Source organism: Hemitrygon akajei, unplaced genomic scaffold (assembly GCF_048418815.1).
Source record: "Hemitrygon akajei unplaced genomic scaffold, sHemAka1.3 Scf000061, whole genome shotgun sequence".
NCBI classification, from domain to species: Eukaryota; Metazoa; Chordata; class Chondrichthyes; order Myliobatiformes; family Dasyatidae; genus Hemitrygon; species Hemitrygon akajei.
The window spans coordinates 759521-891686 of NW_027331947.1; the positions used below are offsets into that span (position 1 = coordinate 759521).

The 132166-nt window shown below is 47.0% G+C and overlaps 1 protein-coding gene across 1 annotated transcript; it reads left to right on the plus strand.

The window, feature by feature from the left end:
* Positions 1-41593: 41593 nt before the first annotated feature.
* LOC140721776 (NACHT, LRR and PYD domains-containing protein 3-like) lies at positions 41594-121505 on the plus strand. The gene is made up of 13 exons (XM_073036572.1): positions 41594-41859; positions 42987-43046; positions 81974-82143; positions 84665-84761; positions 87449-87736; positions 88312-88478; positions 95610-95781; positions 95889-95954; positions 101972-103709; positions 119888-119974; positions 120130-120300; positions 120456-120623; positions 120788-121505. The coding sequence occupies exons 4-13, from the start codon at positions 84752-84754 to the stop codon at positions 120873-120875; spliced, it is 2955 nt and encodes a 984-aa protein (XP_072892673.1). The 5' UTR covers positions 41594-41859; positions 42987-43046; positions 81974-82143; positions 84665-84751; the 3' UTR covers positions 120876-121505.
* The last annotated feature ends 10661 nt before the right edge of the window (positions 121506-132166 follow it).

The window sequence follows — 132166 nt, forward strand, 5'->3', positions numbered from 1 at the left end:
ACTCATCATCTTTTCTGCATCTTTGATGTTTGAAACTTCTCCCCATCTAGATGATAGTCTGCACTATTGTCCCTTTTACCAGAATGTGTTATCATACATTTCCCAACACTGTATTCCCTTTGACACTTTTTATCCATTCTTCCAATTTGTCTGAGTCATTGCTTCATCCGCACTACCTATTGCTCCACCTATCTTCGTATCATCCACAAACTTTGCCACAAAGCCATCAATTCCATTATCTAAATCACTGACAAATAATGTGAAGAGCTATGGTCCCAATACTGACCCCTGAGGATCACCACTAGTCACCGGCAGCCAACGAGAAAAGGCCCCTTTCATTCCCACTGACAGCCTTCTGCCTGTCAACCATTCCACTATTCCAGTAATGCCATAGGATTTTAGATGTTAAGCAGCCTCATGTGTGACACCTAATCAAACATCTTCTGAAAATGTAAGCAAATTATATCCACTGTCTCCCCTTTGTCCATCCTGCTTGTTACTTCCTCAAAGAACTCTAGTAGATTTATCGGGCAAGATTTCCCTTCACAGAAACCATGATGACTTTGACTTATTTTATCATTTGTCTCCAGGTACCCCGAAACCTCATTCTTAATAATAGACCCCAACACCTTCCCAACCACTAACATTAGGGTAACTGGCCTATAATTTCCTTTCTTTTACGGTCCTCGCTTCTTAAAGAGCGGAGTGACATTTACAATCTTTCAGTCCGACAGATTTGCAGGTGAAGTGTTGCCTCTCTTGGAAGAATTGGCTGGTGTAGCATTCTGGCCACTCACAGAGATAAGTGCCAGGAGGCAGATTAGTGGGGAAGGATCACTGCGGAACGGTAGGTGAGTTAGCATTAGTGTTAGGATCCTTTTTGAGATGACTGAAGTTGTGGAGAATGTTGTGTTGATGCAGAACCTGACTGGGTGGTAGTTTATGACAAGAGGAACACTATCACTGTTAAGGCAGAAGGAAATGGAGGAGATTCGGGTGAGAGCAGCATCAGTGGTGGAGGATGGGAAACGACATTCTTTGAAGAAGAACATCTCTGATGTCCTGAAGTGAAAATCCTCACCCTGGGAACAAATCTCAACACCACCCTTTCTCAACACCCCCCTCTCAGCACAAATCCCCTCTCAACACACTGCCTCCCTCAACACCCCACCCCTCCCTCCACCTTTTCTCAACACCCCCCTCTCAACACAAATCCCCTCTCAACACACTGCCTCCCTCAACACCCCACCGCTCCCTCCACCTTCTCTCAACACCCCCTTCTCAGCACCCCCTCCCCACGCACACCCCCTCTCTCAACACCACCCCCACTTAGTTACCCTCCTGTCGGCACCCCCCTCTCAGCTCCTCCTCTCTCAACAACCACCCACTCAGCCACCCCCATCTCAGCACTCCCTTTCCCCGCACACCCATCTCTCAGCACCCCCCTCTCAGCACTCCCCTCTCAGCAACCCCCATCTCAGCAACCCCCTCTCAACAACCCCCACTCAGCTACCCCCTCTTGGCACCCCCTGCCACTCATTTTCTCCTCTCAGCACCCCCTCTCTCAACACACCCCATACAGTTACCCCCCCTCTCAGCTGCCGCTCAACATCCCCCTCAGCACCCACCTCCTGACAATGCCCCTCTCCCCGCGCACCCCCCACAGCTACCCACATGTCAGCAATCCACACTTAGCTCCCCACTCTTAGCACCACCTCTCTCAACACACCCCTCTCAGCAGCCCCCACAGCTACCCCCTCTCAGCACTCACCTCTCAACAACAACCCTCTCAGCACCGCCCTCTCTCAGCACCCCCTCTCCCCACGTACACCCTTTCTCTGCGCACCCCACCTCTCCCCGCGCACACCTCCTCTCTCCACATCTCCCTCTCAATACCTCCCTTCCGTCAACACCCCACCCCTCTCTCAATACCACCCACCCTCTCTACCTCCATCTCCGTCTGCTACGTACCATCTCCCTGCAAAAGGTGCTCTACTATTTCCCCCCCCCCCCTTCCCCTGCCTTGTCCCGCTCCCTACTCTTCCCCTCTCTCTCAACCCCCTCACCCGACGGGGAGGATAGAAAGTGGGGAAAGAGAAGGATTGTGAAAAGGTTGAGAGAGATGGGTGAAGGGAAGAGGGGTGCAAAGGGGATAGACAGGCGGTGGCGGGGCAGGAAAGAGAAGAAGAGGGGTGAAGGCACCAGAGAGAGGGGAAGGGTGTGGGGAAAGAAGGAAGGGGAGAGAGTAGGGAAAGAGTCTAGCGGGGAGGAGAGTGCATGGGATGAGGAGGGAGCGGGAGGAGGAGGAGAGAGCTGGGGTAGGTGGGGGAGGAGAGCGGGGTGAGGAGAGGGCGGGAGGAAAAGTAGACGGGGGGGTTGGGAGGAGAGCACAACGGGGAGGGGCTGGTGGGAGGAGAGCGATTGTTTTTGTAATGGGCGACAGACACTATATAACCAAATGATCTCGGGTGTAGCGGCTCAGACTGGAATCTCCGTGCACGGTGAGCACACCGTTCACCCGGGACCGCACTGAACTCTGTCCGGTTTCAACATTACAGTAAGAGTTTTCTCCGATTCTCCAGAATCAGTGAGCGTTTACAACGGGATTCGGCTTCTGTCGAGGTGGGAGGGAATACAGTGGGAGAAGGGAACTTTGTAATCTTCAAATTAACGAATTAATTATTGACCAAATGGATTAAAAGAAACGATTACCTTCAATTGCAAACATTCTCCAGTTGTTTTCGACTCCGTCGCTGCAGAAAAGCCTTTCACACCGACAATGATATGCGAAATGTCCCGACGGGGCAGGGAAATAGTTTCTCTCCCTCTTCTCCCTCTCACCCCTCTCACTCCCTGTCACTCACTCACTCACATACACACGAACATTTATTCGCAGTACAGAGCTACTGTAAGATTTTGCCTTTCGGAACGTCGCAGTGGACAATGCCACAGATATATTTATTTAATTAAATCATGTATATATAACAGATACATATATATATATATATATATATATCTAAGCTCTCGAAGTCTGATAGCAATTCTAACAAGCCGACATTCAGATTGCAGACACTGGTGAACTTCCTTTTCTATATCATCGGTGGGTTTTTTTTTGGCCTGGAACAGAAATATTTAAATACAGTTAAATTAGCTTTATTTCCAACCGACACGCTACCTGTGTTTGGGATCAGTGATCAAGAAGTTACTTGCAAACAACAGAAAATTTGCAGATGCTGGAGCAACACACATGAAATGTTGGAGAAACTCAGCAGGCCAGACAGCATCTAGGGAAAGAGTGAACAGAACTCCACTCCCACCTGGCACTTATCCAGGCAAGCGCAAATGCTGCACCCGTCCCTACACCTCCCCCCTTACCACAATTCCGGGCCCCAGATAGTCCTTCCAGGTGAGGCAACACTTCACCTGCGAGTCTCCTGGGGTTGTCTATTGTATCCGGTGCTCCCGCTGCGGCCTCCTCTACATCGGCGAGACCCGATGCAGATTGGGGGACCGCTTCGTCGAGCACCTCCACTCTGTCCGTCACAATAGACAGGACCTCCCGGTTGCCACCCACTTCAACTCTACTGCCATGATGAGGCCAAACTCAGGTTGAAGGAGCAACAGCTCATCTACCGTCTGGGTAGCCTCCAGCCTGGTGGTATGAACATTGAATTCTCCAATTTCTGGTAATTCCCTCCCCCTCCCCCTTCCCTTATCCCAGGTCCCTCTCTGCCTCTCTCCCCTTTCAACTTTCAGCTTCTTTGTCTCTACAGTTCTGATGAATTGTCTCGGCCCAAAACGTTGGCTACTCTTTTCTCACGGATGCTGCCTGACCTGCTGAGTCCTTCCAGCGTTGTGTACGTATTATTTGATCCACAGCATCTGCAGTTGTATTTTTGTGTGAAGAGTGAACAGACAACGTTTTGGGCCGAAACCCTTCGATAGGACTCCTTTGCTAGATGTTGCCGGGCCTGCTGAGTTCCTCCGGCATTTCGTGTGTGTTGCAAGAAGTTATTCACTCTATTTTAAGCCTCTTCTGTCGGTCGTGGTATTTGTGTTCTTGCATTATCCTGGTTGCACAGTTGAGATTCTCCACAATTTATGTCAAGGTTAAAAACAGTTCCCGAATCAGGGGTTACAATTCCAAAGAAAGCATGAGAAAAGCTGTTTAGCCAACACGGCTTCTAATAGTAGAAAACAGAACTGTATTACAATAAGTACCTGTTACTGAAAGTTAAATTAAATAAGTATTGCAAAAATGAATTCAGTGAAGTAGGTTCATGGGTTCCATGTCAATTCAGAAATTGGATGGCAGAGGGAAGGAAGCGGTTCCTGACTAGTTGAGTGTGTGCCCTCAGTCTCTTGTACCACCTTCCTGGTGATACCAATGAGAAGAGGGCATCTCCTTGGTGAAGCAGATCCCTAATGACTGATGCCGCCATTTTGAGGCATCGCTCCATGACGATGTCCTGGATGCTACGAAGGCTACTGCCCATGATGGAGCTGACTGAATTGACAACTTTCCTCAGAGTATTTCGATCCTGTGCAGTAGCTTCACCACTTCCCCCACCCCATCATATCAAGTGATGTGCAGCCAGTTAGAACAATTTTTACGGTACAACTTTAGAAATCTGTGAGTCTTTGGTCACATCCACAATCTTGTCAAACTCTGAATGAAATGTAATGGCTGCCGTGCATTCTTGGTAACTGCATCGATATGCTGGGCCTTGGATAGATCCTCAGAGATGCTGACACACAGGGACATGAAGTTGCTCACTCTTTCCACTGCTGCCCGATCAATGAGGATTGGTGTGTGTGTGACCTCATCTTACACAATCAGAAGTCCACAATTAGAACATTGGTCTTACCGATGTTGAGTGCAAGTTTGTTGCTGCAACACCACTCATCCAGGTGATATATCTCGCTTCTGTTTGCCTTCTCCTCGCCACCTGAAAATCTGCCAACAATAGCAAACTTGTCACTGGCATTTGAGCTGTGCCAAGCTGCACACCCATGGGTGCAGAGAGAGTAGGGCAGTGGGCAAAGTACATATCCTTGAGGTGCACCAGTATCGATGGCGATGTGCAGGCGTTATATCCAAACTGCACAGATTGTGGTTTTCTGTTGAGGACATTGAGGATCCGGTTGCAGAGGGAGGTAGAAAGGCCCAGAGGTTCGAGCCTTTTGATCAGAACTGTAGGAATAATTGCTTTACACGCTGAGCTCTGGTTGAGAAACTGCATTCTGATGTAAGTATTCGTATTGTCAAGGTAATCCAAAGCCGCGTGAGGAGCCGATGAGATTGCATTGTGACCTATTGTGGATACAGATAAATTACAGTGGGCCCAGGTCCTTGCTGAGTGAAGAGCTAATTCTAGCCATCGCAAACCTCTCACTTCATTTCATCACAGTAACTGTTATTGCTATGGATGATAGTCATTAATGCAACTCACACTGCTCTTCTTGGGCACTGGTATAATTGTTAGCCTTTTAAGGGATGTGGAAACATCCAACTTTGATATCCGGACTGGCTTATGCAGAGAGGTTAGAGAGACTGGGCTTGTACACACTGGAATTAAGGAGATTGAGAGGGGATCTGATTGCAACATATAAGATTATTAAGGAATTGGACAAGATAGAGGCAGGAAATATGTTCCAGATGCTGGGATAGTCCAGTACCAGAGGGCATGGTTTGAGAATAAGGGGTAGGTCATTTAGGACAGAGTTAAGGAAAAACTTCTTCTCCCAGAGAGTTGTGGGCTTCTGGAATGCACTGCCTCAGAAGGCAGTGGAGGCCAATTCTCTGGATGCTTTCAAGAAGGAGCTAGATAGGTATCTTATGGATAGGGGAATCAAGGGACATGGGGACAAGGCAGGAACCGGGTATTGATGTAGATGATCAGCCATGATCTCAGAATGGCGGTGCAGGCTGGAAGGGCCGAATGGTCTACTTCTGCACCTATTGTCTGTTGTCTATAACTGCAGCAAAAATTACCCCATCTCTGAAGTATTCACAGAATACAACTCCTATGTTTTTGGGGTGGCTGAAATCCCTTGTACATCTGTGTGACGACAGCACCCACCACTTCCTCACTCTCCTGAAATCGATAGAAACACAAAAAAAATGCCCACGATGTATTGCATTGAAGGAAAGGCAGATGAGCTTAGGTCATGGATCAACACATGACATTATGATATTGCCACCATTATTGAGACTGGCTTGCAGAGAACTGGCAGCTCAATATTCTGGGGTTCTGTTGTTTTGGACAGGACAGAGCGTGAGGGATTAAAGGGGTAGGGGTGGTTTCACTACTCAGGGAAACGGTCACGGCAGTGTGCAGTAAGGGCAGATGGGAGAACTCATCTAGTGTGGTTACCCAGACGGAATATCAGGTGTTGTTCCTCCAACCTGAGTGTGGCTTCATCTTGAAGTAGAAGAGGCCATGGACAGACATATCCGTATGGGAATGGGACATGGAATTAAACTGTGTGGCCAGTGGGAGGTCCTGCTTTCTCTGACAGACAGAGCGTGGGTGTTCAGGAACACGTGGATGAATATCTACTGCGCCGGCAGAGGATGGTTTCGATCCATCGACCCCTGGATTATGGGCCCGCCACGCTTCCGCTGCGCCACTCTGCTACTAACCGGAATAACTCAGCAGGTCCGGGCAGTGTGTATGGAACTGAAAACAAAGGGAACGTTTCGGGCCGAGACCCTTCAGAGGAACTGGAAGGGAAGAGGGAAGAGGCAATATCATTGATTGAGCTGGAATGTGTGTGTTGCTTTTCTGTGAGACTCGGAGCTCAGGGTCTGTGTTTAAACAGCACATTCCTCAGAACCGGGAGCGGCATTTCTGCTGAAATCAAATCCAACCGGTTTGAAATCTCCCTCTTAGTCACGCAAACAAAGTCTCTTTAGCATTCTATTTAACTATTTTTGCATATGCAAATATGCTAAACGGTTAATAGTTTAACTATTAAATAGTTAACTATTAACTATTTCTTCTGCAGGGAAGAACAATATACCAATGAACATGTAACATATCTTAAAGGATGGGCTTGAACCAGCTACGTAACCAATTACAGTTGCTGCCCTATTTGCTGTGAGATTGCAGAATTTGACTATTTTTACTTCAAACTCACATTATCTGCGGTTGTTTTAAAAGTACTTTTTTCCACGATGCTTTTAAGAAAAATCACTCCATGCCATTCACAACTGTGACATTCTTTAATACAAAGACATTACACAGTGTATGAAACGCGCAGGTTTCCCTGTTAAAGTTGCTAAAAACCCTTTAAATATTGTTGACGTCAGGGTAAAGGTGAGGTGCAAAATGAAGTGGAGTGTGAAAGGTTGAGTAGGGAGAGGGGAAAAGGTCAGGGTGCGGTGGAGAGGGAGCAGCTATGATGAGGGTGTAACAGTGGAGAAGGTAGATGGGGTGTGGATAATGGAACAGAATGGGGAGACAGTGGGAGGGAATATGATTGGAGGGAAAGGGACAGGGAGGACTGGGGAGGAGAGAGTGAGTGAGAGTGAGGGGCGCAAAAGGGGTAGAAAGGGGAGAGAGATCTGGAGAGGGGGTAGGTGAGAGGTGGGAATGGAAAGAAGAGTGAGAAAGGTTAAGAGGGAGTGGGAGATGCAGGATGAGAGAGGGAGAGACTGTGAGAAAGGGAGCGAGGGAGATGGTGAGGGTGTGTAGCGGTGAGATAGTAGAGAAAGGTGGACAGGTTGATGGACAGAGTGAGAGTAAACAAAGGGAGTAATAGGCAGAGAGAGGATGAGGTAGAGTGTGAGGGAATAGTGAGGGAGTGATAGTGACAATGAGGTTTCGGAGAGGGGATAGTTGTGATTGGAGATGAGGGCAGGAGGATGAGGAAGGAGAGGCATGGACGAGGAGCCGAGGAAGGAGGGGTGAACGAGAGCAGCTACGAGCAAGCAGGGGTCAGTAACAGGGGATTTGCGGGAGAGGGATGAGCAGGAGAGGCGGCGAGGTGGGAGCGGTGCTGGACGTTCAGTGAGGAGGGAGGTGTGAACGGGAGCAGCTATGAGCAAGCAGGGGTCAGTAACGGGATTTGCAGGAGAGGGATGAGCAGGACAGACGGCGAGGAGGGAGAGAAGCTGGATGTTCAGTGAGGAGGGAGGGTGGAACGAGAGTAGCTACGAGCAAGCAGGGGTCAGTAACGGGATTTGCGGGAGAGGGATGAGCAGGTAAAGGCGGCGAGGAGGGAGCGGAGCTGGACGTTCAGTGAGGAGGGAGGGGTTAACAGGAGCAGCTACGAGCAAGCAGGGGTCTGTAACAGGGGATTTGTGGGAGAGGGATGAGCAGGAGAGGTGGCGAGGAGGGAGTGGAGCTGGACGTTCCGTGAGTAGGTAGGGGTGACCAAGTCGTGTGGCACAGAAAGACGAGTGAGTGAGAATGTAATCAATGAGGGGGTGTGAGGAAACCGGGTTTCAGGCAGAAGTGGTTTCGAGTGTAGGGTGAGCATGAGGGTTGGTGGGAAAGGATGAGTGAGGGTGATGTGTGGGGAACAGAATGAGGCAAGTGCAGGGGTTGGAGGAGAGAGATGTAGAAGAAAGCATCGGCTCACTACAAGAAGGATGTGGAAACCATAGAAAGGGTGACAGGAGATTTACAAGCACGTTGTCTGGATTCGGGACCGGGCCTTATGAGAATAGGCTGAGTGAACTCGGCCTTTTCTCCTTGGAGCGACGGAGGATGAGAGGTGACATGATAGAGGTGTACAAGATGATGAGAGGCATTGATCGTGTGGATAGTCAGAGGCTTTTTCCCCAGGTCTGAAATGGCTAACATGAGAGGGCACAGTTTTAAAGTGCTTGGAAGTAGCTACAGAGGAGATGTCAGGAGTAGGTACAGAGAATAGTGAGTGCGTGGAATGGGCTGCTGGTGAGTGGTGGAGGTGGATATGACAGGGTCATTTAAGAGGCTCCTAGATAGGTACATGGAGCTTAGAAAAATAGAGGGCTATGGGTAACCCTAGGTGATTTCTAAAGTAAGGACATGTTCGACACAGCTTTGTGGGCCGAATTGTGCTGTAGACTTTCTTTGTTTCTATGAGAGAGAACAGCAGTGAGGAGGTATGGATGAGTGAGAGAGGTGCTGTGACTGGTCGGAAAAATTAGACTAACTGTTTATTCATCCACAGTGGCAAGGTTGTTAGAAGTGGCTAATCACAAATCACTGAGCAAATCCAGGGTGAGATTACAGTTTTTGGTCTCTGTATTCCACACCAGGAGTTTCACCAGGGTCTGGTGTAAGCGGCTGTCTGGCCTTGCACATTCCACATTCCAGTGAATGGTCACTCTGCGAAAATGAAATCCAACCGGTTCAACATTTCACTCTCATTCCGATGTGAAAGCATTCACATTAGTATTCTGTTTAACGATTTCTGCTGCAGGGAAAGTCAGTGAATCTGAAAACTGATATAAAGAACAATACCAATGGTCTCAAAACGGCAACGTTACCAATTACCTGCTTGCTGTGAGTTTCTGGAATTTTACTACTTTTTCCTTCAGACTCACACTATCTACATTATCTACAGCTGTTCTAAAAAATTATTTCATGATTCCTTAAAAAAAAAAATCAGGTTCTGACATTCACCAGACCATATCAGAATTCAGCCTATCGATTCAGCTCCGCCATTCCATCATGGCTGACCCCTGATCCCACTCAACCCCGTACATCTGCCTTCTCACCATATCCTTTAATGCCCTGACCAATCGGGAGACTGTCAACCTCTGCCTTAAATATACCCACGGACTTGGCCTCCACTACAGTCTGTGGCAGACCATTCCAGAGATTCACTACTCTCTGGCTAAAAAAAAATCCTTCTTTCACCTTTTCTAAACAATTACCCCTCAATTTTGAGGCTGCGCCCTCCAGGTTTGGATACACCCACCATCTTCTCCACATCTACCCGAGCCGGTCCTTTCAACATTCGGTAGGTTTCAATGAGATCCCCCAGCATTCTTCTAATTCCAGTCAGTACAGACCCAAAGCTGCCACATGCTCCTCATATGTGAACCCCTTCATTGCTGGAATCATCCTCATGAACCTCCTGCGGTCACTCAACGATGACAACACATGGTTTCTGAGATATTGGGCCCAAAACTGTTGACAATACTGAAAGTATGGCCCGATTAGTGTCTCATAAAGACTCAGAATTTTCTCCTTGCTTATATATTCTATTCCCTTTGAAATAAAGGACAGCATTGCATTTGCCTTCTTCACCACAGACTCAACCTGTAAATTAACCTTCAGGGAGTCTCCGAGTACTCATCATCTTTTCTGCATCTTTGATGTTTGAAACTTCTCCCCATCTAGATGATAGTCTGCACTATTGTCCCTTTTACCAGAATGTGTTATCATACATTTCCCAACACTGTATTCCCTTTGACACTTTTTATCCATTCTTCCAATTTGTCTGAGTCATTGCTTCATCCGCACTACCTATTGCTCCACCTATCTTCGTATCATCCACAAACTTTGCCACAAAGCCATCAATTCCATTATCTAAATCACTGACAAATAATGTGAAGAGCTATGGTCCCAATACTGACCCCTGAGGATCACCACTAGTCACCGGCAGCCAACGAGAAAAGGCCCCTTTCATTCCCACTGACAGCCTTCTGCCTGTCAACCATTCCACTATTCCAGTAATGCCATAGGATTTTAGATGTTAAGCAGCCTCATGTGTGACACCTAATCAAACATCTTCTGAAAATGTAAGCAAATTATATCCACTGTCTCCCCTTTGTCCATCCTGCTTGTTACTTCCTCAAAGAACTCTAGTAGATTTATCGGGCAAGATTTCCCTTCACAGAAACCATGATGACTTTGACTTATTTTATCATTTGTCTCCAGGTACCCCGAAACCTCATTCTTAATAATAGACCCCAACACCTTCCCAACCACTAACATTAGGGTAACTGGCCTATAATTTTCTTTCTTTTACGGTCCTCGCTTCTTAAAGAGCGGAGTGACATTTACAATCTTTCAGTCCGACAGATTTGCAGGTGAAGTGTTGCCTCTCTTGGAAGAATTGGCTGGTGTAGCATTCTGGCCACTCACAGAGATAAGTGCCAGGAGGCAGATTAGTGGGGAAGGATCACTGCGGAACGGTAGGTGAGTTAGCATTAGTGTTAGGATCCTTTTTGAGATGACTGAAGTTGTGGAGAATGTTGTGTTGATGCAGAACCTGACTGGGTGGTAGTTTATGACAAGAGGAACACTATCACTGTTAAGGCAGAAGGAAATGGAGGAGATTCGGGTGAGAGCAGCATCAGTGGTAGAGGATGGGAAACGACATTCTTTGAAGAAGAACATCTCTGATGTCCTGAAGTGAAAATCCTCACCCTGGGAACAAATCTCAACACCACCCTTTCTCAACACCCCCTCTCTCAACACCACCCCCACTTAGTTACCCTCCTGTCGGCACCCCCCTCTCAGCTCCTCCTCTCTCAACAACCACCCACTCAGCCACCCCCATCTCAGCACTCCCTCTCCCCGCACACCCTTCTCTCAGCACCCCCTCTCCCCGCTCACCCCTCTTTCAGCACCCCCCTCTCAGCACTCCCCTCTCAGCTACCCCCATCTCAGCAACCCCCTCTCAACAACCCCCACTCAGCTTCCCCCTCTTGGCACCCCCTGCCACTCATTTTCTCCTCTCAGCACCCCCTCTCTCAACACACCCCATACAGTTACCCCCCTCTCAGCTGCCGCTCAACATCCCCCTCAGCACCCACCTCTCGACAATGCCCCTCTCCCCGCGCAGCCCCCACAGCTACCCACATGTCAGCAATCCACACTTAGCTCCCCACTCTTAGCACCACCTCTCTCAACACACCCCTCTCAGCAGCCCCCACAGCTACCCCCTCTCAGCACTCACCTCTCAACAACAACCCTCTCAGCACCGCCCTCTCTCAGCACCCCCTCTCCCCACGTACACCCTTTCTCTGCGCACCCCACCTCTCCCCGCGCACACCTCCTCTCTCCACATCTCCCTCTCAACACCTCCCTTCCGTCAACACCCCACCCCTCTCTCAATACCACCCACCCTCTCTACCTCCATCTCCGTCTGCTACGTACCATCTCCCTGCAAAAGGTGCTCTACTATTTCCCCCTCCCCCCCTTCCCCTGCCTTGTCCCACTCCCTACTCTTCCCCTCCCTCTCACCTCCCCTCACCCGACGGGGAGGATAGAAAGTGGGGAAAGAGAAGGATTGTGAAAAGGTTGAGAGAGATGGGTGAAGGGAAGAGGGGTGCAAAGGGGATAGACAGGCGGTGGCGGGGCAGGAAAGAGAAGAAGAGGGGTGAAGGCACCAGAGAGCGGGGAAGCGTGTGGGGAAAGAAGGAAGGGGAGAGAGTAGGGAAAGAGTCTAGCGGGGAGGAGAGTGCATGGGATGAGGAGGGAGCGGGAGGAGGAGGAGAGAGCTGGGGTAGGTGGGGGAGGAGAGCGGGGTGAGGAGAGGGCGGGAGGAAAAGTAGACGGGGGGGGTTGGGAGGAGACCACAACGGGGAGGGGCTGGTGGGAGGAGAGCGATTGTTTTTGTAATGGGCGACAGACACTATATAACCAAATGATCTCGGGTGTAGCGGCTCAGACTGGAATCTCCGTGCACGGTGAGCACACCGTTCACCCGGGACCGCACTGAACTCTGTCCGGTTTCAACATTACAGTAAGAGTTTTCTCCGATTCTCCAGAATCAGTGAGCGTTTACAACGGGATTCGGCTTCTGTCGAGGTGGGAGGGAATACAGTGGGAGAAGGGAACTTTGTAATCTTCAAATTAACGAATTAATTATTGACCAAATGGATTAAAAGAAACGATTACCTTCAATTGCAAACATTCTCCAGTTGTTTTCAACTCCGTCGCCGCAGAAAAGCCTTTCACACCGACAATGATATGCGAAATGTCCCGACGGGGCAGGGAAATAGTTTCTCTCCCTCTTCTCCCTCTCACCCCTCTCACTCCCTGTCACTCACTCACTCACATACACACGAACATTTATTCGCAATACAGAGCTACTGTAAGATTTTGCCTTTCGGAACGTCGCAGTGGACAATGCCACAGATATATTTATTTAATTAAATCGTGTGTATATATAACAGATACATATATATCTAAGCTCTCGAAGTCTGATAGCAATTCTAACAAGCCGACATTCAGATTGCAGACACTGGTGAACTTCCTTTTCTATATCATCGGTGGGTTTTTTTTTGGCCTGGAACAGAAATATTTAAATACAGTTAAATTAGCTTTATTTCCAACCGACACGCTACCTGTGTTTGGGATCAGTGATCAAGAAGTTACTTGCAAACAACAGAAAATTTGCAGATGCTGGAGCAACACACACGAAATGTTGGAGAAACTCAGCAGGCCAGACAGCATCTAGGGAAAGAGTGAACAGAACTCCACTCCCACCTGGCACTTATCCAGGCAAGCGCAAATGCTGCACCCGTCCCTACACCTCCCCCCTTACCACAATTCCGGGCCCCAGACAGTCCTTCCAGGTGAGGCAACACTTCACCTGCGAGTCTGCTGGGGTTGTCTATTGTATCCGGTGCTCCCGCTGCGGCCTCCTCTACATCGGCGAGACCCGATGCAGATTGGGGGACCGCTTCGTCGAGCACCTCCACTCTGTCCGTCACAATAGACAGGACCTCCCGGTTGCCACCCACTTCAACTCTACTGCCATGATGAGGCCAAACTCAGGTTGAAGGAGCAACAGCTCATCTACCGTCTGGGTAGCCTCCAGCCTGGTGGTATGAACATTGAATTCTCCAATTTCTGGTAATTCCCTCCCCCTCCCCCTTCCCTTATCCCAGGTCCCTCTCTGCCTCTCTCCCCTTTCAACTTTCAGCTTCTTTGTCTCTACAGTTCTGATGAATTGTCTCGGCCCGAAACGTTGGCTACTCTTTTCTCACGGATGCTGCCTGACCTGCTGAGTCCTTCCAGCGTTGTGTACGTATTATTTGATCCACAGCATCTGCAGTTGTATTTTTGTGTGAAGAGTGAACAGACAACGTTTTGGGCCGAAACCCTTCGATAGGACTCCTTTGCTAGATGTTGCCGGGCCTGCTGAGTTCCTCCGGCATTTCGTGTGTGTTGCAAGAAGTTATTCACTCTATTTTAAGCCTCTTCTGCCGGTCGTGGTATTTGTGTTCTTGCATTATCCTGGTTGCACAGTTGAGATTCTCCACAATTTATGTCAAGGTTAAAAACAGTTCCCGAATCAGGGGTTACAATTCCAAAGAAAGCATGAGAAAAGCTGTTTAGCCAACACGGCTTCTAATAGTAGAAAACAGAACTGTATTACAATAAGTACCTGTTACTGAAAGTTAAATTAAATAAGTATTGCAAAAATGAATTCAGTGAAGTAGGTTCATGGGTTCCATGTCAATTCAGAAATTGGATGGCAGAGGGAAGGAAGCGGTTCCTGACTAGTTGAGTGTGTGCCCTCTGTCTCTTGTACCACCTTCCTGGTGATACCAATGAGAAGAGGGCATCTCCTTGGTGAAGCAGATCCCTAATGACTGATGCCGCCATTTTGAGGCATCGCTCCATGACGATGTCCTGGATGCTACGGAGGCTACTGCCCATGATGGAGCTGACTGAATTGACAACTTTCCTCAGAGTATTTCGATCCTGTGCAGTAGCCTCACTAGTTCCCCCACCCCACCATGTCAAGCGATGTGCAGCCAGTTAGAACAATTTTTACTGTACAACTTTAGAAATCTGTGAGTCTTTGGTCACATCCACAATCTTGTCAAACTCCGAATGAAATGCAATAGCTGCCGTGCATTCTTGGTAACTGCATCGATATGCTGGGCCCTGGATAGATCCTCAGAGATGCTGACACACAGGAACATGAAGTTGCTCACTCTTTCCACTGCTAACCGATCAATGAGGATTGGTGTGTGTGTGACCTCATCTTACACAATCAGAAGTCCACAATTAGAACATTGGTCTTACCGATGTTGAGTGCAAGTTTGTTGCTGCAACACCACTCATCCAGGTGATATATCTCGCTCCTGTTTGCCTTCTCCTCACCATCTGAAAATCTGCCAACAATAGCAAACTTGTCACTGGCAATTGAGCTGTGCCAAGCTGCACACCCATGGGTGCAGAGAGAGTAGGGCAGTGGGCAAAGTACATATCCTTGAGGTGCACCAGTATCGATGGGGATCTGCAGGCGTTATATCCAAACTGCACAGATTGTGGTTTTCTGTTGAGGACATTGAGGATCGGGTTGCAGAGGGAGGTAGAAAGGCCCAGAGGTTCGAGCCTTTTGATCGGAACTGTAGGAATAATTGCTTTACACGCTGAGCTCTGGTTGAGAAACTGCATTCTGATGTAAGTATTCGTATTGTCAAGGTAATCCAAAGCCGCGTGAGGAGCCGATGAGATTGCATTGTGACCTATTGTGGATACAGATAAATTACAGTGGGCCCAGGTCCTTGCTGAGTGAAGAGCTAATTCTAGCCATCGCAAACCTCTCACTTCATTTCATCACAGTAACTGTTATTGCTATGGATGATAGTCATTAATGCAACTCACACTGCTCTTCTTGGGCACTGGTATAATTGTTAGCCTTTAAAGGGATGTGGAAACATCCAACTTTGATATCCGGACTGGCTTACGCAGAGAGGTTAGAGAGACTGGGCTTGTACACACTGGAATTAAGGAGATTGAGGGGGATCTGATTGCAACATATAAGATTATTAAGGAATTGGACAAGATAGAGGCAGGAAATATGTTCCAGATGCTGGGAGAGTCCAGTACCAGAGGGCATGGTTTGAGAATAAGGGGTAGGTCATTTAGGACAGAGTTAAGGAAAAACTTCTTCTCCCAGAGAGTTGTGGGCTTCTGGAATGCACTGCCTCAGAAGGCAGTGGAGGCCAATTCTCTGGATGCTTTCAAGAAGGAGCTAGATAGGTATCTTATGGATAGGGGAATCAAGGGATATGGGGACAAGGCAGGAACCGGGTATTGATGTAGATGATCAGCCATGATCTCAGAATGGCGGTGCAGGCTGGAAGGGCCGAATGGTCTACTTCTGCACCTATTGTCTATTGTCTGTTGTCTATAACTGCAGCAAAAATTACCCCATCTCTGAAGTATTCACAGAATACAACTCCTATTTTTTTGGGGTGGCTGAAATCCCTTGTACATCTATGTGACGACAGCACCCACTACTTCCTCACTCTCCTGAAATCGATAGAAACACAAAAGAAATGCCCACGATGTATTGTATTGAAGGAAAGGCAGATGAGCTTAGGTCATGGATCAACACATGACATTATGATATTGTCACCATTATTGAGACTGGCTTGCAGAGAACTGGCAGCTCAATATTCTGGGGTTCTGTTGTTTTGGACAGGATAGAGCGTGAGGGATTAAAGGGGTAGGGGTGGTTTCACTACTCAGGGAAACGGTCACGGCAGTGTGCAGTAAGGGCAGATGGGAGAACTCATCTAGTGTGGTTACCCAGACGGAATATCAGGTGTTGTCCCTCCAACCTGTGTGTGGCTTCATCTTGAAGTAGGAGAGGCCATGGACAGACATATCCGTATGGGAATGGGACATGGAATTAAAATGTGTGGCCAGTGGGAGGTCCTGCTTTCTCTGACGGACAGAGCGTGGGTGTTCAGGAACACGTGGATGAATATCTACTGCGCCAGCAGATGATGGTTTCGATCCATCGACCCCTGGATTATGGGCCCGCCACGCTTCCGCTGCGCCACTCTGCTACTAACCGGAATAACTCAGCAGGTCCGGGCAGTATGTATGGAACTGAAAACAAAGGGAATGTTTCGGGCCGAGACCCTTCAGAGGAACTGGAAGGGAAGAGGGAAGAGGCAATATCATTGATTGAGCTGGAATGTGTGGGTTGCTTTTCTGTGAGACTCGGAGCTCAGGGTCTGTGTTTAAACAGCACATTCCTCAGAACCGGGAGCGCCCTTTCTGCTGAAACCAAATCCAACCGGTTTGAAATCTCCCTCTTAGTCACGCAAACAATGTCTCTTTAGCATTCTATTTAACTATTTCTGCATATGCAAATATGCTAAACAGTTAATAGTTTAACTATTAAATAGTTAACTATTAACTATTTCTTCTGCAGGGAAGAACAATATACCAATGAACATGTAACATATCTTAAAGGATGGGCTTGAACCAGCTACGTAACCAATTACAGTTGCTGCCCTATTTGCTGTGAGATTGCAGAATTTGACTATTTTTACTTCAAACTCACATTATCTGCAGTTGTTTTAAAAGTACTTTTTTCCACGATGCTTTTAAGAAAAATCACTCCATGCCATTCACAACTGTGACATTCTTTAATACAAATACATTACACAGTGTATGAAACGTGCATGTTTCCCTGTTAAATTTGCTAAAAACCCTTTAAATATTGTTGATGTAAGGGTAAAGGTGAGGGGCAAAATGAAGTGGAGAGTGAAAGGCTGAGTAGGAAGAGGGGAATAGGTCAGGGTGAGGTGGAGAGGGAGCAGCTATGATGAGGGTGTGACAGTGGAGAAGTAGATGGGGTGTGGATAATGGAACAGAATGGGGAGACAGTGGGAGGGAATATGATTGGAGAGAAAGGGACAGGGAGGGACTGGGGAGGAGAGAGTGAGTGAGAGTGAGGGGCTCAAAAGGGGTAGAAAGGGGAGAGAGATCAGGAGAGGGGGTAGGTGAGAGGTGGGAATGGAAAGAAGAGTGAGAAAGGTTAAGAGGGAGTGGGAGATGCAGGATGAGAGAGGGATAGACTGTGAGAAAGGGAGTGAGGGAGATGGTGAGGGGGTATAGCGTTGGTGAGATAGGAGAGAAAGGTGGACAGATTGATGGACAGAGTGGGAGTAAACAGGGAGTAATGGGCAGAGAGAGAGGATGAGGGAGAGTGTGAGGGAGTAGAGTGGGAGTGATAGTGACAGTGAGGTATCGGAGAGGGGATAGTTGTGATTGGAGATGAGGGCAGGAGGATGAGGAAGGAGAGGCATGGACGAGGGGCCGAGGAGGGAGGGGTGACCGAGAGCAGCTATAAACAAGCAGGGGACAGTAACAGGGGATTTGCGGGAGAGGGATGAGCAGGAGAGGCGGCGAGGTGGGAGCGGTGCTGGACGTTCAGTGAGGAGGGAGGGGTGAACGGGAGCAGCTACGAGCAAGCAGGGTTCAGTAACAGGGGATTTGCAGGAGAGGGATGAGCAGGACAGCCGGCGAGGAGGGAGCGGAACTGGACGTTCAGTGAGGAGGGAGGGTTGAACGGGAGCAGCTACGAGCAAGCAGGGGTTAGTAACAGGGGATTTGCGGGAGAGGGATGAGCAGGACAGGCGGCGAGGAGGGAGCGGAGCTGGACGTTCAGTGAGAAGGGAGGGGTGAACGGGAGCAGCTACGAGCAAGCAGGGGTCAGTAACAGGGGATCTGCGGCGGAGGGATGAGCAGGACAGGCGGCGAGGAGGGAGCAGAGCTGGTCGTTCAGTGAGGAGGGAGGGGTGAACGGGAGCAGCTATGAGCAAGCAGGGGTCAGTAACAGGGGATTTGCAGGAGAGGGATGAGCAGGACAGCAGGTGAGGAGGGAGCGGAGCTGGTCGTTCAGTGAGGAGGGAGGGGTGAACGGGAGCAGCTACGAGCAAGCAGGGGTCAGTAACAGGGGATTTGCGGGAGAGGGATGAGCAGGACAGGCGGCGAGGAGGGAGCGGAGCTGGACGTTCAGTGAGAAGGGAGGGGTGAACGGGAGCAGCTACGAGCAAGCTGGGGTCAGTAACAGGGGATCTGCGGCGGAGGGATGAGCAGGACAGGCGGCGAGGAGGGAGCAGAGCTGGTCGTTCAGTGAGGAGGGAGGGGTGAACGGGAGCAGCTATGAGCAAGCAGGGGTCAGTAGCAGGGGATTTGCAGGAGAGGGATGAGCAGGACAGCAGGTGAGGAGGGAGCGGAGCTGGTCGTTCAGTGAGGAGGGAGGGGTGAACGGGAGCAGCTACGAGCAAGCAGGGGTCAGTAACAGGGGATTTGCGGGAGAGGGATGAGCAGGACAGGCGGCGAGAAGGGAGCAGAGCTGGACATTCATTGAGGAGGGAGGGGTGAACGGGAGCAGCTATGAGCAAGCAGGGGTCAGTAACAGGGGATTTGCGGGAGAGGGATGAGAAGGACAGGTGGAGAGGAGGGAGCGGAGCTGGACGTTCAGTGAGGAGGGAGGGTGGAACGAGAGTAGCTACGAGCAAGCAGGGGTCAGTAACGGGATTTGCGGGAGAGGGATGAGCAGGACAGGCGGCGAGGAGGGAGCGGAGCTGGACGTTCAGTGCGGAAGGAGGGGTGAACGGGAGCAGCTACGAGCAAGCAGGGGTCAGTAACAGGGGATTTGCAGGAGAGGGATGAGCAGGAGAGGCGGCGAGGAGGGAGCGGAGCTGGTCATTCAGTGAGGAGGGAGGGGTGACCGAGTTGTGTGGCACAGAAAGACGAGTGAGTGAGAATGTAATCAATGAGGGAGGGGTGAGGGAACCGGGTTTCAGGCAGAAGTGGTTTCGAGTGTGGGGTGAACACGAGGGTTGGTGGGAAAGGATGAGTGAGGGTGATGTGTGGGGAACAGAATGAGGCAAGTGCAGGGGTTGGAGGAGAGAGATGTATAAGAAAGCATCGGCTCACTACAGGAATGATGTGGAAACCATAGAAAGGGTGACAGCAGATTTACAAGGATGTTGTCTGGTTTCGGGACCGTGCCTTATGAGAATAGGCTGAGTGAACTCGGCCTTTTCTCCTTGGAGCGTCGGAGGATGAGAGGTGGCCTGATAGAGGTGTACAAGATGATGAGAAGCATTGATTGCGTGGATAGTCTGAGGCTTTTTCCCCAGGGCAGAAATGGCTAATATGAGAGGGCACAGTTATAAGTGCTTGGAAGTAGCTACAGAGTTGATGTCAGGAGTAGGTACAGAGAGTGGTGAGTGCGTGGAATGGGCTGCTGGTGACAGTGTGCTGTTGACTTTCTTTGTTTCGATGAGAGAGAACGGCAGTGAGGAGGTATGAATGAGTGAGAGAGGTGCTGTGACTGGTCGGAAAAATTAGAGTAACTGTATATTCATCCACAGTGCAAAGGTTGTTAGACGTGGCTAATCACAAATCACTGAGCAAATCCAGGGTGAGATTACAGTTTTTGGTCTCTGTATTCCACACCAGGAGTTTCACCAGGGTCTGGTGTAAGCGGCTGTCTGGCCTTGCACATTCCACATTCCAGTGAGTGGTCACTCTGTGAAAATGAAATCCAACCGGTTCAACATTTCACTGTCATTCCGATGTGAAAGCATTCACTTTAGTATTCTGCTTAACTATTTCTGCTGCAGGGAAGGTCAGAGAATCTGAAAACTGATATAAAGAACAGTACCAATGGTCTTGAAACTGCAACATTACCAATTACCGTAGATTCCGGATTTTAAGCCGTTACTTTTTTCCCACATTTTGAACAGCTTTGAACTTTGCGGCCTTTAATCCGAAGCGGCTAATACATGATTTTTTTCATGCCGCCTCGTAAACATTTTGCCTCATAACAGTAGATCAATAAAATTGATGAGTAGTTCACAGAGGTCCAATGAAAGTGTACGATAAATGAAGCGCACTTTCACAATTAAATTATTGTAAAGCAGTCATTTGTACTCACCCTCATCAACATGGAAAACACTCGAAGAAAAGCATTGTGCTGCCTTTATGGCAGTTATTTAGTTTATAATATTTTCGCTTAGTAATTCATTTTCTAGTTAAAGTTAGAAGAGTTTTAACTATATTTGTTTTCTGTACTACATCGCGGGATGCTATGACGTCACACCCGGTTTCGCCGCGTCTTGTGGGAAAAATGCAAGTTTGCGATAAAACGGGACGGAGGGAGGGAGCGCATTACGCGAGCGGCTTTGGATCTGAGCGAACGCTGCTTTTAAGTTAAAGGCGATCAATAACTTTTCCTGGTAGGCTGCAGTATATATATTTTTTACCAGTCGTTAGGAGATATTGGAATGTTGTTCAGTAAAGAAGTATACGCAACGTATATTTAAAAGTAGCCGCGTTACGGGCACGGTTCGAAAAAAAGCATTTGCAATATGTATTTGTTTTTGTTACCATATGGATTTAATTAAAAGTTAAAAAATCCTCACGTGTAATATCTTTCTGTGTAAATATCTCATATTACAACGTGGGACACCTGCGGCCGAAAATCCGGTGCGGCCTAAAATCCGATGCGGCCTGTACAATTAAAAAATTGATTTTATTTCTAAAATTAGAGCCAGCGGCTTTTAATCAGGTGCGCTCTGTAGTCCGGAATCTACGGTACCTGCTTGCTGTGAGTTTCCGGAATTTTACTACTTTTTCCTTCAGACTCACATTACCTACATTATCTACAGTTGTCTCTAAAAAATTATTTCATGATTCCTTAAAAAAATCAGGTTCTGACATTCAGCAGACCATATGTCTTGGAGCAGAATTCAGCCTATTGCTTCAGCTCCGCCACTCCATCATGGCTGACCCCTGATCCCACTCAACCCCATACATCTGCCTTCTCACCATATCCTTTGATGCCCTGACCGATCAGGAGACTGTCAACCTCTGCCTTAAATATACCCAGGGACTTCACCTCCACTACAGTCTGTGGCAGAGCATTCCACAGATTCACTACTCTCTGTCTAAAGAAAAAAATCCTTTTTTCATTTTTTCTAAACAGTTACCCCTCAATTTTGAGGCTGCACCCTCTAGGTTTGGATACACCCACCATCCTCTCCACATCTACCCTCGCCGGTCCTTTCAACATTCGGTAGGTTTCAATGAGATTCCCCAGCATTCTTCTAATTCCAGTCAGTACAGGCCCAAAGCTGCCACATGCTCCTCATATGTGAACCCCTTCTTTGCTGGAATTATCCTCATGAACCTCCTGCGGTCACTCAACGATGACAACACATGCTTTCTGAGATATTGGGCCCAAAACTGTTGACAATACTGAAAGTATGGCCCGATTAGTGTCTCATAAAGACACAGAATTTTCTCTTTGCTGTTATATTCTATTCCCTTTGAAATAAAGGACAGCATTGCATTTGCCTTCTTCACTACAGACTCAACCTGTAAATTAACCTGCAGGGAGTCTTACCCGAGTACTCATGATCTTTTCTACACCTGTGATGTTTGAATCTTCTCCCCAACTAGATGATAGTCTGCACTATTGTTTGTTTTACCAAAATGTGTTATCATACATTTCCCAACACTGTATTCCCTTTGACGCTTTTGCCCATTCTTCCAATTTGTCTGAGTCATTGCTTCATCCGCACTACCTATTGCTCCACCTGTCTTCGTATCATCCACAAACTTTGCCACAAAGCCATCCATTTCATTATCTAAATCACTGACAAATAATGTGAAGAACTGTGTCCCAATACTGACCACTGAGGAACACCACTAGTCACCGACAGCCAACGAGAAAAGGCCCCTTTTATTCCCACTGACAGCCTTCTGCCTGTCAGCCATTCCACTATTCCAGTAATGCCATAGGATTTTAGCTTGTTAAGCAGCCTCATGTGTGGCACCTTACCAAACGTCTTCTGAGAATGTAAGCAAATTACATCCACTGTTTCCCCTTTGTCCACCCTGCTTGTTACTTCCTCAAAGAACTCTAGTAGATTTATCGGGCAAGATTTCTCTTCACAAAAACCATGATGACTTTGACTTATTTTATCATTAGTCTCCAAGTTCCCCAAAACCTCATTCTTAATAATAGACCCCAACTCCTTCCCAACCACCAACATTAGGATAACTGGCCTATAATTTCCTTTCTTTTATGGTCCTCGCTTCTTAAAGAGCGGAGTGACATTTGCAATCTTTTAGTCCAACAGATCTGCAGGTGAAGTGTTGCCTCTCTCTTGGAAGGACTGGCAGGTGTAGCATTCTGGCCACCTACAGAGATAAGAGCCAGGAGGCAGATTAGTGGAGAAGGGTCCCTGCAGAAAGCAGAGTGTGTGTGTGGGGGCGGGGAGTGATGGAGGAGTTAAAGATGCGTTTGGTGTTAGGATCCCTTTGGAGATGACCGAAGTTGTGTTGATACAGAACCTGACTGGGTGGTAGTTTATGACAAGAGGAACACTATCACTGTTAAGGCAGAAGGAAATGGAGGAGATTCGGGTGAGAGCAGCATCAGTGGTAGAGGACGGGAAACGACATTCTTTGAAGAAGAACATCTCTGATGTCCTGGAGTGAAAATCCTCACCCTGGGAACAAATCTCAACACCCCCCTTTCAGCACCCCCCTCTCAGCATACCCCTCCCCATGCACACCCCCTCTCTCAACACCCCACCCCTCCCTCCACCCTCTCTCAACACTCCACTCTCAGCACCTCCCTCCCCACGCACACCCCCTCTCTCAGCACACACCCCCTCTCAGCACCCCTCTCTCAGTACACACCCCCTCTCAGCACCCCTCTCCACACGCACACCCCCTCTCTCAGCACACACCCCCTCTCTCAGCACACACCCCCTCTCTCAACACCCCACCCCTCCCTCCACCCTCTCTCAACACTCCACTCACAGCACACACCCCCTCTCAGCACCTCCCTCCCCACGCACACCCCCTCTCTCCTAGCACCCCTCTCTCTCCGAGCACCCCCCTCTCTCAGCACATACCCCCTCCCACCACCCTCTCTCAACACCCTCCTCTCAGCACCCCTCTCCCCGCGCAGACGCCCCTCCCTGCGCATCCCCCCTCTCCGCACACACTCCCTCTCTCAACACATCCCCCTCTCTCAACACCACCCTCTCTACCTCCATCTCCCTCTGCTACGCACCATCTCCCTGCAAAAGTTGCTCTACTATTTCCCCCTGCTGTCCCACTCCCTACTCTTCCCCTCCCTCTCACACCCACCTCACCCAGAGGGGCGGATAGAAAGTGGGGAAAGGGAAGAGGAGTGCGAATGGATAGACAGGCGGTACCTGGACAGGAAATAGAAAACGAGGGGTGAAGGCGCGAGAGAGCGGGGAAGGTTGTGGGGAAAGAAGGAAGGGGAGAGTCGGGAAAGGGGAAGGAGAGTCTAGCAGGGAGGAGAGAGTATGGGGTGAGGAGAGAGCGGGAGGGGAGGAGAGAACGGGGGTACGTGGGGAAGAGAGAGCGGGGAGAGGAGAGGGCGGGAGGAAAAGTAGAGGGGGTGTTTGGGTGGCGAGCACAACGGGGAGGGGCGGGTGGGAGGAGAGCACAACAGGGAGGGGCGGGTAGGAGCAGAGCACAACGGGGAGGGGCGGGTGGGAGGAGAGCGAGTGTTTTTGTAATGAGAGACAGACACTATATAACCAAATGATCTCGGGTGTAGCGGCTCAGACTGGAATCTCCGTGCACGGTGAGCACACCGTTCACCCGGGACCGCACTGAACTCCGTCCGGTTTCACCATCACAGTTTGTGTTGTCTCCGATTCTCCAGAATCAGGGAACGTTTACAACGGGGTTCGGCTTCTGTCGGGATCGGGAGGGAATTCAGTAGGAGAAGGGAACTCTGAAATTTTCAAGTTAACGAGTTAATTATTGACCAAATGGATTAAAAGGAACGATTGACTTCAATTGCAAACATTCTCCAGTTGTTTTCGACTCCGTCGCTGCAGAAAAGCCTTTCGCACCGACAATGATATGCGTAATGTCGCCACGGGGCAGGGAAATAGTCTCTCTCCCTCTTCTCCCTCTCACCCCTCTCACTCCCTGTCACTCACTCACTCACATACACACGAAAAACTGTTCGGAATACAGAGCTACTGTAAGATTTTGCCGTTCGGAAAGTCCCAGTGGACAATGCCACAGATATATTTATTTAATTAAATCGTGTATCTATAACAGGTATATATATATACAACAGATATATGTATAAGCTGTCAAAATCTGATCGCAATTCTAACAAGTCGACATTCAGATTGCAGACACTGGTGAACTTCGTTTTCTTTATGATCGGTGTTTTATTTGTTCCTGTAACATGAATATTTAAATACAGTGTTAAATTAGCTTTGTTCACAGTTGAGGGTGAGCGCAGAAAGTCGAACTGGTTTGTTTGGTTTCAGCAGAGAAGCCGCTCCCTGCTCTGAGGGATGTCTGTGTGTTGGAATTCGCCCTGTGGACACAGAGAATCGCGCTGTGAGTTTTCACAGATTAGCAACCCCCCCTCCCCCCTTCCCCTCCTCCCCCGTAGCTACTAAATGACCCTCGCCTGACTGTCTGCTGTAAAGTTAGACTCTACCCACACGGAGACTGAACATTTTTGGCGAATTAAGGTGAGAATAATTCAGCTTCTGTGGATCAGTGATCAAGAAGTTACTTGCAAACAAGAGAAAATTTGCAGATGCCGGAGCAACACACACGAAATGTTGGAGAAACTCAGCAGGCCAGACAGCATCTAGGGAAAGAGTGAACAGTCGACGTTTGGGGCCGAAACTCTTCGATACGACTCCTTTCCTAGATGTTGCCTGGCCTGCTGAGTTCCTCCGGCATTTTGTGTGTATTGCAAGAAGTTATTCGCTCTGTTTCAAGTCTCTTCTGTCGGTCGTGGTATTTGTGTTCTTGCATTATCCTGTCTGCACGGTTGTGATTCTCCACAGTTAATGTCAAGGTTAAAAACTGTTCCCGAATCAGGGCTTACGATTCCAAAGCAAGCGTGAGAAAAGCTGTTTAGCCAACACGGCTTCTAATAATAGAAAAAAAAAGAACTGTAATAAGTATCTGTTACTGAAAGTTAAATTAAATAAGTATTGCAAAAATGAATTCAGTGAAGTAGGTTCGTGGGTTCCATGTCAATTCAGAAATTGGATGGCAGAGGGAAGGAAGCGGTTCCTGACTAGTTGAGTGTGTGCCCTCAGTCTCTTGTACCACCTTCCTGGTGATACCAATGAGAAGAGGGCATCTGCTTGGTGAAGCAGATCCCTAATGACTGATGCCGCCATTTTGAGGCATCGCTCCATGACGATGTCCTGGATGCTATGGAGGCTACTGCCCATGATGGAGCTGACTGAATTGATAACTTCCCTCAGAGTATTTCGATCCTGTGCAGTAGCTTCACTACTTCCCCCACCCCATCATATCAAGCGATGTGCAGCCAGTTAGATCAATTTTTACGGTACAACTTTAGAAATCTGTGAGTCTATGGTCACATCCATAATCTCGTCAAACTCCGAATGACATGTAATTGCTGCCGTGCATTCTTGGTAACTGCATCGATATGCTGGGCTCTGGATAGATCCTCAGAGATGCTGACACACAGGAACATGAAGTTGCTCACTCTTTCCACTGCTGCCCGATCAATGAGGATTGGTGTGTGTGTGACCTCATCTTACACAATCAGAAGTCCACAATTAGAACATTGGTCCTACCGATGTTGAGTGCAAGATTGTTGCTGCAACACCACTCATCCAGGTGATATATCTCGCTCCTGTTTGCCTTCTCCTCGCCATCTGAAAATCTGCCAACAACAGCAAATTTGTCACTGGCATTTGAGCTGTGCCAAGCTGCACACCCATGGGTGCAGAGAGAGTAGGGCAGTGGGCAAAGTACATATCCTTGAGGTGCACCAGTATCGATGGCGATGTGCAGGCGTTATATCCAAACTGCACAGATTGTGGTTTTCTGTTGAGGACATTGAGGATCCGGTTGCAGAGGGAGGTAGAAAGGCCCAGAGGTTCGAGTCTTTTGATCAGAACTGTAGGAATAATTGCTTTACATGCAGAGCTCTGGTTGAGAAACAGCATTCTGATGTAAGTATTCGTATTGTCAAGGTAATCCAAAGCCGAGTGAGGAGCCGATGAGATTGCATTGTGACCTATTGTGGATACAGATAAATTACAGTGGGCCCAGGTCCTTGCTGAGTGAAGAGCTAATTCTAGCCATCGCAAACCTCTCACTTCACTTCTTCACAGTAACTGTTATTGCTATGGATGATAGACATTAATGCAACTCACACTGCTCTTCTTGGGCACTGGTATAATTGTTAGCCTTTTAAGGGATGTGGAAACATCCAACTTTGATATCCGGACTGGCTTACGCAGAGAGGTCAGAGAGACTGGGCTTGTACACACTGGAATTAAGGAGATTGAGAGGGGATCTGATTGCAACATATAAGATTATTAAGGAATTGGACAAGATAGAGGCAGGAAATATGTTCCAGATGCTGGGAGAGTCCAGTACCAGAGGGCATGGTTTGAGAATAAGGGGTAGGTCATTTAGGACAGAGTTAAGGAAAAACTTCTTCTCCCAGAGAGTTGTGGGGTTCTGGAATGCACTGCCTCAGAAGGCAGTGGAGGCCAATTCTCTGGATGCTTTCAAGAAGGAGCTAGATAGGTATCTTATGGATAGGGGAATCAAGGGATATGGGGACAAGGCAGGAACCGGGTATTGATAGTAGATGATCAGCCATGATCTCAGAATGGCGGTGCAGGCTGGAAGGGCCGAATGGTCTACTTCTGCACCTATTGTCTATTGTCTGTTGTCTATAACTGCAGCAAAAATTACCCCATCACTGAGGTATTCACAGAATACAACTCCTATTTTTTTGGGGTAGCTGAAATCCCTTGTACATCTGTGTGACGACAGCACCCACCACTTCCTCACTCTCCTGAAATCGATAGAAACACAAAAAAAAAATGCCCACGATGTATTGTATTGAAGGAAAGGCAGATGAGCTTAGGTCATGGATCAACACATGACATTATGATATTGCCACCATTATTGAGACTGGCTTGCAGAGAACTGGCAGCTCAATATTCTGGGGTTCTGTTGTTTTGGACAGGATAGAGCGTGAGGGATTAAAGGGGTAGGGGTGGTTTCACTACTCAGGGAAACGGTCACGGCAGTGTGCAGTAAGGGCAGATGGGAGAACTCATCTAGTGTGTTTACCCAGACGGAATATCAGGTGTTGTTCCTCCAACCTGAGTGTGGCTTCATCTTGAAGTAGAAGAGGCCATGGACAGACATATCCGTATGGGAATGGGACATGGAATTAAAATGTGTGGCCAGTGGGAGGTCCTGCTTTCTCTGACGGACAGAGCGTGGGTGTTCAGGGACACGTGGATGAATATCTACTGCGCCAGCAGAGGATGGTTTCGATCCATCGACCCCTGGATTATGGGCCCGCCACGCTTCCGCTGCGCCACTCTGCTACTAACCGGAGTAACTCAGCAGGTCCGGGCAGTATATATGGAACTGAAAACAAAGGGAACGTTTCGGGCCGAGACCCTTCAGAGGAACTGGAAGGGAAGAGGGAAGAGGCAACATCATTGATTGAGCTGGAATGTGTGGGTTGCTTTTCTGTGAGACTCGGAGCTCAGGGTCTGTGTTTAAACAGCACATTCCTCAGAACCGGGAGCGGCATTTCTGCTGAAACCAAATCCAACCGGTTTGAAATCTCCCTCTTAGTCACGCAAACAAAGTCTCTTTAGCATTCTATTTAACTTTTTGCATATGCAAATATGCTAAACAGTTAATAGTTTAACTATTAAATAGTTAACTATTAACTATTTCTTCTGCAGGGAAGAGCAATAAACCAATGAACATGTAACATATCTTAAAGGATGGGCTTGAACCAGCTACGTAACCAATTACAGTTGCTGCCCTATTTGCTGTGAGATTGCAGAATTTGACTATTTTTACTTCAAACTCACATTATCTGCAGTTGTTTTAAAAGTACTTTTTTCCACGATGCTTTTAAGAAAAATCACTCCATGCCATTCACAACTGTGACATTCTTTAATACAAAGACATTACACAGTGTATGAAACGTGCATGTTTCCCTGTTAAAGTTGCTAAAACCCTTTAAATATTGTTGATGTAAGGGTAAAGGTGAGGGGCAAAATGAAGTGGAGAGTGAAAGGCTGAGTAGGAAGAGGGGAATAGGTCAGGGTGAGGTGGAGAGGGAGCAGCTATGATGAGGGTGTGACAGTGGAGAAGGTAGATGCGGTGTGGATAATGGAACAGAATGGGGAGACAGTGGGAGGGAATATGATTGGAGAGAAAGGGACAGGGAGGGACTGGGAAGGAGAGAGTGAGTGAGAGTGAGGGGCTCAAAAGGGGTAGAAATGGGAGAGAGATCTGGAGAGGGGGTAGGTGAGAGGTGGGAATGGAAAGAAGAGTGAGAAAGGTTAAGAGGGAGTGGGAGATGCAGGATGAGAGAGGGATAGACTGTGAGAAAGGGAGAGAGGGAGATGGTGAGGGGGTATAGCGTTGGTGAGATAGGAGAGAAAGGTGGACAGATTGATGGACAGAGTGGGAGTAAACAGGGAGTAATGGGCAGAGAGAGGATGAGGGAGAGTGTGAGGGAGTAGAGCGGGAGTGATAGTGACAGTGAGGTTTCGGAGAGGGGATAGTTGTGATTGGAGATGAGGGCAGGAGGATGAGGAAGGAGAGGCATGGACGAGGGGCCAAGGAGGGAGGGGTGACCGAGAGCAGCTATGAGCAAGCAGGGGTCAGTAACGGGATTTGCGGGAGAGGGATGAGCAAGACAGCCGGCGAGGAGGGAGCGGAACTGGACGTTCAGTGAGGAGGGAGGGGTGAACGGGAGCAGCTACGAGCAAGCAGGGGTTAGTAACAGGGGATTTGTGGGAGAGGGATGAGCAGGACAGGCCGCGAGGAGGGAGCAGAGCTGGACGTTCAGTGAGAAGGGAGGGGTGAACGAGAGCAGCTACGAGCAAGCAGGGGTCAGTAACTGGGGATTTGCGGGAGAGGGATGAGCAGGACAGGCGGCGAGAAGGGAGCAGAGCTGGACATTCAGTGAGGAGGGAGGGGTGAACGGGAGCAGCTACGAGCAAGCAGGGGTCAGTAACAGGGGATTTGCAGGAGAGGGATGAGCAGGACAGCCGGCGAGGAGGGAGCGGAGCTGGTCGTTCAGTGAGGAGGGAGGGGTGAACGGGAGCAGCTACGAGCAAGCAGGGGTCAGTAACTGGGGATTTGCGGGAGAGGGATGAGCAGGACAGGCGGCGAGAAGGGAGCAGAGCTGGACATTCAGTGAGGAGGGAGGGGTGAACGGGAGCAGCTACGAGCAAGCAGGGGTCAGTAACAGGGGATTTGCAGGAGAGGGATGAGCAGGACAGCCGGCGAGGAGGGAGCGGAGCTGGTCGTTCAGTGAGGAGGGAGGGGTGAACGGGAGCAGCTACGAGCAAGCAGGGGTCTGTAACAGGGGATTTGCGGGAGAGGGATGAGCAGGACAGGCGGCGAGGAGGGAGCGGAGCTGGACGTTCAGTGAGAAGGGAGGGGTGAACGGGAGCAGCTACGAGTAAGCAGGGGTCAGTAACAGGGGATTTGCGGGAGAGGGATGAGCAGGACAGGCGGCGAGGAGGGAGCAGAGCTGGACATTCAGTGAGGAGGGAGGGGTGAACGGGAGCAGCTATGAGCAAGCAGGGGTCAGTAACAGGGGCTTTGCAGGAGAGGGATGAGCAGGACAGGCGGCGAGGAGGGAGCGGAGCTGGTCGTTCAGTGAGGAGGGAGGGGTGACCGAGTTGTGTGGCACAGAAAGACGAGTGAGTGAGAATGTAATCAATGAGGGAGGGGTGAGGGAACCGGGTTTCAGGCAGAAGTGGTTTCGAGTGTGGGGTGAACACGAGGGTTGGTGGGAAAGGATGAGTGAGGGTGATGTGTGGGGAACAGAATGAGGCAAGTGCAGGGGTTGGAGGAGAGAGATGTATAAGAAAGCATCGGCTCACTACAGGAATGATGTGGAAACCATAGAAAGGGTGACAGGAGATTTACAAGGATGTTGTCTGGATTCGGGACCGTGCCTTATGAGAATAGGCTGAGTGAACTCGGCCTTTTCTCCTTGGAGCGTCGGAGGATGAGAGGTGACATGATAGAGGTGTACAAGATGATGAGAAGCATTGATTGCGTGGATAGTCAGAGTCTTTTTCCCCAGGGCAGAAATGGCTAATATGAGAGGGCACAGTTATAAGTGCTTGGAAGTAGCTACAGAGTTGATGTCAGGAGTAGGTACAGAGAGTGGTGAGTGCGTGGAATGGGCTGCTGGTGACAGTGTGCTGTTGACTTTCTTTGTTTCGATGAGAGAGAACGGCAGTGAGGAGGTATGGATGAGTGAGAGAGGTGCTGTGACTGGTCGGAAAAATTAGACTAACTGTTTATTCATCCACAGTGCAAAGGTTGTTAGACGTGGCTAATCACAAATCACTGAGCAAATCCAGGGTGAGATTACAGTTTTTGGTCTCTGTATTCCACACCAGGAGTTTCACCAGGGTCTGGTGTAAGCGGCTGTCTGGCTTTGCACATTCCACATTCCAGTGAGTGGTCACTCTGTGAAAATGAAATCCAACCGGTTCAACATTTCACTCTCATTCCGATGTGAAAGCATTCACTTTAGTATTCTGCTTAACTATTTCTGCTGCAGGGAAGGTCAGAGAATCTGAAAACTGATATAAAGAACACTACCAATGGTCTTGAAACTGCAACATTACCAATTACCTGCTTGCTGTGAGTTTCCGGAATTTTACTACTTTTTCCTTCAGACTCACATTACCTACATTATCTACAGTTGTCTCTAAAAAATTATTTCATGATTCCTTAAAAAAATCAGGTTCTGACATTCAGCAGACCATATGACTTGGAGCAGAATTCAGCCAATCGATTCAGCTCCGCCATTCCATCATGGCTGATCCCTGATCCCACTCAACCCCATACATCTGCCTTCCCACCATATCCTTTGATGCCCTGACCAATCAGGAGACTGTCAACCTCTGCCTTAAATATACCCACGGACTTGGCCTCCACTACAGTCTGTGGCAGAGCATTCCAGAGATTCACTACTCTCTGGCTAAAAAAAATCCTTCTTTCATCTTTTCTAAACAATTACCCCTCAATTTTGAGGCTGCACCCTCTAGGTTTGGATACACCCACCATCCTCTCCACATCTACCCTCGCCGGTCCTTTCAACATTCGGTAGATCCCCCAGCATTCTTCTAATTCCAGTCAGTACAGGCCCAAAGCTCCTCATATGTGAACCCCTTCATTGCTGGAATCATCCTCATGAACCTCCTGCGGTCACTCAACTATGACAACACATGGTTTCTGAGATATTGGGCCCAAAACTGTTGACAATACTGAAAGTATGGCCCGATTAGTGTCTCATAAAGACTCAGAATTTTCTCTTTGTTGTTATATTCTATTCCCTTTGAAATAAAGGACAGCATTGCATTTGCCTTCTTCACCACAGACTCAACCTGTAAATTAACCTGCAGTTGTCTTACCCGAGTACTCATGATCTTTTCTACACCTGTGATGTTTGAATCTTCTCCCCATCTAGATGACAGTCCGCACTATTGTTCGTTTTACCAAAATGTGTTATCATACATTTCCCAACACTGTATTCCCTTTGACGCTTTTGCCCATTCTTCCAATTTGTCTGAGTCATTGCTTCATCCGCACTACCTATTGCTCCACCTGTCTTCGTATCATCCACAAACTTTGCCACAGAGCCATCCATTCCATTATCTAAATCACTGACAGATAATGTAAAGAACTGTGGTCCCAATACAGACCACTGAGGAACACCCCTAGTCACCGGCAGCCAACGAGAAAAGGCCCCTTTTATTCCCACTGACAGCCTTCTGCCTGTCAGCCATTCCACTATTCCAGTAATGCCATAGGATTTTAGCTTGTTAAGCAGCCTCATGTGTGGCACCTTACCATACGTCTTCTGAGAATGTAAGCAAATTACATCCACTGTCTCCCCTTTGTCCACCCTGCTTGTTACTTCCTCAAAGAACTCTAATATATTTATCTGGCAAGATTTCTCTTCACAAAAACCATGCTGACTTTGACTTATTTTATTATTAGTCTCCAAGTACCCCAAAACCTCATTCTTAATAATAGACCCCAACACCTTCCCAACCACCAACATTAGGATAACTGGCCTATAATTTCCTTCATTTTATGGTCCTCGCTTCTGAAAGAGCGGAGTGACATTTGCAATCTTTCAGTCCAACAGATCTGCAGGTGAAGTGTTGCCTCTCTTGGAAGGACTGGCAGGTGTAGCATTCTGGCCACCTACAGAGATAAGTGCCAGGAGGCAGATTAGTGGAGAAGGGTCCCTGCAGAAAGCAGAGTGTGTGTGTGGGGGCGGGGAGTGATGGAGGAGTTGAAGATGTGTTTGGTGGTAGGATCCCTTTGGAGATTACCGAAGTTGTGGAGAATGTTGTGTTGATGCGGAACCTGACTGGGTGGTAGTTTATGACAAGAGGAACACTATCACTGTTAAGGTAGAAGAAAATGGAGGAGATTCGGGTGAAAGCAGCATCAGTGGTAGAGGACGGGAACGACATTCTTTGAAGAAAAACATCCCTGATGTCCTGAAGTGAAAATCCTCACCCTGGGAACAAATCTCAACACCCCCCTCTCAGCACCCCCTCGCCAAGCACATCCCCTCTCCCCACGCACACCCCCTCTCTCAGCACACACGCCCTCTCTCAACACACCACTCCTCTCTCAACACTCCACTCTCAGCACCCCACCCCTCCCTCCACCCTCTCTCAACACTCCCCTCTCAGCAACCCGCTCTCAGCACCTCCCTCCCCACGCACACCCCCTCTCTCAGCACACACCCCCTCTCAGCATCCCTCTCCCCACGCACACCCCCTCTCTCAGCACACACCACCTCTCAGCACCCTTCTCCCCACACACACCCCCTCTCTCAACGCCCCACCCCTCCCTCCACCCTCTCTCAACACGCCTCTCAGCAACCCGCTCTCTGCACCTCCCTCCCCACGCACACCCCCTCTCAGCACACACCCCCCCTCAGCACCCCTCTCAGCACCCCTCTCCCAACACAGCCCCTATCTCAGCACACACCCCCTCTCTCAACGCCGCACCCCTCCCTCCACCCTCTCTCAACACTCCTCTCTCAGCACCCCTCTCCCCACGCACACCCACTCTCTCAGCACACACCCCCTCTCTCAACACCCCACCCCTCCCTCCACCCTCTCTCAACACTCCTCTCTCAGCACCCCTCTCCCCACGCACTCCCCCTCTCTCAGCACGCTCCCCCTCTCAGCACCCCTCTCCCCACACACACCCACTCTGTCAGCACGCTCCCCCTCTCAGCACCCCTCTCCCCACGCACACCCCCTCTCTCAGCACGCTTCCCCTCTCAGCACCCCTCTCCCCACGCACACACACTCTCTCAGCACGCTCCCCCTCTCAGCACCCCACCCCTCCACCCTCTCTCAACACTCCCCTCTCAGCAACCCGCTCGCAGCAACTCCCTCCCCACGCACACCCCCTCTCTCAACACCCCACCCCTCTCTCAACACTCCCCACGCACACCCCCTCTCTCAGCACACACCCCCTCTCTCAACGCCCCAACCCTCCCTCCACCCTCTCTCAACACTCCCCTCTCAGCAACCCGCTCTCTGCACCTCCCTCCCCACGCACACCCCCTCTCTCAGCACACACCGCCTCTCAGCATCCCTCTCCCCACGCACACCCCCTCTCTCAGCACATACCCCCTCTATCAACGCCGCACCCCTCCCTCCACCCTCTCTCAACACTCCCCTCTCAGCACCCCTCTCCCCACGCACACCCACTCTCTCAGCACACACCCCCTCTCTCAACCCCCCACCCCTCCCTCCAACCTCTCTCAGCAACCCGCTCGCAGCACCTCCCTCCCCACGCACACCCCCTCTCTCAGCACACACCCCCTCTCAGCACCCCTCTCCCCACGCACACCCCCTCTCTCAGCACACACCCCCTCTCTCAACACCCCACCCCTCCCTCCACCCTCTCTCAGCACCCCCCTCAGCACCCCTCTCCCCACGCACACCCACTCTCTCAGCACACACCCCCTCTCTCAACACTCCCCTCTCAGCACCCCCCTCCCATCGCACACCCCCTCTCTCAACACCCCACCCCTCCCTCCACCATCTCTGAACACTCCTCTCTCAGCACCCCCCTCCCCACGCACACCCCCTCTCAGCACCCCTCTCCCCACGCACACCCACTCTCTCAGCACACCCCCTCTCTCAACACCCCACCCCTCCCTCCACCCTCTCTCAACACTCCCCTCTCAGCAACCCGCTCTCAGCACCTCCCTCCCCACGCACACCCCCTCTCTCAGCACCCCTCTCCCCACGCACACCCCCTCTCAGCACCCCTCTCCCCACGCACACCCACTCTCTCAACACACACCCCCTCTCTCAACACCACTCCCCTCCCTCCACCCTCTCTCAACACTCCCCTCTCAGCAACCCGCTCTCAGCACCTCCCTCCCCACGCACACCCCCTCTCTCAGCACCCCTCTCCCCACGCACACCCCCTCTCAGCACCCCTCTCCCCACGCACACCCACTCTCTCAACACACACCCCCTCTCTCAACACCACACCCCTCCCTCCACCCTCTCTCAACACTCCCCTCTCAGCAACCCGCTCTCAGCAGCTCACTCCCCACACACACACACACTCTCTCCGAGCACCCCTCTCTCTCCGAGCACCACCCTCTCTCAGCACACACCCCCTCCCTCCACCCTCTCTCAACACCCCCCTCTCAGCACCCCCTCCCCGTGCAGACGCCCCTCCCTGCGCATCCCCTCTCTCCGCACTCCCCTCTCTCCGCACTCCCCTCTCTCAGCACACACTCCCTCTCTCAACACATCCCCCTCTCTCAACACCACCCTCTCTACCTCCATCTCCCTCTGCTACGCACCATCTCCCTGCAAAAGTTGCTCTGCTATTTCCCCCTGCTGTCCCACTCCCTACTCTTCCCCTCCCTCTCACACCCACCTCACCCGGAGGGGCGGATAGAAAGTGGGGAAAGAGAAGAGGGGTGCGAAGGGGATAGACAGGCGGTACCTGGACAGGAAAGAGAAAACGAGGGGTAAAGGCGCGAGAGAGCGGGGAAGGGTGTGGGGAAAGAAGGAAGGGGAGAGTAGGGAAAGGGGAAGGAGAGTCTAGCGGGGAGGAGAAAGCATGGGATGAGGAGAGAGCGGGAGGGGGAGGAGAGAACGGGGGGTACGTGGGGAAGAGAGAGCGGGGAGAGGAGAGGGCGGGAGGAAAAGTAGAGGGGGTGGTTGGGTGGAGAGCACAACGGGGAGGGGCGGGTGGGAGGAGAGCGAGTGTTTTTGTAATGAGAGACAGACACTATATAACCAAATGATCTCGGGTGTAGCGCCTCAGACTGTAATCTCCGTGCACGGTGAGCACACCATTCACCCGGGACCGCACTGAACTCCGTCCGGTTTCACCATCACAGTAAGTGTTGTCTCCGATTCTCCAGAATCAGGGAACGTTTACAACGGGGTTCGGCTTCTGTCGAGATCGGGAGGGAATTCAGTGGGAGAAGGGAACTCTGAAATTTTCAAGTTAACGAATTAATTATTGACCAAATGGATTAAAAGAAATGATTGAATTCAATTGCAAAAATTCTCCAGTTGTTTTCGACTCCGTCGCTGCAGAAAAGCCTTTCGCACCGACAATGATATGCGTAATGTCGCCACGGGGCAGGGAAATCATCTCTCTCCCTCTTTTCCCTCTCACCCCTCTCACTCCCTGTCACTCCCTGTCACTCACATACACACGAAAAACTATTCGGAATACAGAGCTACTGTTAGATTTTGCCGTTCGGAACGTCGCAGTGGACAATGCCACAGATGTATTTATTTAATTAAATCGTGTATCTTTAACAGGTATATATATATATATATATATATATATATATATATATATATTTATATTTATATATATATATAACAGATGTATGTATAAGCTCTCAAAGTCTGATCGCAATTCTAACAAGTCGACATTCAGATTGCAGACACTGGTGAACTTCGTTTTCTTTATGATCGGTGTTTTTTTTTGTTTTTCCCCTGTAACATGAATATTTAAACACAGTGTTAAATTAGCTTTGTTCACAGTTGAGGGTGAGCGCAGAAAGTCGAACTGGTTTGTTTGGTTTCAGCAGAGAAGCCGCTCCCTGCTCTGAGGGATGTCTGTATGTTGAAATTCGCCCTGTGGACACAGAGAGTCGCGCTGTGAGTTTTCACAGATCAGCAACCCCCCCTCCCCCACATTCCCCTCCCCGGTAGCTACTAAATGACCCTCGCCTGACTGTCTGCTGTAAAGTTAGATCTACCCACACGGAGACTGAACATTCTTAGCGAATTAAGGTGAGAATAATTCAGCTTCTGATATTTATTTCTGATCTTTATTTCCAACCGACACGCTACCCGTGTTTTGGATCAGTGATCAGGAAGTTACTTGCAAACAAGAGAAAATTTGCAGATGCCGGAGCAACACACACGAAATGTTGGAGAAACTCAGCAGGCCAGACAGCATCTAGGGAAAGAGTGAACAGTCGACGTTTGGGGCCGAAACTCTTCGATACGACTCCTTTCCTAGATGTTGCCTGGCCTGCTGAGTTCCTCCGGCATTTTGTGTGTATTGCAAGAAGTTATTCGCTCTGTTTCAAGTCTCTTCTGTCGGTCGTGGTATTTGTGTTCTTGCATTATCCTGTCTGCACGGTTGTGATTCTCCACAGTTAATGTCAAGGTTAAAAACTGTTCCCGAATCAGGGCTTACGATTCCAAAGCAAGCGTGAGAAAAGCTGTTTAGCCAACACGGCTTCTAATAATAGAAAAAAAAAGAACTGTAATAAGTATCTGTTACTGAAAGTTAAATTAAATAAGTATTGCAAAAATGAATTCAGTGAAGTAGGTTCGTGGGTTCCATGTCAATTCAGAAATTGGATGGCAGAGGGAAGGAAGCGGTTCCTGACTAGTTGAGTGTGTGCCCTCAGTCTCTTGTACCACCTTCCTGGTGATACCAATGAGAAGAGGGCATCTCCTTGGTGAAGCAGATCCCTAATGACTGATGCCGCCATTTTGAGGCATCGCTCCATGACGATGTCCTGGATGCTACGGAGGCTACTGCCCATGATGGAGCTGACTGAATTGACAACTTTCCTCAGAGTATTTCGCTCCTGTGCAGCAGCTTCACCACTTCCCCCACCCCATCATATCAAGCGATGTGCAGCCAGTTAGAACAGTTTTTACGGTACAGCTGTAGAAATTTGTGAGTCTTTGGTCACATCCATAATCTCGTCAAACTCCGAATGAAATGTAATGGCTGCCATGCATTCTTGGTAACTGCATCGATATGCTGGGCCCTGGATAGATCCTCAGAGATGCTGACACACAGGAATATGAAGTTGCTCACTCTTTCCACTGCTGACCGATCAATGACGATTGGTGTGTGTGTGACCTCGTCTTACCCTTTCAGAACTCCGCAGTTAGTTTGTATTGGACAGGACAGAGCGTGAGGGATTAAAGGGGTCGGGGTGGTTTCACTACTCAGGGAAACTGTCACGGCAGTGTGCAGTAATGGCAGATGGGAGAACTCATCTAGTGAGGCTTTATTGGTAGATCGGATGAATAAAATTTGTTTGAACATATTAATGGGTCTGTCTTATAGACCAGCCAAGCGTCTGCGGTATTTAGAGGAACAAATTAGTACACGCCATAGAATATTGCAAGAAACATAATTTGTTATAATTGATTTTAACCTTCCGCATACGGACTGGAATACTGTAGATGTACTCATGTAGTTGACAAATGTCCTCAGGAAAGTTTCATTAATCAGTACATTGAAGTCCCAAAGACTCAAGTGTGACATTAGGGACTGAGACAGGACAGACGCAACAGAAGTTTGTTTAGCGAAACTGTTTGCATCTGGTGATCACAATGCCATCAGATTCAAAGGAAGTATGGAGAACGATGGCTCTGCTCCGTGGTATTGAGGCCCTGGTATAGAAAAAAAAATGCGTACAAACAAGCTGGATGAACTCAGCAGGTTGGGCAGCATCCGTTGAAAGAAGCAGTCAACGTTTCGGGTCGAGACCCTTCATCAGGACTAAAGAAGGAGGGGACAGGGGCCCTATAAAGAAGGTGGGGGGAGGGTGGAAAACCAATCAGAGGAAGGATCGAATTCTTGAACATCGAATTCTCCAACTTCCAGTAATGCCCTCCCTCTCCCTTCCCCCAACCCACCTTCACTCTGTCTCCTCTTCAAGCTGCCCATCACCTCTCATGACTCTGTCTCCTTCTACTACCCATAGTGCTTTCCCCTTCGATCCCTTCTTCACCTCTCCTGCCTATCCCCTCCCTGCTTCCCCTCCCCCACCCTTTGATCTTTCCTCTGATTGGTTTTCCACCCTCCCCCCACCTTCTTTATAGGGCCCCTACCCCCTCCCTCTTTAGTCCTGATGAAGGGTCTTGACTCGAAACGTTGACCGCTCATTTCAATGGATGATGCCCGACCTGCTGAGTTCATCCAGCTTTTTTTGTACGTCTTGATTTGACCACAGCATCTGCAGTGTACTTTGTGTTTAGAAAAAAAAAGCATAACCGGTGCAGGCAGGAAGGAAAACAATTAGGTACTTATGGAGTTGAGAAAATGCAAGATAGGATTGAGGAAAGAAACCAGGAAGGCTATAGGGTGGCATGAGGTTGTCCTAACAGACAAGGTGAGGGATCATACAGATGTTTTGAAAGCAAAAGGATTTCAGGGGACACAATTGATTGTCTGGATTATCAGAATGCCAATGTACGCATGGAGCCAAAACAGATAGAGGATTTCTTAAGTGGGTTTTTGCTTCTGTGTTCACTCGTGAAAATAATCTATATAAGTGAGGCAAAGGAGAAGTGAGGCCACGGATGTTATACAAATTACGGAGGAGTAAGTGTTTTGGGCAAATTGGACAACTTCGAGTGTATAAATCCCCAGTGACTGAGAAGCTCAGTCCTTGGACCCTGATGTAGGCGGATGCAGAAATTGCAAAGATGTAACCGTTATGTTTAAATTATGCTCAAAGACAGGAGAGCTACCAGAGGATCGGAGGAGAGCTAATTTTGATCCACTGTTTAAAAAAGGCTCCAAAATTAAACCAGGAAATTATAGGCCGGTGCACTTGCCATCAGTTGTCTGAAGACATTGGAAGGACCGGATACAGGAGTATTTAAATAAACAGGACTGATTACGGATATCCAACATGACTTTGTGTGTTCTAGGCAATCTATTGAGTTTTTCGAAGAGGTTACAAGGAATGTTACCAGGAAAGTTGATGAAGGCAAGGCTCTAGATATTGTCTACATGGACTTTAGCAAGGCATTTGGCAAGGTCCCGCATAGGGTGTTGACCAATAAATTTCATTCTCTTGGCATTCAAATTGAGTTAGTAAATGGGAGTAGACATTAGCATAGAGGAGGAAGGCAGATAGTGGTAGCAGATGGTTGCCTCTCTGACCCGTGACTTGTGGATTTCCAGAGGGATCGGTGCTGATATCCGTTGTTGTTTGTCATCTATATCAATGATCTCGATGATAATTAGATTATCCGGATCAGCAAATTTGCGGATGACACCAAGGTTCGGGGTGTATTTGACAGCGAGGAAGACTATCGGAGCTTACAGCGGGATTTGCGCCAGGTGTAAAAATGTCTGATAATGGCAGATGGAGTTTAATGCAGGCTTGTGAGCTGTTACGCTTCAGTAGGATCAACCAGGGTGGGACTTACACAATGAAGGGTTCGGCACTGAAGGGTGCGGTAGGACAAAGGCATCCGGGAATACGGGTCCACAATTCATTGAAAGTGGCAGCATACCTAGATAAGGTAGTAAAGAAACCTTTGGCACATTGGCCTTCATAAGTTAAAGCATTCAGTACAGAAGACTGCATGATATAAGACAGTTATGAGGCCTAATTTGGAGTATGTTTGCAGTTTATGTCACCTACCCACAGGAAAGATGTAAATAAGGTTGACAGAGTACAACGAAAATTTACAAGGATGTTGCTGCGATTGGTGGACCTGAGTTATAAGGGAAGATTGAATAGGTTACGACTTTGTTCCTTGGAACGCAGAAGATTTGGGGGAGATTTGATGGAGGTCTACAAAATCATGAGGGGTATAGACAGGGTAGATGGGGTTGAGGGATGAGCCTAGTGAGAGTTAGGTTAGAAGACAGAGGGGAGTGAGGCTCCCATTTTTAATCGGCAAACAACTCCCCCCTCCCCCATGCTCATTTCAATCAGTGCGTCCTTCCCTCCCTGTCGACCATTTTAACGTATGTGACGATTTTCAGTGAGTGCGTCACTCCCTCCCTCGGTAAAACCTCTGCCCATTTGGAATAAATGACTTTTAAGAGAAATAAATTTGACAAGTATTTCCGGCGGGGTGTGGAATGGAACCGTGGGCGAGGAGGGTTCTTGTGACAATAGTTGTCCGGATGGAAATGCAAACATCTCTCTCAGTTTTTTTTCCAGTTAGTGGAAATATATAGTCGAACGTGTTTGCTTTAATTTCAGCAGAAATGCGGCTCCCTGTACCTGAACAGGTGAGGGAGGTTTGAGCTGAAACTCTATCCATGTCAGGCAGACTTTCTTACACAGAGGGCGGAGTTCAGACCCTCCCAGAACCCGGGCTGGATCAAATCCGCAGCCTGGGACTCGCTGAGTTAAACAGAGAAACTCCGCCCCACTGGTTACCATGGAAGAAAAAGGAGAGATCCACACGGAAATCCGGACAGAAAGGTTAACGCAGCCTGTTTGTTTTCCTCTTCAGGGTTGCTACACTGATCCCACTCCCGCCTCCTCCCGCTGTCAGACCCGTCCTGAGCCGGTGAGAGTTAGTGTGACCTGGACTGCGGCAGTCCCGCTCTACTCCGGCTCACCCGGCCCTATCCATCTGTAATGAGCGACGGACACATCACAGCCGAGTAGCCTCGGGAGCAGCAGCTCAGACTCAACTCTCCGTACAGGGTGAGCACCCGGGTAGTCAGACTGAATTCCCGGGACCACACTGAACCCCGTCCGGTTACAACATCAGAGGTAAGTGTTGTCTATGATTCTACACAACGATTCAGCGTTTAGAGCAAGACTCGGCTTTGGTCGAGATCGGGAGTGAATTTAGTGGGAGAAGGGAGTCCTGACATGTTCATGTTAACGAGTCAATTATTGTCCAAATGGATTAAGAGAAACGAGGTCTTTGCGGTCAACCAGAAATACTCTCCTGTGTGATTTCTACTGAGTGTGAGCAGAAAGCATCTTTCACCCCGGTAGCGACATGTGAAATATCCCACGGGGCAGTGACCCGTCACCGATCTCTCTGAAACAAGAGAAATCAGCAGATGCTGGAAATCCAAGCAGCACACACAAAATGCTGGAAGAACTCTGCAGGCCAGGCAGCGTCTATGGAGAAAAGAACAGTCGACCTTCGAGATCCCAGCTAATGTATTTTACATTGCGTCATTGGTTCTATCGCTCTTCACTGTACCACAAAGAGTTAAACTTTCTTTACGCTTGAATGACAGTGTCTTCACTGGAACACTGGAATTTAGAAGGATGAGGGGGGAGTTGATTGAAACATATAAGATTATTAAGGGATTGGACACGCTAGACACAGGAAAAATGTTCCCGATGTTGGGGGAGTCCAGAACCAGAGGCCACAGTTTAAGAATAAGGGGTAGGACATTTTGAACAGTGTTGAGGAAAAACTTTTTCACCCAGAGAGTTGTGGATCTATGGAATGCTCTGCCTCAGAAGGCAGTGGAGGCCAATTCTTTGGATGCTTTCAAGAAAGAGTTAGATAGAGCTCTTAAAGATAGCGGAGTCAAGGGATATGGGGAGAAGGCAGGAATGGAGTACTGACTGTGGATGATCAGCCATGATTACAGTGAATGGCAGTGCTGGCTCGAAGGGCCGAACGGCCTACTCCTGAACCTATTGCCTATTGTCTATTGTCTATAAAACTGCACCGTCTGGCACCGACAAACATTCCACTCTCAAAATCACTGAGATCATATTTCATCTCCATGGTGATGTTTGTTTGGAGACGGAACGTACCTTGTACCAAAGAACAGGACACGGAGAGAACCGCTGATAAAGCTGTGGGTTTAGTTAATGATTATCACCAGGAGCTGACTGAATATTAACCAGGGTCTGTTCATTACTTACAGAATCCGTAACACAGCCTTACTGGGACAGGGTGGTAACAGAACCTGGAGCAGCGGTACACGGTAAGAAGCTCTATATACTGAAATATGAACATCATAAAGATATTTAACCATTTTTAAGATCACGAATGGGATTCATAATGTATTGTGTTGATTGATATTAGAACTGTAGTGAATCGCTTTTGAAAGAGTTAGTAATTCCCTTCAGCTAATTTCATGCATCGACTTCCTGTGCATGTCCCGCGGGAAACCGGGGCAGTTGGAGGTGTTATTGTAATCAGCATACTTTCAGCCCAGCTCCGAATCATCAGCAAAGGCTCGGGAGGTGCGAGCTTCCCGCATCTCGGAACTGTCCCCAGGCTACTGCTTGCAACGGCAGGAAGCCGATCCGCCCACAATCGGGGCTTTACTGATTCCTGACCGATGGAACTGAGGATTTGCTTTGCTTATTCCATCGCAGGCGGGATCGACACTATCTGTCCATTATTGTCTGCCCTTTACGACATTTCGGTAGGTAGCTGCTGGGAGAGGGCAAAATTATGAGAATTACTCACACTGCAGTTTATAGCGGGGAGGGGGCGGCGGGGTATACAGATGTGATGGTTCCATTATCTAGTCGGTTGCTGAGACTTGTTGTGGATCACCGCCTGCAGTGTTGTTTCCTTTCTGTCAGAAGTGTGTGGGTAGGTGAGAGATCAAAAGAAGGTTTAACAGAGAGACATCTGCACAGCCTGAATTGTCCTGTGAGGAAATGTCTGTGATCTTGGCTTTTTTCAGTAATTGAGAAGAATTCAACATTACCTAAGTTTACAGGGTGGTATATACATTGCAGTTATTCTTAAATAACAACTTACTTGATTATATTCCAACTTTCACCCTGCCCTCAAATTTACCTGGTCCATTTCCGACACCTCCCTCCCCTTTCTTGATCTTTCTGTCTCCATCTCTGGAGACAGCCTATCTACTGATATCTACTATAAACCTACAGACTCTCACAGTTACCTGGACTATTCCTCTTCCCACCCTGTCTCTTGTAAAAAGGCTATCCCCTTCTCACAATTCCTCCGTCTCTGCCGCATCTGATCTCAGGATGAGGCTTTTCTTTCCAAGATGAAGCAGATGTCTTCCTTTTTTAAGCAAAGGGGCTTCCCTTCGTCCACCATCAACTCTGCTCTCAAACGCATCTCTCCCATTTCCCGCACATCTGCCCTCACCCCATCCACCCACCACCCCACTCGGGATAGGGTTCCCCTTGTCCTTACCTACCACCCCACCAGCCTCCAGGTCCAACATATAATTCTCCCTAACTTCCGCCACCTCCAACGGGATCCCACTACCAAACACATTTTTCCCTCCCCCACTCTTTCTGCTTTTCGCAGGGATCGCTCCCAACATGAATCCCTTGTCCACTCGTCCCCCCCCAATCCCTTCCCACCGATCTCCCTCCTGGCACTTATCCTTGTAAACAGAACAAGTGCTACACCTGCCCTTACACTTCCTCCCTCACCACCATTCAGGGCCCCAGACAGTCCCTCCAGGTGAGGCGACACTTCACCTGTGAGTCGGCTGTTGTGGTATATTGCGTCCGGTGCTCCTGGTGTGGCCTTTTATATATTGGTGAGACCCGACACAGACTGGGAGACCGTTTCGTGGAACACCTACGCTCGGTCCGCCAGAAAAAGCAGCATCTCCCAGTGGCCACATATTTTAATTCCACATCCCATTCCCATTCTGATATGTCTGTCCATGGCCTCCTATATTGTCAAAATGAATCCAAACTCAGGTTGGAGGAACAACACCTTATGTACCGGCTGGGTAGCCTCCAACATGATGGCATGAACACTGACTTCTCTAACTTCCGTTAATGCCCCTCCTCCCCTTCTTACCCCATCCCTGACATATTTAGTTGTTTGCCTGTTCTCCATCTCCCTCTGGTGCTCCCCCCCACCTCCTTTCTTTCTCCGGAGACCTCCCGTCCCATGATCCTTTCCCTTCTCCAGCTCTGTATCACTTTCGCCAAACACTTTTCCTGCTCTTAGCTTCATCCCACCCCCTCCGGTCTTCTCCTATCATTTCGCATTTCCCCTCCCCCCACTACTTTCAAATCTCTTACTATCTTTCCTTTCGGTTAGTCCTGACAAATGGTCTCGGCCCGAAACGTCGGCAGTGCTTGTCCCTATAAATGTTGACTGGCCTTCTGTGTTCCACCAGCACTTTGTGTGTTTTGCTGATTATATTCATAGTAGTTTGGTAAAATCAGTGGGATGTTTGATGAGAAATAAAGTATCCGGTGGAGTCTTGACAGGGACGTTGACAAACTAGTTCCTGTTCTGCAAGGAAGCAGTTGATATCTCTCTCTCTCTCTCTCTCTCTCTCTCTCTCTCTCTCTCTCTCTCTCTCTCTCTCTCTCTCTCTCTCTCTCTCCCCCTCCCCCTCCCCCTCCCCCCCCCTCTCCCCCTCTCTCTCTCTCCCCCTCCCCCTCCCCCTCCCCCCCCCTCTCCCCCTCTCTCTCTCTCCCCCTCCCCCTCCCCCTCCCCCTCCCCCTCCCCCTCTCCCTCTCCCTCCCCCTCTCCCCCTCCCCCCTCTCCCCCACCCCCTCTCTCTCTCCCCCTCCCCCTCTCCCTCCTCCCCCTTTCTCTCCACTCTCTCTCTCTCTCTCTCCCTCTCTCCCTCTCTCCCTCTCTCTCTCCCTCTCCCCCTCTCTCCCCCTCCCCCTCTCCCCCACCCCCTCTCTCTCTCTCCCTCCCCCTCTCCCTCCTCCCCCTTTCTCTCCCTCTCTCTCTCTCCACTCTCTCTCTCTCTCTCCCCTCTCCCTCCCCTCTCTCTTGGTCTATTTACGGTACTCCTGTTGTTGTGTTTCCTTGCTATCACACATACTTTACAAATATCTGAGATGAGAAAATTGGAATGTAATGGTGAGGTTGTATAAGACATTGGTAAGACCGAACTTGTAGTATTGTGTGCAGTTTTGGTCCTAATTTCAGGAAGGATATTAATAAGGTTGAAAGAGTGCAGAGAAGGTTTACAAGGATGCTGCCAGGACTTGAGAAACTGAGTTACAGAGAAAGGTTGAATAGGTAAGGACTTTATTCCCTGGAGCATAGGAGAATGAGTGGTGATTTGATAGAGATAAACTCAATCCCTTGATTTATGAAAGCTAACACCCCATAAGCTTTCATAACTACCCTATCTACCTGTGAGGCAACTTTCAGGGATCTGTGGACATGTACCCCCAGATATTTCTGCTCCTCCACACTACCAAGTATCCTGCCATTTACTTTGTACTCTGCCTTAGAGTTTGTCCTTCCAAAGTGTACCACCTCATACTTCTCCGGGCTGAACTCCAATAGCCAATTCTCAGCCCACTTCTGCATCCGATCAATGTCTGTCAGCAATCTTCAAGAATCCTCTACACTATCTACAACTCCACCAACCTTTGTGTCACCTGCAAACTTGCCAACCCACCCTTCTACCCTCACATCCAGGTCATTAATATAAATCAAGAAAAGTAGAGGTCCTAGAACAGATCCTTGTGGGACACCACAGGTCACAACCCTCCAATCTGAATGTACTCCCTCCTACATGACCTTCTGCAGGCAAACCAATTCTGAATCCTCCTGGACAAACTTCCCTGGATCCCATGCCTTCTGACTTTCTGAATAAGCTTACCGTGTGGAACCTTGTCAATGCCTTAGTAAAATTCCTGTAGATCACATCCACTGCACTACCTTCATCTATATGCTTGGTCATCTATATGCTCCTCAAAGAACTCTGTCAGGCTTGTTAGGCATGATCTGCCCTTCACAAAGCCATGCTGACTGCCCCTGATCAGACCATGATTCTCTAAATGCCCATAGATCCTATTTCTATGAATCTTTTCCAACAGCTTTCCCACCACAGACGTAAGGCTCACTGGTCTATAATTACCCGGACTATCCATGCTAACTATTTTGAACAAGGGGACAACATTCACCTCCCTCCAATCCTCCGGTACCATTCCCGTGGACAACGAGAACATAAAGATCCTAGCCAGAGGCTCAGCACTCTCTTCCCTCGCCTCGTGGAGCAGCCTGGGGAATATTCCGTCAGGCCCCGGGGACTTATCCGTCCTAATGTATTTTAACAACTCCAACACCTTCTCTCCCTTAATATCAACATGCTCCAGAACATTAACTTCACTCATATTGTCCTCCCCATCATCACGTTCCCTCGCATTGTTTAATACCGAAGAGAAGTATTCATTGAGGACCTCACTCACTTCCACAGCCTCCAGGCATATCTTCCCACCTTTATCTCTAATCGGTCCTACCTTCACTCCTGTCAACTTTTTGTTGTTCACATAATTGAAGAATGCCTTGGGGTTTCCCCGTACCCTATTCACCAAGGCCTTCTCATGCCCCCTTCTTGCTCTTCTCAGCCCTTTCTTAAGCTCCTTTCTTGCTACCCTATATTCCTCAATAGTCCCATCTGATCCTTGCTTCCTAAACCTCATCTATGCTGCCTTCTTCCATCTGACTAGATTTTCCACCTCACTTTGTCACCTGTGATTCTTACACCCTACAATTCTTTATCTTCCTCACCGGGACAAATTTATCCCTAACATCCTGCAAGATATCCTTAAACATCGACCACATGTCCATAGTATATTTCCCTGCAAAACCATCATCTCAATTCACACCCGCAAGTTCTAGCCTTATAGCATCATAATTTGCCCTTACCCAATTAAAAATTTTCCTGTCCTCTCTGATTCTACCCTTTTTCATGATAATGCTAAAGGCCAGGGAGCGGTGATCACTGTCCCCCAGATGCTCACCTGCTGAGAGATCTGTGACCTGACCCGGTTCGTTGCCTAATACTAGATCTAGTATGGCATTCCCCCTAGTCGGACTTACAACGTACTGTGACAGGAATCCGTCCTGGACAAACTTAACAAATTCTGCCCCATCTAAACCATCTAATCAGGTGCCAATCAATATTAGGGATGTTAAAGTCACCCATGATAACAACCCTGTTAGTTTTGCACCTTTCCAAAATCTGCCTCCCAATCTGCTCCTCAGTATCTCTGCTGCTACCAGGGGGCCTATAGAATACCCCAAAATAGAGTAACTGCTCCCTTCCTGTTCCTGATTTCCACCCCTACTGACTCAAAAGAGGATCCTGCTACATTACCCACCCTTTCTATAGCTGTAATAGTATCCCTAACCAGTAATGTCACCCCTCTTCCCTTTTAGCCCCTCTCTATCCATTTTAAAGCACTGAAATCCAGGAATATTGAGAATCCATTCCTGCCCTGGTGCCAGTCACGTCTCTGTAATGACCACTACATCGTAATTCTATGTATGTATCCAAGCTCTCAGTTCATCACCTTTGTTCCTGATGCCTCTTGCATTGAAGTATACACACTTTAGCCCTTCTACCTTATAGATAGATAGATAGATAGATAGATACTTTATTCATCCCCATGGGGAAATTCAACTTTTTTTCCAATGTCCCATACACTTGTTGTAGCAAAACTAATTACATACAATACTTAACTCAGTAAAAAATATGATATGCATCTAAATCACTATCTCAAAAAGCATTAATAATAGCTTTTAAAAAGTTCTTAAGTCCTGGCGGTAGAATTGTAAAGCCTAATGGCATTGGGGAGTATTGACCTCTTCATCCTGTCTGAGGAGCATTGCATCGATAGTAACCTGTCGCTGAAACTGCTTCTCTGTCTCTGGATGGTGCTATGTAGAGGATGTTCAGAGTTATCCATAATTGACTGTAGCCTACTCAGCGCCCTTCGCTCAGCTACCGATGTTAAACCCTCCAGTACTTTGCCCACGACAGAGCCAGCCTTCCTTACCAGCTTATTAAGACGTGAGGCGTCCCTCTTCTTAATGCTTCCTCCCCAACACGCCACCACAAAGAAGAGGGCGCTCTCCACAACTGACCTATAGAACATCTTCAGTATCTCACTACAGACATTGAATGACGCCAACCTTCTTAGGAAGTACAGTCGACTCTGTGCCTTCCTGCATACCCTTTACACCCTTTACACCCTTTATTCTGCTTCTCTTTCCTCAAAGCCTCTCTATATGTTAGATCTGGCTTTATTCCATGCACTTCTTTCACTGCTCAATCTCCCCGGGTCCCATCCCCCTTGTAAATTAGTTTAAACCCTCCCGAACCATGCTAGCAAACCTACCTGCAAGGATATTGATCCCCCACGAGTTCAGGTGCAACCCATCAAATCTGTACAGGTCCCACCTTCCCCAGAAGAGATCCCAATGATCCAAAAATCTAAAACCCTGCCCCCTGCACCAAGTCCTCAGCCACGCATTCAACTGTCATCTCCTCCAATTCTTACCATCACTATCACGTAACACTGTCAGCAATCTTGAGAACACCACCCTTGAGGTTCTGTTCTTCAGCCTTCTGCCTAGTTCCCGAAACTCGCACTTCAGGACCTCATCCCTCTTCCTGCCTAAGTCGTTGGTACCAACATGTGTCATGACTTCTGGTTGCTTTCCCTCTCGTACCAGGATGTTATGCACCTGGACAGAGACATCCCTGGCACCCGGGAGGAAACAAACCATGCGGGTGTCCTTCTCAAATCCACAAAATCTCCTGTCTGCTCCCCTGACTATAGAGTCTCCAATGAGGACAGCTCTCCTCTTCTCCGTCCCACCCTTCTACACCACAGGGTCAGACTCAGTGACAGAGGCCCTTCCACCGTGGCTCACAGCTGGTCGGTTGTCCTCACCAACAGCATCCAGGACGGTAAACATTATTCAGGGGAATGGCTAGATGGGTGCTCTGCACTTCCTGTCTATTCTCCTTCGCTTCTCTCCCCCCCCCCCCCCCCCCCCGACTGTCACCCAACGACCTGCTTCCGGCAGCCTAGGTGTGACTACCTCCCTGTAGCTCTCATCTATGACTGCCTCATTCTCCCTTATGAGTCGAAGGTCATCCAGCTGCTGCTCCAGATTCCTCACACGGTCTTCCAGATCGCCCAGCCGCATACACGTCTGGCAGATGTGCCTCTGTGGGAGAGGGGAGTTCCCCCAAGACTGCCACATCTCACAGGAGAGGCACATCACCGTCTCAGGAGGCATTGTAAAGACTACCTGGGAACAAGCTCGTCCGCCGCCTCTCCTCGTTGAAGCCTCTCGAATCAAAGCCTCAAAGCTCCATTCCTTCACTGGTCCACTCACTCACTGGCCGCTATCCCTGTTGCAACCTGTGCTTATTAAACTTCCTGTCGTCTTCCTGGCAGCTTGAATCAGTCTGGCCATTCTCCTCCGGTCTCTCTCATTAACACGGCGTTTTCCCGTCCAGCACTGACACTCACCGGATGTTTGTCTGTTTGTATTTCGTACCATTGTCTATAAATCGAGACAGTTGTGCATGACAATCCCAGAGATATTCACACTTCTCCGTCTGGAACCAACAATCATTTCACTGTCAAAGTCACTGAGATCACATTTTTCCCCAATCTAATGTTTGTTCTGTACAGCATCTGGACCTCTTGAGCATTTCTGCATGTTTTTGTTAAAGTGACTGAGTGGTGCCACGTGATTTGTTGATCAGCATTAACGAGCTGGTGTACAGGTGCACTTCAAAAAATTACCACTGAGTTTATTTCCGAATTAGACAACCCACTCACCCCCATTCCGGGTGTTATCAAGAAGGAGATCTGGATCTATTTATTGATTCCCCTGTTTCCCACAACTGGATGGCGCAGACCAGACCGTGAACTAAACATAGTTGTGATGACAAGGGTGGGTTAATCTGAGGGAGCATAAAATCCTGGAATCTATGCAAAATAATCGCGAAGAACAAATACATTTGAACACGGCACAGTATCGCACTTCCCTGTCACAGATGGGATATTTAGGCTGAAAAGAGCAGCTAAAACTGTTTTATCGGTGACGCACAGGCATCATGGAAATGGTAATGTGCAGCACACAAAAACTGAATTCACTTCGTCAGGGGAATTGTACTGTGAGGCGATCAGGCTCAAGTGCTTTACAATTCAGGATTAACGTTGATCACTGAAGCCGTAGAAGGTGTGCTGTAGATCTGTTGTTTCAGTAGACAAGTTGGAGTGGATCCAGGTCACTGTTCAGACAGGAGCTGATATGCTTCAATACCAGCCCATCAGAACACGTCAGCTGTGGATGTAAGCGCCACTGGGCGATAGTCATTGCCGAATTTAACCACACTCTTCTTGGGTACCGGTATGGTTTAAATTTCAGTTCGAAGATACAAGGAATTAGTTACCCTGAGGTTGCAGAAGGAGAGTAACTTGGTGACTGTCTGCGGAAGGAAGCGAAATGAGCAGCCAGTGCAGACAAGCCCCGTGGACATGCCCCTCAATAATAAGTATACCACTTTCAGTATACACAGAGCGAGAGGGACGATCTACCAGCTGGAAGCACAACCTCTGGGTCTCTGGCTCGGAAGAGAACAGAAGTGAAGAGGTCTACAGTGAGTATAAAAGATTCCAGAGTCAGAGGAACAGAGAGGAGATTCTAGATGTATGTTGCCTCCCAGGTGACAGGGTCAGGGATGTCTCAGATCGGGTCCATGGCATTCTGTAGGGGGTGGGTGAGCAGCTAGATGTCTTGGGGCATACTGGCACCAATGACATGGATAGGAAAAATGAAAGGGTTTCCTGGGAGATAATATAGGAAGCTAGATAGAAATATGAGAAGCAGTATCTACAGGGTAGTAATCTCTGAATTGCTGGCTGTGCCACGTGCCAGCGAGGACAAGAGTAGAATGATTTGGCAGTGGCTGAGGAACTGGCGCAGGAGGCAGAGGTTCAGATATATGGACGATTGGGATCTCGTCTGGGCAATGTATGGCCTGTACAAAAGGGATGAGTTACATCAGAATCCCAGGGGAACCAATATCCTTGCGGGCAGATTTTCTAGAACAATTCAGGAGGGCTAATTTTGCAGAGGGATGGGAACTGGAGTTATAATGCTGGAAATTGGGCAGCAGGTTCACAAACAGAGGCAGTGTGCAGTCATAGTGATAGAAAGGGGAGGCTGATGATAGGGCAAACTTGCAGTCAATGGGATGAGTTACAACATAAAAGGCAGACAAAATGGAAAACGGAGAGTACAAGACTGACGGTGTTACATTTGAAGGCGAACAGAAAAGGGAATAATAGACTAACGCAGCAAAGTTACAGATTGACATACATGACATTGTGGGCGTCACTGAATCGTGGCTGAAAGAATATTTTACCTGGGAGTTTAACATTTATTCCGACTTCGGATGTTCCGCCTGAACAACAACTGAACCCCTTGACCATATCTGCATGTTTTATCCTTTGAGTTGCTGCCACGTGATTATCAGATTCCCTTTGATGAGCAGCTATACAGTTGTACCTAATAACACGGCCATTTAGTGCATTTAACACTTAGACGGACCCTCACCTGTCTCGAATTTGAATATGGGTGAGATTTGGTGCTGATTTATGCGATTTCTCTGTTTCCAACAACAGGTTGTCACTGACAAGGCAGTTTGGGGTAACCTGGAGAGAGAAACTGTCAATATTCCTTCTGAGCTGCGCCGGTGTGCGGCTGCAATGTGATTAAAATGCTTGCGTCACGGAGCCTTTGTTGTAGCGCAGATGGATTAAAATGCAGCTGGAAAAAAGTTCATGAAATCTGAGAGTTTTTCTTTGTTGCACTATAACTTATCATATCCTTCTATTAATAGATAAAGACAAAATTATATTTTTTGTCAGTCCATTCTAAATATTCATAGATGCGCATTACAAAAAGGAACATATCAGAGATGCAGTGCTTTTTTTCAGGCCGTGTGAGGAAAAGTATGTATAGCTCAGGAAGGTCGAATCAAACAGAGCCCTCGAGAATGTGTGTGGGTCCTTAATGAGTAACTTACATCAGTATTTACCAATGAGAAAGATACGGAGGATAGGGAGATCGGTGCGGTGAGTACTAGTATCCTCGGGCATTTTGAAGTAAAAGAGTAGACAGTGTTGGGTCTCTTAAAGTGCATTAAGGCGTATAAGTCTCCAGGCCCTGACGGGATATACCATAACTTACAAAGAGAGGCCAGTGAAGAGATTGCTGGGGCCTTGACCAATATACTTGTGTCCTGCCTAGCCACCAGCAGACTCTGGGAGAACTGGCTATTACCTCATGTTGATACATCATTCAAGACGTGATCTATGGAATAATCCTGATGAGCATTGAAACTGCCGAGATACAGTCGGCTATGAACCAAGTGCTGATAAATGGGACCAGTGGATGGTCAGAACAGGTATCGCCGGCCAAAGGCCTGTTTCCGTGCTGTATGATCCACCACTCCGGACATGCTAAATTAACGATGGTGGCACCGCGAGGCATTGATTTCAAAACTCCACACCCCTCTCCAACCTGAAATAAACCTGACTGAACCCCTTTGTCACCACTGCGAATATCTGTTTCTGTCAAGGTAACATACAGATTGGACACGTCAGCTAAACAACTGGCAACCGATGAAGTTCCTGTGTCTTCTTCCATTAATGTTGCTGCCTTACAGTAAAATCAACCCTCTCACTGTGTCAGAATCAGTGATTAAATCCGGCACCAACCATTGTGCTTACATCCCTGCACATTGTAACTTCAACCAACTCACTGAGGGTATGATGCTGACACAACCCCTGCCCTCTGCACATGTGATCACATCTCTCCTACTTCTGACATTTCAAATACCCTCAGAACGGTTTTCTGATTCAGTCTGAAGGTTATGGTACATTCAGCTCGTCGTCAGACCTGACAAACCATGTCTTCCCACTGCCTCTTCCACCTCTTTCCTCCACCTCCAGGGAAGCTGCATTTCCATAAGACCATAAGACCTCCTTCTAATCAGGCACTGATTTTTTCCATGCTGGAATCTTTCCTGTAACACCATGGGCTCGTAGCTTGCTAAGCAGCCTCGTGTGTGGCACCTTGTCACAGGCCTTTCGACAATCCAAGTACCCAACATCAACGTATTCACCTCTCTCTATCCTGCTTGTTATTTCTTCAAATAGAAATAGCCGAATATCCTGCTACTAATTCAACATGCCAGCAACAACCTCCGACAAATAAGAGACCCCGTGAATTTAATGTTTCGAGTGTTTCCATCATTCACTGATGAAAAACGGTTGATATATGTGTAAAGTAAATGCGATGTCAGGCAAAATCACCAACGGGAAATAGTCTAAATTTCATATGATGGCGCAGTGATCCTGCGATTTGTTTCCAGTCAGTGAACAATAAGCTGAAGGAGAACTGTCGACTTTGACCGGTAGTTATCTCTGGGAGATGGTAATCTCGGCACAGCCCTTCCCCAATTGCCCATTACCCTACTGTTACAACTGTGGACAACTGTTAAAGATGGCTTTTAAAAGGGCCAACTAAAAATCAGTGCAGGTCCAGTCTACGGGGGCACAGTTAAATCTGGAGAAAGGGAATATCCGCTGATCGAAAGAGATCATTATTCCAAATGCATAATATTCCATCAGAGTGGAGAGCGCCCTTCCTTCTGCTGTCTCTGTGCAATAAACCCACAGCGATCTTTGCCCTGAGCTGTCGCTGGAGTTTATAATCTGACAATAAACTGGTCCCAAGGTGAACAATAAATCCAAGTGACGGCACCAACTGAACGGAACCAGGATGCGGGTTATGATTCCTCTCTGGAGCTGGTAAAATTTCGCGCACTGAAGTATTAATTCTGATTCGGACCATAAGTTAGAAAGACTCATTAAAGCAAGGTGAGTCTTTGTGTGGTTTAACCCAAGTGTTGTGGAACAGGTTGTGACATTACATGCTGAATAGGGTGAAGATCAGGTTTATGAGCGTGTTATCAACTGAACATTGCTCAGGGTGTGTTCACTTACTGTTAGTGTCCATAAAATTCAGATGCTCAGATTCCCAGAAACCAGACCCAGGTGTTCTACATCAGGTAGGAACATGGACTGTATTCAGCAGTGTTATGGAGCTTTAATAAGTCCACTTGTAACAGCAGTATTTCTAATGTTTCTACCATATCAAAAAAAAAATGGAGGGTTACGGGATAGTGTGGGTTTAGTACTTCTTTAAGGATTACATAAGTCGGCACAACATGGAGGGCTGAAGGGCCTGTACTGTGCTGTGGCGGTGGTGTTCTTTGGTTCTATCACTATTATCATTGAAATCGTGCGGCTTTACGGATCTGGGTGCTCGATGGCTCTAATTTTAGAAATAAAATCAATTTTTTAATTGTAAAGGCCGCACCGGATTTTCGGCCGCAGGTGTCCCACGTTGTAATATGAGATATTTACACAGAAAGATATTACACGTGAGGATTTTTTAACTTTTAATTAAATCCATATGGTAACAAAAACAAATACATATTGCAAATGCTTTTTTTCGAACCGTGCCCGTAACGCGGCTACTTTTAAATATACGTTGCGTATACTTCTTTACTGAACAACATTCCAATATCTCCTAACGACTGGTAAAAAATATATATACTGCAGCCTACCAGGAAAAGTTATTGATCACCTTTAACTTAAAAGCAGCGTTCGCTCAGATCCAAAGCCGCTCGCGTAATGCGCTCCCTCCCTCCGTCCCGTTTCATCGCAAACCGGCATTTTCCCACAAGACACCGCGAAACCGGGTGTGACGTCATAGCATCCCGCGATGTAGTACAGAAAACAAATATAGTTAAAACTCTTCTAACTTTAACTAGAAAATGAATTACTAAGTGAAAATATTATAAACTAAGTAACTGCCATAAGGCAGCACAATGCTTCGAGTGTTTTCCATGTTGATGAGGGTGAGTACAAATGACTGATTTACAATAATTTAATTGTGAAAGTGCGCTTGATTTATCGTACACTTTCATTGGACCTCTGTGAACTACTCATCAATTTTATTGGTCTACTGTTATGAGGCAAAATGTTTACGAGGTGGCATGAAAAAAATCATGTATTAGCCGCTCCGTTTTAAAGGCCGCAAAGTTCAAAGCTGTTCAAAATGTGTGAAAAAGTAGCCGCTTAAAATCCGGAATCTACGGTATTCTGTATATGTTGTATTTCATAGGGATGACGAGGTACGTCTGGCAGTGATATTTATATTAACAGATATTGTGGTAATTCTCACTGGCTGTAGATAAAAACAGCAAATTCTACACTCATTGGGCACTTTACTATGAACGCCCTGTACCTAATAATGTGGCCACTGAGTGCATGTCCGGGGGGCTTCCGCTGCGATTGCCCGTCCATTTCAATGCTGACCACTGCGCTGTATTCACTGGCATTCGATTACGAAGGGGAGTTGATTGCATTTGCTGTTATTTAGGAGGTGAGGAGATTTTTTTCCACTGGTGGTTAGATCCTTTGAGTTGAGCCCTTGCTGGGGACGTTGAATATCACACGGAGTCTAGACAGGAATGTGGAGAACACGTTTGCTACTGTAGGGGGAGCTGAAACAGATGAAGATAGATAAGTTTATTTTTCTGAGTTGGAACTAGTGTCTCTTTGAAATTCTCTTCCACAAAGGAAAAGAGAAGCAGAGCTTTCTTTCAATGTGTTTAATTCCGCCGAACACAGATTCTGGACAGACAAGGGAGTGAAGTGTTGCAGACGGTCGCAGGGATGTGTCACTGAGATCACAGTCCTGCTATGTCCTGCTGAGAATGGCGGAACAGGACTGACGGGCCAAATGTCCTGTTACTAATTCAACATACCAGCAGCACACTCTGAGAGATCAGAGACAAAGTGAATTTAGTGTTTGGTGTTTCTCCATCAATCTCAGACGAGGAACGGTAGATGTGTTTGTAAAATAAGGGCAATTCCTGCCAAATTGGCCAGCGGGATATGGTCATAATTTCATCTGATTCTATGTTGACATGGTAACTTGTTTCCAGTAAGTGAGCAATACACTGAAGGAGAAGGGCGTTCTTATCTCGCTGTTGACTTTGACCGGTTGTTATCTCTGGGGGATGGTTATCTCGGCCCAGTTGCTCCACAATCGGCCCATTACTGTAATGGACCAACTGCGGACTTCTGTTAAAAATGGTTCTTTCTGAACAGGCTGACCTTCAAGTCAGCTCCAGGCAGCCGGGACACACTTAGGGAATGTTCAAAAGGGGAAAAAAATAAAAGACTCCAAATGCGTAATATTTTATAAGAGTTGACAACGCCCTTCCTTCTGCTGTCACTGTGCAATAAACCCACAGCGATCTTTGCCCTGAGCTGCAGCTGGAGTTCTCTGGAAAATTTGATCTGCTCCAGGGAGGGAGTACAACCCGCACCCTGGTTCGGTTCTGTTGGTGTCCAGACAATAAACTGGTCCCAAGGAGAACAATAAATCAAAGGGACGACACCAACAGAACCGAATCAGGATGCGGGTTGTGCTCCCTCCCTGGAGCAGATAAAATTTTCCAGAAAAAGGTCACGCACTGAAGTCATACTTTTGGTTCGAACCACATGTTAGAAACGAGTTTGTGCGTTTTTCACAACAAGAGTTGTGGAACAGGGTGTGGCGTTACATGCTGAATAGACTGAAGCTCAGGTTTATGAGCGTGTTATCAACTGAACATTGCTCAGGGTGTGTTCACTCACTGTTAGGCCCAATAAAAATCAGATGCTCGGGTTTACTGAAACCAGACTCAGGAGTCCAGCACCAGATAAGCACAGAGACTGTACTGGGCTGTCTTGTGGTGTTTCAATAACCCCACGTCACGGGAAGTATTTCCAGTTTTTCTATCAATTCCGTACTATCAGTTGCTGTTCCAGGTGAAGCTGAAACAGGTGAAGGTAGATGAGGTTATTTTTATGGGGTGGAACTGTTTTCGAAGGAAATGAGAAGCAGAGGTTTTTTTTCCAATGTGTTTTATTCCGCAGCGGAGAGATTCTGGACAGGCAAGGGAGTGAATTATTCCAGACAGTCGCAGGGATGTGTCACTGAAATCTCAGTCCAGCTGTGATTATAGAGAATGGCGGAACAGGATGAGGGGGTGAATTCGCTGTTACTAATACCACACGCTATGTGGTGGAATTTGTGTGTGTTTGGAATTCTCTTCCTCAAAGGAAACGAGAAGCAGGGATTATTTTCAGTGAGTTCAATTCCACAGCGGAGAGATTCTGGACAGGCAAGGGAGTGAAGTGTTGCTGATGGTCGCAGGGATGTGTCACTGAGATCTCAGTCCAGCTGTGATCATAGAGAATGACGGAACAGGACTGAGGGGGCGAATGTCCTGTTACTAATTACACATACCAGCAGTGCACTCTGACAAATAAGAAACGTAGTGAAATTAATGTTTTTCCACATCGTTCTCTGACGAGGAACGGTACAAGTAAAATAAATGCTATGTTGGTTGCTGTATGTCTGAAATAAATGGGTTGCCAGACAAATTCCCCATCGGGATATGATCATAATTTCATATGATTGCTACTGTAAGTATCTACCTCCACCATTGACTCAGGCAGTGCATTCCATGCACCAATCACTCTCTGAGTAAAAAACCTTCCTCTAATATCCCCCTTGAACTCCCCTTACCTTAAAGCCATGTCCTCTTGTACTGAACAGTGGTGCCCTGGAGAAGAGGCGCTGGCTATCCACTCTATCTATTCCTCTTAATATCTTGTACACTTCTACCATGTCTCCTCTCATCCTCCTTCTCTCAAAAGAGTAAAGCCCTAGCTCCCTTAATCTCTGATCATAATCCATACTCTCTAAACCAGGCAGCATCCTGGAAAATCTCCTCTGTACCCTTTCCAATGCCTCCACATCCTTCCTATAGTGAGACGACCAGAACTGGACACAGTACTCCAAGTGTGGCCTAACCAGAGTTTTATAGAGCTGCATCATTACATCGCAACTCTTAAACTCTATCCCTCTACTTATGAAAGCTAACACCCCATAAGCTTTCTTAACTACCCTATCTATCTGTGAGGCAACTTTCAGGGATCTGTGGACATGTACCCCTAGATCCCACTGCGGCTCCACACTACCAAGTATCCTACCATTTACTTTGTACTCTGCCTTGGAGCTTGTCCTTCCAAAGTGTATCACCTCACACTTCTCCAGTTTGAACTTCATCTGCCACTTCTCAGCCCACTTCTGCATCCTATCAATGTCTCTCTGCAATCTTCGACAATCCTCTACACTATCTACAACACCACCAAACTTTGTGTCATCTGCAGACTTGTCAAGCCACCCTTCTACCCCCACAGCCTGGTCGTTAATAAAATTCATAAGAAGCAGAGGTACCAGAACAGATCCTTGTGGGACACCACTATGCACAAGCCTCCAATCTGAATGTACTCCCTCCACCACGACCCTCTGCCTTCTGCAGCCAAGCCAATTCTGAACCCACCTGGCCAAACCTCCCTGTATCCCATGCCTTCTGACTTTCTGAATAAGCCTACCATGTGGAACCACTGGGGGAAGCAACAGTGGCCGTGCTCCGGAACAGAGTCCGAAGCTCAGAAGGGTAAGGAAAGGAAGTGGAAGGCAGTAGTAATAGGAGACTTGGTAGCTATGGGGTCAGATAGACGATTCTGTGGATGTGATCAGGAGACCTGGATGGTAATTTGCCTCCCTCCCTACCTGGGGGAAGCGACCCAGAGTCCGGCCCTGTAGCTCAGAAGGGCAGGGAAAGGAAGAGGAAGGCAGTAGTAATAGGGGATTCGATAGTTAGAGGGTCAGATAGGCAATTCTGTGGACGCGATTAGGAGACCCGGATGGTAGTTTGCCTCCCTGGTGCCAGGGTTTCTGGATGTTACTGATCGCGTCCAAGATATCCTGAAGTGGGAAGATGAGGAGCCAGAGGTCGTGGTACATATAGGTACCAATGACATAGGTAGGAAAAGGGAAGAGGTCCTGAAAGGAGAATATAGGGAGTTAGGAACGGAGTTGAGAAGAAGGACCGCAAAGGTAGTAATCTCGGGATTATTGCCTGTGCCACGCGGCAGTGACAGTAGTAATGGAATGAGGTGGAGGATAAATGCGTGGCTGAGGGATTGGAGCAGGGGGCAGGGATTCAAGTTTCTGGATCATTGGGACCTCTTCTGGGGCAGGTGTGACCTGTACAAAAAGGATGGGTTACACTTGAATCCTAGGGGGACTAATATCCTGGCAGGGAGATTTGCTAAGGCTACTGGGGAGACTTTAAACTAGAATGGTTGGGAGGTGGGAGTCAATTTGAAGAGACTAGGGGAGAGGAGGTTAATTCACAAATAGAGAAAGCCAGTAGACAGTGTGTGAGGGAGGATAGGAAGGTGATAGAGAAGGGGAGCGCTCCGACCGAAGATGTAGGGGAGAAGGAAGAAAAAGATAATAAAGTTGATTGCATTGTTAGGGATAAACAGAGAGGAAGAGGTGGAGAGTTTCTTAAATGCATCTATTTTAATGCTAGGAACATTGTAAGAAAGGTGGATGAGCTTAGAGTATGGATTGATACCTGGAAACATGATGTTGTAGCTATTAGTGAAACATGGTTGCAGGAGGGGTGTGATTGGCAACTAAATATTCCTGGATTTCGTTGCTTCAGTTGTGATAGAATCAGAGGGGCAAGAGGAGGAGGTGTTGCATTGCTTGTCCGAGAAAATATTACAGCGGTGCTTTGGCAGGATAGATGAGAGGGCTCATCTAGGGAGTCTATTTGGGTGGAATTGAGGATTGGGAAAATGTGTAGTAACACTTATAGGGGTGTATTATAGACCACCTACTAGGGAGCGTGAATTGGAGGAGCAAATTTGTAAGGAGATAGCAGATATTTGTAGTAAGCACAAGGTTGTGATTGTGGGAGATTTTAATGTTCCACACATAGACTGGGAAGCCCATTCTGTAGAAGGGCTTGGAGGCTTGGTTTGGAGTTTGTAAAATATGTGCAGGATAGTTTTTTTGCAGCAATACATAGAGGTACCAACTAGAGAAGGGGCAGCATTGGATCTGCTGTTAGGGAATGAGATAGGTAAGGTGACGGACGTATGTGTTGGGGAGCACTTCGGGTCCAGTGATCACAATACCATTAGTTTCAATATAATTATGGAGAAGGATAGGACTGGACCCAGGGTTGAGAGTTTTGATTGGAGAAAGGCTAACTTTGAGGAGATGCGAAAGGACTTAGAAGGAGTGGATTGGGACAATTTGTTTTTTGGGAAGGATGTAATAGAGAAATGGAGGTCATTTAAAGTTGAACTTATGAGGGTTCAGAATCTTTATGTTCCTGTTAGGTTGAAAGGAAAGGCTAAAAGTTTGAGAGACACATGGTTTTCAAAGGATATTGGAAAATTGGTTAGGAAAAAGAGAGATATCTACAATAAATATAGGCAGCATAGAGTAAATGAGGTGCTCGAGGAATATAAAGAATGTAAGAAGAATCTTAGGAAAGAAATTAAAAAAGCTAAAAGAAAATATGAGGTTGCTTTGGCAAGTAAGGTGAAAATAAATCCGAAGGGTTTCTACAGTTATATTAATAGCAAAAGGATAGTGAGGGATAAAATTGGTCCCTTGGAGAATCAGAGTGGAAAGCTATGTGTGGAGCCGGAAGAGATGGGGTAGATTTTGAACAATTGTTCAGTATTCCCTAAAGAGAAAGTTATAGAATTGTGTAAGGTAAGGGAAACAAGTAGGGAAGTTATGGAAACTATAACGATTAAAGAGGAAGAAGCACTGGCACTTTTAAGGAATATAAAAGTGGATAAATCTTCGGGTCCTGGTCAGGATATTCCTTAGGACCTTCAGAGATTTTGGTGTAGAAATATCAGGGGCTCTGACAGAAATACTTCAAACGTCATTAAAACGGGGATGGTGCCGGAGGATTGGCGTATTGCTCATCTAGTTCCATTGTTTAAAAAGGGTTCTAAGAGTGAACCTAGCAATTATAGGCCTGTCAGTTTAACGTCAGTGGTTGGTAAATTAATGGAAAGTATTCTTAGAGATGGTACATGTAATTATCTGGACAGGCAGGGTCTGATTAGGAACAGTCAACATGGATTTGTGCGTGGAAGGTCATGTTTGACAAATCTTATTCAATTTTTTGAAGAGGTTACGAGAAAAGTTGATGAGGGTAAAGCAGTGGATGTTGTCTATATAGACTAAAGTAAGGCCTTTCACAAGGTTCCGCACGGAAGGTTAGTTAGGAAGGTTCAATCGTTAGGTATTAATATTGAAGTAGTAAAATGGATTCAACAGTGGGTGGATGGGAGATGCCAGAGAGTAGTGGTGGATAACTGTTTGTCAGGTTGGAGGCCGGTGACTAGTGGTGTGCCTCAGTGATCTGTATTGGGTCTAATGTTGTTTGTCATATACATTAATGATCTGGATGATGGGGTGGTAAATTGAATTAGTAAGTATGCAGATGATACTAAGGTAGGTGGCGTTGTGGATAATGAAGTAGGTTTTCAAAGCTTGCAGAGAGATTTAGGCCAGTTAGAAGAGTGGGCTAAACGATGGCAGATGGAGTTTAATGCTGATAAATGTGAGGTGCTACATTTTGGTAAGAATAATCCAAATAGGACATACATCGTAAATGATAGGGCGTTGAAGAATGCAGTAGAACAGAGTGATCTAGGAATAATGGTGCAAGGTTCCAAGAGGGTGGAATATCATGTCGATAGGGTGGTGAAGAAAACTTGTGGCATGCTGGCCTTTATAAATCAGAGCATTGAGTACAGGAGTTGGGATGTAATGTTAAAATTGTACAAGGCATTGGTAAGGCCGCATTTGGAGTATTGTGTGCAGTTCTGGTCATCGAATTATAGGAATGATATTAACAAAACAGAGAGAGTACAGAGAAGATTTACTGGAATGTTACGTGGGTTTCAGCACCTTAGTTACAGGGAAAGGCTGAACAAATTAGGGCTTTATTCTTTGGAGCGTAAAAGGTTGAGAGGGGACTTGATAGAGGTATTTAAAGTAATGAGGGGGATAGATCGAGTTGACGTGGATAGGCTTTTTCCATTGAGAGTAGGGGAGATTCAAACAAGAGGATATGATTTGAGAGTTTAGGGGCAAAAGGTTAAGGGCAGCACGAGGGGCAATTTCTTTAGTCAGAGAGTGGTAGTTGTGTGGAATGAGCTTCCAGTAGAAGTGGTAGAGGCAGGTTCGGTATTGTCATTTAAAGTAAAATTGGATAGGTATATGGACAGGAAAGGAATGGAGGGTTATGGGCAGAGTGCGGGCCACTGGGACGAGGTGAGTGTAAGCGTCGGCACGGACTAGAAGGGCCGAGATGGCCTGCTTCCGTGCTCTAATTGTTATATGGTTATCTGGTTTTATGTAGATCACATCCACTGCACTATCCTTATCTATATGCCTGCTCACCTCCTCAAAGAACTCTATCAGGCTTGTTAGACACAATCTGCCCTTCACAAAGCCATGCTGACTGTTCTGGATCAGACCATGATTCTCTAAATGCCCATAGATCCTATCTCTCAGAATCTTTTCCAACAGCTTTCCCACCACAGACTTAACGTAAGGCTCACTGGACTATAATTACCTGGACTATCCCTACTACCTTTTTTGAACAAGGGGACAACATTTGCCTCCCTCCAATCCTCCGGTACCATTCCCGTGGACAACGAGGACATAACGATCCTAGCCAGAGAATCAGCAATCTCTTCCCACGCCTCGTAGAACAGCCTTGGGAAGTACAAGAGGAGCAGCGTTAGGCCCGGGGACTTTTCCTTCCCAATGTATTTTAACAACTCCAACACCTCCTCTCCCTTGATATCAACATGTCCAGAACATCAATCTCACTCAGATTGTCCTCACCGTCATCAAGTTCCCTCTCACTGGTGAATACCGAAGAGAAGTATTCATTGAGTGCCTCGCTCACTTCCACAGCCTCCAGGCACATCTTCCCACAATTATCTCTAATCGGTCCTACCTTCACTCCTTTCATCATTTTGTTCTTCACATAATTGAAGAAAGCCTTAGGGTTTTCCGGTACCCTACTCGTTAAGGCCTTCTCATGGCCCCGTCTTGCTCTTCTCAACCCCTTCTTAAATTCCTTTCTTGCTACCCTATATTCCTCAAAGGACCCATCTAATTCTTGCTTCCCAAACCTCATGTATGCTGTCTTCTTCCACCTGACTAGATTTTCCACCTCACCTGTCACCCGTGGTTCCTTCACCCTACCATTCTTTATCTTCCTCACCGGGACAAATTTATCCCTAACAATCTGCAAGAGATCCTTAAACATCGACCACATGTCCATTGTACATTTCCCTGCAAAAGCATCATCCCAATTCACACCCGCAAGTTCTAGTCTTATAGCCTCATAATTTGCCCTTCCCAATTAAAACTTTTCCAGTCTTCTCTGATTCTATCCTTTTCCATGATAATGCTAAAGGTCAGGGAGCGGTGATCACTCTCCCCCAAATGCTCACCCACCGAGAGATCTGTGACCTGACCCGGTTCGTTACCTAATTCTAGATCTAGTATGGCATTCCCCCTAGTCGGCCTGTCAGCATACTGTGACAGGAATCCGTCCTGGATGCACGTAACAAACTCTGCCCCATATAAACCCTTGGAACTAATCAAGTGCCAATCAATATTAGGGAAGTTAAAGTCACCCATGATAACAAGCCTGTTATTTTTGAACCTTTCCAAAATCTGCCTCCCAATCTGTTCCTCGGTATCCCTGCTGCTACCAGGGGGCCTATAGAATACCCCCAATAGAGTTACTGCTCCCTTCCTGTTGCCGACTTCCACCCATACTGACTCAAAAGAGGATGCTGCTACATTACCTACCCTTTCTGTAGATTTAATATATCCCTGACCAGTAATGCCACACCTCCTCCCCTTTCTATCCCTTTTGAAGCACTGAAATCCAGGAATATTGAGAATCCATTCCTGCCCTGGTGCCAGCCAAGTGTCTGTAATGGCCCCTACATCATGATGCCATGTATGTATCCAAGCTCTCAGTTCATCACCTTTGTTCCTGATGCTTCTTGCATTGAAGTACACACACTTTAGCCCTTCGACCTTTACTACCTTTATACCCTTTATTCTGCTGCTCTTTCCTCAAAGCCTGTCAACTGAGGAAGATCTGTACCAGCAAGGCGGCTGGACCGGATGGAGTATCCCCACGATTACTGAGGGCCTGTGCGACTGAGCTGGGAGAACCACTACAGCGCATCTTCAACATGAGCCTGGAGCAGAGAAGAGTATCCAGACAGTGGAAAACATCCTGTATTGTCCCGGTACCGAAGAAACCACAACCAAAGGAGTTGAATGACTTCAGACCTGTTGCCTTGACGTCTCACGTGATGAAGACCATGGAGCGGCTGATAATACAGAATCTGAGGCCACAAACCAGGCACGCCCAGGATCCTCTTCAGTTTGCGTATAAGGAGAAGGTGGGAGTGGAGGATGCTATCACGTATTTGCTGCACAAATCATTCTCTCACCTAGAGGGGGTCAGTTGTGCTGTGAGGATTACATTCCTTGACTTCTCTAGTGCCTTTAACACCATCCAGCCCAAGATCTTAAGGCACAAACTAACGGAGATGGGAGTAGACTCTCACATGGTGGATTGGATAGTGGACTACTTGACAGATAGACCTCAGTATGTGCGGTTGGGAGACTGTAGGTCTGACACGGTGGTCAGCAGCACAGGGGCGCCGCAGGGAACGGTACTCTCTCCGGTCCTGTTCACCCAGTACACATCAGACTTCCAATATAACTCGGAGTCCTGCCATGTGCAGAAGTTCGCTGATGACACGGCCATAGTGGGGTGTGTCAGGAATGGACAGGAGGAGGAGTATAGGAAACTGATACAGGACTTTGTGATATGGTGCAACTCAAACTACCTGCGTCTCAATATCACCAAGACCAAGGAGATGGTGGTGGACTTTAGGAGATCTAGGCCTCATATGGAGCCAGTGATCATTAATGGAGAATGTGTGGAGCAGGTTAAGACCTACAAGTATCTGGGAGTACAGTTAGACGAGAAGCTAGACTGGACTGCCAACACAGATGCCTTGTGCAGGAAGGCACAGAGTCGACTGTACTTCCTAAGAAGGTTGGCGTCATTCAATGTCTGTAGTGAGATGCTGAAGATGTTCTATAGGTCAGTTGTGGAGAGCGCCCTCTTCTTTGTGGTGGCGTGTTGGGGAGGAAGCATTAAGAAGAGGGACGCCTCACGTCTTAATAAGCTGGTAAGGAAGGCGGGCTCTGTCGTGGGCAAAGTACTGGAGAGTTTAACATCGGTAGCTGAGCGAAGGGCGCTGAGTAGGCTACGGTCAATTATGGAAAACTCTGAACATCCTCTACATAGCACCATCCAGAGACAGAGAAGCAGTTTCAGCGACAGGTTGCTATTGATGCAATGCTCCTCAGAGAGGATGAAGAGGTCAATACTCCCCAATGCCATTAGGCTTTACAATTCTACCGCCAGGACTTAAGAACTTTTTCAAAGCTATTATTAATGCTTTTTGAGATAGTGATTTAGATGCATATCATATTTTTTACTGAGTTAAGTATTTATGTAATTAGTTTTGCTACAACAAGTGTATGGGACATTGGAAAAAAGTTGAATTTCCCCATGGGGATGAATAAAGTATCTATCTATATGTTACAACTGGCTTTACTCCATGCACTTCTTCCACTGTTCTATCGCTCCGGGTCCCATCCCCCTTGCAAATTATTTTAAACTCTCCAAACCATGCTAGCAAACCTACCAGCAAGGATATTGCTCCCCCTCGAGTTCAGGTGCAACCCATCCAATCTGTACATGTCCCAACTTCCCCAGAAGAGAGCCCAATTATCCAAAAATCTAAAACCCTGCCCCTTGCCCCAACTCTTCAGCCACGCATTCAAATGCCATCTCCTCCAATTCTTAACCTCACTATCACGTAGCACTGGCAGCAATCCTGAGAACACCAGCCTTGAGGTCCTGTTCTCTGCCTAGTTCCCGAAACTCACACTTCAGGACCTCATCCCTCTTACTGCCTATGTCGGGTACCAACATTTATCACGACTTCTGGTTGCTTACCCTCTCGTACCAGGATGTCATGCACCCGGTCAGAGACATCCCGGACCCTGGCACCGGGAGGCAACAAACATGTTCTCACGTCCAGAAAATCTCCTGTCTGCTCCCCTGACTATAGAGTCTCCAATGACGACAGCTCTCCTCTTCTCCGTCCCATCCTTCTGCACCACAGGGTCAGACTCAGTGCCAGAGGCCCTGCTACTGTGGCTCACACCTGGCCGGTAGTCCCCGCCAACAGTATCCAGGACGGTAAACTGTCATGGTCCGGATTGGTTCCCCTTTAAATTTCGTTAAGTTGCGATCCGGACCATTGACTCCTTGTTCCCGTCGAATTCCGTTTCACGCGTCCCTTGAGCTCGGCAATCAAGGTAGTCTACCCTCGACCCGAACCGGCAGCTTATAAGCCCCTGGCCTTAGCCGTTCGGAGTGAGAGCGTTAAAGAAGCCGTTACAAGTCGCCGTCGCTACGACAAGACGAGTCAGAGTGATCCAGCCCGCATCGGAGTACCAGCAATTTGGCTTCCATCGCCAGAGTGGGTCCGGGCAACGTCAATCTACCAGGGGTGAGTTGAAGGCGGAGTCCTGACTCGATGTCATGCCCAGTGTCTAGGTCTACCCTCTGAAGAAGTCCCGGCTCGGTGCCTGAATGGAAGGCGGAGTTCTGACTCGATGTTCCTACCCGTTGCCTCCGTCGGTGAGGTCCGGCCGGACTGCCGCTGTCCGGCGAGGGTTCTGCCCCTACCTACCCGTTGCTTCCGTCAGGCAGGTCCGGCCGGACTGACGCTGCCCTGCGGGGATTCCCCCTTTCTACCCATTGCTCCCCCTGTCCGAGTCCAAGGTCCGCGGTTGTCCATGCTCCCACTGTCCGAGTCCAAGGTCCGTGGCTGTCCGAGTCCAAGGTCTTCAGCTGTTCATGTTCCCCCTGTCAATGTCTAAGGTCCGCGGCTGTCCCAGTTCCCTGTTTCCAAGTCCAAGGTCTGCGGCGATCATAGTCCCTAATACGCTAGTCTGAGGTTCGTGTTCCTCTTTGTCCTTGATTTTTAGATCTTTTGTGTAGCGAGTAATAAACGCTATTTTATTGTACCTAAGAAAGCAGTGTTTGTGTCCTGCTTGTGGGTCCTTTCCCAGCACCCCTGTCCCCACGGCTTGACATAAACTTATTATTCAGGGGAATGGCTACAGGGCTCCTCTGCACTACCTATCTACTCACCATCGCTTTCCTCCCTCTGACTGTCACCCAACGACCTTCTTCCGGCAGCATAGGTGTGACTACCTACCTGTAGCTCTCATCTATGACTGCCTCATTCTCCCTTATGAGTCGAAGGTCATCCAGCTGCTGCTCCAGATTCCTCACACGGTCTTCCAGATCGCCCAGCCGCAAGCACTTCTGGCAGATGTGACTTTGCCGGAGAGGGGAGTTCCCCCAAGACTGCCACATCTCACAGGAGAGGCACATCACCGTCTGAGGAGGCATTGAAATGACTAACTGGGTACAAGCTCGTCATCCGCCTCTTCTCGCTGAAGCTTCTCGAGTCAAAGCCTCAAAGTTCCACTCCTTCACTGGCCGCTTTTCACAGGCCGCTTTCCACCAGAAGTGCGTACACTCCCTTCAGAATTTCCAAAGGAGCAACCCAGGCTGTCTAATATTTCCTCACCTTTGCATTGGGGGATCTTTATTTTGTTTTCCATGTACAGAGGTAGAGTGAAAATCGTGTCTCCGGTATTCTCCACACAGATCAATACATTGCAGCAGTACATTGAGGAAAAACAAATCATTCTGGTTACAGAGAAAGGGCAGTGTGCGTTGATATGTGGTGCAAGGTCACATCGATTTAGACTGTGAGGTCAGGAGTCCACTCATCACGCTGTTCGCTTCTAACAGCAGAATGGACACCATTCTTGCCACAATGTCATGTTTCTGTTTTATTTTATCTTCGTCCCGATGGGAGGGTGAGAAGTGAGAATGTTCAGGGTTGTGGGGATCTTTCATTATGTTGTTTGCTTTACTGAGGCAGTGGGAAGTATAGACAGAGTCCATGGAGGGGAGGTTGGTTTCTATGATGTGCTCACCTGTGTCCACAGTTCTCCGCTATTTCATTCAGTTAAAGGAAGAGCAGTAGCCGTATGAAGATGTGAAGTATCGGGATGGGATACTTTCTGCGGTGCATTGAGAATGTGTGTCGAGTAGAAAATGACATATACCAAGGTTCTTATTGTTTGTTCTGGCATTGTTATCTACTAGTGCGTACCATTATTTCAGGATCTGTGTATTGCTCGAGGAGCATCAGAGATCGCCTTTGATCAGCCATCTTGTTCAACCTCTGCCCAGTCTGTATCCCATCACCTCAATGATATATATCAATCATCTTGTTCAACCTCTGTCCAGTCTGTATTCCACCACCTCAATGATATATATCAACCATCTTGTTCAACCTCTGTCCAGTCTGTATCCCATCACCTCAATGATATATATCAATCATCTTGTTCAACCTCTGTCCAGTCTGTATTCCACCACCTCAATGATATATATCAACAATCTTGTTCAACCATTGTCCAGTCTGTATCCCATCACCTCAATGATATATATCAATCATCTTGTTCAACCTCTGCCCAGTCTGTATCCCACTACCTCAATGATATATATCAATCATCTTGTTCAAACTCTGTCCAGTCTGTATTCCACCACCTCAATGATATATATCAACCATCTTGTTCAACCTCTGTCCAGTCCTTATGCCACCACCTCAATGATATATATCAACCATCTTGTTCAATCTCTGTCCAGTCTGTATTTCACCAACTCAATGATATATATCAATCATCTTGTTCAACCTCTGTCCAGTCTGTATCCCACCATCTCAATGATATATATCAATCATCTTGTTGAAACTCTGTCCAGTCTGTATTCCACCACCTCAATGATATATATCAATCATCTTGTTCAAACTCTGTCCAGTCTGTATTCCACCACCTCAATGATATATATCAACCATCTTGTTCAACCTCTGTCCAGTCCGTATGCCACCACCTCAATGATATATATCAACCACCTTGTTCAATCTCTGTCCAGTCTGTATTCCACCAACTCAAAGATATATATCAACCATCTTGTTTAACCTCTGTCCAGTCTGTATTCCACCAACTCAATGATATATATCAACCATCTTGTTCAACCTCTGTCCAGTCTATATCCCATCACCTCAGTGATATACATAAACCATCTTGTTCAAACTCTGTCCAGTCTGTATCCCATCACCTCAGTGATATACATAAACCATCTTGTTCAACCTCTGTCCAGTCTGTATCCCATCACCTCAGTGATATACATAAACCATCTTGTTCAACCTCTGTCCAGTCTGTATGCCATCACCTCAGTGATATATATCAACCATCCTGTTCAACCTCTGTCCAGTCTGTATTCCACCACCTCAATGATATATATCAACATCCTGTTCAACCTCTGTCCAGTCTGTATCGCACCACCTGAATGATATATATCAATCATCTTGTTCAACCTCTGTCCAGTCTGTATCCCATCATCTCAATGATATATATCAACCATCTTGTTCAACCTCTGTCCAGTCTGTATCGCACCACCTGAATGATATATATCAATCATCTTGTTCAGCCTCTGTCCAGTCTGTATCCCATCATCTCAATGATATATATCAACCATCTTGTTCAACCTCTGTCCAGTCTGTATCCCATCACCTCAGTGATATACATAAACAATCTTGTTCACCCTCTGTCCAGCCTGTATCCCATTGCTGCAAAGATATATTTCAGCAATCTCTCTTTCAAACTTTGTCTTCATTGTGAAGTTTTGTTTTGCAACTTTTCCAGGGTCGTTGTTGTCTTTTTTTTTAATCGCTAGGACTACCAAAAGTTTAGTTGAACACAACACGTGGCCGGGTAAAAGCAGCCATTTCAATTTTAGTTTCACCGTTACAAAATGGCTACAGTGTTAATCTTTGTCATAAAGGGACTCATAACATCTGATGTTGAGTTTCTTATTTCCTTTTTCGGTTATTTTCAGTGAGCTACTTCCTCTGTTTCCAGGGTAACGGCCCTTTCCGAGCTGCAGCAAGTGTTGCAGTTTTTATCGCTCTGTGGTCACCGCCTCTCAGGGTAGAGACAGTGGCCTCAGGAGCAAATGTAACAGAGTGATAGTGGGAGGAAAGGATGCTGTCAGCATTGACTGTGTGGGATGTGTTACACCAGGGTCAGAATGAACTCAGAACTAAGAAATTGTTTGGGGTGGGGTGACATTTAGAATTTAGGGTGTTTCTGATATTTTACAATCAGTTACTATCTGTGCATTAAAATGAAGAGGGAGGAAATACTACAGTTGCAGGAAATTTAAAGTAAGGAGGAGAAAATACTGGAAATGCTCAGCAGATCGGCAGCATCTTGGACAGTCTCAGTTCTGGAACTGGGTCTTCCACCATTTGTCCTTTCAGAGATGTAGTCTGATGTACTGACTTCCCATAATGTTCTACTTTATAATTTCACATTTTGTTCCTGCTACACTGCAGGAAACATGGCAGCCCGCTGTGCTGGGCAAGATCCCACACAGCAGAAAGATTGTGATCAAATGTGCTCGGTTTAGCTGCTGGGGTCAGGCTGAAGTGTATCTGCATCCTCTATACAGACCGGGGAACCAGCCTGAGCACCGGCCCCGGCAGAGGGTCATTAGGCTCCAATTCCACCTTAGTTTGTGAATCGGAAATGGCAGGAACACCACGGCAAACCACCGGCACCAAAGCGTCTTTGTATGGGTGATAATATTGGGCTGGTGTCTCTGAGGATATGGAACTGGCAGTATACGGGCTTCAGTCCAAGTTGGTAATTCGAGAGCTGGGATTGGAATTTCCTCAGTCCGCAGTGAAGCTGAAATCCGGGGATGTTGGACATTGGTTATCGGAAAATCACCGTCTAAACTGCCCACTGGACAACATATCTGTCAAGTATTTTGGAGATTATTTAAGAGTTAACTAGGGAGTTGGGTGAAGTTGGGCAGCAATGTTGTTCAACTTTGGTAAAGTCTGTAACAAGCTCCCACTTGTCAGCTGATCGGGAAGGTTCGGTCACGTGGGATACACGGGGAGCTGGCGAATTGGATTCACACCGGGCCCGAGAACAAGAAGCAGAGGGAGATGATTGAAGGTGGTTTTAGCAAATGGAGGTCTGTGACGAGTGGGATGTGTGTGTCAGTGTTGAGACCTCTGTAATTCATTATTCATGCTATTGATTTGTTCATGAATGTACATGGCGTGATTAGCAAGTTTGAATTGAATTGAATTAAATTGAATTGATTTCTTAAATCCTTCACATACATATGGAGCAAAAATCTTTACGTTACGTCTCGGTCAAAATGTGCAATGCGCAATGAAAGTAATTTATAATAATTTATAATATATTGAACAGTCCATATACTATAGAGTACACTCAAATGAGCGTGAGTTAACTAGTCTCATGGCCTGGTGGAAGGAGCTGTTCCGGAGCCTGTTGGTCCTGGCTTTTATGCTGCGGTACCGTTTCCCGGATGGTAACAGCTGGAATGGATTGTGGTTGAGGTGATTCTGGTCCCCAGTGATCCTTTGGGCCCTTTTTACACACCTGTCCTTGTAAATGTCCTGAATCATGGGAAGTTCACATCTACAGATACGCCGGGCTGTCCACACCACTCTCTGCAGAGTCCTGTGACTGAGAGATGTACAGTTCACATACCAGATAGTGATGCAGCCAGTCAGGATGCTCTCAATTGTGTCCCTGTAGAAAGTTCTTAGGATTTGGGGGCCGATACCGAACTTCCTCAACCGTCTGAGGTGAAAGAGGTGTTTTTGTGCCTTTTTCACCGCACAGCTGGTGTGAACAGACCACGTGAGATCCTTGGTGAGGTGAATGCCGAGGAACTTAAAGCTGTTCACCCTCTCAACCCCAGATCCATTGATGTCAATAGGGGTTAGCCCATCTCCATTCCTCCTGTAATCCACAAACAGCTCCATTGTTTTTGTGACATTGAGGGAAAGGTTGTTACTTTGCCACCACTGTGTCAGAGAGATGACCTCTTCCCTGTAGGCCACCTCGTTATTGCTTGAGAGGAGGCCAATCAATGTACTGTCTTCGACAAACTTAGTTAGCAGATTAGAGCTGTGGGTGGCGACACAGTCATGTGCATACAGGGAGACTAAATTCGGGAGACTGGCCTATAAGGCAACAGGTGACAATGAATTTCAAAGATATCTTAGTCAGTTATGGAGATGGGCTGAGTAATGCCAAATGGTTTTCAACTTGGACAAGTGAGCGATGGTGCATTTTGGACAGACAAACTAGGTGGGACTGGTATAGTGAATGGGAGGGCACCAAGTGTTGTGGAACAGAGCAAACTGGGAGTACAAGAGTACAGTCACTGAAAGTGGACGGGCAAGTATAGAGGGTGGAAAAGGAGGCTTTAATCATGCTGGCCTTCATCAGTTAGGGCATTGAGTTCTGGATTATGGGCATTATATTGTTGGTGTGGCTACACAGAGTATTCTGTACAGTTGTGTTGACCCTGCTGTAGGAAAGATACTATCAAGTTGGATCGGGTACAGACGAGATTGCTGAAGATGTTGCCTGGACTAGAGGGCCGAGTCATAGGAAGAGGTTGGCCAAGCTGGATCTTTATTCCAGAGGAGAATGAGGGTGACATTGTAGGAGTTTATGAAACCAAGTGGGAGCATAGATAATGTGGTTGGTCGTGGTATTATCCCCAGGGTTCAAGATTCAAGATTGTTTACAAGTGTAAAGGAGAAAAAAATAATTGTTATTCTGGATCCAAAGTAAGTCCTTGTAAATCTCCTCTGTGCTCCCTCTGTAGCAGCCATATTGTTTCCTGTAGTGAGGTGACCAGAATTGAACACAGTACTCCCAAGCGGGGTCTAATCAAGGTCTTATAGAGCTGTAATATTACCTCAGGCTCTTGAACTCAATTCCATGGCTGATAAATGTCAATACACCATATGCTTTTTTAACAACACTGTCAACGTGTACAACAGCTTTGAGTGTTCTATCGACACGGACCCCAAGATCTCACTGATCCTCCAGATTGACAAGAGTATTGCCATTAATATTACCGTAGATTCCGGATTTTAAGCCGCTACTTTTTTCCCACATTTTGAACAGCTTTGAACTTTGCGGCCTATAATCCGAAGCGGCTAATGCATGGTTTTTTTTCATGCCGCCTCGTAAACATTTTGCCTCATAACAGTAGACCAATAAAATTGATGAGTAGTTCACAGAGGTCCAATGAAATTGTACGATAAATCAAGCGCACTTTCACAATTAAATTATTGTAAATCAGTCATTTGTACTCACCCTCATCAACATGGAAAACACTCGAAGCATTGTGCTGCCTACTTAGTTTAAACTATATTTGTTTTCTGTTCTACATCGCGGGATGCTATGACGTCACACCCGGTTTCGCGGTGTCTTGTGGGAAAATGCCGGTTTGCGATGAAACAGAAAGGAGGGGGGGAGTGCATTACGCGAGCGGCTTTGGATCTGAGCGAACGCTGCTTTTAAATGCCGTTTGCGATAAACGGAAAGGGGGGGGAGCGCATTACGCGAGCGGCTTTGGATCTGAGCGAACGCTGCTTTTAAATGCCATTTGCGATAAACGGAAAGGAGGGGGGGAGCGCATTACGCGAGCGGCTTTGGATCTGAGCGAACGCTGCTTTTAAATGCCGTTTGCGATAAACGGAAAGGAGGGGGGGAGCGCATTACGCGAGCGGCTTTGGATCTGAGCGAACGCTGCTTTTAAGTTAAAGGTGATCAATAACTTTTCCTGGTAGGCTGCAATATATATATTTTTTTACCAGTCGTTAGGAGATATTGGAATGTTGTTCAGTAAAGAAGTATACGCAACGTATATTTAAAAGTAGCCACGTACGGGCACGGTTCGAAAAAAAGCATTTGCAATATGTATTTGTTTTTGTTACCATATGGATTTAATTAAAAGTTAAAAAAATCCTCACGTGTAATATCATTCTGTGTAAATATCTCATATTACAACGTGGGACACCTGCGGCCGAAAATCCGGTGCGGCCTAAAATCCGATGCGGCCTTTACAATTAAAAAATTGATTTTATTTCTAAAATTAGAGCCAGCGGCTTTTAATCAGGTGCGCTCTGTAGTCCGGAATCTACGGTATATTATCTTAAAATCTGACCGAAATGAACCGCTTCACGCTTATCAGTATTGAAGTCCATCTGCCACTTCTCTGCCAAGTTCTGCATCCTATCGATGTTGCACTGTAACATGTGACAACCCTGCGGACCATCCACAACACTCCCAGCTTTTGTGTCTTCAGCAAACTTACTAACCCATCCTTCAACTTCCACATCCAGGTCAGTTGTAAAAATCACAAAGGGAAGGGGTCTCAGAACAGACCCAACGGAACACTATCGGTCATCATCATCCATGCAGAATACGAAATATCTACAACCGCCCTTTGCCTTCTGTGGGCATACCAATTCTGGATCCACAAAGCAAGGTCTCCTTGGATCCCATCCCTCATTATTTTCTGAATGAGCTTTCCATGGGGAACCTTAGCTAACCTCTTCCTGAAATCCATATACAGTACTTCCACTGCTCTACCTTCATCAATGTGTTTTGTTACATCCTCAAAGAATTCAATCAGGTTCATAAGGCGTGACCTGCCCTCGGCAAAGCCGTGCTAACTATCCCTAATCAGATTATGTCTCTCCAAATGCTTACTGGTCTATAATCTCCTGAGTTATCTACTCCTTTTCTTAAACAAGGGAACAACATTTGCAAACTTCCAATCCTCTGGTACGTCTCCCCACCTCATTGATGATGTGAAGATCATCGTCAGGGGATTAGCAATCTCCTCCCTTGATTCATACAGTAGCATGGGGTATATCTCGTTCAGTCCCGGCGACTTACCTAACTTAAAACCTCTCAAAAGATCCAGCGCATGCTCTTTCTTAAAGTCCATACACTCATGTGTTTCAGTCTGCGGTAAGTCATCCCCACAATTGCCAAGGTCCTTTTCACTGGTGAAAACTGAAGCAAAATACTCAGCATCTCAGAATATTCAAATGATCGGCAGGTTGAGAAACATCTTTTGAGAATGTAGCAGTGAATCTTAACCAAGCTAATCTGCCACTGCTGGCATCCCCCACAGGTTTGTTATACTTACATGACCTGCCCTCAAATCCAATAATGATTGTTACAAATGTCAGTGATAAGTATTCGATCTTTTATTAGCAATCATTAAACATACAATCTTGAAGCGATGAAACTGATCTGTACCCAAGTTTAAGTTCAGCGTATTTGAGTGGATAATAACAAAATATATGACATCCATCAGTCCCCAGCTGGGTAGTGCAGTAGGCCCCCGTTAGTCTCGATAGACAAATAGTTTCCAGGGCGCAAGCCTGGGCAAGGTATTTTTTTATTTATCGAAGGTCAGCAGTTGCCCAAGCTGCAAGTCTCCCCTCTCCATGCCACCAATGTTGTCTGAAGGAAGGGCATTAGGGCTGTGTACTGCATGGAACAAAGCACAAATATATAACTGACTCCCTTTGCGCGTACCACACCCCCACTGATGCTACTAGTTACCATAAAGAACATCATAAATACACAACGTAGGATGCAATGCTGATACATGGCTCCTACACACAGACTCAGCTCTGATACAGAGTTAATTAATCTGAAGTCCTGGTGGAAGAAGCTGTTCCAGATCCTGTTGGTCCTGGCTTTTATGCTGCGGTACCGTTTCCCGGATGGTAACAGCTGGAACAGTTTGTGGTTGGGGTGACTCTGGTCCCCAAAAATCCTTCGGGCCCTTTTTACACACCTTTCCTGGTAAATGTCCTGAATCATGGGAAGTTCACAACTACATATATGCCGGGCTGTTCGCACCACTCTCTGCAGAGTCCTGCAATTGAAGGAAGTAAAGTTCCCATACCAGATAGTGATGCAGCCAGTCAGGATGCTCTCAATTGTGTCCCTGTAGAAAGTTCTTAGGATTTGGGGGCCGATACCGAACTTCCTCAACCGTCTGAGGTGAAAGAGGTGTTTTTGTGCCTTTTTCACCACACAGCTGGTGTGAACAGACCACGTGAGTTCCTCGGTGAGGTGAATGCCGAGGAACTTAAAGCTGTTCACCCTCTCAACCCCAGATCCATTGATGTCAATAGGGGTTAGCCCGTCTCCATTCCTCCTGTAATTCACAACCAGCTCCTTTGTTTTTGCGACATTGAGAGGAAGGTTGTTACTTTGCCACCACTGTGTCAGAGAGATGACCTCTTCCCTGTAGGCCACCTCGTTATTGCTTGAGAGGAGGCCAATCTATGCAGGGTCATCGACAAACTTAATTAGCAGATTAGAGCTGTGGGTGGCGACACAATCATGTGCATACAGGGAGACTAAATTCGGGAGACTGGTTGAAAAGGCAACAGATGGCACTGAATTTGAAAGACATCTTTCTCAGTTTTGGAGATAGGCTGAGGAATGGCAAATTGTTTTCAACTTGGACAAGTGAGAGATGGTGCATTTTGGACAGTCAAACTGGGTGGAACTGGTATCGTGAATGGGAGGGCATCGGGTGTTGTGGAACAGAACGACCTGGGAGTACAACAGCACAGTTCACTGAAAGTGGTTGTGCAGGTATTGAGGGTGGAAAAGAAGGCTTTAATCATGCTGACCTTCATCAGTTAGGGAATTGAGTTCTCGATTATGGGCATTATATTGTAGTCATATAATTTTGTGGTGCGGATACACGGTGTTATGTACATTTGTGTTCTCCCTACTGTAGGAAAGATATTATCAGTCTGGAGAGTGTGCAGACGAGATTGCTGAAGATGCTGCCTAAACTAGAGTGCCGGCTCATGGGAAGAGGTTGGCCAAGCTGGATCTTAATTCCAGAGGAGAATGGAGCTGACACTGTAGGAGTTTATAAAATCAAGAGGGAGTACAGATAATGTGGTTTGGTCATTGTATTTTTCCCAGGGTTCAAGATTCAAGATTGTGTAATGTCTTTTCAGTATAGGAGAACAAAATAATTGTGTCCGAAGCAGGACAGAAAAAAAACCAAAATGATAGGGACCACAATGATAAACAAAACACAATACATACAGGATGATAGCTTAAAAAACATTGATTATATGTCCATAAAGTGACGTTAGGCACAGGAGAGACTGGACATACGGAGACTGATATTGATTGTCTGTTCATTAAATTACTTTAGGCACAGGAGTGTCTAGAACTATCAGGAAATGTTAAACTAGTAGTGGGTGGGGTGTGGAGGGTGGGTTAGTGAGTAGAGCTGTTGATCAGGCTTACTGCTTAGGGAAAATAACTGTTTTCAGCCTGATTGTCCCGGCGTGGATGTTACAGATACACAATTCCTTTAAGGTTAGCACCAGAGTCGTAAAGAGAGTCACAGGCATATTGACCTTTATAACGCAGGCTATTAAGAAGAGGGGCTGGGATATTAATGCTAAAGTTGTAATTCACCGTGATTCCAAGATATGCAGAATTGTGTGTAGTTCCGGTCAGGTACTTGGAGGACAGATATGGATAAGCGTGAAAGAGTGCAGGGAAAATTACACGGACATTGCTGATATTTCAGGAAATAATTTCAGTGATAGGTTGAACAGGTTAGAATTTGATTACCTGAAATACAGGGGAATCATGGGGTATCCTAGCAGGGTCCCAGCTTCTCTATGCCATTTGCCCCAAAAATTAAAGGAACCGTTCATGGAACCCAGGTTGGGAACCCCTGTTAGAGATATGCAAATCTATGATGGTATAAATAGGGTGAATGCAGGTAGGTATTTTCCCCTAAGGTTGGATAAGGTCATGGATTTAGGGCAAAAAGTGACACATTTAAGGGGAAGATGAGGGGGAACTACTTCACTCAGAGGGTGGTGGGAAGGCGGAACCAGCTCCCAACTGAAGTAAGAGATGCAGGTTCACTTGTAGTATTTGAGAGAAGTTTGGGTAGCTACATGGATGAGGGAGGTATAGAGGGCTGCGGTCTGAGTGCAGGGGGGATGGGACCACACCGAACATGGCACGGGGTGGATGGGCTAACAGTCCTGTGTTTGTGCTCTAAGGGCTCTGTGAATCTCAATTGAAACTTCTACACATAATCGACATTTGTTGCAGGCGGGTCGTATCCAACAATGTGTTTTAATTCTGGACCAGCGTCTACATTGCTGAGAGTTGAGTAGAGCTGTAACTACCATGAGATTTACTGAATGCACCTCGAAAGGGTGAATACAACCACTGGAATTTTAGTATCACCGTTACAAATGGCTGAATGTTCAGTTCATCTTTGTCACAATGAAACCGAGAACGTGTCACACTGAGTTTATTATTTCCCTGCTCGGTTATCTTTGCGAGTCACTTCCTCCGTCACCAGGGCAACAGCTCACCAGAGCTGCAGAGAGTGTTGAACATGTTTATCGCTCTCTGGTTGCTGACTCTCAGCGGAGAGCGAGTGGCCTCAGATTCGAGGATGCTTTGAGCATTTACTGTGCGGGATGGAATGAAGAAGATTGTAGGGTTTGAATTTATGCAATTTTGTACTGGGTGTCAAACATCTTGCAGTCAGTCAATTGTTTCTACAGCGAAAGAAAAAAAAATCTCCTGTACTGAGCTTCTAGTGGTATATTTTCAATTTTATATTGAAAACATTTTGTTCCTTTTACACGACGGGGAATGTTGCTGCTAATTGACCTGGGCTACACCGCACTCAACAATAAATTAATGAACCACTGTGTTCAATGTAACTGGGGACAAGTTGAAATGTATCAGCGCCCTCTTTGTGACCCATTGCCCATGTTTCCCAGCTAATCCCCGTCTAGACAAAGGATCATTAGGCCCCAGTTCTGTCATGGGTTGGTGTGGGAGTGTAAGTTTTTGAACTGGGATTAGCTGAGACACTGCCGCATATTACCGGCAGCAAAGAGCCCTGGGAGAGTTGGTGCTTGAGATATAATCTTGGGATGGGGGCTCCAGGAATATGCAACTGTCAGTGTTTGGGCTTCGGTCTGGGTTGGTACTTTTACAGATGGGGCTGGATGTTCCTCCTTCCGCAACGAAGCAGACGTCTCCGGGGGCTGGATATTGGTAGCCTGTGTCTATCCGTGTGAGATGTGGAAAAGATGTGCGAGGCTCTCGGTGTAGGTTGTGACCCTCTGAGGTTGGATCCTGGGATACCACACATATTTTGATCCAAGATAAAATGAATCAGCGAATCAAGTTGTCCGGGTTTATGAGATGTTGAGCGAGTATTTCTGTTTGGTTCTGAAGTTACTTTGGAAACTGTTTTGTGTTTGCACAAGTAGAAATAGACCGGGGTTTCCGAATTCAATTCACATTTGGAAATCCCCTCTCACTCTCACCTGTCTATCTGCCAGTGGGAGTCAAACAGAAACTCAGGATGCTGGAAATAGAACAGTACATGGAACAGTACATCACAGGAACAGGCCCTTCGGCCACAATGGTGTGCCAAACCAGCAGAAAAGTAAATCAACACTCCTAAAAAAAACTAATGATTCCTACCTACACAATGTCCATATCCTCTCAATCTTCCTCAGACCCATGTGCCTATCTAAACGTCTCTTAAAAGCCTCCGATGTATTTGCTTCCCCCACCATAACGGACAGCGCATTCCAGGTATCCACACCTCTCTGAGTAGAACAACTTACCCTCACATTTCTTTTGTAACTACTCCCTCACACTTTCATTGCATGTCCTCTGGTATTAGACATTTCAAAACAGCGAAACGATGCTCCATGTCTTTCATAATCTTATAAACCTCTATAAGATCTTCCCTCAGTCCACACCATTCCATGGAGAACAACCCGAGATTTTCTACTAAAACCTGGATGAATCCATTCTGACGAAAGATTAGGAAACCAAATCGTTAACTTTCTTCCTCTCCGCACAGCTGTTCCTTACCTGCTGAGCGTTTCTTGTGATTCCCGTTTCTCTTTATTACATTCACCTGGAACATTTCAAATCTCCTGCGAATGGATCAGCGCACTAGCGCTCGTTTTGTGTCAGTTGATAGAAGAGCGAAGAAACCACACAGCTTTTCCCAGTACATTATCCTGGTACCAATTGTCCTGTATTTTTAGCCTGGAAATGCATTCAGTACAGTTGTTGATAACAAGGTTCAAAGAATAATCTGAGAATGATAAGCATAATGCATGTGGAGCATTTGATGGCCCTGGGCCTGTGTTCAGTGGAGTTCAGATGGTTGGCGGGTTAGGACGGGGGTGATTATTTACACCTACTGAATGACAAGAGGTTTGGTTGCAGTGAGAATGAACAGGGTGTCTTGATTAGACGGAGAGTCTGGGATCTGAGAGTGCCGCCTCAGAATAAAGAAGCTTCACTTTAAAACTGAGATGAGAGCAATTACTTTAGCCAAATGTTGGTTGATCTGTGGAATTTGATGCCACAGAGGGTGATGGAGGCTGTCGTTGGGTATATTCATGTTCTGGATTGCTAAATAGGTTGCGTGCTATAGCAGGGAAGCAAGAATACGGTGTTGGAAAAAAAACTCTCCATGATTGATTTTGGAGCAGACTAGAATGACCGGATCACCTAATTCTACTCCTATGCATTATGATTTGTATCTTATACCATGACTGAGTGATGACTTCTTTGTGCCCCATCACAAACAAGAGAAAATCTTCAGATGCTGCCAAGCAACACACACAAAATGCTGGAGGAATTCAGAAGGCCAGGCAGCATCTATGGAAGAGAGTAGAGTCGACATACAGATGCTGCCTGATCTGATGAGTTCCTGCAGCAATTTTGTGTGTGTTTCTTTGTAACCCATGTCAGGCTTTGGAAAGTGTGAGGGGCAGTTACAGATTTCTTCACTCACATCATTATATATGAGTTCAAGTTCCAGTAAGTGTAATTCTTTGTTCTACTTTGTATGAGTAACATGCTTCATTATCTCTCTGGTTAAAGGTAGACCTGACCTGCGAGATTTATTGGAAAAGTAAAGCCCACGACAGGAAGAAAATCACAACTGAAGACGAGGGAACAGCAACAATGAACCAGCCCGAAGACGGAGAGCACCAAATGGAGAGAACCCATCTGACTTGGCGTCTCCATTGATTCAGTCAGGAGAAAGATTGGTGAGTCTCATTTACTCAAACACTGGTCCTTTTGGTATTACATTTCCGTACCAAGGAAGGTAGGAAATAGCTGGAGTGGGACTGAATAAGCCTCGGAATACCAGTATGCGTCTGTCAGACCAATTTGCACTCATTGTAGATTTGCTAATTACTCTGGGAACCCACGCACATTCCCTCATATTGTTTGCTGATTTCAAACTCTTATCAGTTCTGCTGTTTCCTTGCTTGGCTGTGTTACGTCACAATAATCTCAAAATGCGTTGAGAATTTCCTCCCTTTATAAGAGGCCGCAGTTTTCTCCTGCTGTAATGATTGCAGAAATGTGGAATTACCGTGAACTACAGCAACATGTCATTGACTCCTCTGTCTATTGCAATCTGCAACGATATACTTGCCCTCGAGTATGTTGTTGCACAAGCCTCCGCAAACCCTCTTGAAGCCAAATGTCCCAGCACCACATTTCAGTCTTAATGAGCAAATGGCAACCAATAATTTACATTTGTATACCCTGTCGCCATCAAGTGCTTTTCTACTAATAAATTGTCAGAACCTACGAACCTGTGATTAAGCATATTTAGGTTTTATAATGAAGTTATGTTCCCATTTAGCCCTGCACCAAAGGCATGGGTTATATCTGTACTTGAGATGAATAAATGTCCCTGCAGCCAGGACTGCTGGAGCTGCCGAGGTTAGTTTAAACTCAGTCGTTGCGGGATGGGAACCAGAATGTTTGGTCAGATAATAGAAGAGTTGATATAAAGGTAGATGCGAAGTTCACAGAGACTGTGGGAGGATCGGTTGTGGACAGGGCATCATGTAGTCAGTTGGAAATGTCTTTAATTCAATAGAATATGTATTAAGAATACGAGTAACTTAGAATATGGATGGTACATGTTATCACCATTACACAGACTGGACTGTTACAAGGGCAGGATTGGTGTTTGATGCTCCAGGTTTTCGTTGTTTCATAATACATACGGGGGTGGGGGGGGGGGGGGTGGTGAAAGGTGGAGCATTGTCTTTACTAATTAGGAATCATATGACAGTTACATAAACAGAGGACATCAATGTGGGTGGAAATCAGAAAAGGGAAGGGGGAATAGCTTGAGGGTAGGATACTCAGGAGCAAAGATGGAAACATGCCTGGACGATGCAGTGATAGGTGAGGTGCTTAATGAATGCTTTGATTCAGAGTTACCAATGAGATGGACAGTGATTGTGATGATAGCATAATATTGCCATTCTGCTAAGGAAGTGATGTTGTTCTATCTACAATAAACACCATGTTACTACAGAAAGTGAGGGTCACTGACAATGAACATTGCATCCTCTCTGGCCACAGGGGTAGTAACACATGATTGGAGGCTGTCAAAAGTTGTTATGTAATTCAATAAACCCAATGGGTTTAAATCCTGGGGATGATAGACCGGTCAGTGTTACATCGGGGGTGGGCAAACCCTTGGAGTGGATACTTAGGGATAGGAAATTTGAGCATCTGGAGAAGCATAATATTACTACGGGTTGCCATTTTGAGTTTTTGATGTGAGTGGAGAAAATGGAAGGGCAGGTGCGGGAGATAATTTTCCACAGTATGGACCAGTCACACACAGAATATCTACTAACATTTGTATCGACAGAGGCTGATCAGGAATCACTATGGCTTGGAGCATAGAAAGTTGTGTTCAACAATACTTTTTAAGGTTTTTCAAGATGATTATCAATGAGGGTGGGGGAGTGAATGTTGTACATTGAACTCCAGTAAAGCCTTTGGCAACGTGCCTCATGACAGCTTGGTCTGGAAGATACGGTGCCATGCGGTACAGAGAGAGAAAGTTAGATGGATTCAAATATTGCCTTAAAGGTAGTAAGCAAAGAGTGATGGTTGAAAGTTTCTCCTCAGAATGGAGGCGCGTAAGTAGTGTTGTACCCCAAAGCTACAAGTAACATTTGATATTTGTTAGTTGATAGCAATGAAGTGAATGCAGGTGCACAAGGCTTGACTGGTCAGTTCGTGGATGACGCAAAATTAGTAGATGGTACTCACGGTGAAGATTATCGTAGCTTATAGGGGATCTAAATGGGCAGAGGAGTGGTATATAGATTGCAAAACCAACACGAGCAGCAACGGTTTCATGCAGAGTTTGGTGATGATGTGGAGGGAGCAGCCAGAGGAAGTGGGTGAGGCAGGCACGACTGTATAATTCCAGAAGCAGTTGGGATGTGAATATGGAATGAAGAGGCCAGGAGGGAAATGGGCTCAACACAGGAAATTAGCACCATCTAAGTGTACACTGTGGTCAGCATTGTCTCAATGGGCTGAAGGGTTTGTATCTGCGCTCTGTTGCTCTGTGACTCTATCAGTAGGATGCGCCAGGTATCACCGAACCGACATACAGACATGGTGTGGGAGTTGATGTTTGTTCCTTAAGCACACTGCTGCTCTAATACAGAGGATGACAGTACTGTCACATTTGCAAAGTAATCCTATTCTGACTCACTGTCTGCTTGTTGTGTAATTCAGAGCATCACCAGCAGGTGGGGCTGTCCTGCATCGCGACCAAAGTGTAAACAAGACGCCGACAATCTACAATCGTCAGTCGGAATCAGAATGGCTACAGGTATGATCACTGGGAACTTTATAATTAAACTTCTGCCCTGTTGATTAAGAAAATTACACAGGCGCTAACAGGGCAGAGAAAAGTTTCATCTAATTGATCCCACTGGTAAAGCGGCTTTGTGTAGTCGGTCAATCGAACAGTTCCAATGCAGGGACCTGACACTAGTAATGGTTGAATGACTCCGCTCACCAGGCAAAGCTTCACCTGAGTTAAAGGAGCCGGAGACCCTGAATCAGCAGGTTGAGAGTGAAACAGTAACAAGAATGTGACAGCGGTGTTGTTTGTTAAGTAAAAGTCCAGGTTCAGGGTTTGTTACACATCAGGGACTGTTTAGAGGTGAAAGACATCTCCAACTTTCATTTATAAAATTCAGATGCAGGTGATTGGAGCATTTCCCGGATTTCAGAGATTGTGTGATAATACAACATTTCACGTTTTGGCAGGGCAGCTATCAACTCCCCCCTCGATGCGCAAAGTAGATGAGGGGAATTTTCCGAAATCTATTTTCTGTAGCCGAGCGGATAACATTGCCAGACTTTGAAATGGCTGAGGATCAGGAGACACTTCATTTTAGATTATCTTGTGGTCTGCGTTCGGTGCATCACAGTCTGGTATGGAGGGGCTACTGCACAGGACCGAGAGAAGGTGCAGAAGGTTGTAAATCTAGACAGGTCCATCTTGGGCACTGGCCGTCAAAATACCCAAGACATCTTTAGGAAACGGGGTCTCAGAAAGGCAGCATCCATTATTAAGGACCTCCAGCGCTCAGGGCATGCCCTTTTCGCACTGTTAGCATCAGAAAGCAGGTACAGAAGCCTGAAGGTACTCACTCAGCGATTCAGGAACAGATTCGTCCCCACTCATCTGATCCCTAAATGGACATCCAATCTTTGGACACTACCCTTTATTTTTAATATACATTCTTTATGATTTTGCATGTTTTTTTTAATCTATTCAATATACGTAATTAGTTTACTTATTTGTTTATTATATTTTATTTTATCCATTATTATTTGTTACCTGCTAGATTATGTGTTGCATTGAACTGCTGCTAAGTTAACAAATTTCACGTCACATGCCGGTGATAATAAAGCTGTTTCTGTTTTTCATCCACCAATCCATGTCCGGTCTGTGGCCAAATGGTGAACGTGATTTCTCACTATTTCCCTCTTGAGATGATCTGCTACCTGAATTTAAATACCCAGTATCTCTGATGGGAGACCCGGTATAACCAGTGACCAACTGTCTCTGTCTCCTGTAGGCACTGTGATTGTGCTCAACTCTGTGATTCCAGGTGGAATGAAAGAGAGATTACAGCCTGGAAACGGGTCCTTCGGCCCAACTAATTCATACTGTTCTAATTGTCTCTGAGCTTGTCGAATTTCCCAGCAGCTTTTCCCAAATTTCCCTTGCAGACTTCTTCTATTCTTTTTGCTGCCACATATTCTCAACTTTGTAATTTTATTTGTGTTACAGCCTCCTCTGGTTGCACGTAATTTATACTCATCACCCACTCCGTGGGGAAAAAAAATGCTTCTTCAGTCCCTTTTGTACGAATGAACGCATGAAAGAATGAATGAAATTGTATTTCGGTCAGTAACAACATAACAGAAAACATCATTTTCAACGATGATTTGATAAGACAAAATTAAATAATAATAAAAAAACAAGAACATGTAGATATTCTTTAAAACTGACCAAAAGGGCGTCAGCTGAAGCTACAGCTTATTATGCCTACCCCTCTTACTTATACAGAAAACATATTTGGCGTCAATCATCACATCAAAAATGTCATAATCTTTTAACAAAAATTCAGTTCCGAGTATCATTTGTTTACATCACTGCCATTCATTTTAAATCATGCATTTTTTATATTTGTTCATTAAATGTGCAAGGTTACCATTCAAGCTCCCATGATCCAGGGCAAACTGTCCCAGCCAAACCATTTAACACAAAAACCAAACAGCCCCATCCAGTAACGTACTTGTCAATCTCCCCGACACTTTTTCCGTCTGAAGCACATCCATCCTATAGATTAGCGACTGCAAAAGTGAGACTTTAAATTTAGCTGCTAGAAATGCACGCAGGACTCTCCCTTTGCCAATGACTTGTACAGTTATTACCTGACAATCATCATCCAAGAGATGGGATGGGACCCTGGGACCAGGCATCATGGGCTTCAAGGTTATGGTCAGTCTGTAACCCAGGGGACTGGACATTGTTCGTCTCAAGGCAGTGGTCAGTCTGTGACCCAGGGGACAAGACAGTTTGTGACAAAGCAAACAGAGAACGTGTGATCTAGAGGATCGGACCATGAGTAACCCAGTGGCTTGTCTGTGAGTGACACAGGTGACTGCACAGTTTGTGATCCAGGGAGATTTATGTCTGTGGGAGGTAACCCCATTGATAATTCCCGCTTTCACCTGATGCCGTTCCATTAATGACCGCTGGTTATCAGTGTTTTCAACTAATGCGTAGTCGTTTATCACTATTACTGTATCTATCCAGTTCTTTTCTGAGAGTGGCTTATCGGGATGGTCACCTGGCAGGAAGTGTGGCTCACATTCACCAGCACAGTCCCACTCCAAATCTGGTCAGCTGGCATCTCAGCTCCATTGCAGACACCCATTGTGAATCTTTGTTCGAGTATAAATCACTCTAAACCTGCTATTCATCATTTACTTCAGGTGGGAAATTAAATCGGGCACGGAAAGTACTCAAGCAGTTTTTACCAGGCAAATCACTAAGGGAAGATGATCGGGACACGGGGAGCAAGGTGCCAAAGCAGGGTCAGATTGAGAGCAATGTCCCAATGGAATGTGGTTCGGCCGCAGCGGAAGTGAAGCAAAGTCAGTCCAGAGACAGTGACGTCAGAGACACCGATCAGGACCCTGGAACCAGCACAAGTGAGGTGACTGCCTGTCAGCTCGGAAGCTCATTGAACATGGAATTGTCAAGTCTCCAACAAGGAGCGGGTGAGTGAAATGTGAGGGTGATGTGTTCACAGAATGAGGTAGGAAGGCGGGTAAATGTGTTTCTTTCTTGGAGGGTTGGTCAGAGAGGGGAAATGTGTGGGTGTGGTGCATGTGCTGTAGTGGGCACCCGTTACCCCACTACAGGAAATGTTTTCCCTGCTCTGATGATTTCCAGGATGTGTATCGGAGGAAATGCAGCTATCCGGATAAGAGAGTATTTCCAGGACATGAGTTATGGGAGATGTATTCGCCAGGATGGAGAGAGTATCTCTGGGAAGTGACTATCATTGACAGTCCCAACATTTATTGCTCATCTTAAACTGAAATTGGTGAGTGGGTGGGACAGTGGGAGAGACAGGTTTCTAGTGAATGTGGTCCTCCTGTTAACGACTGGCCCAGCGCATTGATGGGTCTGTTTTAAGGGCAATGTTGGAGATTAGGGCAAAATCCGTGTTTCCAGCTGAAAGCAGGTGAACACTAAGATTCAAGACATGACTGGTTTGTTGAGTTGGGTGAGAGCAGTGGAGACAAGCGATATTTGAGTCTGTGACGACATTCTCTTTTTATATTCGCAGAGCCAGAGTTTACAATCTCTGACCTCCTGGCAGAGGGGGGCGAGTATCGACTGTACCAACTGACAAAGTTCTACAGGGACAGACTCAAACAAGCGATTGAAGAAAAGGTTGAAAGACTCGGTTGGATGTTGACAAAGGAGGGTCATTTCAGTAGAGAAGAAAATGAGGTGAGTGTCATAAGGGGGAGCGTTGAGATGGGACCCAAATATTGACACTGAAGTACTAGGAACAGGGTGGAACAAAGCTAAGGGACGGGACAGGCCGCAGTTCGTGGCTTTCGTGGAGATCTTGGAGGCTTGGGGTTCTTGGAGGCTCAGGTAGAATGAGGCTACAGTCCTGGGTGCTTGGGAATCTTGGAGACTTGTGTTCCTGATGTCCATGGAGACTTGGAGACCTTGGGTACTTGGGTTCCTGGAGTTCATGGAGACAGACAGACAGACATACTTTATTGATCCCGATGGAAATTGGGTTCCTGGTGGATTTGGAGTGCTTGGAGGCTTGGGTAGCTCCAGGCTAGAGCCTTGGGTTCTCTGGAGACTTGGAGTGCTTGGAGGCTTGGGTAGCTCGAGTCTGGATTCTTGGGTTGCTCAAGGCCAGAGTCTTGGGTTCTTGGAGATAGCCTCCTGGGCGGGCCACGGGACTCCTGAGCAGGACGCGGGACACAACCAGACAGAGACAAGGAACAGGAAGGTACAGAACGGGCCAGAGTCTTGGCTTCTTGGAGCTAGCCTCCTGGGCGGGCCGCGGGACTCCTGAGCAGGATGCGGGACACAACCCGACGGAGACAAGGAACAGGAAGGCACAGAACCAACCGCCGGGCAACGGCAAACAGCCTGACTTACCCGACGGATGCAAGGGAAAGGAAGGAAGCTTGGTCTGAGGTGGCTTCAAGACTTGAGGTGGCCGGTAAACTCAGCGGGCTACAGAACAGTCAAATCCATAACTCAGTGAAAGAACTCGCCTTCCACCAGTGGGGTACACCAAGCAGAGACTGACAGGATAACCCCCCAACTACTCTCAATCCCAGAGCCACTTTTATTCCCAGCCAACAAGATGAGCATCGGGTGCAAATGCTTGAGTCCAATCGGAAATGAGGGACAGTCGGTGGACCCGGAGTCCGGAGTCCGTGGACCGGACCGTGAACCGGAATGTGGATTTAGGGCCGGACCCTCACAGTGCGTGTATCTAGTGTATCGTCACTGAGCTTCTGGTATCAGAGGGAATAGTGATCGATATTAATCTCCTGCACGTTCTAGGAGTTCGACATGGGAATGGAGACTTTGATCTCTGACTTGTCTCCAGCAGATCTGGTTTCAGCTGTTAAGGTGGGGAGCAGTGGGAACTGCAGGTTCAGCTTCACCTTTTCCTCTCACACCTGCTGTATTTATCAATGCGATATAAGAGCAGTGACTGCATATCTGGACTGTTGAACAGGCATCCAGTCCAAAACTAATTTTTTCATCTTATCAGAGCCGTCGGTCAATTCCTCTCAAGTCGTTAATTCAGCATGAATATGAAACTGTGATATTGTAAATTGGGCCAACTGGGTTCACTGCCGGACTTGAGGGAGGGAAACCTGCTAACCACAGCTGGTCTGATCTCCACCTGAGCTCCCAAACAATAAGTGGCTGACTTGTCATAGTCATAGCAAAGTACAGCACAGAAACAGGCCCTTTGGTCCATCTATTCCATGCTGGGCTACTGAAACTGCCTATTCCCATTGACCTGCACCAGGCCATGGCGCTCTATACCCTTATCATTCATGTACCTATCCAGACTTCTCTTAACCGCTTGTACCACTTGCGCTGCTAGCTCGTTCTACACTCTCAACACCCGCAGAGTGAAGGTGTGTCGTTACGGAACGAAATAGGTCAAGTGACGGAGGTATGTGTTGGGGAACACTTCGAGCCCAGTGATCAAAATGCCATTAGCTTCAATATAATTTGGAGAAGGATAGGACTGGACCCAGGGTAGAGATTTTAGTTTGGAGAAAGGCTAATTTGAGGAGATGCAAAAGGATTTAGAAGGATTGGATTTGGGACAATTTGTTTCATGGGAAGGATATCATACAGAAATGGAAGTCATTTAAAGGTAAAATTCTGAGGGTACAGAATCTTTATGTTCCTGTTAGGTTGAAAGGAAAGGTTAAAACTTTGAGATAGCCATGGTTTTTAAGGGATATTGGAAACTTGGTTAGAAAAAAGAGAGATATCTACAATAAATAAAGGGAGCATGGAGTAAATGAGGTGCTCGAGGAATATAAAGAATGTAAGAAGAATCTTAAGAAAGAAATTAGATAAGCTAAAAGAAGATACAAGGTTGCCTTGGCAAGTAAGGTGAACATAAATCTGAAGGGTTTCTACAGTTATATTAATAGCAAAAGGATAGTGAGGGATAAAATTGGTCCCTTACAGAATCAGAGTGGACAGCTATTTGTGAAGCCGAAAGAGTTGTGGGAGGTTTTGAACAACTTCTTTTCTTCGGTATTCACTAAGGAGAAGGATATTGAATTGTGGAAGTAAGGGAATCAAGCAGGGAAGTTATGGAAACTATGACGATTAAAAGGGAGGAAGTACTGGATCTTTTAAAGAATATAAAAGTGGATAAATCTCCTTGTCCAGACAGGATATTCCCTAGGACCTTGAGGGAAGTTAGTGTAGAAATAGCAGGGGCTCTGACAGAAATATTTCAAATGACATTGGAAACGGGGATGGTGCTGGAGGATTGGCATATTGCTCATGTGGTTCCATTATTTATAAATGGTGTTAAGAATAAACCTAGCAATTATTGGCCTGTCAATGTGACCTCAATGGTGGGTAAATTAATGGAAAGTATTCTTAGAGATGGTATATATAATTACCTGGATAGACAGGGTCTGATTAGGAACAGTCAGCATGGATTTGTGCGGGGAAAATCATGTTTGACAAATCTTATTGCATTTCTTGAACAGGTTATAAGTAAAGTTGACAAGGGTAAAGCAGTGGATGATGTCTATATGGACTTCAGTAAGGCCTTTGACAAGGTTCCGCATGGAAGGTTAGTTAGGAAGGTTCAATCGTTAGGTATTAATATTGAAGTAGTAAAATGGATTCAGCAGTGGCTGGATGGGAGATGCCAGAGAGTAGTGGTGGGTAACTAAACACAGTATGCTGCAGATGCTGTGATCAAATCAACACATATCAACAGTTTCGGTCCGGAACGTTGACTGTTCATTGCAACAGATGCTGCCCGACTTGCTGAATTCATCCAGCTTGTTTGTATGTGGTGGATAACTGTTTGTCAGGTTGGAGGCCGGTGACTAGTGGTGTGCCTCAGGGATCTGTACTGGGTTCAGTGTTGTTTGTCATATACATTAATGATCTGGATGATGGGTTGGGAAGTTGGATTAATAGGTATGCAAATGATACTAAGGTAGGTGGCGTTGTGGATAGTGAAGTAGGTTTTCAAAGCTTGCAGAGAGATTTAGGCCAGTTAGAACAGTGGGCTGAACGATGGCAGATGGAGTTTAATGCTGATAAGTGTGAGATGCTACATTTTGGTAGGAATAATCCAAATAGGACATACATGGTAAATGGTAGGGTGTTGAAGAATGCAGTATAAGAGAGTGATCGAGGAATAGTGGTGCATAGTTCTCTGAAGGTGGAATCTCATGTGGATAGGGCAGTAAAGAAAGCTTTTGGTATGCTGGCCTTTATATATCAGAGCATTGAGTATAGGTGTTGGGATGTAATGTTAAAATTATACAAGGCATTGGTAAGGACGAATTTGGAGTATTGTGTACAGTTCTGGTCACCAAATTATAGGAAAGATGTCAACAAAATAGAGAGAGTACAGAGAAGATTTACTAGAATGTTACCTAGGTTTCAGCACCTAAGTTACAGGGAAAGGTTGAACAAGTCATTATTCTTTGGAGCGTAGAAGTTTGAGGGGGGACTTGATAGAGGTATTTAAAATTATGAGGGGGATAGATAGAGTTGACATGGATAGGCTTTTTCCATTGAGTGCAGGGGAGATTCAAACAAGAGGACATGAGTTGAGAGTTAGGGAGCAACAGTTTAAGGGTAACACGAGGGGGAATTTCTTTACTCAGAGAGTGGTAGGTGTGTGGAATGAGCTTCCAGCAGAAGTGGTAGAGTCAGGTTCGGTATTGTCATTTGAAGTAAAATTGGATCAGTATATGGACAGGAAAGGAATAGAGGGTTATGGGCTGAGTGCAGGTCAGTGGGACTAGGTGAGAGTAAGCATTCGGCATGGACTAGAACGGCCGAAATGGCCTGTTTCCGTGCTGTAATTGTTATAATGTTATATGGTTATATGGACATATCAGAATGGGAATGGGACGTGGAATTGAAATGTGTGGCCACTGACAGGGTGTAGGTTTTTGCAAGGGGGGGCTGGAAAGTAACTTCCGCACCTCCAACGGGTCCAACATATAATTCTCCGTAATCTCCGCCACCTCCAATGGGATCCCACTACCAAGCACATCCTTCCCTCCCACCCCCTTCTGCTTTTCGCAGAGATCGCTCCCTACGCGACTCCCTTGTCTACTCGTCACCCCCCGCCATCCTTTCCCACCAATCTCCCTCCTGGCACTTATCCTTGTAAACGGAACAAGTGCTACACCTGCCCTTACACTTCCTCCCTCACCACCATTCAGGGCCCCAGACAGTCCTTCCAGGTGAGGTGACACTTCACCTGTCAGTCAGCTGGTGTGGTAAACTGCGTCCGGTGCTCCCAGTGTGGCCTTTTATATATTGGTGAGACCCGACGCAGACTGGGAGACCATTTCGCTGAACACCTATGCTCCGTCCGCCCGAGAAAGCAGGATCTCCCAGTGGCCACACATTTCAATTCCACGTCCCATTCCCATTCTGATATGTCTATCCATGTCCTCTTTTACTGTCAAGATGAAGCCACATTCATGTTGGAGGAACAACGCCTTATGTATCGGCTGTGGAGCCTCCAAACTGATGGCGTGAACATTGACTTCTCTAACTTCCATTAATGCCCCTCCTCCCCTTCTTACCCCATCTCTGAGATATTTAGTTTTCTCCCCCTTCTTTTTTTTATCTCATTCTGGCCATTACTCTGCCTGTTCTCCATCTTGATCTGTGCTCCCCTCCCCTTTCTTTCTCCCTGGGCCTCCCATCCCATGATCCTTTCCCTTCTCCAGCTCTGTATTCCTTTTGCCTATCACCTTTCTGGCTCTCAGCTTCACCACACCCCCTCCGGTCTTCTCCTATCATTTCGCATTTTCACTCCCCCTCCTACTTTCAAATCACTTACTATCTTTCCTTTCAGTTAGTCCTAACGAAGGGTCTCGGCCCAAAACGTCGACAGCGCTTCTCCCTATAGATGTTGCCTGGCCTGCTGCGTTCCACCAGCATTTTGTGTGTGTATCTACCTTTGCTGCCACTTTTAATGAATTATGGACCTGTATTCCAAGTTCACTTTGTTCTACCACAATCCTCACTGTCTAAGATTGACCCTGCTTAGTCCTTCCAAAGTGCAACACGTCGCACTTGTCTGCATTAAATTGCATCGGTCATTTTTCAGCCCATTTCTCAGCTGGTTTAGACACCACTGCAAGATTTGGTAGCCTTCCTCACTCTCCACTACACGTCTCCACTCTTGTCGTCATCTGCAAATTTGCTGATCCAATTGACCACATTTTCATCCAGGTCGTTGATATAGATGACCAACAACAACGGACCCAGCACCAATCCCTGTGGCACAGCACGAATTAAAAACTCCCAGTCAGAGATTCAACAGTCTATAACCTTTCTGTCTTCTTCCAAAAATCCAAAGTCAAATCCAATTTACCACTTTAATTTGCATGCTGAGCAACTGAAGTTTCTTGTCCACCCTCCTGTGCTGTACCTTGTCAAGTGCCGTGCATTCCTTCGACAACACCCAATTCCTTCGATTCATCAACTTTCCCGTAACTCCCTGGAAAAACTTTAAAATTGGTTCGACATGAACTACCACTGATGTCTTATGACCCCAAAAATCAATGGGTTGTCCGAAAAGAGCATAAATATCAGACAAACCTTTTGGTGAGCTATTTTACATTAGCAGCTAACCTACTTCATATTTCATATTTTCTCTACTTACGGCTTTTTAGTTGCTTTCGGCTGTTTAGTAAAAGCTTTCCTCTATATCTTTTTCTATATTCTGTGTCCTCTCATTTGCCTTTGTGCTGCGTTGACTCCCTCGTCAACCACGGTTGGTCATCCTCCCTCTGGTATAATTTTTCATCTTTGCAATTATCCACCTCTACCTGCGCCTTCCGAATCACTCCCAGAATCCTCATCTATCCCTGCTTTGCTGTTGCCTCTGCTAGTGTCCTCTTCCAATTTATTTTGCCCAGCTCCTTTCTCATTCCTCTGTAATTCCTTTATTCCACTGTAATACGGATACATCTAACTTAAACCTTCTCCCTCTCAAACTGCAGTGTGGGTTCTGCTATTTTATGATCATTGCCTCTTAAGGGTTTATTTAGCTGAAGCTCCCCAATCAAATCTGGTGCAATACACAACATCGAATCCAGATCCGCCTTTCCTAGAGTGGGCTCAACCATAGGCTTCTCTCAAAAGCCATCTCATAAGCATTCTGTAAATTCCCTCACTTGGGATTCAGCACTGAACTGATTTTCCAAAGCTACCTGCGTATTGAAATTCCCCATTGACTATTTTAACACTGAGCTCTTTACATGCCTCTTCTCTCTCCCACTGGAATTTGTAGCCCACATCCTGGTTACTGTTCCATCAGGGTCATTTTTCCTATGCAGTTTCTTAACATCTACATCGTCCATTCCGCTACCACCTCTTTATAAGGACATTTATTTTTCTATGAGATCAAAATCAACCCAACCCTTTCACTTACCCGCCTGTCCTTTTGATTAACTATTTATCCTTGGGTATAAGCACTCAAATATGATCTTCTTTCAACGATGATTCAGTGATCCCTGCCACCCATTTTTGCTCTCTCGCTCTCCCCTCTCTTCCGTTCTTGTTGTCACATCTTTTTGATGTAATGTTGCACATTGATGGACAAATAAGTTAATTACGTTGAATATACTCTAGGGTATTTGGAAATCCTTATTCTTTCACAATATTGATTTAGAATTTCCTTCAGTTACTGTTTCTCTGTTGATGACTGAACCCAGGGCGGATGAGGCAGCAGCCCAGTGACTGCAACTGTTCTGAAGCTACTGGGGCCATGAACAGATATTTTCCTGCACATTCTCCACGTCTGTCTGTCTGCTCCACAATAACTTCATTGTTTCCTTTTTATAGAAAGTCACTGAACTGACAGAGAAGGGAAACCGGGCAGAGAGTTCCAGACTCTTCCTCAGTTTGGTGATGGGCAAAGGCTCCCGGGCCTGGAGGGCGATGTGGGAATCCTTTGTGACATGGAGGACTGAGTTACCGAAGCTGGACAGAATACTGAGGGAAATACAGGAACTTGGTATGTTAAAACCACGCACTGAACACAAAGACACATTGAAATAAACATTTCAGTTATTTTAATTATTTTAGCTCTGTTTCCATGGATTTTGTTTTATATTTAAACAGGTCCTGATCCACAGGAATACATGAACATCGGCCAAGGGTTATCTGAGTTACCCACTCAACTGATAGGTGAGTGATGAAATGTGCAGTTCAAACCACATTTCAAATGTTAGTCTGTGACTTGGCAAAACCTCAGAATCAAAATTCACCATTAATCATTCGCCGATCTCTGGATTCAGGTTACAATTCAGAGAATCTCTCTTTGCAGCCTGAATATTCTACATTGTATTTTTGTCTTAATCCAGCTGTTGGTACTGCTGAAGTCTTCACTCCAGGTCCTCATGCTCTGGGAATTCCCACACACCCCAGACAGGCTCCTGATACACTGTATGACCCAGTCCAGGTGATTTTTCTATCTTCAGACCTTTCATATTCCAAGCTCCTTTTCCTTTGAAATAGCACTACACACACTTCTGTTTGCTGATATTCTTTACCTTTTGTAATTCCGCTCGTGACTTCCACAGAGTTTCTCTGGCATTTCCTTTTCACCCGTTACTGCAACTACAACATCATTTTCCAGCAGTCATCTGGGAAAGAAAAAAAATACTTTGGATACTTTGGAATCCTTTCTTATATAATTGACCATATCCTTGCACTTCCTGCACATTCATGTATATCTAGCAGCATCTATAACATATTTGCCACCGACATGACCCAGACAGTAACTTCCATGCACCCACAACTCTGTGAAAAAACTTACCACAATTGCTGTAAATTTACACCATCTCACCTCAACCAAATGCCTTCTGGTATTAGACATCAGCCTTATGTAAAAAAAATAACAATAGACAATAGACAATAGGTGCAGAAGTAGACTATTCGGCCCTTCAAGCCTGCACCGCCATTCTGAGATCATGGCTGATCATCTACTATCAATACCCGGTACCTGCCTTGTCCCCATATCCCTTGATTCCCCTATCCATGATACCTATCTAGCTCCTTCTTGAGAGCATCCAGAGAATTGGCCTCCACTGCCTTCCGAGGCAGTGCATTCCTTAACTCTGTCTTAAATGACCTACCCCTTATTCTCAAACCATGCCCTCTGGTACTGGACTCTCCCAGCATCTGGAACATATTTCCTGCCTCTATCTTGTCCAATCCCTTAATAATCTTATATGTTGCAATCAGATTCCCTCTCAATCTCCTGAATTCCAGCGTGTACAAGCCCAGTCTCTCTAACCTCTCTGCGTAAGACAGTCCGGACATCCCAGGGATTAACCTCGTGAATCTATGCTGCACTTCCTCTACAGCCAGGATGTCCTTCCTTAACCCTGGAGACCAAAACTGTACACAATACTGCAGGTGTCGTCTCACCAGGGCCCTGTACAAATGCAAAAGGATTTCCTTGCTCTTGTACTCAATTCGCTTTGTAATAAAGGCCAACATTCCATTAGCCTTCTTCACTGCCTGCTGCACTTGCTCATTCACCTTCAGTGACTGATGAACAAGTACTCCTAGATCTCTTTGTATTTCTCCCTTGCCTAACTCTACACCGTTCAGATTATAATCTGCCTTCCTGTTCTTACTTCCAAAGTGGATAACCTCACACTTATTCACATTAAACGTCATCTGCCAAGTATCTGCCCACTCACTCAGCCTATCCAAGTCACCCTGAATTCTCCTAACATCCTCATCACGTCACACTGCCACCCAGCTTAGTATCATCAGAAAACTTGCTGATGTTATTCTCAATGCCTTCATTTAAATCGTTGATGTAAATGGTAAACAGCTGTGGTCCCAATACCGAGCCCTGTGGCACCCCACTAGTCACCACCTGCCAAACAAACAAAATGCAGGCTGTCAATCCAAACTCTTATCTATCAAAATTGTACACCTCAGTCAAATCTCTATTCTAACTGCAGAGTAAACAAACCAAGTTTATCAAACCCCTCCTTGTAGTACATGTCACCGAATCCAGGCAACACCCTGATGAACCTGTTCTGCACCCTCTCCAATCCTTCCAAAAGCTGGAAATCAGAAGTGAATACAATACTCCAGATGCTCCCTAAAACCATAGGATCCAGGAGTAAAATCGCCGATTGGCTCAGTGAATTTGCTCCGCAAATCCTCTCAAACCCATTATTCTGCCTTCTCCCAGTAAAAGCTGATGCTTTTCCAAATCAAGAACCTATCGACCTGCATTTTAAATATACCCAATGACTTGTCGTCTTCAGCTGTCTATGACAATAATTTCACGGATTCACCACCCACCAGTGAAAGAAATTTCTCCCAGTGTGGGTTACCTCCAGCCAGGACAATTCACACAGTACTCAAGCATGTTAATTTTCTGTATAAGGATTCCATGTGGGACCTTGTCAAACACCCGACTAATATCCAAGTAAAAGATCTCCATGTGTAACTTCATCCATCACCTTTGTCACCTCCTGGAAGAACTCCATCAAGTTGGCAAGACGCTAACCCCGCCCAAAGCCTTGCTGCTGAACCCCAAAGCAGCTCAAACAGGCTCTCTTTCATATTCCCATGGGGCAGAAGATATAAAAGGCTGAAGGTATGTACCACCAGCCTCAAGGACAGCTTTAATTCTGCATTTATAAGACTACTGAATGATTACCTTCTATGTTATGATTGGCTCTCAATGATAAGATATATATAAAATTGTAACATCGTGCAGATCGTAACTAATAACCACTCACTTAGATAACCACAATATACTTACAGAAGAGCAGAAAGAATACACTCAGTGTATGAACAGATTTAAGGAGCAACTGATAATAGATTATGTATCTATCGAGCACTGGGGAGTGTAGAAATCTCTCAGTGTTATATTGTCTATCAAAAACTATTTGATTCTGTCTGTAACATGGTTAAGAGGTTTCAATATTATATAAGATGCATCCAATACTTGTGAAATTTCTACAACATCTAATTTAGTACAATAAATGCCCTATTAACAAGAACAACGGAAGAACCACTGTTACCAAAATAAATGGAGACATTTTCCAGAGTGACACACTAAGCCCACTATGGTTTTGTCTGGCGTTAAACCCACTCTTGAATTTCCTGAAACAGACAAAAATCAGGTATCAATTTAGAAAAAAAAAACAAACGAATTATACCTTGACACAACTATACAGGGATGATTGGAAATGATTTGCTCTTGCATCAGTGGAGCTAAAACAATTAATTCAAATAATGGAACTAATTTCCAAAGAAAGCATATACAGTATAGCTATGCATGTCTGTGTGATTCTGTAAATAAGTGTGCAGAAATAGAAATAAAAAAGAGATTAGTGAGTCACTATCGATGGGTTGTTTGTCCATTCAGAAACTAGATGGCAGAGGAGAAGTTTCTGAACCGTTGAGTATGCGCTTTACTCCGATCCTGTACAGTAGTCCCCATGAACCAGACAGTGATGCAGCCAGTTACAATGCTCTCCAAGTTACAAATGTAGAAATATTCGAGTGATGTTGGAAACTCCTGATGAAATATAGCCACTGTTGTAGTTTCTTTGTGGCTGCATCCATATATTGGGTCCAGGTCAGATACTCGAAGATATTGGCAGCCAAGAATTTGAAATTGCCCACACTCTCCACTTCAGATCCCTCTGTGAGGATTGGTGTGTTGGGTTCCCTCATCTTACCCTTTCTGAAATCCACAATTAGCTCTAATGATATATTTTTATCAACGCAAGCAGGATTCAGCACTCCGTACAAGCATATGCAATTCTGATAAGGGGTACACATCACTGAATGCAAATGAAAGCATAACCCATAAAAATGAAGAAACGATCATAATAGAAGAACGTTAACCTTGGAAGAGTGGAAGAGTCTGACTCCCCACGGAAGACATCCCCAGGATCTGAGCGCACTAGATGTTGACAAGGAAGTGTCAAGCACCTGGCTCAGAGATGGAGACCTCTTCCCAGAAACAGAAGGGAGCATACAGGACCAGGTGGTTAACACATCTAGTTATCAATAATAAAGAATAAAGGGCAACAGGTTCAAGATGATAAATGCTGAAAATTACAAAAGAAGCCAGAAAGAATTGAACACATTACAGGATCCTGCGGTAGTTTTACTCAATCTGAGTACTGCACTATCAAGTGGTAGATAACTTTCATAAAAATCTTGCTTAAACCACAGCTGATGAAAAAAACCATCCCTCATTGTAAATACAAGCATGCTGCACTTTTAGAGTTAGAGTCCGACAAATCCAACTGTGACCGATCAATTATTACAGATAGGACAATTCATAATAACTGTCCAGCTATAATTGTACCGGACAAACTAGCAATAACAACTTTTTTAAATAGATATAGCCATTCCAAACACACATAAATTACAGATATCAATTAATGAAAAACTTCAGAAATATGCCGAATTAAAAGAGGAAGTTGAAAGACTGTGGAACATGAACATGTTATATTCCCGATAATAATATCGACAACTGGTATCATTCAAAAAGCACTACACGATAGTATTAATGAATTAGCTCCACACAGCAATGTTCATGTTAATCTTCCGAAAGCTACAATAGTATACGTCATGAGAGTAATCTGAAATTTCCTATCACAATGAGTGTGCTTGGATTTGCCCGTACCTCAGGATTTGCCAGTTAAGAAAAAATAAAAAGTAATACTGTTATTTATAAAGCAGTTTTTATCAGGACGATGTCGTTCAAACTGTGTTACAATGGGATAAAGTGCAAACTAGAAAATAAAAGACAAAATAATATCAATTACAAGCAAGGTTCAAATTCTTAAAAAAATGTTTTACGCTTGTGCTTAAAAGTGACTAACAGAGTCTACATCCCTTACACAGTACTTGCAGAAGTCTTGGTCTCCCTAGTTATATATATCTGCCTCAGAATTTTGTGCAGTACTGCACCATTTTTTTAAGTGTTGAATTCTACAGTTTAGGAAAATAGTTCAAAAACTAAAAAAAAATCTGACCTGCCAATGATTCTTTGGCCTTGTACCTTATAGTCTGCCTGCACTGTATTTTCTCAGCAACTGAAACACTGTTTCCCTGCACTATTCTGTTCCGTTTTTCCTTGTAGGACCTCATTGCACCGATGTGATGTAATGACCTATTTTGATCGCGTGCATAAGAGTCTTCATTGTACCTTGGTACATGTGACTATAATAACCCAATTTGCCAAGTTATTATTGTCAATAACACAGAGCTGCTTGGTTGCTTAAGATTGTTACACCCAGGGGTGGTAGTGGGGAAACACTCCCACGACCTATTAAATGCTCCAGTGGCGTGCAACTCAAACAGCCTCTGACAATCAGTTCCAGCTCCTGGCCTTCATGTGTGACATAGCTACTAAGCTTGGCAGAGGCATTTTTTCTGATAGGAGAAAGGGCAAATGCCGGTTACTGCCACCTGACAACCAGTCGCTTCGGGTAGTTGGGGCTCATCATTCGTGACTGGCAGCTCATCCAGAAGAAGGAAAACCGTGATCTCACACTGTTACTTTGGGAGTAAACGCAGTGGGAAAAATATAACCATATAACAATTACAGCACGGAAACAGGCCATCTTGGCCCTCCGAGTCCGTGCTGAACGTTTACTCTCACCTAGTGCCACTGACCCGCACTCAGCCCATAACCCTCCATTCCTTTCCTGTCCATATACATATCCAATTTTGCTTTAAATGAGAATACCGAACCTGCCTCTATCACTTCTACTACAGCTGGAGCCCCTAAGGCAGTCTTAGGTTGCATTCAACGTGGTCTGGAAACTCCTGTGACACTTCTGGTGCCAAGCTGTATTGGTCTCTGGAGTTCCTTTGTGTTCATCGTCTGCTAATGATGTAAACAATGCTTCAAATATAGTCAAATGTTGTCCTAAAGAAAGTGCAGTCAGGATTGCAATTGGATATCGGGAAAATTCTCTTCAGAATTAATTAATAACAGGATATGAGTATTGGACATTTTCTGGGACATTTATCGCTGTCAATTCTGGTGTCTGTGAACACAACTTTACTTTTTGTCTTAGTATCCATGGAAACATTGAATTAATTCATGTAATCTCAAACACTGAATGTTGAAATGCAGTTATAAAGTTCTTTGTCAGTTGAGCAATTTAACTTGGTGACCATGTTCTCTGTTCCCATGGAAGATGTTCAACAGAAACACAAGGAGACTCTGCGGGCACAAACTGAAAAACTGAGAGTGAACACAATCCTGATGAGGGAGAAGGTGAAGGTTTTCCAGCTGGTTGATCGATACGCTGAGCTCACGGTCATTTCTACACTTCGAGATCGGAGACTGGTGGAACATGAGCTGCTGTCAAGAGGCAGAGACCACGAAGAGTGGAGAGAAAAACATCTCCGCAGAGAGCTGGAAAAAATCCAGACTGATCAGTTGTTCCAGAGCAGTTTTTCCCAGAGTAAATCCAAATCTAGGAATTCAGCAGCAGTGGCCGGGGTCCCGGGGATTGGGAAAACAACAATGGTACAAAAGATTGTTTATGACTGGGCCACGGGGAAAATATACCAACAGTTCCAGTTTGTCTTCAGCTTCAAATTCCGGGATTTAAACTCCATTAACTGCAGAATAAACCTGAAGGAACTGATTCTGGATCAGTATCCTTACTTTGGGAATATCCTGAGAGAGGTCTGGAAGAACCCAGAGAGATTGTTGTTTATATTCGACGGTTTGGACGAATTCAATGACAAAATTGATTTTGCTGACAGTCGGGGAGACACAGAACCTCAGTACACATGCACAGATCCTGAATTCAAGTGCAAGGTGTCGGACATTGTGTACAGTTTAATCCAGGGCAAGCTGCTTCCAGAGTGTTTAGTGCTAGTGACCACCCGTCCCACTGCATTACATTTATTGGAAAAGGCAGACATTAGTGTCTGGGCTGAAATCCTGGGATTTGTTGGTGATGAACGGAAGGAATATTTCATCAGACATTTTGAAGATCAGACGGTGGCGGAAGCTGTTTTCAAACACGTGAAGGAGAACGAGATCCTGTACACCATGAGCTACAACCCTTCCTACTGCTGGATCCTCGCTCTGGCACTGGGCCCCTTCTTCACACAAAGAGTCAGGGACCCACAGCGAGTTCCCAAGACCATCACTCAACTGTACTCCTACTATACTTACAACATCCTGAAAAACCACGGCCGTGAGATTGAGAGACCCCGTGATGTGTTACTCAGGGTTGGTCAGATGGCCTTCAGAGGAGTGTATGATAAGAAGATTGTGTTTACAGATGGAGATTTGATCAACTACAGTCTGCAGCCGTCCCAGTTCCTGTCCGGGTTCCTGATGGAGCTTTTGGAGAGAGAGGATTCTGCCCAGAGTGTGGTGTACACATTCCCACACCTCACCATCCAAGAGTTTGTAGCTGCAGTCGCACAATTCCTGAATCCACATCCCGGGGATATACTGAAATTCCTCACTGAAGCTCACAACACGTCAGATGGGCGATTTGAGGTATTTCTCCATTTTGTTGCTGGTCTCTCCTCCCCAATGACAGCTCGGGGCCTCGAGGAATTTCTGGGTCGATTCCCTCATGAAACAACCTGCCGGGTGATTGACTGGGTGAAGGAGGAGGTTAAACAACAGAGTGGAAACACAGAGAGTGAAGCTGGTAAAAGGAGCCTCCTGAACACATTGCACTACCTGTTTGAGTCTCAGAATAGTGGACTGGCTCAGGCCACACTGGGATCTGTGGAAACCCTTTCATTCAGTAGAATGACACTGACCCCGATTGACTGCGCGGTCCTGTCTCATGTCATCGGACTCTGTGATACAATAAAACACCTCGACCTGGAGGACTGCCACATTCAGTGTGAAGGAATCCAGCGGCTGGGACCCGGGCTGCACAAGTGCCAGGAGCTGAGGTAACTTGATTTTTCTCTCTCACTCTAAACTGTGAAAATGTTCCATTGTGTTGTTTTAATGTAAAGGAATTTCAGTAAATTTGTAGTAAATCAGATTGTGAAGAATTGTGACAAATGCACAGGGGATCGGTCATTAATTCCCCAAGGACGGGAGGGTTCTGTGGATCCTTGTGAAGGGATGTTGGAGACTTCATCAGATCAGTGAACAACGGTCATTGGTTTAATGGTAGTAAATCACAGGAATGGACGTGTTTCTCGCTGCCTGTGACACGTCCATTGACAATGTTCCTTCTCACTGTTACTGACACCCAGACTGACTCTGACTGCAGCAGGTGGGTCAGAGATTCACACCCCCTTCCCGGAGAGGGACAAGAGACCGTCAGCAGACTGTCCCAGTGAGAAGGAATGAAATACCATTGTCAGATTGTCCTCCCACTGCCATTCCCCGTGTGTGACTTTGCTCACTTCCAGATACGCAAAGAGCGAGGGTGCATCTCCTCTGGGTCTCTGTTCAGACCCAACACACTCGTACATAAAATTTCTGCATCCTCTCGTCTTGTAGGATTATCGTTTACTCTTGGAATCCTCCTGTGGGACCTCTCATCCCAATCCCCCTTCCATTCTTTGGAATCTCGCCCCCATCCCCATTCCTCCTGTGGGCTCTCTATTACTCTTTCCTCATCCGCCTGTGGGATGTCTTTTCCACACCACCACCCCCCCCCCCTTCCTGTGAGATCTCTCTTCCCAATCCCCCTTCCTTCTATGGATTTCTCTTCCCTATCCCTTCCTGCTGTTGGAACTCTCTTCCCCATCCCCCCTCCTCCTGTGGGATCTCTCTTCCCCATAGTCTTTCCTCCTGTGGGATCTCTCTCCCCCATAGACTTCTTCCTGTCGGATCTCTCTTTGGCATGCCCCATTGTCCTGTGGAATTTCTCTTCCCCAACCCCCTTTATCCTGTGAGATTTCTCTTCCCAATCCCACATCCCCCTGTGGGAACTCTCTTCCACATCCCTCCTCCTCCTGGCCGATCTCTCTTCCCCATCCCCCTTCCTCCTGTGGGACTTCTCTTCCCCATCCCCCTTCCTCCTGTGGGATCTCGCTTCCCCATCCTCTTCCTCCTTTGGGATCTCTCTTTCCCATCCCCCTTCCTACTGTGGGATCTCTCTTCCCCATCCCACTTCCTCCTGTGGGATCTCTCTTCCCCATCCCGCTTCCTCATGTGACGTCTCTCTTCCCCATCGCCCTTCCTCCTGTGGGATCTCACTTCCCCATCCCCATCCTCCTTTGGGATCTCTCTTCCCCATCCATATTCTCCTTTTGTCTGTGGGAACTCTCCTCCCCATAGAACCATAAAATAATAGAACACCAGCGCACAGAAAACAAGCCATTCGGTTCTTCTAGTCTGTACCAAAACCTTATTCCGCTAGTCCCATTGACCTGCACCCAGTCCATAACACTCCAGTCCTCTCCCATCCATGTATATCCAATTTATTCTTAAAGCTTAAGAGTGAGTCCACATTTTCCACATCAGATGGCAGCTCGTTCCTCACTCTCACCACTCTCTCAGTGAAGAATTTCCCCCTAAACCTTTCCCCTTTCACCCTGAAGCCAAGTCCTCTTGTAATTTATCTCTCCTAATGTATGTGGAAAGAGCCTATTCGCATTTACCCTCTCTATACCCCTCAGAGTTTTGTAAACCTCTTTGAAATCTCCCGGCATTCTTCTGCGCTCCAAGGAATAAAGTCATAATCTGTTCAATCTTTCCCTGTAACTCAACTCCTGAAGACACGGCAATATCCTAGTAAATCTTCTCTGCACTTTTTCAACCTTACTGATATCCTTCCTATAGTTCAGTGACCAGAACTGCACACAATACTCCAAATTTGGCCTTACCAATGTCTTACAACCTCACCATAATATTCCAACTCCTCTACCCAATACTTTGATTTATGAATGCCAGGATGCCAAAAGCCTTCTTTACAACCCTGTTTACCTGTGACGCCACTTTCAGCGACTTATGTATTTAAACCCACAGATCCCTTTGTTCCTCCGCACTCTTCAGTGCCCTACCATTTATCGTGTATGTCCTACCTTGATTTGTCCTTCCAAAATGGAACACCTCACACTTGTCTGCATTAAATTCCATCTGCCATTTTCTGGCCCATACTTCCAGTTGGTCCAGATCCCTCTGCAAGCTTTGAAAGCTTTCCTCGCTGTCCACAACGCCTCTACCTTAGTGTCATCCACAAACCTGCTGATCCAATTTATCACATTATCATCTGGATCATTGATAATCTCCCTGACTTGTAATGCCACTTCTCCCCCCTTCATCCCTCCCCTCTATCACGTCTGACACAATGGAAACCCAGAACATGAAGCTGCCAGTCCTGCCCCTCCTGCAAACCAAGTCTTACTAATAGCAATAATGTCGATATCATCATGTGCCAATCCACGCCCTAAACTCATCTGCCTTACCTACAATACTCCTCGTATGGAAATAGATGCACCTGAGAACATTTCTATCATGTACAAACCTTTGATATCTGTCTATACAAGCAGTCCTCGCATGACCCTTATCCTCCTCCACCTCACTATCTGCTCTACCACTCTGGTTCCCCTCCCCCGCAATCTAGTTTAAAACCCCCGGAACAGAACTTGCTAACCTACCGGCAAGCATGTTAGTCCCCTCCAGTTCAGGTGCAAACTGTCCAATTCGAACTGGTCCCACCTCCCCTGGAAGAAAGTCCAATTGTCCAGAAACATGTACCCCTCCCTCATGCACCATCCCCTCAGCCACGTATTCAGCTGCATTATCTTCCTATTTCTAGCCTCACTAGCACGTGGCACGGGTAGCAATCCACCTGTGAGATCTTGCTTACCCATCCCCCTTTCATGCTCTGGGCTCTCTGTTCCCACTCCCCCTTCCTTCCAACTGTTGGATCTCTCCTCAGCATCCACCTCCCTCCTGTGGGATCTCTATTCACCATCACACTTTCTCATGTGGGGCCTCTCTTCTCCATACCCCTTCCTCCCGTGGGCTCTCTCTACCCATCCCCGTTCCTCCTGTGGGATCTCCCTTCCCCATTCCTTAATGCTGTGGGATCTCTCATCCCCATCCCCCTTCCTGCCATGGGATCTCTCATTTCCATACGCCTTCCTCCTGTGGGCTCTCTGTTCCCTATACACCTTCCTCCTGATGAATCTCTCTTCCTCATCCCCATTACTACAGTGGAATCTCTCTTCTCCACCCCCCATGCTCCTGTGGGATCTCTCTTCCGCATCCCCTTTCACCCTCTGGTGTCTCTGTTCCCATCCCACTTCCATTTGTGGGATCTCCCTTCCCCATCAACTTCCTGCTGTTGGATCTCTCTTCCGCATCCCCCTTCCTCCTGTGGGATTTAAACTCCCCACCCCTTTCTTCCTGTGGGATCTCTCTTCCCTATCCCATTTCCTACTGTGGGATCTCTCTCTCCCATCCACCTGACCCCTGTGGGGGCTCTGTTCCCATCCCACTTCCTGTGGGATCTTGCTTCCCCATTTCCCTTCCTCCTGTACATTTCTCTTCCTCATTCCCCATCCTATTGTGGGATCTCTCTTCTCCATCCCCCTTCCTTCTGTGGGATCTCTCTTCCCAATCCCCTACATCCGGTGGGATCTCTCTTCCCCATCCCCCATCCTTCTGTGGGATCTCTCTTCCCCATCCCCTATCCCCTCGTGGGATCTCTCTTCCCCATCCCCCTTCCTTCTGTGGGATCTCTCTTCCCCATCCCCCTTCCCTCTGTGGGATCTCTCTTCCCAATCCCCTACGTCGGGTGGGATCACTCTTCCCCATACCACTTCCTCCCGTGGCATTTTCCCTATCCCCCTTCCTCCTATGGGATCTCTCCTACTCATCCCCCAACCTCCTGTATGATCTCGCTTCACCATCCCCTTCCTCCTTTGGGATCTCTCTTCCCCATCCCCCTTCCTCCAGTGGGATCTCTCTTCCCCATCCCCTTCCTCCTTTGGGATCTCTCTTCCCCATCCCCCTTCCTCTTGTGGGATCTCACTTCCCCATCCCCTTCCTCCTTTGGGAACTCTCTTCCCCATCCATATTCTCCTTTTGCCTGGGGGAACTCTCCTCCCCATAGAATCATAAAATCATAGAACACGACAGCACAGAAAACAAGCCATTCGGTCCTTCTAGTCTGTACCAAAACCTTATTCCACTAGTCCCATTGACCTGCACCCAGTCCATAAACCTCCAGTCCTCTCCCATCCATGTATCTATTCAATTTATTCTTAAAGCTTAAGAGTGAGTCCGCATTTTCCACATCAGATGCAGCTCATTCCACACTCTAACCACTCTCTGAATGAAGAAGTTCCCTCTAATCCTTTCCCCTTTCACCCTGAAGCTGTCCTCCTGTAATTTATCTCTCCTAATGTATGTGGAAAGAGCCTATTCGCATTTACCCTCTCTATACCCCTCAGAGTTTTGTAAACCTCTTTGAAATCTCCCCGCATTCTTCTGCGCTCCAAGGAATAAAGTCCTAACCTGTTCAATCATTCCCTGTAACTCAACTCCTGAAGACCCAGCAACATCCTAGTAAATCTTCTCTGCACTTTTTCAACCTTACTGATATCCTTCCCATAGTTCAGTGACCAGAACTGCACACAATACTCCATATTTGGCCTCACCAATGTCTTATACAATCTCACCATAACATCCCAACTCCTATACTCAGTACTTTGATTTATGAATGCCAGGATGCCAAAAGCCTTCTTTACAACCCTGTTTACCTGTGACGCCACTTTCAGGGACCTATGTATCTGAACTCCCAGATCCCTTTGTTCCTCCGCCCTCTTCAGTGCTCTACCGTTTATTGTGTATGTCCTACCTTGATTTGTCATTCCAAAATGGAACACCTCACACTTGTCAGCATTAAATCCCATCTGCCATTTTCTGGCCCATTCTTCCAGTTGGTCCAGATCCCTCTGCAAGCTTTGAAAGCTTTCCTCGCTATCCACAACGCCTCCATCTTAGCGTCAGCCACAAACCTGCTGATCCAATTTATCACATTATCATCTAGATCATTGATATAGACAACAAACAACAATGGTCCCAGCACAGATCCCTGAGACACACCACTGGTCACAGGCCTCCTGTCTGAGAAGCAATCATCCACTACCACTCTCTGTTTTCTCTAACACAGCCAATTCGAATCCAGTTTACAACCTCTCCATGGATACCTAGTGTCTGAACCTTTAGAACTAACCTCTTATGTGGGACCTTGTCAAAGGCCTTACAAAAGTCAATGTAGACAACATCCACAGCCTTTCCTTCATATGCATTCTTGGTAACCTCCTCGAAAAACACTACAGGATTCATTAAACACGATCTACCATGAACAAAGCCATGCTGACTATCTTTAATCAGCCCTTGGCTCTCCAAATCCTTCTATATCTGATCTCTCAGAACACCTTCCGATAATTTACCTACTACTGATGTCAGGCTTACTGGCCTGTAATTACCTGGTGTACTTTTGGAACCTTTTTCAAACAACGGAACAACATGAGCTACCCTCCAATCCTCCGGCATTTTAAATATTTTCTGCCAGGGCCCCTGCAATTTCTACATTAGCCTCTCTCAAGGTCCAAGGAAATATCATGTCAGGCCCGGGGGAATTTATCTACCTTTATTTGCTGTAAGGCAGCAAGCAGCTTCTCCTCTTTAATCTCTATATGTTCCCTGATACTACTGCTTGTTTTACATAAATTACATAATTTATGTAATTACATAAACGCTATGCCAGTTTCCTGAGTAAATACTGGTGCAAAAAAACTGTTTAAGATCGCCCCATCTCATGAGGCTCCACACATAGACGACCACTCTGATCTTCTAGGGGACCAATTTTGTCCTTTACTAGTGTTGGGGTTAATTCGGGACTGCCATTACAGGTCAGGAGTGGCTCACGTAACACACATGTTAGGAGGCTGGAATGCGAGGGAGGGGGAGCGAAACTGGGGACCCCGCTACATCGAAACTACTAGTGTCACGCGATTCAGTAAACAAACAGGTAACTCGTGAGCATATGGCTGCGGGCCAATAAGATGGACACAAGTGCCCGATATTACCTAATATGTAACGGGGGGTTGTGCTGGGGGGAAAAGGGGTATAAATAAGAGCAGATTGTAAGGGGAAGACAGAACGCCTTCTCCAGCGACTCCGTGGATTCGCTGTGCCAGTTACGAATTCTGCAATAAAGCCACGTTTTGTAATATTCCGGTGTAAGTTGTCTCTCTTCCTAAACGAACACAGGGCAGAATTTCAAGCCCAACACTATCCTTTTACTCTTAATATACTTGTAGAAACCCTTTGGGTTTACCTTCACATTATCTGCCAAAGCAACCTCATGTCTTCTTTTTGCCTTCCTGATTTCCTTCTTTAGTATTCGCTTACAATTTCTATACTCTTCAAGTACCTCATTTGTTCCTTGTTGCCTATACCTCCTAAACACCTACTTAACCAGATCGCCAATATCCATTGAAAACCAAGGTTCCCTATGCCTGTTAACTTTGCCTTTAATCCTGGCAGGAACATGCAAACTGTGCACTCTCAAAATTTCACCCTTGATGGCGTTCCACTTACTGAACACATCCTTGCCAGAAAACAACTTATCCCAATCCACTCTTCCTAGATACTCTCTCATTTCCACAAAATTCGTCCTTCTCCAATTCAAAACCTTAACTGGTGGACTAGTCCTATCCTTATCCATAATTATCTTGAAACTAATGACATTATGGTCACTGGACCCAAAATGTTCACCTACACATACTTCTGTCACCTGACCTGTCTGGTTCCCTAATAGGAGATCAGGTACTGCACCCTCTCTCGTTGGTACCTCAATATATTGATTTAGAAAACTTTCCTGAACACATTTGACAAACTCCACACCATCGAACCCTTTCTCAGAATTGGCGTCCCCGTCAATATGTGGAAAGTTAAAATCCCCTACTATTACAACTTTTTGTTTCTTACATCGGTCTGCTACCTCTCTGCAGATTTGCTCCTCCGATTCTCTCTGACTATTGGGCGGTCTATAATACAACCCTATTCGTGTGGTCACACCTTTCCCATTCCTCAGCTCCACCCATATGGCCTCTGTAGATGAGCCCTCCGGGCTGTCCCGTCTACGCACAGCTGTGATATTCTCCCTGACTAGTAATGCCACTTTTCCCCCTTTCATCCCTTCCCTCTATCACGTCTGACACAATGGAAACCCAGAACATGAAGCTGCCAGTCCTGCCCCTCCTGCAAACCAAGTCTTACTAATAGCAATAATGTCAATATCATCATGCCAATCCACACCCTAAACTCATCTGCCTTACCTACAATACTCCTCGTATGGAAATAGATGCACCTGAGAACATTTCTATCATGTACAAACCTTTGATATCTGTCTATACAAGCAGTCCTCGCAGAACCCTTATCCTCCTCCACCTCACTATCTGCTCTACCACTCTGGCTCCCCTCCCCCGCAATCTAGTTTAAAACCCCAGGAGCAGAACTTGCTAACCTACCGGCAAGGATGTTAGTCCCCCTCCAGTTCAGGTGCAAACTGTCCAACTCGAACAGGTCCCAACTCCCCTGGAAGAAAGCCCAATTGTCCAGAAACATGAACCCCTCCCTCATGCACCATCTCCTCAGCCACGTATTTAGCTGCATTATCTTCCTATTTCTAGCCTCACTAGCACGTGGCATGGGTAGCAATCCACCTGTGAGATCTCACTTTTCCATCCCCCTTTCATCCTCTGGCCTCTCTGTTCCCACTCCCCCTTCCGTTCAACTATTGGATCTCTCCTCAGCATCCACCTTCCTCCTGTGGGATCTCTATTCACCATCACACTTTCTCGTGTGGCGCCTCTCTTCTCCATACCCCTTCCTCCCGTGGGCTCTCTCTACCCATCCCTGTTCCTCCTGTGGGATCTCTCTTCCACATCCCCCATCCTCCTGTGGGTCCTCTGTTCCCATCCCTCACTCATCTTGTGAGATCTCCCTTCTACATCCCCATTCCAGCTTTTGGTTCGCTCGTCCATCCGACCACCTCCTGTGGGCTCTCTCTTCACCATCCCCCTTCCTTCATTTGGGCCTCTGTTCTCATTCCTCTCTTCCTGTGGCATCTGTCTTTCTTATCTCCCTTCCTCCTGTGGGATCTCTATTCCCATCCCCCTTCCTCCTGTGGGATCTCACTTCCTCATCCCCCTTCCTCCTGTGGGAACTCTTTTCCCCATCCCCTTACTCCTGTAGGGCCTCGGTTCGAATATCCGCCACTTCCTGTCGGATCTCTCTTCGGTATGCTCCATCCTCCTGTGGAATTTCTCTTCCCCATCCCCCTTCATTCTGTGAGATCTGTCTTCCCAAACCCTCTTCCTCCTGTGGGATCTCTCTTCCCCATCCCCCTTTCTCCGGTGGGATTGCTTTTCCCCTTCCCCTTTCTCCGGTGGGATTGCTTTTCCCCTTCCCCTTTCCACCTGTGGGATCTCTCTTCCCCTTCCCACATCCTCCTGTGAGATATCCCTTCCCCATCCCTCTTCATCCTGTGAGATCTGTCTTCCCAAACCCTCTTCCTCCTGTGGGATCTCTCTTCCCCATCCCTCATCCTGCTGTGGGATCGCTCTTCCACATCCCCATTCCTCCTGTGGGATATCCCTTCCCCATCCCACTTCCTCCTGTGGGGTCTCTCTTCCCCATCCCCCATTCTCTGGTGGGATTGCTTTTCCCCTTCCCATTTCTCCGGTGGGATTGCTTTTCCCCTTCCCCTTTCCTCCTGTGGGATATCCCTTCCCCATCTCCCTTCCGCCTGTGGGAGGTCTCTACCCATTCGCCATTCCGCCTGAGTGAATTCTCCACCCCACACCTCTTGATAGAATCATAAAATCATAAAACACCAGCGTACAGAAAACAAGCCATTCGGCCCTTCTGCTCTGTGCCAAAACCTTATTCCGCTTGTCCCATTGACCTGCACCCAGTCCATAACCCTCCAGTCCTCTCCCATCCATGTATCTATCCAATTTATTCTTAAAGCTTAAGAGTGAGTCCACATTTTCCACATCAGATGGCAGCTCGTTCCACACTCTCACCACTCTCTCAGTGAAGAATTTCCCCCTAAACCTTTCCCCTTTCACCCTGAAGCCAAGTCCTCTTGTAATTTTTCTCTCCTAATCTATGTGGAAAGAGCCCATTTGCACCTACCCTGTCTATACCCCTCAGAGTTTTGTAAACTTCTATTATATCTCCCCTCATTCATCTGTGCTCCAAGGAATAAAGTCCTAACCTGTTCAATCTTTCCTTGCAACTCAACTCCTGAAGACCGGGCAACATCCCAGTAAATCTTCTCTGCACTCTTTCAATCTTACTGATATCTTTCCGACAGTTAGGTGACCAGAACTGCACACAATATTTAAAACTTGGCCTCACCAATGTCCTATACAAACTCAACATAACATCCAACTCCTATACTCAATACTTTGATTTATGAATGCCAGGATGCCAAAAGCCTTCTTTACAACCCTGTCTCCCTGTGACGCCACTTTCAGGGACTTATGTATCTAATCCCCCTGATCCCTTTGTTCCTCCACACTCCTCAGTGCCCTACCATTTACTGAGTATGTCCTACCTTGATTTGTCCTTCCAAAATGCAACACCTCACACTTGTCTGCATTAAAGTGGTGACTAGTGGTGTGCCTCAGGGATCTGTACTCGGTCCAATGTTGTTTGTCATATACATTAATGATCTGGATGATGGGGTGGTAAATTGGATTAGTAAGTATGCAGGTGATACTAAGATAGGTGGCGTTGTGGATAATGAAGGTTTTCAAAACTTGTTGTTCAAAGATTTAGGCCAGTTAGAAGAGTGGGCTGAAAGATGGCAGATTGAGTTTAATACTGATAAGTGTGAGGTGCTACACTTTGGTAGGAATAATCTAAATAGGACATACATGGTAAACAGTAGGGCATTAAGGAATGCAGTAGAACAGAGTGATCTTGGAATAATGGTGCATAGTTCCCTGAAGGTGGAATCTCATGTGGATAGGGTGGTGAAGAAAGCTTTTGGTATGCTGGCCTTTATAAATCAGAGCATTGAGTATAGGAGTTGGGATGTAATTGTGGAGTATTGTGTACAGTTCTGGTCACCGAATTATAGGAACAATGTCAACAATATAGAGAGAGTACAGAGGAGATTTACTAGAATGTTACTTGCGTTTCAGCACCTAAGTTACAAGGAAAAATTGAACAAGTTAGTTCTTTATTCTTTGGAGCGTATAAGGTTGAGGGGGGACTTGATAGAGCTATTTAAAATTATGAGGGGGATAGATAGAGTTGATGTAGATAGTCTTTTTCAATTGAGAGTAAGGGAGGTTAGAACAAGAGGGAATGAGTTGAGAGTGAAGGGGCAAAAGTTTAGGGGTAACACGAGGGGGAACTTCTTTACTCAGAGAGTGGTAGCTGTGTGGACTGAACTTCCAGTAGAAGTGGTAGAGGCATTTTCGATTTTGTCATTTAAAAAAAATTGGATAGGTATATGGACAGGAAAGGAATGGAGGCTTTTGGGCTGAGAGCAGATCGGTGGGACTAGGTGAGAGTAAGCGTTCGGCATGGACTAGAAGGGCCGAGATGGCCTGTTTCCATGCTGTAATTGTTAAATGGTTATAAGTTATATGTTATAAATTCCATCTGCCATTTTCTGGCCCATTTTTCCAATTGGTCCAGATCCCTCTGCAAGCTTTGAAATCCTCCCTCGCTGTCCACAACGCCTCCATCTTAGTGTCATCAGCAAACCTGCTGATCCAATTTATCACATTATCATCTAGATCATTGATATAGACAACAAACAACAATGGTCCTAGCACAGACCCTTGAGGCCCACAACTAGTCACAGGCATCCAGTCTGAGAAGCAATCATCCACTATCACTCTCTGTCTTCTCCGACTCAGCCAATTTTGAATCCAGTTTACAACCTCTCCATGGATACCTTGTGTCTGAACCTTTTGAACTAACTTATTACGTGGGACCTTGTCAAAGGCCTTACTAAAGTTCATGCAGACAACATCCACAGCCTTTCCTTCATATGCATTCTTGGTAACCTCCTCGAAAAACACTACAGGATTCATTAAACACAATCTACCACATACAAAGCCATGCTGACTATCTTTAATCAGCCCTTGGCTGTCCAAATCCTTGTATATCCGATCTCTCAGAACAACTTCTGATAATTTACCTACTACTGATGTCAGGCTTACTGACCTGTAATTACCTGGTGTACTTTTGGAGCCTTTTTCAAACAATGGAACAACATGAGCTACCCTCCAATCCTCCGGCACCGCACCCGTGGCTAAGGACATTTTAAATATTTCTGCCAGGGCCCCTGCAATTTCTACACTAGTCTCTCTCAAGGTCCGAGGAAATATCATGTCAGTTCCGGGGGATTTATCTACCTGTATTTACTGTAAGGCAGCAAGCAGCTCCTCCTCCTTAATGTCTATTAAGCACAGAGTCGACTGTACTTCCTTAGAAGGTTGGCGTCATTCAATGTCTGTAGTGAGATGCTGAAGATGTTCTATAGGTCAGTTGTGGAGAGCGCCCTCTTCTTTGTGGTGGCGTGTTGGGGAGGAAGCATTAAGAAGAGGGACGCCTCACGTCTTAATAAGCTGGTAAGGAAGGCGGGCTCTGTCAGGGGCAAAGTACTGGAGAGTTTAATATCGGTAGCTGAGCGAAGGGCGCTGAGTAGGCTACGGTCAATTATGGAAAACTCTGAACATCCTCTACATAGTACCATCCAGAGACAGAGAAGCAGTTTCAGCGACAGGTTACTATCGATGAAGTGCTCCTCAGACAGGATGAAGAGGTCAATACTCCCCAATGCCATTAGGCTTTACAATTCAACCGCCAGGACTTAAGAACTTTTTAAAAGCTATTATTAATGCTTTTTGAGATAGTGATTTAGATGCATATCATATTTTTACTGAGTTAAGTATTGTATGTAATTAGTTTTGCTACAACAAGTGTATGGGACATTGGAAAAAAAAGGTTGTATTTCCCCATGGGGATGAATAAAGTATCTATCTATCTATCTATCTATATGTTCCATGACACTACTGTTTGTTTGCCTTAATTCCATATCCGCTATGCCAGTTTCCTGAGTAAACACTGACGCAAAAAACTGTTTAAGATCTCCCCCATCTCTTGAGGCTACACACATAGACGACCACTCTGATCATCTAGGGGACCAATTTTGTCCTTTACTATCCTTTTACTCTTAATATACTTGTAGAAACCCTTTGGGTTTACCATCACATTATCTGCCAAAGCAACTTCATGTCTTCTTTTTGCCTTCCTGATTTCCTTCTTTAGTATTCCCTTACATTTTCTATACTCTTCAAGTACCTCATTTGTTCCTTGTTGCCTGTACCTGCTAAACACCTACGTAAACACTATGCTTGATAACTTTGCCTTTAATCCTGGCAGGAACATGCAAACTCTGCACTCTCAAAATTTCGCCCTTGAAGGCGTTCCACTTACTGAACACATCCTTGCCAGAAAACAACTTATCCCAATCCACTCTTCCCAGATCCTCTCTCGTTTCCACAAAATTGGCCCTTCTCCAATTCAGAACCTTAACTGGTGGACCAGTCCTATCCTTATCCATAATTATCTTGAAACTAATGACATTATGGTCACTGGACCGAAAATGTTTGCTTACACATACTTCTGTCAGCTGACCTGTCTGGCTCCCTAATAGGAGATCAGGTACTGCACCCTCTCTCGTTGGTACCTCAATATATTGATTTAGAAAACTTTCCTGAACACATTTGACAAACTCCACGCCATCTATCCCTTTCTCAGAGTGGGAGACCCAGTCAATATGTGGAAAGTTAAAATCCCCTACGATTACAACTTTCTTTTTCTTACATTGGTGTGCAAACTCTCTACAGATTTGCTCCTCCAATTCTCTCTGCCTATTGGACAGTCTATAATACAACCCTATTCGTGTGGTCACACCTTTCCCGTTCCTCAGATCCACCCATATGGCCTCTGCAGATGAGCCCTCTGAGCTGTCCCGTCTATGCACAGCTGTGAGATTCTCCCTGACTGGTATTGCCACTTCTCCCCCTTTCATCCCTCCCCCCTATCAAATCTGAAACAACGGAACCTCAAAACATGAAGCTGCCAGTCCTGCCCTCCTGCAAACCAAGTCTTACTAATAGCAATAATGTCGATATCATTCTGCCAATCCACACCCTAAACTCATCTGCCTTACCTATAATACTCCTCGTATGGAAATAGATGCACCTGAGAACATTTCTATCACGTACAAACCTTTGATATCTGTCTATACAAGCAGTCCTCGCATGACCCTTATCCAACTCCACCTCACTATCTGCTCTAACACTCTGGTTCCCCTCCCCCTGCAATCTAGTTTAAAACCCCCGGAGCAGAACTTGCTAACCTACCGGCAAGGATGTTAGTCCCCCTCCAGTTCAGATGCAAACTGTCCAATTCGAACTGGTCCCACCTCCCGTGGAAGAAATTCCAATTGTCCTGAAACATGAACCCCACCCTCATGGTCCATCTCCTCAGCCACGTATTTAGCTGCATTATCTTCCTATTTCTAGCCTCATTAGCACGTGGCACGGGTAGCAATCCACCTGTGAGATCTCTCTTCCCCATTTACCTTCCTCCTGTAGCATCTCTCTTCCCCATTACCCATCCTCTTGTGGGATCTCTCTTCCCCAAACCCCTTCCTCCCAAGGGATCTCTCTTCCCAATCCTTTACATCGGGTGGGATCACTCTTCCCCATCCCACTTCCTCCCGTGACATTTATTTTCCCCATCCCTCTTCCTCCTATGGGATCTCCCCTACTCATCCCCCAACCTCCTGTATGATCTCGCTTCCCCATCCCACTTGCTCCTGTTGGATCTCTTTTCCCCATCTCCCTTCCTCCTGTATGATCTCGCTTCCCCATCCCCCTTCCTCCTGTGGGATCTCTCTTCCCCATCCCCCTTCCTCCTGTTGGATCTCACTTCCCCATCTCCCTTCCTCCTGTGGGATCCCTCTTCCCCGTCCCCCTTCCTCCTGTGGGATCTCTCTTCCCCATCCCCCTTCCTCCTGTGGGATCTCTCATCCCCATCCCCCTTCCTCCTGTGGGATCTCTCATCCCCATCCCCCTGCCTCCTGTTGGATCTCTCTTCCCCATCTCCCTTCCTCCGGTGGGATTTCTTCTCCATCCCCCTTTCTCCAGTGCGGCCTCTATTCCCTCCCCCCCCAACTTCCTGTGGGGTCTCTCTTCCCCATCCCCCTCCCTCCAGTGGGATATCTCTTCTCCAATGACCTTCCTTCTTTGGGATTGCTCGTCCATCCGAAATCTTCCTGTGGGCTCTCCCTTCCACATCCCCCTTCCTCCTGTATGATCTCTCTTCACCATTCTCAATCCTCCTGTGGGATGTCCCATCCCCATTCCCCTTCCTGCTGTGGGCTCTCTCCTCCCCATCAAAATCCTGCTGTTGGATCCCTCTTCCTCATCCCCCTTTCTTCCTGTGGGATCTCTCTTCCCCATTCCTTCCTGCTGTTGGATCTCCATTCCCCTTCCCCCTTCTTCCTGTGGGATCTCTCTTTCCCAAACCCCTTCCTCCCTTCGGATTTCTCTTCCCCATCCCCCTTCCTCCTGTGGGATCTCTCATCCCCATCCCCCTTCCTCCTGTGGGATCTCTCATCCCCATCCCCCTGCCTCCTGTTGGATCTCTCTTCCCCATCTCCCTTCCTCCGGTGGGATTTCTTCTCCATCCCCCTTTCTCCAGTGCGGCCTCTATTCCCTCCCCCCCCAACTTCCTGTGGGGTCTCTCTTCCCCATCCCCCTCCCTCCAGTGGGATATCTCTTCTCCAATGACCTTCCTTCTTTGGGATTGCTCGTCCATCCGAAATCTTCCTGTGGGCTCTCCCTTCCACATCCCCCTTCCTCCTGTATGATCTCTCTTCACCATTCTCAATCCTCCTGTGGGATGTCCCATCCCCATTCCCCTTCCTGCTGTGGGCTCTCTCCTCCCCATCAAAATCCTGCTGTTGGATCCCTCTTCCTCATCCCCCTTTCTTCCTGTGGGATCTCTCTTCCCCATTCCTTCCTGCTGTTGGATCTCCATTCCCCTTCCCCCTTCTTCCTTTGGGATCTCTCTTTCCCAAACCCCTTCCTCCCTTCGGATTTCTCTTCCCCACCCGCCTTCCTCCTTTGGGATCACTCGTCCATCTAACTTCCTCCTATGGGATCTCTCTTTCCCATTCCCCTTCCTCCTTTGGTATCTCACTTCCCCATCACAATTCCTCCCATGGGATCTCTCTTCCCCATCAGCCTTCCTCCTTTGGGATCACTCGTCCATCCGACTTCCTCCTGTGGGATCTGTCTTCCCCATCCCCCTTCCTGCTGTGGGTCCGATGTTCCAATGCCCCCTCTTCCTGTGGGATCTCTGTTTCCCATCTCCATTCCTCCTGAGGTATTTCTGCTACTCATTCCCCATCCTCCTGTATGATCTCTCTTCCCCATCCCTCCTCTTTCTATCGGATCTCTCTTCCCCATGCTCCTTCCTCATGTGGGATTTATCTTCCCCACCCCATTTCTTCCTAGTGGATTTCCCTTCCCTATACCCCTTCCTCCTGTGGTATCTCTCTTCTCCATCCCCCTTCCTCCTGTGGGATCTCTCTTTCCTATCCCCCTTCCTCCTGTGGGATCTCTTCCCTATCCCCGTTCCTCCTGTGGTATTTCTCTTCCCCATCCCCCTTCCTCCTGTGGGATTTCTCTTCCTCATCCCCCTTCCTCCGGTGGTATCTCTCTTATCCATCCCTTTAGCTCGGTTGGTTCTATTTCGTTGTGTCCCATTGACATTTCTGCATTTCGGTCAGGAACACTTTTTTCTCCATCGGGGAATGAGAGAGATTATGTGGAGTTTACAGGGTCACACCGACAGACTAAATTACCGACATTTGGTGAATACGCTGGAGCTGGGCAGTAAGGGACATTGACATTGATGGGAACTCTGATCAGTGATTTACTGAAGGGTTTAATGTTTCCTGAAATATCCAAGTGAGAGAAATTCCCCCAGACCCACGGTTTGAATCACATTGTTCATCAATCTGTCTGTTTGTGTTTAGACTCGAGTGGAATGACCTGGGAGATTTAGGAGTGAAACTGGTGACTGCGGCTCTGAGGAACCCGGAGTGTAAAATACAGAAACTGTGGTAAGTACCAGACTGTGGGAGATTGTGTTTACAGTCACTGGGTGTCTGACACTGAACATTAATGTGATCAGTAATTGTGTTACTGATAAACACTGGGGATTTGTCCCATCTCCTGTCTCTCTGTGTCCTTTACCCTCACTCTCTCTCATCTCCAGGCTGACCCGTGTCGGTCTCACAGATTCTGGTGCCCAGGATCTCGTCTCTGCTCTCAGTACAAACCCATCACTGACGGAGCTGAACCTGAGTAATAATAAACTGGGAGATTCAGGAGTGAAACTGGTGTCTGCGGCTCTGAGGAACCCGGAGTGTAAAATACAGAAACTGGGGTAAGTACCAGACTGTGGGAGATTGTGTTTACAGTCACTGGGTGTATGACACTGAACATTAATGTGATCAGTAATTGTGTTACTGATAAACACTGGGAATTTGTACCGTATCCTGTCTCTCTGTGTCCTTCACCCACACTCTCTCTCATCTCCAGGCTGAGGAAAGTCGGTCTCACAGATTCTGGTGCAGAGGATCTCGTCTCCGATCTCGGTACAAACCCATCACTGACGGTGCTGGACCTGAGATACAACTCACTGACAGACCGATCTGTCCCCGCTCTCCGCAGTCTCATACTGTCCCTCCTGAGTCTGAAGCGGATCGAGTGAGTGTTTGTGTTAATGTTCAATGTGATAAAATATCAGCAGATCAGCAGGTTTTCTGGTTATATTTGTCTGCGAGTGTTGCTGAAACATTAACCCCGGTCCCCTGTTACTGACACTGTTGTGTAATCTGTTTATTTCATCTTTATTCTCCCATCTGTTCCAGGCTGAGGGGGAATCCATTCATTGAGACCGGGAGGAAGGAACTGAGATCTCTGCAGGAAGCCACACCTGGACTGAGTGTGATCGTGTGAACATCTGAATGTGTGAACATCCCCGCCTGCGGGATGGTGACATTTTGGCCGATTCCCTGCCCTCCCCTTTAACTCCCGCCCTTACCATTAATGGCCGCGCGCAGGGGCTGATTCCCAACGGTTTTAATGGAACCGGCTCGGGCCTCGCGCTGTGTGTCGCTCGGAGCGTTCCAGCAGTGACGTGTTTCCGCCTGCTGTCCGGCGGGGCAGCTTCCGCCAGATGTGCGTGATCGAATCTCCCCCACATGACACCCCAGAGAATGACCCGTCTGCACCGTTCCATCACTCAGTTAATCCCACCCTGCAAAATCTCACTTCAGGGACTCCCGGGAGAGGTGGGATGTCTGCAATAGAGTAGCTCCTTTGCAGCCAGCCAGCTAGTTTAAATAGCGTTAGCTACGCTAATGAACGAATGACACCAGTTAATCTCACCTCAACAGTGCTTTAACCCACCATGGGCAATAGAAAAGTCACTGTGGCAAACAGCGCAGTGAGCAACACTGTCATTATTCCTAACCCCTATTAGGCAGGGGTACACCTCAGTGTAGTCTGTGGTGAAGTATGTTTTATATTTTATTTTTTGAATATCTCTCTCTCTCTCTCTCTCTCTTCCTCTCTCTCTCTCTCTCTCTCTCCTCTCTCTCTCTCTCTCTCTCTCTCTCTCTCTCTCTCTCTCTCCCCTCTCTCTCTCTCTCCCTCTCTCCCTCTCTCCCTCTCTCTCTCTCTCTCTCTCTCTCTCCCTCTCCCTCTCCCTCTCCCTCTCCCTCTCCCTCTCCCTCTCCCTCTCCCTCTCCCTCTCCCTCTCCCTCTCCCTCTCCCTCTCCTCTCTCCTCTCCCTCTCTCTCTCTCTCTCTCTCTCTCTCCCCCCCCCCCCCCTCACAAATTGCTTTCTGGGATATTGTATATAATTCGCGGGCATCAGGGAGCCGCTATCAATATGCGGGAGACTCCCGCAACTTCCGGGAGAGGTGGGATGTCTGACGCTTCACTTGAAATGGCCGCTGGGGAGGGAGTGACGGCTTTGGTAGAAGTGAGCACAAGAGAGGGAGGGACGTGATTTAAAATGGGCGAATCCTTGGTTAATGTGGCCGCCAGGGATGGAGTGAGACATTGACTTACAATGGCCACTGTCACACTCAGAATCTATGGCGAAGGAACATGCGGTGCCCATGGATACAATCCCGGGATTGAGTGTGTTATTGATTGTAATAACAGTATTTTAATTTGTGTTTTATATAGTCTTATGTATTGTATATATGTTTAATTCTAATAATGTTGTCATTGAATAAACTAATGCATTATCTCAGATATTCACACATACACATATACATGTGGGTTTTGGGGAGGAGGGGTGAGGGGTTTGGGAGGAAGAGGAGTGATGGGACGAGGAGTGGACTGATGAGACGGTGAGTGTGGCGAAGTCACTGACTCAGTAGGGGACGGAAAGGGGAGGGGCGGAAGTTTCTGTCACAAACTGGTGGCCGACATGGAGAAGAGAAAGACGGGGTGAGGAGGAGTGAAATGACAGGAAGGGAGCGGGAGTGATGGGACGGGAGGGAGTGGTCTGATTGGACAGGATGGAGGGTGTGGGGGAGTGACTTTTTCAATAATGGAGGATGAATGGGTGGTGACATTTCCTTCGCAAATAAGACGAGCTGCAAAAAAGTGGGGCGTGCGCGGGAGAAAGGGGGAGCGGGGGTCGGGGACGTGGTCAGGGCTGATGGGTCGGGGAGTTCATTGTCTCAACGAGGGAGAGGGGAGCGACTCACTCAACGGACGGGGGAGAAGGGATTGGGTGGGGGAGCAAAATTTCCCATCAGAAAATGTCCATCACCCATGTGCTGGATGGTGGGAGAAAGGGGAAGGGGTCAGAGAGGGGAAAGGGTGTCAGGAGTGATGGGGTGAGTAGGGGAGTGAATCACTGGGTAACAGAGAGAGAGAAAGAGGGCGATGAGGAGAGGTGAAGATTGGCATCGCAAAATGGCAGCCCCAACCAGCATACGATGCAGAGCATCGAGATGGCGGGGAGAGAGGGAACGGGTTTGCGAGTGATGGGATGGGATGGAGGGTGACAAGATGGTGAGTGTGAGGGAGTGACACACTTCGAGGTGGAGGAAGTGGGAAGGAGGGTCTGACTGTCACCAAATGGCTGTCAGCAGAAGGTTAAATGGAGAGTCAGGAGATCCGGCACCGAGGGGAAGGAGAGGAGGGATGAGGAGATGAGATTGAATAAACAGGGAGGGCAGTGAGTTGAAGGTGAGGAAAAGGGTTTGCCCCATTCTATGATGCGGGGAGAGCGGTTGTCAATGGTAACCATCACAAAATGGCCGCCAGCCAGAGTGAGATGGTCGGTGATCGAGGGGACAGAGAGCGGAGTCTTTCAGGAGTTACGGGAGCCGAGGGTGGGAGAGGGCGGCTCGTAACAAGGGAGACGGAACTGGGGGGTTTCCCACGGGGGAGGAATGTGGACTACGGGAAGAGGCTAGCACCGTTACCCTCCCCTCCCCTCCTCAGTCTCGAAAGTCCTGCTTTGACTTTTCTTTCGGGCTGAGCCTCAGATCGCTCGGCCCCGAATCCCTTCAGACTGTCCCGTGGAGTGGGGGGGACGTGTCGTCACTGGAGCCCGTCAAAGGCAGGAGTGGGCACCGGCTTGCCGGAGAAGACGGAGGCGAGGTCTGGCGGTGCGGGCTGGTTGGTGTGGATTACTACCACTTTCTGCAGGGTGGGGGAGAGGGAGGGGTCAGATTGAGGAAGGAGGGGAGAAAGATAAGATGAGGAGAGGAGATTAGATCCACTGTCCGCTCTGTACCCTCTTCTATTGCCATCTCTTCCCCCACCTCTCTCTCACCACCCTATCCTCTTCTGTCCACCCCACTCCCCACCATATCCTCCTCTCTCCACCCCCCACCCTACCCTATCCTATCCCAACTCTCTCCGCACCCTTTTATTCCTTTTCTGCCCCATCACTCTCTACCCCTCCCGCTCTCTTGCTCCCCTCCCCATCCTCTTTTCACCTCCCCCATCTCTTGTCCCCATGCCCCATCCCTCGCCGCCCCCCCCCCCGTGCACAGGAAGATCCTACTCACCACCGGAGGCTGTGCGGCGCAGCACTCGAGGGTCCCTGCAGTTGGCGATGGCCGTGAGGACGGACATCACCAGCGAGACCAGGCAGCTGACCAGCAAGATCACCGTCATCCCGCTGACAAAACCTCTGCGAGATTCGGTGTTTGGCGGAGGGGAGCATGGGAGAGGGGAGAGAGCCAGACGGAAAGAGAGGAGTGGAGAGGGGAGAGAGAGAGAAATGGGGTGAGAGACAGAGGAGAGAGAGGGAGGGAGGGGCATGGGTAAAGATAGCCGGGTAAGAGAGAGGAGTGAGGGAGAGTGGGTATTGGGGTAGGCGTTGGGGAGACCCAGACCGGGAGGAAGAGAAGGGGACAATGAGTGAGGAAGAGAGGGGGTGGGTGGGAGAGAGATGGGGGTAGGGAAGGGGGAGAAAGAAGAGAGGAGGCAAAGGACAGATGATAGAGGGAGAAACATGAGAGTCAGATGGGGGAGAGAGAGGTGAGTGGCAGGAGATGAGAGAGGTCGGACAGGGAGGGGAGAGAAAAGGTGGAAAACAGGGGGGCAGAGAGAGAGAGAGTGAGATATGGACAGGGTGAGAGGTGGAGAGGGGTGAGAGACGGAGAACTTTAGCCTTCGATTAATGGAATGCGCCAAGTTTTGGTTTATAACCATATAACAATTACAGCACGGAAACAGGCCATCTCGGCCCTTCTAGTCCGTGCCGAACGCTTACTCTCACCTAGTCCCACCTACCCGCACTCAGCCCCATAACCCTCCATTCCTTCCCTGTCCATATACCTATGCAATTTTACTTTAAATGACAATACCGAACCTGCCTCTACCACTTCTACTGGAAACTCGTTCAACACAGCTACCACTCTCTGAGTAAAGGTGTTGCCCCTAACTCTCAACTCATGTCCTCTTGTTTGAATCTCCCCTACTCTCAATGGAAAAAGCCTATTCACTATAACTCTATCTATCCTCCTCATAATTTTAAATACCTCTATCGTCCCCCCCTCAACCTTCTACGCTCCAAAGAATAAAGACATAACTTGTTCAACCTTTCCCTGTAACGTAGGTGCTGAAACCCAGGTAACATTCTAGTAAGTCTCCTCTGTACACTTTCTATTTTGTTGACATCTTTCCTATGATTCGGTGACCAGAACTGTACACAATACTCCAAATTCGGCCTCAACCGATGCCTTGTACAATTTTAACATTACATCCCAACTCCTATACTCAATGCTCTGATTTATAAAGGCCAGCGTTCCAAAAGCTTTCTTCACCACCCTATCCACATGAGATTCCACCTTCAGGGAAATATGCACCATTATTCCTAGATTCCTGGATTTTCCTAGATTTATGGTTCCCTGGAAGTGGGGTCACAGGCAGACGGGGCGGTGAAGGCGGCGTTTGGCATGACCGCCATCGTCGACAGGGCACCGTGTACGGAGGCGGGAGATCACGAGGATTACGAGGGTGTCGCCGGGTCTCGAGGGCTGAGTTACGGAGAGAGGGTCGGGCAGGTAGGGACTTCATTCCCTGGAGCGTAGAGGGAACCTGACAGAGGTGTGTAAAAACCACGAGGGGCACAGCTAGGGTGAATGTGAACAGACTTTTCCCCAGGGTCGGGGAATCTTGAATCATAGGGCACAGGTTTTAGAGATTTAATAGGGGACCCGAGAGGAAACTTTTTCACCCAGAGGGTGGTCCGTCTGTGGAAGGAACTGCCGGAGGAAGTGGTCGAGGCAGGTACATTAACGACACTCGGACAGGGACACGGATAGGAAAGGTCTAGAGGGATACGTGTGGTCCGTCTGTGGAAGGAGCTGCCTGAGGAAGTGGTCGAGGCAGGTACATTAACGACACTCGGACAGGGACACGGATAGGAAAGGTTTAGAGGGATACGGGTGGTCCGTCTGTGGAAGGAGCTGCCAGAGGAAGTGGTCGGGGCAGGTACATTAACGACACTCGGACAGGGACACGGATAGGAAAGGTTTAGAGGGGTACGGGTGGTCCGTCTCTGGAACCAGCTGCCGGAGGAAGTGGTCGAGGTAGGGAGGGGGGGAGGAGAGGAGAAAGAGGCCGCTACAACAGAGGGGAGGGAGGGTTCGGAGGAGGCTTGGCATGGAGAGAGGGAGAGCTACCGCGAGGGGAGCAAGGTAGCGCCGCAGGAGAGGTGGAATGCCGTGGGTGCGGGGTGGGGGTGTGTTGATGAGGGCTGGCTCGCTAGCGTGTGTGTGTGTGTGTGTTGGGGGGCGGACGGAACACTCACCATCCCGGCATCCGGTGTAGCCGTACCCGATGCAGGGGAAGATGCGGACGTTCAGCGAGTACAGGATGACGGCGGGAGTGCAGGCGAGGGCGCAGATCACATTCACAACCAGGCAGGCGATGGTCTGCCGTAGAGGAAGAGAGAGAGATAAATTGAGAAGAGACGGGGTGGGGGAGGAGGAGAGAGCGGGAAAGAGAGGTGGGGAGAGACAAAGAGTGAGAGAGATAAGTTTGAAAGGGACAGTGGATGTGAGAGAGAGGGGAGACAAACTGAACAGGGAAAGCAGCGAGTGAAGGGGGAAGCGAAGGTGTGTGTGTGTGTGTGTGGAAACGATGCGGGAGATCGGACAGAGAGAGAGTGGGAGAGGAATTGAAAAGGGAGGAGAGACAGAGAGGGAAGATAGAGAGTGGGTGAGAGACAGAGAGGGATGAAGAAAGAGAGGGGGACGGTGGTAGAGAGAGATGAGACGGGGGGCGATGGAGAGAGAGAGAGAGCCAGAAAGTAGAAAGGAAGAGGGGATAGGAACAGGGAGAGAGGGAGAAATTGGAAGGGAGGTGGGGGAAAGGGGAGAAAGACTTGTTTACTATGGTGAGGGAGGTGGAGTTATCTGATGGACAATGCATGTTTTTCCCTGCGGCTTGTTTTGAATAGAACACTACAGCACAGTACAGGCCCTTCAGCCCTCTATGTTGTGCCGACACATATAATCCTTAAAAAAATAGTACTAAACCCACACTACCCCGTAACCCTCCAATTCCTCGTGGAACTGGACCAGTGGCTGTCACAGTGTGGGAAGTACCGCTGTGTTTAATCCCTGCCTGGGTCAGTAGCTTTAACCACCTGAAGACGGTACCCATGGTGTAGTCAACATTTGGCTCACCTGAAGGATACGGAGAGCAACGGGAAGATCAGCGACACCTGTTTATTCGGATTACAAATACCTCTGTCTCTCGCCTCAGTTCTGTGGACTGAACAGAACTTTCTTACGTACCATCGTAAGACTGTAACTCCTGCCACTGAGCTTGAATGAGATTGAGAACTATATTTATACCGATATATATGCATAACATTGCTAACTCTTGGGCTACATCCACACTAGACCGGATAATTTTGAAAACGCCGGTTTCGCGTAAAAACGATAGGCGTCCACACTATGCGTTTTTGAAAATATCTCTATCCACACTGAAACGGAGATTTCGGCGAATCTCCTCCTGCTGCGCACGCGCAGGACACATCTACCGAAAACAAGCGACATGTTTGGTGTCGAATCTCTCCGTAGAAGTGCGGGTTTGTGTAGTTACAGACTAGAAAAACTTAAAACGACGGACAGCCGTTAGCTCACCTCGCAGGAAAACCTAAAAACAAATACTGGGAACGTGCGGCAGCAACCGACAGGGAGTTCAACGTAAGATTGACCAGGCTGAGGACGAACATTGAAAGACTGACTAACTCTGTTGCGTTAACAAAGCCCCTTGTTGAACGTATAAAAATGTCTGCATCAGTGTTATCTTGTTTTTCCATACAATGTTATATTAGGCTGTTACACATCTATTGTCAGAGAAGTACTTGCATAAGGAGGTAAACCACCTTCATACGAGCAACTACAGAAAACCAGGGCAAAGTGAGTATACTGTCACGTACCCCGTGACCGGGTTACCAAACCAGCAGGGATGGAATGATACGTTGGAGTCTGGTGGTACTGTAACTAAAGGTGTTTATTAGTAAAACTACAGTATCAAAAATGCAAATATACATATAAAACAGGTTAGCAATGATGAATACAGAAACGTAGAAATAAGAAAAATAAACAAGCTCTATCGTAGTCTAGGGGTAGATGAATAGTCTTAAGATAATGCCAGAGTTCAGTTCAGTTTGTGTTGAGGTAGTTGTTGTGACGTTGGAGAGAGAGAGAGAGAGAGAGAGAGAGAGAGAGAGAGAGAGAGAGAGAGAGAGAGAGAGAGAGAGAGAGCGATATGTGAGCAGCTGCAGCAGGCAAATCTTCCGTTGTCTTCTTGTTCCGTTGTACTGATGTGGTCATTCATTTATGACCCCTCTGTTCTCGGCTGGACCGTTCTTCCGTGGTGGGACTCGTCACTCTGGCATGAGTGGACACACACACAAACCCCCACCGGTCCTGCCGTCACACTGTGAGCTTTGTGACCGATCTCCCGATTAGTTCCTCAAAGCCCCCACCTTCCTGTGGGTGCACAACACCCTTGCAGTGTCTCGTGGCGTGTCTCCCGGCGTCTCAGCAGACCCGTCTTTTATCTCCCCTGACGAGATATCAGCCATCCATCAACTGACCATGTCAATGTCCATAAAACTGGCCACTCCCTCCTGTCTCAGCAGGCACCTGGCATCAGTCTGCTGTGTCAGCAGGGATCCACACAAAACAGGCCAAATGTCCTTGGCGTTAAAGGCAACAATTAGCGAAGAAGCCATAATACTAAATCATCCATTTTAATGCTTGTCTCTCTCTCCCATCTGCAACAGGATGCCTGCCCCCCCCCCATCCCTCTCTCTCTCGTTAGCAGCATAGTTCACAGGAGGGTCAACTCTGGACCCCATCTCCAACTGGTTTTCTCATCACACATAACACCCCCACCCTTAAAAGTATTTTTACGGGGGGGGGAATTCAATAGTAGGGCACATTACAGGATCTAATATAATACAGATGCAGTCATTAAACAACAGAGTAACACAGATATAATTTCAAATCTAACATCTAGATAAACAAACAGCAATTACAGTGTCAGTTCCCTTTACATGTTGTATTTTAATATCAAATTCTTATAACACCAGGCTCCAACTTAATAACTGTCTATTTTGATTCTTCATGTTAGTCAAAAATACCAATGGGTTGTGATCAGTATAAACTATCACTTGCTTCTGTGCCGGACAAATGTAAACCTCAAAATGCTGTTACTCCAGAACAAGTGACTGTAATTCTTTTTCTACAGGGGAATAATACCTCTGATGCACATTGAACTTCCTAGAGAAATAAGCCACTGGGTGTTCAATTTTCGTCCTCAGCTCTCTGCAATAGCACTGCCCCTGCAGCCTCGTCACTTGCGTCGGTTGCCAGGAGAAGGGTTTCGAAGTCAGGTGCTTTTAACTCAGGGAGGTAACATAGTATAGTTCTCAGCCTCTCAAAGGTTTCTTGGCAGATTGCTCCACACAAACGTTTCATCCTTTTGCAAGAGCTTTGTAAGCGGGAGGGCAATATCCGCAAAGTTCTTACAAAACTTCCGATAGTACCCCCACCATTTCCAGAAACCTTCTCAGTGCCCTCTTATCAGTCGGCACGGGAACTTCAGAAATAGACAGTACTTTCGCCTGCACAGGAGCCAGCTGACCCTGTCCTACCCACATACCCCAGGTTCGTGACCGTGGCATGGCCGAACTCACTTTTGGCGAGGTTCACTGTGAGATTGGCTGCAGATATTCGTTTAAACAGTTCCCTCCACAGCCTCAATGTGCTCGTCCTACGTATCACTCCAAACCACTAAATCGTCGATGTAAGCCCCTGTGTTCTTTAATTCCTTTAATCACTGAGTCAATCATTCTCTGAAATGTCCCTGGAGCTTTTTTCGTTCCAGAAGGAAAGATATTATACTCATATAACCCTGATGGAGTGACAAATGCTGAAATTTATCGAGCCCTGTCAGTTAAAGGAACACACCAGTATCCGTCTAGCAAGTCAATCTTGGTGATGTATCTCGCTTTACCCACTTTATCAATGCAATCATCCACCCTTGGGATAGGGTAAGCATCAATATTTGTGATGGCATTTCACCTTTCTGTAATCTGTACAGAACCTTACCACTACCATCAGGCTTCGGCACAACCACACATGGAGATGCCCACGCTGAGGAAGATTCCTGGATAATACCAGCAGCTTGCATATGTTCAATTTCTTTTTCCACTAGCTTGATCTTTTCCAAATTCATCCGATAGGGGGGACTGCTTAATAGGCTGGGCTGAAGTAACAATAACATCATGTGTTGTTCCCATCGCATCTCCACGGAACGTCTGGGCATAAATCTGCATGCCGGTTAATTAGCTTTGTCAGCTGCTCCCTCTGTCCAGGCTTCAAATGACTGAGCTTATCAGCAAAATTGGCCAAAATAACAGAGTTCTCTAGTCTGGTGGGCACTATGTTTATCTATTCAAGATGCTCGGGCCCCTCATTATCAATCCTTACAGCCTCATTTGTTTTCGTGACAGCACCGACTGGCGCAGTTTTTGAATCACAATAATCTTTCAGCACATCAACGTGTATCAACTGTCTCGGCTTCCTCCTGTCAGGGGTTTCAATAACATAGTTCGGAGAGTGTATTTTCTTAATTACCTTGTACCGACCTTGGAAGTTCGCCTGTTGGGGATTGGTCACGAATGGGAACAGAACCAAGACCTTATCGCCCATTTGAAATCCCTGTTCTTGTGCTCGTCTATCACACCACTGCTTCGTTTTAATTTGGGAGTCTCGCAGATTTTCCTCGGCAATGTCACATATTCTGCCGAGCCTCTCTCGGAATTTCAAAACATAGTCAATCACATTGACATGCACTGTCGGGTTAGACCATTTAACTTTAAGTAAGGCCAGAGGTCCCTTGGGCTTGTGACCGAAAACAATCTCTAATGGGCTGAACCCCAGGGTCTCCTCAATCGTGTCCCTCTTAACCCTATGTACCGTTTCCCTTACTCCAAAGTGTCCACTTAGGGGTATCTTGTTTGGCCAGGTTCAATATTTCGTTCCGATGAACCTTCAGAACCACCACCTGGTGTACCACCGCCCATTCCTCATCTGCCGGCACGGTGGTCGGCCTCCACTTTCTCATTAATACTCCCTCCTTCATATAGTAGCCCACTGGTTCCTTCTTAAATCCCGCTTCAGAGAGAGCTGTCTCCTTCAATGCCACAAGCTCCTCATCAGGTCTCTGCTCTTTTATAAGTTCCTTCCTCGCTAATGGTAAATCCACCTCCTCTCCCTTACTCAGCTCCACTATTCTCTTTCTTCTCATCCTCTAACCCCTTCCGCTACAGGGTCGGTAAAAACGTCTCTGCTAAATCCACGTCTGCTGCAGATACCTCAGTGCCTTTTCCAGCAGCCCTTTTCACCATGCTTCGTGTGACTGCGCAGGCGGGATAAACTTCAGAATCTGTAGGCGGGGTCCTCAGCAGCCACAAGCTTACTCATCAGCTGAACTGTTAAATTGACTTCACCCTGACTAGGTGCCAATTTAATATTTACCACACTCAGCACTAACATTAAGCTTAGAAAGACCAGGTTTACATTCAGAAATTTCCCAAACAGTCCATCAAATCCGCTTTTTCGACCTTTACTTCGATTCGTCCCCATAGTAACCCAGACAGGTGGTCTCTCAAACCCTAAACCAAAACAATTCTTTTTCTCTATATTGTCATCTTGAACAAACAGCCCCTTTCTCAATATTGTCCATAAAATTCACATCACCAGCTTTCATCTCATCACTAACTTTTAGAACACCTTCTAACACAAGTGACACAGAATCCCACTGGTGCCAGGGTTAACCCCTTCCTCACTGAACCAAGTCCATCTGACCCAAAAGGACTGCATTCCTTTTTAACTTAGTCAGACACCTCAGACCTCTCATGAGTTTCAACACAAGTTTCACTACCCTGTGAATCCATAGGTACCTCCATAACCTGAACACAGGCAAACGGGACACCTGCCTCTTCTAGGCTATTAATACCAGTCCCAGCTTCAAATTCCAAGTTCCCCTGTTCCTCACTGTTACTCTCTGGGCAACTCACATCGGGAGTAAACTCAACCTTCGCGGGTTAAAACAACCTCGTCTGCTAACCCAGCAGACTCCCTCAAGGTAGCGGCATTCTGTTCATCTCGGAATGCCCTTACATCATCGGGAACACACTCCTTAAAATTTTCAACTACAACCAGCTCTTTCAGGCT

Excerpts from the sequence above, each read along its gene's own strand:
- LOC140721776 (XM_073036572.1), top strand. Across the intron at positions 95,955-101,971 it reads GTTACCCACTCAACTGATAG|ATGTTCAACAGAAACACAAG; the intron begins GTGAGTGATGAA and ends TTCCCATGGAAG. Across the intron at positions 103,710-119,887 it reads CACAAGTGCCAGGAGCTGAG|ACTCGAGTGGAATGACCTGG; the intron begins GTAACTTGATTT and ends GTTTGTGTTTAG.